The 144179-nt window shown below is 42.4% G+C and overlaps 1 pseudogene across 1 annotated transcript; it reads left to right on the top strand.

Moving 5' to 3' along the window:
* Nucleotides 1-46719: 46719 nt before the first annotated feature.
* On the top strand, nt 46720-122137 carry LOC309972002 (large ribosomal subunit protein eL6-like; annotated as a pseudogene). The gene is made up of 2 exons: nt 46720-47430; nt 121697-122137. The product of its transcript is annotated as a large ribosomal subunit protein eL6-like (transcript).
* Nucleotides 122138-144179: the final 22042 nt, after the last annotated feature.

The raw sequence follows: 144179 nt of genomic DNA, 5'->3' as shown, positions 1-144179 counted from the left end.
TCCTGCGACACAAAGTCAAACAACAGCAGCTGCAGCCTGGAACGGGTAGTGAGGAGCCATACCCAGAAATCAGAAACAGCTTTTGTGCTGAATCAAGGCCTGAGAAACCCCCTTCGGTCTCCGTGACTTGGCCAGCAGGAGGTCTGCCCCTCTGAATAACAACAAACACAAACCCAAAGAGGGATGGTGGTACGAAGCATGTTTTGATCCATTTTCCTTTCCAGCCTGGCCAGCTGCACTGGGTGACATCCTCGCAGGACCAGCTTCTCAGCAGGTTCTGTCACCATCAGTGACTCTGGCCACCGCCTCAGAGCACACACTCCTGCGCATGGGCAGGTCCTTAGCCGAGATATTTCCAAAGACCTGGCTTGGCCTGATCTTTCCAGGCCAAGCTCTGGTGTCCATGTACCAAGGCCAGCAGGACAGGGTGGGAAGTCTGCAGGGTGATGTCCCTGGGAGAGGGGCATCCAAAGTTACAGGGACCAGGAGGTCATAGCAATGGGCTTAAGATAACAATAATGTTAAGCTTCTCTTCTGACAGTTATGTTGTTGGGGGAGGGTGGTAGGAGCTTCTTTGGGTCAAACGAAGCAGATAAGATCAATTTAGCCTGGCAAAGGTTGGAGAAGAGAAGAAAGATACTCCCCCCCAACAGAGCTTATGCTATGGCCAATACAATGCAATTGCAAAGGGTATTACTTGTTTTCATTTGACTTATTTTTTAAAATCTTTAAAGGCAATTATAAAAACAGATTGATTACAGATGAATTCAGTGTCATCAGTTTTAGCCAAAAAACAAACAAAAAAATCTGATCATGTAACAGCAGCAAATAATAACTATGCCTAGACCCTTTGATAACATCACATTTCAAAGCCATTTATCTTGCCCTTGTTGAACTACTGAATTAGCAGATCCTTCCTAATCAACTCTTTTAGTAACATTTTTAAAAGATTGGGTTAATGTGCTCACAGGCAAGAAACTGACATGCTTCACGGGCAAGTCTCAAAATCCAGCTGGCCTGCACAGTAACAACTGCAAGAGTGACAAGAGCAACAACTTAGGCTGCCTTCTCAGGGAAAAGATGCGACGCAGACTGCCCTGGATGACACAGATGCACGTGTACCTGGGGCGGGGTGTAAGGACAGATGAGGAATTACAGACCCAGACCCAAAAAAGAAAAGGCAAGAAATGTTCACATCAATAGTAGAACTGAGAGTTCTGACACAGCAAGTTTCCTTCCTCTTTCACCCAAGGGCTCCCTTGGTCATTGGAACCGTGTGGACAATACATTGGTCTTTGGGCCTCTGAGTGATTCTCTTCCTCTCAAAGAAAATTGAGCTTATAATCTAACGGTAATAACTGTTAGCAGTACTTACTGAAATAAGTAAATATGCACTAGTTGGGCCTGTCCCCTTCTGCTGACAAAGGTCAGGATGTATTGATAATTGGAAGAGGAAAAGCAAGAGAAGGGAAAGGAAGCAGGGTGGCAAGGATAGGCTGTTCCAAATCAGTTGGGCCACAGCCAATTCTTAGCCAAAAACCAGAAAATCCTCCTTAAAGATTAAATCGTCGCATAAACTCTATTTCTCCAGCTCTATTCCTTTCCTCTCCCCTCTCTTCCTTTTTTCCTCACTGCATTTCCTCTTCCCTCTCTTTCCTTATTTTTTTTTTTTTTTTTTTTTTTTTGCGGTACGCAGGCTTCTCACTGTTGTGGCCTCTCCCGTTGCGGAGCACAGGCTCCAGACGCACAGGCTCAGTGGCCATGGCTCACGGGCCCAGCCGCTCCGCGGTATGTGGGATCTTCCCGGACCAGGGCACGAACCCGTGTCCCCTGCATCAGCAGGCAGACTCTCAACCACTGCGCCACCAGGGATGCCCCCTCTCTTTCCTTTGAAATCACCCAGCAGACTAGATATGGCTTAAAAGCAATCCAAAAACTAAAATTTTTAAATATAAATTATGTTAGAAATTCAGAGGCAAGGATAATATATATTAGAATAGAAAATTGAGCCAAAGGGAATTGAGAAAACATAAGCGTGGGCTGAGGATCTCACAGTTATGCAAATCAAGTTCCAGATAAACAAACAAATGAAAACTGACCCCAGAAGAAACAGAGATATTTCAAAGAACTGAAGAGAACCTTTTGAAACAGCGATTGGCAGTCTCAGAGACATTTAATGTGAGGTCCACTTTTTTAAAAAGCCTAATATGAAAAGGAACAGTTAGAAAGCATGATAGACTTCACAAAAACAACAAATGTGATTGTCAAAATAAAATATGAAGGGACCAAAGAGTAAATTAAGTGGAGCAAAGACCAAGTGGGGGATCTAGATAGTCAAGTGCAGATACTATCCCAACACACAGAGCAAAAATTAAAAGAGAAAGACATGAGAGAAAAGATCACGAGTGGGAGGATACATCCAAGGAGTCCCTTTTCCATTTAAGGGAAAGACTATATAAGTAATAAATAATCAAAAGAAAAGATACAATAAATGTCACCAAGCTGGGCAAAATCACAAGTCTTAAGAATGGAAGGGGGCTTCCCTGGTGGCGCAGTGGTTGAGAGTCCGCCTGCCGATGCAGGGGACACGGGTTTGTGCCCCGGTCCGGGAGGATCCCACATGCCGCGGAGCGGCTGGGCCCGTGAGCCATGGCCGCTGAGCCTGCGCGGCCGGAGCCTGTGCTCCGCAACAGGAGAGGCCACAACAGTGAGAGGCCCGCGTACTGCAAAAAATAAATAAATAAATAAAAGAATGGAAGGGCCCTACAAATGAGAGACAAGATAAAATTTTTAAAAGATCCACACCTAGATAAACATTGTAAAGTTTCAAAATTCTTTAGATAAAGAGAAAATTCTGGTGGGTTCCAAAGAAAATAAATGAGAATCAGACTGACTTCAGACTTCTCATCACCACATTAAATGCTAGACAGAAGCAATGCCTTCCATTTCCTAAGGGAATTTTATTTGACTCTAAAATGTCTGTGCCCTACCAAATTACCAATTAAGGGTCAATAAAGGTATTTTTAAACATGCGAGAACTAAGAAATCTTACTATCCAAGATCCAGTAGGAATACATTATCTAAAACAATATAACAGCAACACCAAAAAATGATTTTAAAAGAAAGAAAATGACAAGAGAATTAAAAAACCGTATCATCTTAATATGACCCAGGAAGAGTAAAAGAAGCTGAAAATAATTAAAGGAGGATCCACTGGACCTTGACACTTAAGACCGTCTGTTCTGAGCCACAAGATTTTCAGTGACACAGGATTACCTTTCCTTCAAAATGGGGTGAATCACACGGCTTAGTTTTTGCTGTTTGGCGGGGCGGGGGGTGGGGGGGCGCTCAAATTTTTAGAAGTCTTTAGAAGCAGTAACAGAAGAGCTTAATTTTATTAAAGGAAAAAATGTAAATGACATAAACCTTGACAATTTAAAAATGATAAAAATCAAAAGTTGAAGCAGGAAAGGGAAGTGAGAGGTAGTAAAATGCTCTTGATTCCTCATGGGGGATGTAACATGCATTAGCAAATGATAAAGCAGGAAAGAACGTTCAAGTGTGACTATGTTAGGTAATGAAATAGTGAGTTTTCTTTATCAAAATGGCCAAATGAGGACATGCATCTCTTCCCTCCCAAATGCAAGAAAACATAAAGGAAACTGAAAAGGTATAAGCCCGTAATATCAAAGAGAACTAACTGGAGAAGAACCATCAGAACATGAGTTTCTGAAAAAATGGATGAAGTATTGATAAATTAAAATAGGATGAAAGGAGCCTCAGTCAATTATTCCTGGGGAGGAAGTTGCCATAGAGGAAGGAGCAGGGCATCACAGGTATGAACAGGTGGAACAGAGGGCAGGGGTGAGGAAAATGGTGAAAACGTGAAGACTAAATGAAGGTCTTAATCTGAGAGAGTTACCCGCCCCGCCCCATTCCAGTCCCTACTCCTGTATCCAGACTGACAGACAGCTAGCTACTCATTATCTCTAGGCCTTCCCCCACCCCAAAATTGTAGGGATCTTTGTTAAAGAAATTAAATGAACTCTCAGAGGAGAACTAGGGAAGCTAACACGAAGTCCCCCTCATTCTGATATTTAAGGGACATGTAGGGTAAAAGGCAGCTCCCCACCCTTTCTATCTAAAGCAGACAAGCACTTCAATCCACAGAACTACCAAACGGCCTCCCCACACAGCCCCCTCTAGCTTCCAACTTAAATTTGAATGGATAGAATAGATGTGCAGTTGAAGTACAAAATACATTCAGAAAAATAAACAGATCATTAGTGTACAGCTCAGTGTAATATCACAAAGGGAATACACCCATTAACTACCATCAAAACCACCTAGATTTTTTAAAAAATATATATTACCCGAACCTCAGAAGCCCCCTTCATGCCCCCTTCTAGTCACAACTCCCTCTTCTCCACAGAGGAATCTGACTCCCAGATTTGTTTTGTCTAAGTTTGAATTCTACATCAATGGAAGCATGTGTTTCTGTGTTTCTGGCTTCTTTCACCCCACATTGTGTTCATGAGATTCATTCATGAGTCTATGAATAAGATGCACATGGTCCTGCCCTCATGGAGCTCACACTTAAGTGTGTGGAAACACTCAACAAGCAAATAAGAAAAACAACAACAAAACTATCAGATACACAATAGAGAGTTTTTACTGGAGAGGGACTAGTTAGTTCCTTTAGACTGAATGAGCGGAAAAGTCCCTCCGAGATAGTAACGTTTAAGCTGAGACAAGAAAGCACCAATCATGATAAGGATAGATCCATAGATAAGGCGTAGAATATACAAAAAGCTCCCCTCCCCACTCCGTAAGAAAAAGGCAGTCAAAACAATAAAAATTGGGCAAGAGAATGGAATAGTCATTGCACAAAAGAACATATCCGATAAATATATCTAATATCTAAAGAGTCAGTAAATATACAAAATGTGCCCAACTTCATTAGTAGTCAGTAAAGTTAGCAATGTTAGCCACCAGAAAGACTGAAAAACCCCACACACAACTGATCTTACCAAGAGTTAGGAAAGATGTGAGAACAACTAGAACTCTCCTGTGTTGATGCAGGAGTGTCAGTTGGTACAACTGATACCAACCAGGATTCCTGGTCTTCCCCAGTCAATAGAAATCGACTAGGGGCCAGACAAGAAATTCAGGCAAAGCTTTATTGGGGCCCCTGCTGCAGCAGGGGGGAATGAGAACAGGTAACAGGTTCCCTTGCTCGCTCCCTGAGGGTGGGTTCGGGGGGGCAGTCGAGCTGGTTCCCTCTATGGGGTGAGGGTAGGGTTTGTCCAGAGGTGGGCCGGAGGGGCGGCTTAGGTGTTTTGCCCCCCCTTTAGGTGATGTTGAGTGCAGGGACCATGCGCAGTACCCTGCTTTTTCTCTCAAAACCCTGTTTTTGCTCTGGGCTCTTCAGAAGTGGCAGTTGGGTTTTTTTTGGTCTTTTTGTATCTTTTGTCCATAATTTGCCCCAACTGTTCAGGCACACAGTCGTTTTTAGTCCCTTAGAGTTTCTTTGTAATTTGTAGCTTGAGGAGACATTTGTCCAGGTGCCAGCACTGCAGGAAAGGATCCCAGGTCCCAGCCTATCTCACAACCATTTAGAAGACTGTCTGCCATTATCTTCTCAAGTTGAGTTTAAGCTACTCTCTGACCAGAAATCTCATTTCTATTTACGTCCAAAAGAAATTTGTCATATGTGCACATATGACATTAAAAGAAAAAAACTCATTTTTTCTTTTTAATGTTTATCGTAGTTGTGTTTGTAAAAGACAAAAACTGGAAACAACCAGATGGCCAGAAACAACATTAATAAACTGTGGCATATTCACACAATGGCACACTGGACTACGGTAAGAATGAATGAACTACTGCTACACAAAACCTGAGGAAAAAGCCTGCCTCCAAAATCCCCTTTTTCTTCTCCCTGAATCTGGGCATTCAACCTCCTGTCCTTAACTGAACTGGGAGCCTCTGCCTCCTGCTCTGTGCTTCCTGGCTCTGGGTCAAGGGGAAGCCACACAGACATCCCTTTCTTCCCTCGCATGCTCGCTGGCAGCTGGTAAGGTCTTCCTACTCTGATTCCTCAGTTTTCTGGTGACACTGACCTGAAGTAGTTGGCGGGACAATCCATGCCAGGACAGCCTGTGTTCTTCACCGTTGTGTGCCCAGCTACTAACAATGCCTGACACAGAGAAGGGGCTCAATAAATAGCTGTTGAACAAAAGGATGAATGTTCAATCATTGATGTCCCTGTGACATCCCATTTGGGATCTACTGAGATCTAACTGCTTGAAGTAGCGCACTGTCTGTGTAAGGGGTTGAATTCAGTGGTCATTCGGGTAGTCTTAGTTGGCATGTGCCTTGTTGCCTTGCTGATTTTGCACGCACACACACGCACACACACGCAGACACACACACACACACACCATCAAAATTTGTGTTTTCCTCTCACTGTCTTTTCAAATGTAGATATAGGATGGGCAGCTTGCTGTTCCCAGGCAAAGATGAATTAAATTTGCTTTCACTTTGTTTGCCATTACAGATGGAAACTTCCGCAACTCTGTTTAGGAAGGCGCTCTCAGACCCTGAAACTCAGAAAGTTTAACCAAGGATTGGAAGAAATCTTTACTCCCACAGGACTTTCTTATATCCTAAATGTTATCCTTTCCTTTTTGTGTAAGGCAGCCTGAGAGTTGTACCGAGAATCAAAATAAGTTCAAAGAAAGAAATGGAACAGGAAATCCAATTATAAAGTAAATTTAAATGAAGGTGAGTTAATTAGTAAATAAATGGTATGGCTTGCTGACCCTTTGGTTAGATGGTAATTTGCCCATAGATAGAGTTCTAACAATAATATCTAGCGGCTAGTGTATACTAAAAATGTATTATGTGCCAGTCGGTGGGTTCACGCTTACCTAGATAAAGGCAGGATTGATTTTATCAGGGTGCCAGATCAAGCCGGGAAGAATGCAGTTCTTACGTGTAATAGATAGTTCGATAGTCGGTGCTCTGGTGTGAACTAAAGTCAGAATGACGGGTTTCCCCTTGTCCTTGCTAAAATTACTTTGCCATAAAATTGGCTGTTGGAAAGTCCTGAAATCCTGAGAAATCACAGGAGATGCAAAGATGAATGTTAGAGTCAATGCCTGCCTTCGAATTGCAAGCCATCTTGAGTGAGAAGGACAAATAGATAAATTCAATCCAGAATGCTAAGGACTATGAAAGGCATGAGTGCAAAGGTATTGTGGGAGCCTGGACTTTACCAAGGAAGTGATGTCTAAACCGAGTTCCTGAAAGAGGAATAGGAATCTGGAAGGAAGACTCCTCCCAGGCAGAGGGGCCAGCAGCACATGCCAAGGACTAGCTGTGGGAAAGGGCATCCTGCATGAAGGGAACTGAAAGCAATTCAATATTGGCTAGAGCACCGAGCGTGTGCGGGCACAGCAAGACTTGCTACTGAGAATTAAACAGAGTCCAGACTGTGAAAACTTTGTAAGCCAAGCTGAGCAGTTTGGAATTCATCCTGTGGACCATGGGGAGTCACTGAAGAATTTAAAGTCAGGGAGTGATTGATCAGATCTGTGTTTAGAACAATCACTTTCTAGGGGTGAGACTGGGTGTAGGGTTGGGTAGTGATTTCAAGGAGACCGTGGTGATGACATCATAAGCCAAAGTAGAAGCAACAGGAATGAAGAAAATAAAAAGAAGAAAGTCAAGAGGAGAGGGAAATAAGAAATTAAAGATGACTCCCAGGTTTCCAGATGACTGTTCCAGAAGAGAATATTACACTTTGCAATATACGATCAAGGATGCTTCCAAGTCAGGAAAGACACATTCATTTGTTTTTCAAAACTTCAAATTCATTAATTACAATTATAGTGCTGCTAATACCATCAGGGGGCTTGACCATAGCTAAGAGGAAGCTCAACGCTATGGTTTCTTGTAGTGGGGGAATTTACAGTTTTCCTAGTTCATTTCATCTAAAGAGAAAGAGGACTTGAAAGACAGTTAACCAGAGGCACCAACTGATTACAGTCTAGGGAGAGACCAGTTAGATGTTGGTCAATCTGCAGAACAGACTCTCCTGGCAAGAAGGCAAAGGGAGAATTGAAGAGAACGATTAGTGTTAATGGGATGTCACCAAGTGGGCACTACAGGTGGGAGTGAGTTCAGGGTAGAAGCCGAGAGTCAGATTTGATAGGACGGATTGATTTGCTGAGAAGTGATTGGCCAGAGGTGAGACAACGACCCTGTACTTTAGTAAATTGGTTCAGAAATATCTCTGTGTAACCCAAACTGTTTCCTGTTTGCTGTTAGCAAATTGAGCAAAAACACTTGGAGATGCTCTCAAGCAGCTGGCATGGCAGACTCCCTGAGTTCTACAGAAGGCAACAGCTCTTGCACTAAGTGGCTGTTTTGCAGACTGAGCTATGACTAGGACTAGAAATCCTCAACTAATCCCGAACCAGCAACCACTGCAATAGGCTCATAAAGGAGGTGTACCAAGGACAAGCACCAACAAACAAACACCATTGTTCATAAGCCTTCTGCCTTGACACCTACGGTTTTCTTCTGGTAAAGTGGGCCGGACCAAGTGAAGCCAGAAACCTCCTTTTGCCTAGAAGCGGTGCCCTGAGGTCTGGACAAGTTCTCCAGTTTGGGCTTTAAAAATCCCCACAAGTCTGAAGAAGCATTCTTAGAGGTCTTCAAGTTCTCAACAAGAAGTGTTTGATTTTGAGTTTCCAGTTCAACAATGATTATAAAAATTAATATAAACATATTTGGGATTAACTTCGTGACCTCCTTAAAATCCAGTACTGCCCAGTAGTGCCAGTGTTGTCTTTGTTTCCAGTGTCCAGTCACATTGGTAGCAAGTAGTACTTTGTTGTCATGAGCTAATGAGAGGGGGGAAGAAACAGAAAACACATGCAGTAGAAGTGATTCTCCAGGTGGAGCACTCCTAAGCACTGCAGTAATGCTGGAGTACTTAGGTAATACAGTACAGTACGTCGCTAGGTAGATAATATTTCAAACACTAAGGTAATACGAATAACCATCAGGAAGAAAGAGCTGCATCCTGCTTTCGCAAATGACAAGACAAATCTATCTCGGTCAGAAATGCCCCAGGGGAGAACTCAGAAGACACAGGCAAGGCAAGAAGGAGAAAATGTGAAGACCACAGGGGTGGCTGATGGGCCCTGGCTAACAGCATCAGAAGCTAAAGTACACAGGGGGAGAGGAAGCCAGAGTTCTGGATGGTACAGAGGATGAGAAAAGAAGGTGCTTGGGAGGCCTTAATACAGAGCAAGAACTCTGTCCTAAAGAAAGTCCTTCGGGAAGGTAGGATTGAACTTGATTTTTTTTTTCCTCTGAGCTTCTGCATTCTTAGGGGTTCTGTTGCTTGCAATCCATAATACCTAGATTTGAGTTGTTTCTCTTACGATACATTTGTAAGGCTGAGGTAACCTTTATTATTAGGCTAGAAGACTTTGGGAATTTGTCAGGTTCTGCTTGTGTAACGAGGAAAAGCATCCACCTTAACGGCATCCCCAGGCCAACAGTAAATTTGTTCACTTACTCACCATATGTTTACCGGCCATCTATTCCATGCTAGCCACTAGGATATAGTCGAGAACAAAACTGGCTCAGTCCCTGCCCCCACGCGGCTCTCTGCAGTCTAGTACTCCAAGGATCAACCCCACTGGACCACACGCTTAAAGGTGCAAAATCTCCTCCCCATCCTGACACCGCATGTATGTTTTAAGTAAAATAATTAAATAGATGCCAATGTACTGGCAAGGTCTGCTCTCTGGCAGGTCCCTCCGCATTCATCCGGCTCCTGTTCCAGCAGCAGCAGCACCTGGGAGCTTTTAAAAAGGCAGAATCCAGGTCCCATCTCAGACCCTCCCCATCCGAACCTGCATTCTGATTCCCAGGTGATCCATGTTGACATCAACATTTGAGAAGCACGGTTCTCTAAGACAGTTCTAAGAGAAACGGCTGCCTTTTATCCATGAAGATAAATCTGCAAATATTTTATATGTATTTTTTCAAAAACAAATAATTTAGATTTGATCATAGTTTCTCTGGATGAGCCCTATTTCAATGGGTCTCCGGCTGGCCAAAAAAAGCGTGTCTGGTAATAATCTAAAAATAAATTCCCAAGTTCCCTTTAGAACTTCTGCATTTCTCATACTTGCTTTTTTACTTTTACTTCCAAACAGCCTATTGAAGGGAAAAAAGTTTCGATTGCTGTGACTTTTCTTGAAAACTTTATGAAACCTTTAACCTTGGAATTCCCGTATTTATAATATTTATTAAGATTGTCTAAAATAATAATCATAAATCTGATTTACCAATAAAATCTCACATTTGAATCCTTAAAAATTAAGAATGTAACTATCACAAAAGTCTTCTACCAATTATATTAAAGGTATATATCCCTTTGTATCAACTGTAAAGATAATCAAGGGAATTCATCAGAACTTTATATAGATATATTTTTAGATATATATTTTTGTTGGGGGGATTGGGTGATAAAGAGAGAAACTTTGTTCACCAAATAATGTTAAATAAAACTAGTTTACGACTCTCCCTGCACAATCAAACAGCAAGGAAAGTAAGAATTGTTTGGAAAACACCTTATCGGTTCTATGCCCTTCACTACCTTAATATCCCACTCTTCTGCCTCAGGGCTTTCCCCCTACTTGTCCAATCACCTAAAAGCCTTTCCCTTCTCACTCACTGGTTGTCTGAATCTCTGATTCCCCAAGGTGTTCTTTACTTCTTTCTTTTCTCTCTTTCCTGGACTTCTACCACTAGCGCTCTTATACAGCCAGCATCACACTTTAATACATTCAACCTTGTCAGTTTTGCTGCTAAAATGTTAGGCTCTTAAAGACATTAAATTAAATTTTATATATATTTTTTATATTTATAAATTAAATAGATTAGATTATAGATACAAGAAAATTCTGGGCACATAATAGATGCCCAATAAAAATCCATTTGTTGATTGGTCAACTAGGTAAAAACTCCACTTGCACTGAATGAACAAGGATATGAAAAAGTCTTCACGTCACTTAATTTAAATGAAGCTGAAAATTATTAGAGTTAATAAGATTCACAATGAACACCTGGCCTAAGGTTAAGAAATTTAGGGGTTTCACAGTATTTGGTTAACTCTTTTTTTGTTCAGTTTCCCCTTCAAATTAGCTAAAGAACTAAAACAATTCAGGAAAGCTTGTTTTCAAAGTGTTTCTGTGCCCGCAAATCTTATCAGTATTAGTAACAACCTTATGAGCACGATCAAATGGGAGCTATAAATAAAAGGAACACAGTCTATTAAGAATTCACAGGCACATGTTGACCTCTAAGAAGATACAGCACAACTTGAAACTTTGTCTACACATGACTCCATAGTTGACCCCCAAAAGCCCAAAATTAATTTTAAAGTTTCCCATCCTCTGTTGTCTTTTTGATAGGTTATACACCTTATGCTAAATCTTCAAAGTCCATTAAAAGTCCCATCTCTTCCAGCAAGCTCTCTTCTGCTCCTAAAGATAAAAACCACCCCTCTCTTCTACAAACCACAATTAAATTAAGATTTAAACTTACGTTCTTTACGTACGAACTTTGTTCTCATAAATGCTCTGTGTTTAGGTCTTACATTTTTAAAACTTTGATATATCTATACAGAGCTAGGCACATAGGCACACAGGAAAAATCTGCTAATCCAATAGAATAATTCTAGATACAGTGACTAAAGAAAAGTGATTATTTGCTCATACGTAGTAGGATAGTAAGTTTTGGAAGTGAATTAAAGTCCTGAACAATAAAGGTGAAGATTGGGGAATGCTGGATAAAAATGACAAGTGACTTTGTATCTCACAAACGTTTGGGGCCATACGTTTTTCTGAAAGTAGTTGGGCATGAATTGAAGATGCATATATGAACACCCCGTCTTCTATGTTGAAGCATCGGCTCTAAGGAGAAGGCAAATGATCTCTCCTTGCAGAACAGATTGAGAGAGTCTAATAAGTTCAGCTCAGAGTTACACCTCTTCTAAATCAGATGCCAAATCCTTTCACATCAGCCAGTCCTCATAAGCCATAAAACAGCCATCAGTCTATCAAACATGATGGAAGAATTTGTAAAGTTCCTGGAATAACTGTCATTCTGGGTATATTTTTTTTCTTGTCCTAGGGGAAAACAACACAGGAACCAATTCTATTCGAAAAGCATCACATTCCAAATTTCATCACAGTCAACTCATTCTTAGCACACAGACATGTCCCATATACCTCACCCCACCTCCACTCCCCAGTTCCCAGTGATAAAAAAAAAAAGAACTTCACCCAAGTCCTGCTGACGTCGATGGTGTGCTTGCGTGCAAAGTCAGTCTTGTGGATGGATTGAAGACAGTGGTGTTGTAACTTTTCTTAAGGCCTCAGTTATTCAAAGAAACCTCACTTCTAAGGGGAAGTGTCAGAAAGCCCAGAACTCTATTTCAAGGAAAAGGCAGCAAGTAAATCTTAAAATAACTGAACGTGTTTCAAAGCATGTTCTTAAACTGAAAGTTGACGTTCATGTCTTGGCAATGTCCTAAACCTCATGGTAATAAAAAATGGTAATCATACCTCCTTAGGAGGGAAATAAAAGGTAAAGAAAAAAAAAAGCATGAATAGAATCACAAGGATCCACAATTTTTTGTATTGGGGATTTTTTTCCTTTGTTTCTTCACCATTTTACTTATGCAAAATACCATCTATGAATCTAGGTTCTCACAGAGTTTTCTGAATAATCAGAAAATTAGTGCTGGACATTCAGATACCTACAAAGAGCCACTTGCTCAAAATAATAAATTAGTATTTATTAAGAAATAAAAATGTCACGTTGGACTTTGTGCTACATGATGGGGGATGGTGAGTATCTAAAAAAACTAAACTAAAGAGAGATATTCTTGCTCTCAAACATTCACAATCTACTAAAAGAACAGGTATATATATATATATATTTTTTAACATCTTTATTGGAGTATAATTGCTTTACAATGGTGTGTTAGTTTCTGCTGTATCACAAAGTGAATCAGCTATACATATACATATACCCCCATAACTCCTCCCTCTTGCATCTCCCTCCCTCCCACCCTCCCTATCCCACCCCTCTAGGTGGTCACAAAGCATGGAGCTGATCTCCCTGTGCTATGCGGCTGCTTCCCACTAGCTATCAATTTTACATTGGGTAGTGTATATATGTCCATGCCACTCTCTCACTTCGTCCCAGCTTACCCTTCCCCCTCCCCGTGTCCTCAAGTCCATTCTCTACATCTGTGTCTTTATTCCTGTCCTGCCCCTAGGTTCATGAGAACTTTTTTTTTTTTTTTAGATTCCATATGTATGTGTTAACATACGGCATTTGTTTTTCTCTTTCTGACTTACTTCGCTCTGAATGACAGACTCTAGGTCCATCCACCTCACTACAAATAACTCAATTTCATTTCGTTTTATGGCTGAGTAATATCCCATTGTATATCTGTGCCACATCTTCTTTATCCATTCATCTATCCTAAGTGTCAATGGACACTTAGGTTGCTTCCATGTCCTGGCTATTGTAAATAGAGCTGCAATGAATATTGTGGTACATGACTCTTTTTGAATTATGGTTTTCTCAGGGTATATGCCCAGTAGTGGGATTGCTGGGTAGTATGGTAGTTCTATTGGTAGTTTTTTAAGGAACCTCCATACTGTTCTCCATAGTGGCTGTATCAATTTACATTCCCACCAACAGTGCAAGAGGGTTCCCTTTCCTCCACACCCTCTCCAGCATTTATTGTTTCTAGATTTTTTGATGATGGCCATTCTGACTGGTGTGAGGTGATACCTCGTTGTAGTTTTGATTTGCATTTCTCTGATGATTAGTGATGTTGAGCATCCTTTCATGTGTTTGTTGGCAGTCTGTATATCTTCTTTGGAGAAATGTCTATTTAGTTCTTCTGCCCATTTTTGGATTGGGTTGTTTGTTTTTTCGATATTGAGCTGCATGAGCTGCTTGTAAACTTTGGACATTAGTCCTTTGTCAGTTGCTTCATTTGCAAATATTTTCTCCCATTCTGAGGGCTGTCTTTTGGTCTTGTTTATGGTTTCCTTTGCTGTGCAAAAGCTTTGAAGTCTCATTAGGTCCCATTTGTTTATTTTTGTTTTTATTTCCATTTCTCTAGGAGGTGGGTCAAAAAGGATCTTGCTGTGATTTATGTCATAGAGCGTTCTGCCTATGTTTTCCTCTAAGAGTTTGATAGCGTCTGGCCTTACATTTAGGTCTTTAATCCATTTTGAGCTTATTTTTGTGTATGGTGTTAGGGAGTGTTCTAATTTCATTCTTTTACATGTAGCTGTCCAGTTTTCCCACTTATTGAAGAGGCTATCTTTTCTCCAATGTATATTCTTGCCTCCTTTGTCAAAGATAAGGTGACCATATGTGCGTGGGTTTATCTCTGGGCTTTCTCTCCTAGGAACAGGTATATATTTGCTTTCTTGTTAATTCAAAAAACATTTGCTACGAACCAGATGCGTAGTATGAAATATTTGAATAAAGCTTTAAACATCAGTTGGCCAATAAAAAGTAATGAAAGTTACAGCCAATCCCAAGTGCATTCTAAGAAACGTGAGCAGAGGTTGGTGGGTATCTGGGATCAGGAGTGGGTTCCTCAGGAAAACGGTTTATTTGGCCCACCCTTAAGACTATTTGTTCCTTGCGCTCTACCCCATTTGTAGACAACAGGCTGGGAAAACATCTCTGTGACTTGCAACTGTTTTCATTTACAAAACTCTGTCAACCAGAAGTTCAAAATAAGAGTGGACTTCTTTTCCAATTTCTACGTGAAAAAGGAATCCTTTCATTCCAGGAAAGACAGTATTACCCAAGTGAATCACAAAATTGTTGCTTTGACACACTTCCAGATTTGTGGTTGTTAAAAGCAACTTTCGAGTAGAAGATGCGTCTAATTGTCAAGTAGCCTGCTCCTCGGAGTCTTCTCTGAAGTGTAGGGTACAGATCAGCTGACCAGTTTATTTCAGTTCATCTCAATTCCATAAACCACGTATAAAGATCTGTTCTCAGGGCTGACGTGCCACGTGAACAATGAAGACAGAGCCTCCGCCCCCGTCTCCCCAGTGGACTCACTTCTACATAGAACCTCGTTAGCGCCCTCGCGCAGCAGGGACACACCAGCCAATCTGGTTATCTTAGCTTCTCTAGCTTGCTTTCTTCATGCATAAAAAACACCATTATTAGAGGGGGATATTGATAATGGGGGAGGCTATGCACGTGTGGGGACTTATGGGAAATCTCTACCTTCAGCTAATTTTGCTCTGAACCTAAAACTGCTCTACAAAATAAAATCTGTTTTTAAAAGGCCATTAGATGAGCTAAGTGGTTTTATTCATCATTTGAATTTTACTGCTTTGGTCTTAAAGGATTAACCCACCTACATAGGTGTTATCTTTTCTCTGAATGCTCAGAGGGTTTATCTAGAACTTTCACCAGCCTTTGGCCTTCTCTACCCTTCCTGCTCACTGTTTTCAGGCAGGTGCTGTATTTGTGTGTTCACTCTCCAACTCCTCCATTAGAACGTAAGCTGCAAGAAGTCAGGGCCTCTGTTTTCTTCACCATGATAGCCCCAAGAGCTCGGCACGGTGCCTGGTACCGAGTAAGGACTCAATAGAGTTAAGGCAGCAAAGTGAATGAATAAATTGTTGGAGAATGAACCACAGAGCCACCCTTCTAGACTCTGCTCTCCGGGGGCAGGGTGCCTATCAAATGATTCTCTAAAACCTGCAAAATACACGCTAGGGATTCAGTAATTGTGTGAATCGAATCACAGCATCTTGCGTCGGTCTAACCGTACACAGACGTCCTACTGCAGCATCCCAACTGGACAGTCATTCAGCCTCTCCTGGATGCTGCCAGTGAGGGAGGCTCAGTACTTCCACCACAATTTCTACCTTTATGTTAACATGACAAATGAAAAAGAATTAATTATATCTTTATCCAAATATGGTGCTGTTCAGCTACATTAAAAGACATGATCCTTGCCTCCCTAAAGGTGCCCTTTTCTAGCAGAGTATCATCACTGAGCCCAAGCTGATGACTCCTCTGCGTGTCCCTTGTATGAGTGGATAACCTAAGGCAGCGTCCTTCACAATGTGTACCTCTGAATCCTCTCTGAGCCTCAGAAAAACACAAATACCAAGACTCCCCTTCTGACCCCCCAAAATCAGAGTATCTGGGGGAGGGCTCTGGGTAGACATATTTAGCTAACTAACCAGGACTGAAAAAACACTAAGATAAGGACATTTTTAGTTTCAGGTTCAAGAAAGAAAGACGTTTGTGGCAGAGGTCCTTAAATCTTGAGTAGGAGAGAAAAGGTTTGAAGACATTTCTCTGCCCTTCTCCCGAGATGGTCTGGGCTCCCATGAGGACAGCAGAGGCAGAGGTGGGAAAGTTGAGAGATCGGGGACTGGGGACATTGTGACAGACGGAGGGAAGCCAGCATGCTGATGCAGTGCAGACGTTTGGGGGGAGGTCAGCAGCAGCTGCAGTCACCAGGGAGACAGGCAGGGGACTCAGAACAGCCAGAGGCCACAAGGGGACTGTGGTTGACAGATGGACTTGAACACATGGCAGACACCCTGCTGGGGACTTCCAGACTGGTTTGGGGAGGAGAACTCTGCAGGGAGAGTCATTCTTTCATCTTAAACATATTTGCTGAGCACCTACTATTTCCCAGGCACTGTTGGAGGGTCTCGGGTTGCAGGAGAGAGGGGGAATAAATGTAGAATCGAGTGCAGGAAATGTGAGTTCTTAAGGCTCATGGGACTGCCAGGGGCTCTGCCTAGTAAAGTCCTGAGGCATTAGGAATGCAATTTAAATAGCTAATGTCAAATCAGATACACACAGATCCCCAAAAAAGTTACTCTTAGTGAAATAAGTCAGACAGAGAAAGACAACTACTCTATGTTATCACGTATATGTGAAATCTAAAAAATAAAACAAAGGAATATAGATAACAAAACAGAAACAGATTCACAGATACAGAGAACAAACTAGAGGTTACCCGTGGGGAGAGGGAAGGGGGCGGGGGCAAGATAGGGGTATGGGATTAAGAGATACAAACTACTATGTATAAAATAGATAAGCAACAAAGATATATTATACAGCACAGGGAAATTTGGCCTTGTTTTGTAATAACTTAAAATGGAATACAACCTATAAAAATAGTGAATCTCTGTGTTGTACACCCGAAACTAACCTAATATTGTAAATCAACTACACTTCAGTTTTTAAAAAGTGGATACACATAAAGAGATCAAGAGGTTATTTGTCTTCCTAGCCTCTTACTTGAAGAAAAGGGAAATCACTTCTTGGCCTGCCTATATTTTTGAGAACGGTACACATGCACAGCAAACCCCGGCACCTTCTCTGGGACACCAGGTATCACTTCTACACGGAGCCGTCCTCTGTTCGTTTCCCGCTCTGCCCCACAGCGCTCAGGAGAATGTCAAGTGGGGTGCGGCCTCCCCTTTGTTCTGGCCACAGCTGTCTCGGCGGGGATGAGCCTCTAACAGCCCAGGGTAACGGTCTTGCCCGTAACTGCTCACGAAAAGCTATGAAAGGTGAAACAGGCTGCCACATGAACACGATGCTCTTTAATTACAAGGTCACCCCCCCACCCGCCACCCCGTGGAAGGAAGGCCAGCAGACAGGCCAACACATTCCAATTATGCTAATACACCTGGTAAACATCAATTTTTTTTATTCTGAGATTAAAGAGAGCCTGTATCCTCACAGCACTCCTGAGACGACCGTGCATCTCAGGGCCGTTGCCAGTACTACTGGGGAAACAGGATTTCCTTTGGTTAAAATAGACTTTCACAAAAACAACAGCCTCGAGGTGGTCAAATGTGACTTCCACTGCAGGCTGTCCAAAATTTCAGTCATAGCTCTCAAAAAGCTTTCAAGAAGGACCGAGTTCATATTCTCAGAGGAAACTGATGAGCCTCCCCTGTTTTCTTCCAGCCTTTTCCCCAACCACACAGAGCCTGTGGTCGGTTCCCTTGGTTAAGCCTGGAAGTGGTGGGCCTTGAGGCTGAAGTCGGGTTGCCGTGTGGGTCACCCGCCTTCACTCAGTGTCAGCTCCTACTGGGCCACACACACGCGGATGGAACTAACTCAGCCACATGCTCGGGTCCAGGTCCGCCAGGGACCAGTGGCCTGAAGGTGCCAGGTGAATCGTCTGGGTCCCCAGCCACTGGTTCCAAGCTAATCTGAGGAGAGGTGGTAACGAGATTGAAGAAACCCATGCATGTGCCTTTCTGAGAGCAGGCTTTCTAGTGGGTCACCATCATACGAAAAAAATATGTCCTTGAAATTCCTGATTCTCTATTACAAATAAATGTTGGAACAAACAAACTCCCAAAGGAATGGTTTTTCCATTTGAACCAGTAAAACTCAACTCCTATAAGATGAAAAATCCTACTTAGTGCAAACAACTCCACGTTACAGCAGGAGCTGTCTGGGGTCTGCTGAACGGTTGCAGGCAAATCAGTCTTTATAAGGGCATCACAGTTTCAACACCTAGGAGAGCTCAACACACAGAGAAGACAGGCAGCGAATCCTTGAAAACTCTCCTCTGGTGGCATGAACGTTCACTTCTCATTTCTCCATCACGTTCATTTGAATTTTTGCATATCAGTCCCTCAAAGAGAGTGTTCATGCTACGTACTGGGGGAAATTATGCCTTATGAATCCCTCTACAAAACACAGTCTCTCTGAGATCGTGGAAGGAGGTGATGAGAACAAGTGACTCTTCCACTTTAGGGGCTCTTACAGCAAAACTCCAAGATACTTGGGGGCTACTTGAGCGCTCAAAAGGCAGGAAGTGGGCAAGGTGGGCCTGAGAAGAGACAAACCTGTCTACGCCCTCCCCCTCCAACCCACCTTGGGCTTTATACAGATTCAAGTGAATATCACGGGAAGCACTGAAGGGCAGGTCAGTCACAAGGGCACTGCACGGGGAGAGTAAGAAACGAAAGGCAGGGTCCGTTCCCCACACGTCCCAGGTTTGGGTGAGGGAGAGCACGACGGTGCGGGGTGATCTAGGCCCATTGTTGGTACCCGGGAAGCCAGAGCGTTCATTGCTTTAGGCACTCAGTAAACACCCTGCCTACCTAGCTATGACGGGACAGGCACTGGGGTGAGTGCTGGGGTTGGAAATGTGAGTTGGACAAAGCCCTCAGCCTCAAGCTGCTGAGAGTCTGGTACAACAAGTACACAAGGAAACACATTCAAAAATAAACAATATAAAAGTTCATCATACATGATGTGAAGAGAATACAGAGACGGAATAAAGGAGCAAATGATTACCCTGACCTGGGTGGGAGCAGAGTGGTCAGGGGAGGGGGGTTGTCTAGGCTTTGGTGACACGAGCCAGACCTTAAAAAATAAAAAAGAAACCCATCAAGGAAAAATGAGAAAATAAAATTCTAAGCAGAGGGAACGATCCATGGAGAGGCACAGGTGTGTACAGTAGTACGGCGCGCTCGGGCAACACCGGGGCCTTCAGGATGGCTAACACTGCTGAGGGTAGAGGCAGGAAGCCAGGCCGTGGGGACCCTTGAACCCCAGGCGAAAGGATCTCAACTCCATCCTGTACTCTTGGGGAGCCACGGAAAGCGGGGGGGGGGGGTGGGCAACAGAGTCACTTAATCTGCAATGTGTTTTCCAAAGATCACTCTGGCTGAAGAGGGGAGCACAGATCAGAGGAAAGCCGGACTGAAATGAAATGGAAAGTTACGGCTCAGGTTCAGAGGAAAGCCAGGGGAGCTTGCACTCGGGCAGTGGCCATGGAAATGGAGAAAACAAGAGGGGTGGGAGCCAAGTTTAGGAATCAAGTTTATGAGGTTGAATCATGACAGGATTTAAGGAATGAGGAGGAGGAACTACATCTAGAATGCTTTTTTTTTTTTTTTTCGGTACGCGGGCCTCTCACAGTTGTGGCCTCTCCCGTTGCGGAGCACAGGCTCCGGACGTGAAGGCTCAGCGGCCATAGCTCACGGGCCCAGCCGCTCCGCGGCATGTGGGATCTTCCCGGACCAGGGCACGAACCCACGTCCCCTGCATCGGCAGGCAGACTCTCAACCACTGCTCCACCAGGGAAACCCAAGATATATTTTTTAATTAGAGAAGAGTGTAGTGGAAAAGTGTAATAGGAATGAGAATGCCAAAGGAATACTAAAGATGAAGAGACTGTCACTCATGAACATGGTAAATTTCAAATTTACTGTATTTGAGTATAAGTACCAAATTCTCATTGTCTAGTAAACTTGGTGAACCTCTTCTAGGTAAAAAATATATATATATTTTTTTCCTTTTCCTTAAACTTTATGTGGAAATCACTGCATTAAGAGTGGCAAGTGACCTCATTTCCAATTCCAAAGTTGTTTTTACTTTTCCTAAAAACTGAAAGTGATGCTTCCGAGCAGACATGGATAAGCATTTTAAGGACTGCCTTCTTCTATGAAATCCAGCCCCTATCACACTTTTTTGTTTTTACTAGAAATTTCTAATACATTACGAAGGCTCCTATTTCTTTAAATAGAAAATAAAAGTCCACTTTCCCATCACTTAGATCAGAAAGACTGCTTCTTGTTTGCTGGGGGGTTTTTACAGTTGCAGCTTAAATTCAGGATGATTTTTACGAGGCAGGGAAGACGTAGATCCCTCTGCAAAAAGAGGAACTTGCACAATTAGTGAAAACCAAGAGTGCTGATACAAGGGGCTGGGGGAAAATGATGTGACCACAGCAGCGCAGTGAAGGGAAGCGTAGCCCCAGCCGCCTTGCCTTTCCCAGCCCGCATGCTGGTCCCACACACGCCCCCATGCTACGGATGCTCCTCCATGGGCTCTGATCCCCGAAGCAGGTACCACAATAAAGAGTCAAATGCCTATCTTTGCTTCTAATACTGAAACCAGCTGTGTTTTTCCCTCCCTGACTCCCTCACCTTCTGACTGCCCTCATAGCCTGCACAGAAAAAATGTCTTCGGGCCAGACAGGCAACCTTTCAGCTTCACGGAGCACGTAATTTCTTAGTAGCGAACGCCTTCTGTAGGCTTGTTTTCAAAAACTGCAAGTACCCAGTAGAAGCCACGGTGATATATAAAAGGATGTTCTCCTCTTAGAAGGAGAAACTTCAAAGCCATCCCTGACATGCCAGAATTCACTGCTGTTCCAGTAAATATTATCTATTGTGGCCAGAGAATTCTAGGTTTGGGGATAAATTGGAAGATGAAGAGCCTGTGTTTGGTGTAGCCTTTCTATTTATATTCTAAGCTGGAAACGTCATCCACTGGGTATGTATAACCTCACAAGGCGGCCGCTCAGAGGGAGTGGAGCAAAAGCTCACTTTGACTTCGCTGACCCCGTCCTTGAAAAGCCATGAGCAACCACGCAGGCAGGCCCAGCGCAGGTGCTGTAGTGATGGACGCAAGAAGCGGGGCTGGAGGGACGTCTGTGCTCCAAGGAGTGTTCACCTCACAGGAGAAGGGCAGGCACCCTTGTAGAAAGCAAGGTTAAGGGATTTGATGCATAATTTTTAAGAGGTAAAAACACTGTAAAATAATCGCTATACTAATTATGAGTATTTTATATGTAGTCGTTATAGAATTTACTTAAGGAATTACACGGGTTTTTGGCTTGCGTGTGTTTTGTGCGTGTGTTTGCTTAATTTGTGTCCTCACTTTTCATTCATAAGATGCCCTTTCTGTCCCCAGCCTGGGCTCCGATTTCACCATCTTTCACATGCTCACCACAATCCTCCCCATAAGCTTCACCAACAGCTCAGTTGGACCACTGCTCCTGACACGAAGTACCTTTCATTCTGTAGAGAACCAACCTCAGCAAAGCCATGAACATCTTTTTTGGTTTTTTTGATGAGAGGAGGGGGATAAAACTGTTCACTCTGTGACTTAGAGATCTCACCTGGGGCAGCTCTAACTCTTTACCTCTTCATGATCATAACAAGCATGTCACGCAAACTCTTCTCTACCACATGCAAAATAAAATCTCAAGATCTCCGACACAAAGGAATTCATGAGCCAACCAGATCCAAGGCAGTAAAGAGGCAGTGTCTAGAGAAACCAAATGTAGACAGAGCCATGACACTGATTGGAATACCTGAGATTTCACTGGGCTGAACACAGGATGAGAAGTTAGAGACACGGGTATTTGAATCCTACTTTGCCATTGACTCACACGGCAGCTGCTCATGTCCCCTTTGCCTCAATCCCTCCACGGTGTCATTTAAATCACCTACCTATCTAGGACACACAAAGTTAGCCCCTTTTCTTGGACCAAGTTTCCTATGTGGCTGGTGTGAAAAGCAGCATTCTTGGGAACATCTACTTCTCAGGAGAAAACTTAAGTCTCCAGTCCTCTTAGTGTCCAAAGACTAGAGTCATCTGTCAACAGATGCCCAGAGGCCCCTTGCCCATCCCTGAGCCCCCTAAGCCTAGACAAATAATTTTTTTTTTTCAGCTAAGAGAGTCTGGCTGGGGGTTCCAGATTGAATCTCACAGGTATCGGTCCTTGACAGAGCCACTGCGGGTTCAGAGCTTAGTCTTCAGAAACTAAGCTTCAATCAGCTGAGCCAGTGGGAGCCCTTCTGGAGGCAATGAGCTCATGCTACCCAAACCCACACAAGGGCAACTGTTCCAGCAGCACACAAATGAACCGATGAGCTGGGAGGCCTGAGTCCACGCATCTGTGGAGGTTGCCCTTTCCTGGTTGGGTTAGTCATCCAGTAGGTCCATGAGGGAACTCCTGCTTAGTGAGCTCCACCTTCCATCAGGAGCAGCTGGTCTTTGTCAAGGACTATAGCTCCTGCTGGAAACACTCTTAGAGACTGCTCCTCTCTTCCCAGGAAGCTTTCTATACCAGGAACTGAGGCTGGCTGCCCCGAAATCGAACACATTCTTATCCAAATACAGCTGGATGGACTTCTTCCTTGGCTTGCTTTTTCCTGGCCCTTGTACCTAGCACACCCGTCTATTGAAGGCTAACAGTTAGTCAAATTGAAATGCAGCTGAGTCGTGCACACTTTCTTAACATGCTACATTTCTGGCTTTTGCTGATAACATCCTAGGATCAGTGGCAGCATTTTACCAAACCATCTCTTAAGGCAATCTCCTTCACTTTCTGTTGACCCTTTCCAGCTTTTGTTTCACGGGACAGGTTTTCTCACCAGGGCCCCAAATTTTGAGAGTCTGCCTTCACAGCCTGCTACTTCCCAAGAGATTGTCTGTGCAGACATGCCCCTTGGGTGTCTCTGAAACAGAATCAAAACAGGTCTGACATGTGTCACACACAACTAGGCATCCTTAAATGAGCTACACTGCGTAACAAGAGAAATCAGACCCACCAAGGCTATAGTTAGCTTTTTCTCAGTAAAGAATGCTACACTGCAGTATGCCAACAGTGTACTCTCCTTGGGAACGGTAAAGAATGTTCCCAAAGGGCAGTCTTTGGACCAATTGATTCGACTGATTAAAAAACTATGCAACTGTTAAAAAGATATATTCCCTGGTCCCCATACCAAACCTACAAATATTAGAATCTCTTTGGTAAGATCCAAGAATCTGTATTTTTTTTTTTTAACTTTCCTAGGCATTTCTTTTTTTCTTTTTTTTTAGCTAGAATCTCAGTTCTGCTATTACTTAGGGACATACACTGGGGAAGTTACTAAATCTCTCTGAGCCTTAGTTTCCTTCTCTCTAAAATGTTTATAATACCCACACCTTAGGGTTTTTGTGAAGAATAAATGAGATGGTATGAGGGAACTACCAGACACAAAGTAGGCACCTTAGACTTGGTAGCTATCAACAACAATAATAAAAGAGCAATGCAAATGAGAATGGCCTTGCATCTGGAGCAGGAAGGAAACCAGGAGGGACTGAGCACAGCACTGGGTCACACACTGAGGGGCAGATGCCCCTGAAGGTGCTCGGACACCATGCATCCCAACAGGCAGACACGGCATCAAGTGCAGGCCCAGCTGTCAGCACGAGAAGCACAACAGGAAAGAGCAGGGATGTCTTGGGACATCCTAGGGAGAAGCTCTTGGGACTAGAAGGAGGAGCCTAGAAGCAAGGGATCCAAAAGCCTCAGAAATCCAGTCCAACCATGCAGCCTCAAAGAAGCAGGCAGCCACGTAATCTGGCAATCCCACTTCTGGGTTTATATCCAAAGGAAATAAAATCACTGTCTCAAAGAGGTATCTGCTCTTCCATGTACACTGCAGCATTATTCACAATAGCCAAGATATGAAACAACCTAAATATCTGTCAGATGAATGGGTAAAGAATATATGATGATATATACGCACACATATTACACATGTATACATATTTAGCCATCAAAAAGGAGATCCTGCCATTTGTGACAACATGGATGAACCTGAAGGACATTATGCTAAGTGAAATAAGCCAGACACACAAAGACAAATATCACATGACCTCACTTATATCTGGAACCTAAAAAAAAAACAGGTTGAACTCATAGTTACAGAGAGTAGAAGTGCAAGAGACTGGGGGATGGAAGGAAAAGGGAGATATTGATCAATATTGATCAAAAGACACCAACGTTCAAATATACAGAAGTTGACTGATTAATGTTAAGGATCAAAGCGTAGGGACTTCTCTGGGGTTCCAGTGGTTAAGAATCCGCCTTCCAATGCAGGGAAACGTGGGTTTGATCCCTGGTCGGGGAAATAAGATCCCACATGCTGCAGGGCAACTAAGCCTGCATGTTCTGGAGCCTGAGCCACAACTAGAGAGAAGCCCGCGTGCCGCAACGAAGATCCCACGTGCCGCAACTAAGATCCCACGTGCCGCAACTAAGACCCGGTGCATCCAACTAAATAAATAAATTTCTTTTTTTTTTTAATGAAGAAGAATCAAAGTGTAGAATAAAGGCAATACCTGGGAGGCAGGGGGTGGGGGGAGGAAAGAAATGGGTGAGGGAGAGTAAGAGGTACAAACTTCCAGCTGAAAAATAAACGAGTCACAGTTATGAAATGTACTGCGTGGGGAATACAGTCAATATCAAAGTAATATCTTTGTGATGACATGTCGTAACTAGACGTGTGATGATCATTTTCAAATGTATAGGAAAAAAATCACTATGCTGTGTAACGGGAGCTAACATTGTGTTGTAAGTCAATTATACTTCAAAAACAAACAAATATACAAACAAACTTGTAGAAAAAGAGATCATATTTGTGGTTCCCAGAGGTGGGAGTGGGAGGAAGGGGAACTGAATGAAGGCGGTCAAGAAAGGTACAAACCACCAGCTATAAGATAAATAAGTACTAAAGATGTCATGTACAACATGACTAATACAGGTAACACTGCTGTATGTTATATATGAAAGTTAAGAGAGGAAATCTTAAGAGTCCTCAGCACAAAATCTATTTCTTTATTTACTTATTTTTGGCTGTGTTGGGTCTTCGTTGCTGTGTGCGGGCCTTCTCTAGTTGCAGCGAGCAGGGGCTACTCTTCGTTGCAGCACGTGGGCTTCTCATTACGGTGGCTTCTCTTGCTGCGGAGCACGGGCTCTAGGCGCCCGGGCCTCGGTAGTTGCAGCAGGGGGGCTCAGTAGTTGTGCCGCACGGGCTTAGCTGCTCCACAGCATGTGGGATCTTCCCAGACCAGGGCTCAAACCCACGTCCCCTGCATTGGCAGGTGGATTCTTAACCACTGCACCACCCGGGAAGCCCTCTATTTCTTTAATTTTGTATCTATATGAGATGATGAATGGCCACTAAACTTACTGTGATGGGAATTCCCTGGCAGTCTAGTGGTTGGGACTCCTCGTTCTCACTGCCGAGGGCCCCGGGTTCAATCCCCGGTCGGGGAACTAAGATCCCACAAGCTGCGTGGTATAGCCGAATACATAAATAAGCAAACTTATTGTGCTAATCATTTCTTGATGTATGTAAGTCAAATCGTTATGCTGTACACCTAAATTTATACAGTGCTGTATGTCAACTATATCTCAATAAAACTGGGAGGAAGTAAATACATAAATCCAATACCCATACTCACCATTGTACGTAATTTGCTTTTAGTTACAAAATTTTTAGAATTTCTTTCCCTAAAACATTCACAGCAGAGGTATTCATTTCACTTGCCTATTTCACCTCTAAATACCACCACAGTTACTGGGATTACATGAGGTAAAGGAATAAACCCAATGGCTATTAACCCAACATGGCTATCTGGAAATCTGATAGGAAAGTTACCTACAGCCATGTCTTACAAAGTGCTTAAAAGCTCAACCTGAGACCTTAAATACATAAATTTTAAAGACCTAATGTACAGCATGGTTACTATAGTTAATAATGTATCACACGGTGGAAATCTGCTACGAGGCCAGATCTCAAGTAGTCTCACTACACCAAAAAAAAAAAAAAAAAAAAAAAAGAACTATGGGAGGTGATGGATATGTTAATTAATCTGATTGTGGAAATCATTTTACAGCGTTACATATATCACATCATCACGTTGTATACCTTAAATATATACAATTTTTATTTTTCAAAAACACATAAATAAAAATCAAAACAAAACCAAAAAAAAAAAAAAAAAAAAAAAAGCAGGCATTCAAGCCTGGGTGACCCTACTAGGATTCCATAGCAGGATTCCAGTCCCTTAAGACAGAACAGAGGACTGCGGAGTAGGCTTTTTACAAAGAATAGGGCAGAAGCCCAGATATCAAAACTCAAGATAAGTGACCCCCAGAGGACAAGGCCTAGAGCCCGATCAACTTCTTCAGAAAGTGTGGGCGTAAGTCTTTGTCATAAGTTGGTCTGACTCAGGCGAAAGCCACAGTATGACTACAGCAGCTGAAACAGTGGGGCTGGATGGACCCAGGTGGCGAGACACTGGGGGTGTCACCCTGCAGGGGCAGCTGGCAGAGCAAAGGTTCTCATCCCGACAGGTGCAGCAGGGTGGGGGGCTGCGGGGGGGCCAGAGGGCAGGTGAGAGTCATGTGATGGGAGAAAATAAAGGACTTTTCTCTCCTGGGATATCAGAGCCTTAAAGCGTTAATTCATCTGGGGAGGGAAAGACAAAAAGGCACACCAATATGTTCTCTAGGGAAAAACAGAGGAACTAAACTGTCAGGAGGGTGGGCAGCGTGACAAACCGGGCGGCACATGCTGGAAGGTATGAGGCAGACACGAGAGGGGATCACAGAACAAGACAGCAGGTACTAAGTGAAAGTGATCAGGAGCTGGGGGTGGACGGGACAGGAGAGTGAGGGGCCTCCGAGCCCCTGGGAGGCCCAGAGAAGAGGGCAGAGAATATAAAAAAAGAATTGTGAGCTATGTTCTGGAACACTCTCAAATGTCAGCAAGAGGGTTAGAAAAGGATGAGAATTCCTATCTGTGCTTCTTGTAACACAGCACTTTGAGAGTGAACCACGTGGGTCCCGGCTGTCCGATGGCTGAGGTTTGCGGGAAGGGCAGTGCTGAAGAAACAGCGTGGCCCGGCAAGACCTCTCCCATGATCACATCTAGAGAGTGAGAAACGGATTTGTGGGGAAAAAAGAGCCAGGCGCCCCTGCCAAAGCCTCCTGGGCTGGCAAGTCCCAACCTGCCCAATCTCAGCTCGCCCCAAAGTGCCGGCCACACCACAGGCCCGGCCATGTTCAGTCCTGTTGCACAACCCCTTCCGCTTCCCCCATACTAGGTGTCCTCATGCCTGAGGGCCAGCTAAGCGCCCGTCCTCCCCAGAAGGGAAGGCTGAGCGCTGCTAACCTGAACCTGAACGTGAACCTGCCCCAGCCTTTGTCCACTTCCCCCCACCAGCAGCTTCCAGCCTTGGCTTCACTCACCATTTTACTCATGCCCTCATTCCAGCAACCCCTGGAGACTCCAGGAGGTGCCCCCCCCCCTCACCCAAGAGCACATGCCCCAGTAAGGTGATTCTGCCTCAGTCAAACAACTAATCAACCAGGAAACCCAACTCCAGACCCAATGGAGAAAACAAAGGAAAAGGAGATAAACTATTCCAGAGGGCAGATTAGTTCAATGTGGTAAAGGAAGGCGGAGGATGTAGGCTACACCAGAATCCCGGGTTCTCAACTGGACCACACACACCAGATTCGAGGCAAGAAGAGTAATTCTAGGTCTCACTCACGGAGTGGCAGAGGTGCTGTTAACTTCCTGCGTTGTTCAAGAAGAGAGCAGCTTAAATCCTCAGCGGCAGCGGCAGTTGGCGACAGGGATCCTGCTGTGAGGGATAAAGACAGCAAGGTCTGAGCTCCAGCGACTGGGATGGGCAGAGGTCAAGGAGGTCAGTCCCAGGGAGAAGATACAGGAGTGGGCGGGGGGATGTTGGACGGAACGGGAGAGATGTGATATTTGTCAAGTACCTACCAACTGAAGGGCACTGGGAGATGCTTTACATGTCATCCACGTTCATTCCTACAGTAACTCTGGGAAGCATCTCCGTGTCACAGCGGAGGCGCTTAAGCCTCAGTTTCTCCTAAGTTGAAGCTAAGGAGCGATGGGGCTTAGATCTGAACACCTGTGTGTCTCATTCTACATCCTGGGCGTGTTCCTACAGCACCAGTGAGCGTGAACCAGACGCCACAGAGCAACACAGGATCTGGCCCCAAAGTGTGCCTCGGGTGAAAGCAAATGACATCTGAGATCTATGTCAAAAATCACCTGGCGGGTGGTGGGTGGTGAGTGGGAGGAGAGCAGAAACAAGGCTGGCCACGTGTTCATAACGGTTGAGGCCAGAGGATGGCTGAGCCCGAGGTTCAGGGTACTATCCTATTTTTGTACATGTGTGAAATTTTCCATAACACAAAACAAACTCTCTGCCGTATGAACAGTCAAGTTAACACACCATTTCCTCTGGCTTTACCCATCACTAGACGCTTGCTCTTCGGTCTGGGGCTTCCTTTTGGTTATAAAACTGAATATTCGCTTTACCGAAGAATTCTCACACTTCCCTAGGCATTTGCTTCTGTGTTGGGTAAGCGCACACAGTAGGCATAGTTCCACGGAAGAGGACACTTTCAGGAATTTGTTGTTCCATGAAAATAAGAAACTTAAGAGCTTTTTCTCATTATAATATTAAGGGGGAAAAAATGATACAAAACCACATCTGAATCATAAAATGGATTGGATATAAATACATATACAGAAAAAGGAAATGCACTAACATGAAAACCGTGGAGTTAACTTTCTGAATTTTACAAACTTGACAATCAACAGGCGTTCGTCTTTGGAAAATATTTTAAAGAAAGTTGGTTTTTTGTTTGTTTTTTTTTTTGGTACGCGGGCCTCTCTCTGCCGTGGCCTCTCCCGCTGCGGAGCACAGGCTCCAGATGCGCAGACCCAGTGGCCATGGCTCACGGGCCCAGCCGCTCCGCGGCACGTGGGATCCTCCCGGACCGGGGCACGAACCCGTGTCCCCTGCATCGGCAGGCGGACTCTCAACCACTGCGCCACCAGGGAAGCCCCAGAAAGTTGGTTTTTTTAATGGGCTTTAGGGAAACAGAACTGGACTAACTAAACGCTTTGGTCTACAACACTGTGTTGTCATTGGTCTAGCAGTACTTTTCCAATAATTAGTATCGAGAGGCTACTATTAACAGCTATCGTGTGCCAGGCAATGCATAGGTTATTTCTAATCTTTACAACAATCCTGCAAATTGGAAGATTTTGCACTGATTTTGAACTCAGACCTGCTGGTTCTGAAGCCTGTCTTGCTCCATCACACCTGACCTCCTGCTTCTTCAGCTCTTACATTCTCGAGTGCAGAAGCACCCCCAGCAGATCCCTGGAACAGTCGGGACTAAAGGTTTACACCTCCAGCTGTGGCTTGGGTCCTCCTATGCTGTCATGACCCATATTGCCCAGTAGTCTGGGTCTGGCCAGGATGCAGCTGGTTAATCACCATCTGGCCAACAAGACAGACTAGACTCGCCTGTTCTTCCTTCCTCTGAGCTGACAGACTGGAATCCCAGCACCCTACTCTACGAATAGATGACTTCTGATTTATACTGGAATATGACCATTCTCTCCAAATAATACTCATATAACATTTAGTTTAGGGCCTTGGAAGGGAGAACACTATTTCATTAAGGGGGAAATGGGCCAAGATTACCTCTCGTTCCCCATGACAGCAGAAGCCACTACCTGGTAACCATGGCGAAGTACAGAAAGGGGAAAAGGTGCCTCTAAGGAGGCTGAGGGCAGACACTGAAGCCAGGGGAAAGTCGGGAATCTGAGGCAGACGCTAAAAGAGGTTTCAGACAACCGGCTGGATGGGCTACCGGTGCTGGCAGCCTCTTGAGGTGACAGGGCAGGTTGGCCTGTTTGTAACCGGCCATCGGGGAAATGATGCAGTCAGCAAGCCGGGTCTGGGAGTTCACAGTCTGGGAGCTGTTGTGAGAGCCACTTTCTTCTAGTTCTCCCACCCTCCATCTGAGCAAACCCAATTCATTTTCCTGTCGGTGAAACGTGGACACACCTGCTCCTTGACAGGAAGGTGTCTTGTTCTATGAAGTGTGTTGAGCAACTCAATAAAAAGTATTAGATACACAGTTCTATTTTATAGCAAATTCCCCTAGAAATGGCCAAATCATTTCCCCTGGTAACTAACGCTGTCCACCGCACACCAATTCCCCGGTGGTAGGTTAACCGCCGTGGCAGCACAGCTGTGCACAAGCCGTGCGGCCTCTCACACCTAACTGGTTCCCAGCGGGCGCTCGGCCAGATCTGTTTCCCAGGCCGTCCGAGGCTTGGGTGTTGCGTGCTGCCGGTTCTTGGTCTTGGCTTGTTCTACTCAAATTAAAACAACCACAAGTCATACATCCACCCTTCACAGCCTCCTCAATTATAAGAATAGGTAGGGATCCGATGTGGGAGGAAAACAAAAGCCCAGGAAAGTATTCAGAACCACTTTCTTCTGGAAAAGAAATGGAGATCTAAGGAGGTGGTGTATCTTATAGAAAAAAATCATCCACCTTTGCAAAACAAGAGTAAACCAGGCCTGAGTGGGATAGAAATTACTTCCTAAAAAACAGTTCTTGCCGAAGACACTGACGCCTGAGTCTCTGAGAGTGGGCAAGGAGGGGGACTTCAGCAAAGGGATTAAAGTAACTCACTGGTCACTGAGAATGATAGGGTCACTTCACAGCCACTGTGGCCCCAATCGTCGGGCTATTTGGCGGACCTAGTCTTAGCAGCTGTCTGCCCTTTGAAGGCTTCCCAGGTAGGTGAATGACTTCCATTCACTTTGGGCTACCTGGATTTGATCATCTCACCTTGGATTTGGCTGTGATCCCGAACACTAATCCTGAAATCTACAGTGCCTTAAGATAATCAAAATAAAGAAAAAGAAGACACCGGAGGCTTAGGAATTCCTGCTTTCCGTTATTTTTGCCAAAGAAAGTGTTGCTTGCTCTATGTTTAAGGGGCAGGGCATTTTCTAAAACATCTGAGGTGACTTAAAGGACTAGGCATCAGTTTTGGTTTGATTTTGTATTTTAATGATTCAAAAATTACTAGTCATGAAAAAAACTAGTAGCCCCGTATGAAGTGATTTTTACCTTCAAAAGCACCTTTGTGTACAGTGGTTTTGGTTTATGTGGGTCTTCTGTTTTTGTTTTGGGGTTTTTTTTTTTTTTAGTATAAAGGGAAAATGGTGGGGAAAATACATATTGTATTTTATCAAACCCCAAATGTGAAAAATAGTTTAAAAGACTGCTGACGCAATTGCAGCTGGGCTCATTGAAGCCTAATTAAAATGCCGGTAACACATGATCCTGCCCAGAAGTGCTGACTACCGCTAGGCAGAAACCAGGGCCATTCAGCTGAACAATATTAATAACAACAGCAGCCGGAACATTGTCATAAACGTTTTGAGTGAAGCCCCCAACCTCTATTTCAAGGTTTACAAAAATCTATGATTTTCCAGGCAGTGGTAACCACAGAGAAACCAGACTTAATTACAGAATAAGAAACCAGCAACTGAACATACGGCTTAGACAAAGGGACTGCTCAATCACTAGGATCCGATCCTTCATTCGTTGTTCTGGCAATGCATTAGAAGCCGGGGATACAAAATTAGAAGAAGGTTATGATCCATGATCTCAAGAAGGTCCAAGTCAGAGGGCTAAAACTCTTGGACTTCAATCTTACGTTTTCTGAGTGACAAAAAAACCTGGTAGAGAAGTGAATGACAAATTAACTCCAGACAGAAAGACAACATGAATGGCTGAATAGAAGATATAGGAAGGATTTCTATATAAATCCCTCTGCTGAACACTATGAGAAGATAGTTGAGTAAATAGAGATGATGCCATCATTCAAATGTATATAGAGCCCCCACATACCTGGCATTATACTGGTAGCAGTTAAAACAAATTTTATCTCAGCCCTAACAATAATAGAGCACTGAAATAGTGTCTACTCCATGCCACACAATATCCTAAGTACTTTGCATACATTAACTCATTTAATCCTCAAAACAACCCCATGAAGTAAATACCGTTATCATCCCCATTTTACAGATGAGGAAACTGAGAGGATAGTAACACATCCAAGCTTATTCAGCTAATAAGTGACGGAGCCAGGATTTGAACCAAGTCAATCTGGCTTTATAGACTGTATTCTCAACTACTTTGTTATACCTCTTCTCTATAAAAATGGTTATGTTAAAAACAAAGGAACCGTACATAAACACTGTACCGTAGTTGCTAAATTTGTTTCTCATGGGGATACAGGTTAACAATTCTGAAACTGCTTCACAGTTATGCTGTGGTTGAACAAATATTAAACGGACAGTGGACAGTGGGAGCCAGGTTTCCTGCTATTGGAGAAGGGGTTACAGATAAGCAAGAATGACTAGAATGAACCCTACAGTGCTGTATTATAGTCAGAGACACCAGTATAAACTCACGTTTAGCTTAATGTATATATACAGATGTTTAGATACAGAAATAATTATAGATATGTGTTTACACAACTAATACACACACATTATTCCCAGCTCTGTTTGCTGACAGAGCCCAGAAGCAATGGGGCCCAAGAAGAAATGAGCACACCCAGCACCAAGATCTTGGTTTCTAAATACCATTTTCCAATTAGAGGAACCAGGGCTCTTCAAAGAAATGGCTATTTCTGGGAGTGGGGCAGGGCAAACACAAGATATACCTGCAGGTTCTTGTGGTATCAGAAAAGAGAGATGTGTTCAAAAAAATAAAAGGATGGAGGCATATCAAAGGGACACAGGAACCAACCTGAAAGAGCTCCCATGGCCAAAGGTGGAATAATTTAAGCAACAAAATAAATAGCATCCTATAGAATTATAACCCAAAGTAGAAAATAAATACACGAGTCCACACTGATATAAACAAATGATTAAATAAGTAGATGGGTGAAAAGAGACAAATCTTCCTTAAAGAAGAATTCTAAATAATGTATGCAGATACTCTTCATTCCAGGAGGTACAGCTTATCCCCTCCCTGTTTGGGGATGGACTAACCTTAGTGACTCACTTCCAAAGAATACAGTGGAGAAGTGGAAAAATAATACCTTTACAGTGGAGAGATCTGCCCGCAAATGCTACCTTAACCAAGTGATGAAGGTTAAGCTCCTCTGTGATATTATGTGGGTATCATGTACCCTGTCATATGATGTGACAAGAAGGACACTCCACTTCTGTGGTATTCTTTCTAAAAAACCATAACACTCGTTTTTAATCATGAGAAAAGATCAAACAAACCCAGACTGGGGGACACTATAGGGTGTCTAGCCAGTGCTCCTCAATACAGTAAGACTGTCAAAGTCCTGAAAAACAAGGAAAGACTGAGAAATTGTCACAGACCAGAGGAGACCAGGGAGACATGTCTAAATGCCATGTGGTTCCCTGGATTGAATTCTGGAACAGAAAGAGGGCATTCATGGAAAAAAACTGGTGAAAGGCAAATAAAGTCTAGAGTTAGGTTTCTTCATTTTGACGAATATACCATGGTAATGTAAGATACTAACATTAGGAGAACTGGTGATGGGCATACAGGAACTCTCTGTGCTATCTCTACAACTTCTCTGTAAACATAAAATTTTTCCAAAATAAAGAGTTTAAGAAATTATTTTATTCGAAAATAGGCAATCTATGCAAAATAAATAAAAGAGCAATCATGTATCATGCCAGTGAAAGGAAGCTAGAAATAAGAGCATAACAATTTTCACGTTAATGTTAGCTTTCTGCTACCTAGCACTACTGATAGGACTGTTATTCCTTAATTCTTCACAAGGTATTGTATTCTGGGGGGAACCCTAAACCCATCCAAGCTCATTCCATTCACAAACGCTTACTGGGTACATAAGCGCCAGGCACTGTCCTAGGCACTAGAGATGCACTGGTGGACAAGACATGCTTCCTTTGTCCAAAGAACATCTAGCTTCGTTGAAGAGAGAGATATAAGTCAACACAAAATAAAACACAGCATGTTAAGTCCTGACTAAGAAGAGGTAATTTTAAGATGGTAGGGGCACACCCAGGAGGAGCATCTGACCCTTTCAGTGTCAAGGCACCATGGAGGACAGAGACGGTCTCCTGGAAGAGTCCATGAATAATCTAAGTGTCTTATGACCATCACAAGGATCCCTGGTGATGGTGATATATGCCAACCTCCTGTCAGCATAAAGTGCATTTGGGAAATACAAATTTAATTATGCCACCTCTTCCTAAAACCCTTCAAAGGCTTTCCATTACTCCAAGTTCCTCACTGTGTGGGATGGGTAATTTGATATGCTAACTTGGCTAGGTTATAATACCCAGTAATTACCCACTAGGTGAGGTGGGTTTTTTAATATTTTAAAATTTCTTTTTAATTTTTAGTTTTTGGCCATGCTGTGTGGCATGTGGGATCTTAGCTCCCTGACCAGGGATCGGAGGGTCTTAACCACTGGACCACCAGGGAAGTCCTAATTGAGGTGTTTTTGTGAAGACATTTTTAGATGTGCTTAATGTCCACAGTCAAATTTTTAGATGTGCTTAACGTCCACAGTCAAATTTAAGTAAAGGAAATTCCTTGATAAAGTAGTGGGCCTCATCCATTCAGTCGAAGGCCTTAAGAGAAAAAAACCAGTTTCTCAGAAAAGAAGAAACTCTTGGGACTTCCCTGGCGATCCAGTAGTTAAGATGCCACACTTCCACTGCAGGGGGCGCAGGTTCAACCCCCGGTCAGGGAACTAAGATCCCGCATGCATGCCACCGTGAGGCGGGCACGGCCATAAAAAAGAAGAAGAAGAAATGCTGCCTCAAGATTGCAGCATCATCTCCTGCCTGAGTTGGTAGCCACCTGCCTGCCTGACCTACAGACTTCAGACTTGCCAGCTCTCTTTATGTAAATATATTTCATATATGGGGTTATATTATACATAGGATATTATATAGAGAATTATATATATGTAGGATATATATTATATATAAAATAGGATATGCATTATACATCTCTTATTCTGTATTTTATATATATATATATGTTGAAGACATATATATCTTCTCTTGGTTCTGTTTCTCTGGAGAACCCTAACTGACACACCATGGTCATGGTCTCCGGGCTTCATGTAGTCTGGCTCTTACTCTCATCAGCCATGCCTTCCCCCCCACGCCTTCCCCCCCACGCCTTCCCCCCCACCCCTTTCACACTGTCTCTTCTACTCACACTGGCCTTTTCTCATCCTGAGTCCTTTCAACTCTTCCTGTCCCCTCCTTCCACAGGCTGCTCTCTCTGTCTGGGTCACTCTCCCTTCTTTTCCTGATTGACACCTACTCAAGCCTCAGACCTCAGCTCAACTGCTGCTTCCTCAGGGAAGCTTCCCATCATCAGACCCACTTAGTAAGCCTTCAGAGCACCTCACAGCTCTCCTGAGTAGCTGGACAAATCGTCACTTCAGGCCTCCTTACACGTAAGCTCCACGAAAGCAGGAATGATGTCTGGTTTTGCTCTTTTTTTGTAATTATATTCCCTAGTACAGTGCTTGGGGCATGAAAGGTTCTCAATGAGCATTTGTTTAACGAATGTCAACACAGGTGTTAGAAGAGCAGAAAACTGCCCCTCTCCATAGCCACAGCCTCTGAAGTTCTCACAGGTAGAATCCAGTGACACAGTCCTCTTGACAACGCATCAAGCTGAAACTCAAGGTCAAAAAAAAAAAAAAAGAGGAACTTGGAAAGGCAGTCAAAGCAGGCAGAAGGAGGGGGCTTTACTTATTGGAGACAGAAATGTCTCTGCAGATGGGCTGGAGGTAGTCAGTGCGGCTGCAGCCTCAAGTTGACACTGATTTCTCCAAAAATGCCACCTGCCTCTTCACCCAAACTGGGCTTTATACAATCACATTTCCCACTTATTACCGACTGCCAAATGTCGAAACTCTCAGAAGCACCTTTTTTAAGTCTTAAAAGAAATAAACTCTAGCCTATTAAAGAAGAAGAAAAGAAAATGAAGATATGTTCTTACCAGACTTCTTTTAATAAAAAAGGTTCAAACCTAAGAAAAAAATTTTCCCCAAGTTTAAGTGCTAAGATTTTATTAGGAGGTACATTCCGAAGGCAGCAAGGGTGAGGGGAAAGGCAAAGGAAAGCAAATGATATGCGCAAGTGATCATTACATTTCTCCTTTAGGTTATTTTTACCCTGAGTTACCTGTACTGGACAAGCTGGCAAATTTCCCAAAACATCAGGCCACTGGGTCACGTTTCTAAAGGCAGTAACTACAGCTGATGCCTCAACTCATATACGTGACAATTTTAAAGCATATCTTCAAATTTATTGACATTTTTCCTAGTGACACATGGGGTCTATATCCCCTGCTTTTTTTTTTTTTTTTTTTTTTTTTTTGTGGTACGTGGGCCTCTCACGTTGTGGAGCACAGGCTCCGGACGCGCAGGCTCAGCGGCCATGGCTCACGGGCCCAGCCGCTCCGCGGCATGTGGGATCCTCCCGGACCGGGGCAGGAACCCGAGTCCCCTGCATCGGCAGGCGGACTCTCAACCACTGTGCCACCAGGAAAGCCCCACCCCCTGCTTTTGAATCTGGGAAGTTTGTGATACACTTGTATCCAGTAATACGTGTCGAAGTGCTGCCGAGTGACTCCAGGGCTTGCTTATGGATAACAATACAGTTCTCCCTTATTCACAGGGACAGTCATCGGTGGAGCCCTGAGCCCACAGGTAAGAAGTGTGACTTTCCTAAGGCTGCCATGCTACGAGGAAGTCAAGCCACAGAGGGAGGATGCGTGAAGGTGCTCCAGTTGGCAGTAATGGTCTTCAAGTCCTCCTCTCCCAGGTGCCAAATATGTGAGTGAGCATGTTCTCAGATGACTCTAGTCCCCAGCTGTTGAGTCAACCCCAGACTTTGAATCTTCTCAGCTGAGACCTCAGACATGGGGGAGGGGAGGGCACAAACAAGTCATCCCCACTGTTCCCTTTCTGGATTCCTGCCCCCAAAGCATACAAACACTGGTATTGCATTACGGTACTGTGGTTGAAGGGGTGTTTGTTATGTAGCAACGGTAACCCGAACAATATAGAAAAATGGGAGTTATTTCTTAGATGTCAAAACAGGTGTCTAACTTTCCTCCACAGGAGTCAAAACCCATCAACAGCTTTTACCCCTGACAAATCTCTGAAATGTAAACAAGCCAAACAAACAAATAAACAAATAAAAGCTGGTTTCGGCCTTTCATGAAAGGAGTAGATTTCAAACAGAGAGATACTTACTCAGAGAGAGAAAAGAATTGTCTTTGAGAAGGGAAGTGCTCGATGTTTGATGAATGAAGGAAGGAATGGCTCAAAGAACCATGAAATGTTTAGGTGAGGATATCGCAGAGGGCAAAGGATCATTTTCCAAGATCAATGGCAATCTTAGTCCCCAGTTCAAAACATTCGGTCCTCCAGAAATTTCTAGGGCTTATCCTTGTGCCCTCTTCCTGTAATATTTAATGGCATTTATCAACAAGCAAATCACATGCTGAGGATGTATACTTGTATATGACACACTTTCTGAGGCAAAACTGAGCTGGATAACAAACACCTTGAATGACAGAAAGAATCAAAATTATTTTGACAAGCTGGAGTAATGAAGCAAGATAAATGTAAGTGGCTGAAGTAACCTTATCCTAGAGGGCGGCTGAAGAGACTGTGCAAGGACTCCAGAGTCTTTGGGGGAAGTGTTGGACTCACCCTGAAGATGCCAGGAAGCTATGGAATACTTCAGAATAGGGAAGCACTGTACTAAAACACAGTGCTTTAGAGGATGAATTCAACATCTCTTTAGGTGATGAAGTAAAAGGAGAACAAATAGAAGGAAGAAAGGCCACTTAGCACTTAGGAGACATCTGCAGTCCCACAACAATAAAAATATATAGGTCTGAGCTAGCATGACCATGGCATGAGGAAAAGAGGGGCAGCGGTGATTCAGTGGCACCACCAGGAAGACCTGGGCAGCCGATGGGGTATCAAGAGTACAGGTGAAGGAAGAGTCAAAGAAGATTCAGAGGCCTAGAGTGGGAGGTCAGTAGAGCTGATGGAAACGGAAAAAATGGAGGAGAAAGTATGCTTTGAGAAGAGAAAAAAGAGCTCAGTAGGAACCCATGGCCTTTGAGATGGTGCTAGCAAGACATTTAGGTAAAAAGAGCCAATGGATAATAGGAGACCTTGGGTTAAGGTTTAGGGAAAGAGACAGGCCTAGAGAAGTGGAGCTGGGACTCATCAGTCTACAGGTCATCCCTAAAGCCATGAATGAATTCCCATAATGCACCATGTTAGACTCTTAAATCTTTGGTCTTTATGGCATATTATAGCTCAGAATGCAATATTTTGAAAATATACTGCATCTTTGTCATGTAGTGAGTGGGCTGCATAATTAGGTCAACCACAGCACAGCCATTATATTGACCTTTTAATAAGTAAGAAACAAAGATATAAATTGCCAAGAGCACCAAAATACAAATTTGTTTGGCTCCCAATATATTGGGTTGGCCAAAAAGTCCGTTCGGGTTTTCCCCTACAGTGTTATGGAAAAACCCAAATGAACCTTTTGGCCCACCCAATATTTTGAACTGTTCCTCCTACTCACTTCAACTGACAGGATTGGCCTCAGAAATTAAGAACCATTTTTAATGCCTTTAAAGAATATCTGGGTGGGCTACTATCCCTTCGGCTCTCCACTTGAGTAAACTGTTAAGAACACCAAGAGCTTGTGTAGAGCCAAAAAGGACCAAAGAATGTGCAGCTGGAGGTGTCAGCTGTGCATGTCGAGTTCTAGCCAAAATAACTCCCCAGGGTGTCCAGCTGTAGAGAGAGAAAGAAAAAGAGAAGAAAGACAGTAACTCAGTCGGGGAAGCTAACAGTGGCTGAAGATTCGAGTTGGCCACAGAACTCTCTTAACAGTTGGGTACCAGAAGACACGCTGCTGCCACATTTGGGTAACTTACAATTACAGAGTGAACATCTGTCTGTGACCATCTGTCTGCAAGCATGCTGGGGGTCAGAGGCACAGTGAAATATAGACCTGAAAGTGGAGTGAGATAAGATAAGGAGAGGAAACTATGTAAGGCATCTAACTGATTTCACCTAGAGAAGGACAGCCAGTTGAAAGCAAGTGTGGACGGGGTCTTCTTAAATAAATTATGACTCAGCAAGTGCCATTTTATCTGTCTAAGAAAATAATTACAGGAAAGCAATGTTTCCTGAAAAGTGTCTCTTCCGGAAAAAGCCCATTTGGAATAGCGGCAGAGGTTTCTGGCAGATGGAGGGTAGCACTGCATGACTTCTGCAGATGACCTGGGCTGAGCTCAGTCAGGTACAGAACTGAGACATTACAAGCAAGCCCTTCTAGAGAGCACTGAAACCTGCTTTCCTCGGCCTCCGTGACATCTACCATATTTCATGTGTGGACGGTCCTCTGACCACTCACTTTTACAGGTTTTTCTTCCTCTGTTGTTTCTTAACCCCAGAGCTCCTCTGGGCTCTAAGCCCTCCTCTCTCCCCACTCAAACACTCCCCTTAGGGCGTCACATCTGCTCTGTTGGCCTTAGAGCCATTCATGTATTGATGACTGTCAAATATTTACTCTCACCCACACCTTTTGTCTGAGCTCAGACCTGGACAGCAACTGCATACTGCATAATTCCTCTTGGGTATTTTACAAACTCAACTTGTCTAAAATTGAACCCATGACTCCTGGAGACTTGTGCCTTCTCTACTGCTTTCTATCGGTAAATAGCCCCTCCACTGTCAGGTTACCCAAGTTGGCCACCTGGGAATCCTTATTTGAATGTTCTTTCCCTTGGCCCACGCTTCACCCACACACCAGTGGCCCACATTGACCCACCACTCTCCAACCCCCTTTCCCTTAGCCTAGACTCAGGAACCACTATCTTCCATTTCATTATCACAACAGCCTTCTGAGTTGTCTTACTGTCTGTGATCTTGACTCTGCCCTATTTCATCTCCATTCCATTCTCAAGCACTCACTCTGAAACAAATCCCAGCACCTCACTTCTTCAGCCTGCAACTCTTCAGTGTTTTTAGGATAAGGTCCAAAGCTGTTAATATGATCTGCATAATTTGGCCCATCCCATCTTCTTACCCCTCATCACTGCCTCCAAGTCCAGCCATGCTGAGTTTTTTCTAGTTCCTTGAACCCACCAAGTTCTCCTTCAACTACAGACTTTTGTATATGGTACCTGGCATCCTCTTCTCCCTTTCTTTGCCAAACAATGACTATTCCTCCTTCAGGTCCCAGTTTAGACAAAACTTCCCCTGACAAGCCTTCCCTGTCCAGTCCAGTCTGTGTTAGGTGGCCCGCAGTGAACTCCCAAACACTACTTTTCCCCAACAAATCACACTCTACTGTTAATGCCCACTTATATGCCTTTATCTTCCACTAGACCTTGAGCTCAATGAGGGCAGGTAGCATGTCTGTTTTGTGAGCAACTGTATGTCCAGCACCCAGCCCAGCATTGTTATATATTGAATATGTAAATGATTCCATGAAATATGGGATCTGTAGGCCCTCTGACCAGCCATGAAACACTTCTAGGTCTATGTCAAACAACGTCCCCTCAGAGAATTAGAAAGATTTTCAAAGTTCCTTTGTCTAAGATGAGCCTAGCAGCTGGAACATTCATCCAGGAACACTCATTCCCTGATGTGTGGCCAACAGAAGTCTACTGAAGGATTCTCAGCTGCAGCTCACTGCAAATCTCCTACTCCTAGCACAGAATAGTCTCTTCAATTCCAACAAGGGACATCAAGAAAAAAAAGAATCTTTCCTTTGGTGTCAGGAGACTGGGAAGGCAGAACATAAGGCAGAAAATTCTAGATGGACTCAGAGTCTTCCTAGAGAAGATTGTATTGGACTGTCCCCTAAATCAGTGGTTTCAAAACTTGAATCATAATCACCTGGACAGCTTGTCAAACCACAGACGTCTGAGCCTGACCCCCAGAGTTTCTGATTCAGTAGGTCTGGGATCGGACCAGAGAATTTGCATTTCTAACAAGTTTCCAGGTGATACTGATGCTGCTGGTCTGGGGACCACAACCTTGAGAACCGCTGCACTAAACATTTGAGTCACCTCTTAATCACACAAACATAAGAGAAGTAGCCTCCCCCTGGGCTGGGGGAGGAGAGGCACTCTTCCTAAACCCCTACAGAGCAAGAGCTCACTGCTGGGAAGGGAGTGGGGAAACTTGCCTGAGGGTTCAAGAGCCTGTGGGAAACAAGAAATCAGAAAAATGAAAATTCCAATCCCTTCTGCATTGAGGTTGAAGGCTACTAGAGCCACTCTGATAACTTAAGACAGTTCAAATTATAATAATTGTTCAAGAAAAGGACATCAAGGGGCCTTGTGGTGGGAGTGCTACCCAGCAGTCATTCACTGGGCACAGGGAAGAGCTCCAAACATAGGTCTGTCCAGTTAGTGTGCACACACACCCAACCCACAAAGATTGGCTCAGAGCTGCCTAATGAGAGTCAGCACCAAACAACTGTTGAAACTGTTGGATCAGAGACCCTCTTTTTTTCCTCTGGGGTTGCCAAACTGATAGGCAATAAGTCTGGGGCTTCTGGTGGCCATTGCCCCAGAGGGAAGAGTGTGGCAGAGAATGACACCAACACTGAAGAAAACTCAGGCAAGAAAGGACAGGGACAGACTCCTGATAACATTGTCTGAATCTAGCAGGGCCTGAAGTTCAATATTCTTGAACTTGAGCTGAATTTCTGTCACTTGCAACTGAAAGACTCTTGACCGATGGAATTCTACTAGCAAATCAACACGTTGCTCTGGTCTAGGATGTTTAAGTAACCATCTGTTCTAGCAGTTTCTCTGGAGATAGACAGAACTTCCAGGCCTACAGCTTTCCCAGCCCCTCTGGGATTCTACTGATAAAATTTTTCCTAACAAATCACTGCGTTAGCATAGCACTTAGCCTCATCACTGCTTACTTGCCTTCATTCTCTCCTCTGTGAGCTCCCTGAATATATACTCTTTATAACAGTTTTCTTGATTCCCAGGCAAAGCAGCTGGCTTACAGGTACTCAATCTGCAAACAGCATTTAAATGAAAAAATAACAAATTTGGGTCAGATTCGTTTGATGAATGAAAGAAAAAAAGGAGAGGAGGACAAAGCATGCTGGAAGAAATACTAAACTAAAACCGGTAATAACTCACAAAGGTGAGCTCCTAAAGTCAGGTAAACCTTCACTCGACTCCAGAATATTTCTAACTGAATCCCAACTCCCACTAACAGCTTCAGCATTTTTCTTTTCTTTGAAAAAACTATTATGGAGGAGGGGGTGCCAGGGAATGACAATTGAGACGGTGACTCCCACACAAGTCAAGTCAGCTTCCTCTTCCCCAAATCAGTTTCCAGAAACTCTACCACATCATTCACCGAGAACCCCCCCCCCCCCCCCCCCCGGCTTCCAACTCAAAGGAAAGTCTCAGACGTCTCGGGCACAGACAACAGCAGCCCTCCTTCGGTGGCTTTCAACGATAAACAGTTTCCTGCCAGCGCTCGCCAACCCTGAACTCCGTGGAAAAGAATTACTACAGAACCCAGGAAAGAGTTGGAAGCGTACCCGGCACAGGGTTTGTCACTCGCATCTCATATGAAATGTGCCTTTTGCCTCCTAAGGGAGTCTATCGGAATCCCTGGGCACAGCTGTGGTCACGGACGCTCCATCCAACAACTGGACCCGAGAAGTGACCCATCTTTCTGACATCGAGAGACCTGCCGTGGAAGAAAAACAGAAACGGCACAGATGGAGCTGCCTTTTCAAATCCTTGTGAATGTCATGAGATTAGCAGCTTTCCTCTGAGTCGGCCTCAAAGACTTCCTTTACAATTGTTCATAAGCTAGCTCAGGGATAGGCAGTGAAATTCACTCAAATAAAAACATAACCTCAAACATCCAAAACAGCTGGTGGAAATTGTGACTGTGTTAGAGGAGCAGACTTATCTAGCTGAGTCAAAACAAGTGTGAGTGCTTCAAACAGGCAGGAGATCAGAAACAAAATTAGGTGTTTATTGAGTGCTGTCCTCGATTTTGTTTCCTCCCTTGCCAGACATGAGTCTCCACTTTAGCTTCATCCTGACAAGGAATAAAATCCTTTATGATATCAGAATTGACATTTTTGGAAATTTATTTTAAAGTAACTTTTTTCTAATTATAAAAGTAGTACATGTTCTTCGGAGAACATTTAGGAAACACAGAAAAACCACGAATCAGAAAATAAAAATCACCTGTAATCACATTGCTACTCTCCGTTTCGTTCTTTTTTGACTTTGGTTTTTCATACACGTGCATACACCACGTAATTTTAAATATATATTTAAATATATATAATCATTATTAAAATGACTCCTTTTGATCCTGATTTTTCATCTAGTCCATTATGACCATTTCCCCAAGTCACTGATACATTCTTTCACACATATTTATGCCTGCGTATGAACACCGTAAATTACTGAGCTAATGCCAACTGTAGACATTTAGGGTACTTCTAATTCCACGCTATTGTAAACAGTGCTGTGGAGAATATCTTTGTTGATAAATCTTTGCACACATTCATACTTAGAAAACTTACTTTCTCTTTCAGGGCACTGCAATTCAGGATGTAAAAGGGATGGTAATTGGCATTGAAGGAGTGTAGCCCCTTCCTCCCTGTGAGTTTCTGCCGATTGTTTCTTTTGCATATTTTCAGACAAGTTAGCTACTTTTAGAACCTGTAGGCCTTCTTGGTCTCATAGAAGCCTTGTTTTCAGTCAGGTTAATGGTCTTTCCAGTTTGCAGTGCAGAAACACCGAAATAACTGTTTCTTAAACGTATGGCAAGAAATGAAGGCAAATAAACATTAGAAAAGATTATTAGGAAAAAGAAAATAGAGAAAAGTAATTCCATCAAAAGAGGTTATCAGACTGATTAGACTGGGCTACTCAAAACTTTGTCTTCCAGAAAACTCTCAAATGTAGATGATTTGTAGCAGGTTTTACAACAGAAGAGAACTAGCTAAAATTTTCCACTTTCTTATTTTTCCTATTTTCTAATCACAAGAGTGAAATGAAACATTCCTAAGGAGAAGACTCTTAGCTGGCATTATTACCTCTCATTTGAGATTTACTGCCAACATCGAACAACAATTGCTTCTGTATTGGCACAAGCCATTCAGTCACTCACCATTGGGGGATGAATCACTCCCCGTGAAAAATCATTCCAGAATTTGGATAACAGAGAAGTTTGCCTCCAGCCAAAAGCTCAACAAATGCAGGCAAAATTTAGGAAAATCATTATCATGAAAGGCTGCCATGGTTTCAAAGAGCATCTCTTAGTATTTACTGCACTCTATGACCTCTAAAAAAAAGCGCAAGCAACTTCATGCACACACACACACAGCCCCTGCCAGTTTCACTTAAAAGTCTCATTCTCTTCATCGCCACTGAGTGGAATTAAAAACAGTTGGTCAAGCTCCACTAATCGACAGCTGCTTGCAATTAGATGAAGCATTTAGAGCCATTCTCTTAACTACCTTCCCCACTGCCTAAGCATTCAGCATGAGCAATACACCGTGATAATTTGCCAGAATGTTTAACTTATCTCCATCTCTAGTGGTTTCTATACCTTCCTTATTTTCTCCAGTCTTCCCACACACTGTCTGACTCTTCCAGTTCCTCTTGTTAAATTAGGGGTATACAGAGAAGAGATTATACAAAACCAGGTCGAGCTGCTTTGTGCTAAGATGGAAAATTCTACCCAGGCAACTATTAGAGGGCAGAGTAAGTCTTGATGTTTCTCAAAGAGAAGAGAAAAGACGCCCTTTTTCCTCTTTTTTTTTTTTAAAACAATGAACCGGAAAGTTCACTGTAATTTTTCTCATCAAGGATGCTGATGAAAAATAACAGTGCCTGGGCTTTTGTAAGCTCTTCCCAATTCTCCATTAATTCTGGAGTAGGGAGAAGATGCACAGATCACTTTATTCCATTTTTTCCTTTACAAACTGGGCATTAAGAGTCGAGATGCTTTCCCCAAGATCCCAGAAAAAAGTGGCAGAGCATGGCCCGAATCCAACTCCCTGACTCTCAGTCAGTCCAGATGGCTTTCTGCTACTTCAGCTCCCTTCGCTAAAGAGAAAGTCTTCCAACTCTTCTAGGAGGCAGGGGTCAGCACGGCTACACCACTTGCCCAGTCCAAGGGGTAGAGCAGCTGTCCTCCCAAACCTCTCCAGCCAGGAACCCACTCTGGGGCTTAAAGTAGAAAAAAAAAACAAACAACAACAGAGATGATATGGCTTCACCTGTGCAATCACCCCTCTCACTCCCCCACCTAAATAAGAACCTCACAAACTCAACCACATTCAGGGTCACATAACCATGTGTTTTCTCTGTCTCACGCTCCCTGATGCTGATCACCATCCCATACTCACCTGACCTGTTGTGTGGTAAAGGGGGCAGGAGGGGAATGCAGGGGATATTGGAGGAAGGGAGGGGAGAAGAAGCGAGAGAGACGTAGGGCAATCAGCAGAAGGGAGCAGTTACCCACCCAAAATTCAAGAAGCGGAGCGAGAGTCGAGACCAGAATGGGAGCTCTCATGCCCCAGACTGCAGGCCCACAGCCCTGGCTTTTCCCAGCTTTGCCCCTCTAGAGGCTAATCCCCTTTCTTCCAGAAACCTCCTCCCCACATGCCCAGACAGTCATGGAATCTTCCTTCTGTATCTGAGGCCAATTCACTCCTATTTAACTCATTAAATATGAGTTAATATTTAATTAATTCATATTAAACTCATTAATTCATTCATATTAAACTCATGTTTCCATTATACTTACAGCGGAGTTATCCTTATATTTTTTCTGCTTCAAAGTCTTTCTGTTGATCCTTTTATGTTCTGTTTTATATAGATAGATAGATAGATTCCTATTACATATAGAAAGTTAGATAAAGATATATAAATAGAGATATAAAGAGAGATTGAGATAAATTTTTTAAAGTTTTTCGGTGGCCATAAATGTTCTAAGTGTCAAAACATACTATTCTGGCTCTTTCCCATCTTGCAAGATGGTGGATGAAAAAACAGAGAAGCTGGATATAAGGAGAAGAAACCTAAAGCCAAGAAGGCTGATGCCAGGGCAAGGTTAAGAAGCGTAACCTCAAGGCCAAGAAAAACACCTCAGAAGGGGAAACCCCACCACAACCAAAACCCCATCCTAGTCAACGGAATTGGAAGCTTTTCCCCATCTGCTATGTGTTCCAGCAAGGCCATGGCGAAGAGGAAGTCACCGGCAGCTACATTTAAGGTTGAAAAGAAAGAGACATTTCTTGCTTGGGGGTGACAGAAATGGTGGGACCTGAGTGGATAAGCGTCACAGAATGCCTGGATACTGTTCTACTGAAGATGTGCCTTGAAAGCTCTCGAGCCACCAAAGAAAACCTTTCCGTCAGATGTAAGGAAGCTGCGAGCTAGCATCACTCCCAGCACCGTTGTGAGCAACCTCACTGGGTGCCACAGAGGCATGGCGGTGGTTTTCCTGAAGCAGCTGAGCGGTAGCATGCTGCTTGTGACTGGACCTCTCATCCTCAATCGAGTTCCTCTGCTAGAACACACCAGAAATTTGTCATCTCCACCAAAACTGGTAAGTGGTGTGGAAATCCCAAAACATCTCCCTGAGGCTTATTTCAGGAAGAAGAAGCTTCGTAAAGCCCAGACACCAGGAAGGTAAGACCTTCGATGCAGAGAAAGGGAAATCCAAGCTTACAGAGCAGAGCAAGGTTGACCTGAGAACCCTGGACTCAAAAACTCTGCGAAGAAATCAAAGTTGTTCCTCAGCTCTAGGGCTACCTCTATTCTGTTTTCTCTCACAAATTGGTGTTCTAAATTTCTTACAAAGAACCTAATTAAATAACTGATACATTTCCCCAAAAAATATAATTCTGGTTAGTGTAGGTATTACGTTTATCACAAGTATAAAGCTAGTCAACATAATTATAAATTGTGTAGATAATTATTAAATATATACAATGTATCAGAAATGAATCTCTTAATGAATTCAATGACCCTGTTTTGTATCCCAATTAATTCATGTATCTGTGATTTGATAGTACTTAATGCTAAATTATGACAGTTTTCAGAGTCGATTCTTTTTCTAATTTTTCATTTTTAGAGAGGTAAGAGAAAGTGCTTGTTTTATCCACCTAAATAAATAGAGGAAAGGAAAGTTTTGTTATAGCAATGACACTAAATGCTAGTCTCCTTTCCAGTTATACGTCAAAATAACAAAGTGATCCATCATCAAAAATAATTTTTAATGCCCTGCCGCTGACAGCTTACTTAGGGCCTCCTTCAATTTTGCTGAAAGCCGAGAACCAGAGACCCATTGCCTCGAGAACAGATTTTGTTTTTATTCCACATAAGAGTCTTTTACTTTTTCAACACCAAGGTTTTTTGAGGTCTTTTATTTTTTTGAGTTATTTTATCTTTTTCAGTTATATTTTGAGTTATTCCTTGTTTTATCCCCCAAGTGATTTTTACACCCTAGGACAAGGTACCCTAGCAAGATTCACTAGGAGATAAGTTTGCCTTTATTCATAAAGAGGTAGAAAAGGTAAATAAGTACTACCAAAATACTGGCCATTGGGTTGATCCATTTTAGGAGAGCACAAAGGAAGATGATTCTCTTAACAGTACATGTGCCCGCATACCCCTTAGAAAGTCTTGATGCTATCCAGGAATGTGCGCATCCCAATTTGAATGTCACTCGACTAAAGACCCCACATGATCTAGTCCCTACCTACTTTCCAGTCTCTATTCAAATCCTTCTCTTGCTCATGTTTTTAGTTCCTCTGGTTTATTGATGTGATATTCCTGCTGCCTGAAAGCTATTTTCTCAGACATCATCTCTGACTATCCAATATATAATAGGTTTCCCAGTTTCTCTCTCTCTCATAGTTCTCTTTCCTAACATTTAATCACAAACTGCCGTCAGATATTTATTTGTAGTTATTTAAGTAGCCCGCTAGACCAGTGCCTAATGTGGTCCCCTACCAGAACCTTTAGCATTAATTGAGAACTGGATAGAAATGCAAATTCCCAGGCCCCACCCCAGACGCAATGAATGAGAAACTCTGAAGCAATCTGTATTTTATTAAGTCTTCCAGGTATTTCTGATGCTGCTAAAGTTTGAGAACCACTGTACTGGGTCATAATCCCCATGAAGAAAGAGCCTATGACAGTTTTCTTTTTTTTTTGTTTTTGCGGTACGCGGGCCTCTCACTGCTGTGGCCTCTTCCCGTTGCGGAGCACAGGCTCCGGACGCGCAGGCTCAGAGGCCATGGCTCACGGGCCCAGCCGCTCCGCGGCATGTGGGATCCTCCCAGACCGGGGAACGAACCCGTGTCCCCTGCATCGGCAGGCGGACTCTCAACCACTGCGCCACCAGGGAAGCCCCCTATGACAGTTTTCTTCATCACTATATACCCAGGCCTTTGCCCAGTGGCTGGAACATAAGAGATGCTCCATAAATATATACTGTTGAATAAACTCAAATAAGACAAAAGCTTGCCCACAATAAGAAATACATTTATTAAATATATGGAAATAGGGACTTCCCTGGTGGCACAGTAGTTAAGAATCTGCCTGCCAGGGCTTCCCTGGTGGCACAGTGGTTGAGAGTCCGCCTGCCAATGCAGGGGACATGGGTTTGTGCCCCGGTCCGGGAGGATCCCACATGCCGCAGAGCGGCTGGGTCCGTGAGCCATGGCTGCTGGGCCTGCGTGTCCGGAGCCTGTGCTCTGCAACAGGAGAGGCCACGACAGTGAGAGGCCCGCGTAACGCAAAAAAAAAAAAAAAAAAAAAAAAAGAATCTGCCTGCCAATGCAGGGGACACGGGTTCGAGCCCTGGTCCGGGTAGATCCCGCATGCCACGGAGCAACTAAGCCCGTGAGCAACAACTACTGAGCCTGCGCTCTAGAGCCTGCAAGCCACAACTGCTGAGCCCACGTGCCACAACTACTGAAGCCCGCATGCCTAGAGCCCGTGCTCCACAACAAGAGAAGCCACTGCAATGAGAACCCTGCACACCACAACGAAGAGTAGCTCCCGCTCGTTGCAGCTAGAGAAAGCCTGTGTGCAGCAACGAAGACCCAACACAGCCCAAAATAAATAAATAAATATTTTAACATATATATATATATATGGAAATATATACACACACATATATATGTGTATATGTGTGTGTGTGTGTGTGTGTATATATATATATATATATATATATATATATACACATTTCACAAAGTAATACCTTTACTACATGCCATGGACTCCAAACATTCTCTATCCTATTTGTTTTATTCATTTTCCTCCTTTTTTTCTGGTAAGAGGACCCCCAAATTTATTTCATCCTCTGCTAATGGGTCTTATGTGCAGTTTGAAAACCCTAGTCACTAAGGCTGTTCTAAAGAAACCCACACTTACGGCCTCGTTCCTCTTTTAATCTGGAATTCCCTTCCCTCCCATCTCCTCACACCCCAGTCGCACTGATTCTTCAAGGCCCACCTGTCAGAGTGGATTTCTCTGTTGTGAAGGTAATCTTTCCCTCTTTTAAATTCCCCCCATATTTTCTCTGCACTCAGCTTATGTCTTTTCTTACTTGTTTCTTTTAATATGCTGTTTATGGAGTATCACTTTTCCTATTAAAGTTCATCCTTCAGCGCAGAATCCATATCTGATTCATCTTTGGACTCTTCACAGCATTTAGCATATAAATTCAAATGTTTCCTAAGTAAACTAGACCTTCAAGGTGCCAGGGCAAAATATTTCTAAAAGAAGTAGGATTTCAATGGGTGGCTGAGAGAGGGAGGGCAGGTGAGAAAAAAGGAAGCATATGGGCAAAGTGCCCGTGACAGAAAAGGAAGGCACACGCAGGGTGTGTTATGTGTGTCGTGGAGCAAAGGCGGGAAAGGCGGGTGTGGCCAGACGGCAGAGCAGACTTTTCTGCAAGGAAAGGAGAACCATCACAGGTCTATGGCTGTTTTCTGTTTTTCTGCTTTTAAATGACTATTTTGGTGGCAAGATGTAAGCGATATAAGGGTGCAGAGGCTATGAACATGTGCCTCTCGGACCTCCTGCATATTCCAGCACATTCAGCGGCCCCCAGCTGCTGCCCCTGTGGACCCACCACTGTGTTCATGCTGAGGACACTATTTCCCGGCTGCCCCCAGCCAATCACTGGAGGAAGTAGCACTGACCCTTTCCTGTGAGACACGGGACTCCTTCGACTTTGGCTCAAGGACTCCCACTACTTGGGCGCAATTCTTTGAAAACAACTCACTGCAGTGTGAGCCTTCCCATTGCCGTCTCCTCCTTTCTTCCAGCCAGATCTGCACTGCAGGGTGACATTCTCCCCACCATCCCTGCCTCCTCACGTTAATCCTTCCCAAGCATTTCCCCTAAAATATCTCCTACACTGCTGATCCTGTCTTGGCCACTTCTCTGGGGATATGAACCAACTGCAGAGGAGGAGATAAGATCAGAAAGGAGGTAAGAGGCAAAGAGGTAAGATGGACATCCTGGGCATTAAAATACACATATGCCTGAAAATATACCCACGTGTTCATTAATGTATACATACAGATACTGAACTACAATAGACACTCAAACTTACTGAAATTACCAAAACTGAAGGAAGGAAGAGTTCACCTAGGAAGCCACTGTTAGGAAAAAAAGGCAGATCTTTCATCAAACCGCATTTCTGAGTAGGCATAAATCTATCCAAGGTCAGATAACACGAGACAATCTTTCACAAAATGTGAGATGCCCTGCTGACCAGAACTCTCTCGCCCTATCACATGCTGCCAGAGAAGATTGGACCACAAAATACAAGCAGATGTCAACACTTTCACCTTCCACCTTCTAAATATCGCTGATTGGGCCAAGTTTCATTTCACTTATTGGGCCACTTTCCATGTTAGGGGAGAAGGGTTGAGAAAGGGCGGAAGAAAGCATTAGGATTCAAGTTTCATATCTGCTAAAGTAAACTGATGTTGCTTACTGCTGGGTTTCAAGAGAAAAGCTTCCCTAAATGAGGCAACAGTTGTTCAGAGGAACACATAGACTTGAGGTAGGCAAATGTTTTCTGTAAAGGGCCAGATAGTAAATATTTTTGCTTCTATGGGTCATGAGGTCTCTGCTGCACCTACTACTCTGCTGTTACAGCCCAAAAGCAGCCATTGACAATACAGAAATCACCGTGTGGCTGCATTCCAATAAAACTTTATTTACAAAAACAGACAGTGGGCCAGATTTGGCCCATGGACCATCATTTGCCAACCCCTGATACAGAGCACTAGGACTGTTTCCCCAAAATACCCTCTTCTGGTTTGGATGTGGATACTCCACCTGCTTTCTAATCTTTTATCTACTTACTACAAAAGGCACACAATTAAAATCTAGTTGAAAATGATCAGCTATATTAAACACCAATGCTAATAAGGGAAATGACTATGAAACAAGCTATGGCCTGGAGGAAAGGAGGCAAAATCGTCATCAGACTTCATCCTGAAGTTACTTTTATCTACCGGACCATTGGTTCTCAAAGTGTGTTCCTTTTTTTTTTGTTTTGTTTTGTTTTTTTGTTTGTTTGGTTTTGCGGTACGCGGGCCTCTCACTGTTGCGGCCTCTCCCGTTGCGGAGCACGGGCTCCGGATGCGCAGGCTCAGCGGCCATGGCTCACGGGCCCAGCCGCTTCGTGGCATGTGGGATCTTCCCGGACCGGGGCACGAACCCGTGTCCCCTGCATCGGCAGGCGGACTCTCAACCACTGCGCCACCAGGGAAGCCCCAAAGTGTGGTCCTTGTACCAACAGTACCAGCTGTGCCAGGGAGACTGTTACAAGTAAAAAATTCCTGAGCCCTGTCCCAGACCTACTGAATCAGAATATATGAGTGGGACCCAATGTTTTAACAAGCCCTCCAAGTTATTCCGATGCAAGGTCAAGCTTGAGAAGCATGGAGCTATGTCTGAAGCTGCCTGTGCCTCAAATTCTCCAGCAGCAAAGTAAGGATGTTGAAATCTTGTTATTTTCCCCTATCGCTAAGGTCACAGAGATTGCCAGGACCTGGCTGAACACACTTAAAGTGGTTCACTGAAGCCTATTAGTGTTTAAGTCAAAATACATGTTCTTTTCTTCTTCTTTGAATTTGGATCATCTGCCATTTAGAAGAAAAGATGATTCAGTTCTAAATCAAGTATATATTCGTAAAGATTTTCTTCAGCTTGATTTGTATATTGATCAATAGAGTCCCTAGAATTGTAGAGATAAGATATATAACTTGTAATGGGGATCAGAACCCATTGGCCGAAGCCAAGATTTGTGTACCACAGGTGTGTGGAATTAGGTAATACCCAAACCCTTCCTAAGTACCTCTTTGCAGCCCTAACTTATGTGGGGACCAAGGAGAATCCTGGGGGAAATCTCAAGCCTATCTATGACTGGGCATCGGATATTCAGAGACCTATCTGGGAGGCCTGGTGGGGTACACGGGGAATGGAAATGAAGAATGAGAAGGGAACAGAAGCCAGATTTCAAGTCTCCCCCTTCCCCACTTGCACACACACACCAAAGTAAAATTGACCATTACTAATGGAAAGTCATCTGACCAACTGGATATGGCCCTTTAGAATGCCCTTTGGAGCCTAAACAGCTGAGCAGAGTCAGGTTCTGGGTGCGGCATGGCATATGAGCGATCTCCCCGCAGCTCTCCTAGAGGCACACGTGCACTCAGGGATACACAGTGCCTGGGTTCACTAGGCTTGTGCATGGAAAAGGCAGGCTCACTAGGGGACTTCCCTGGCGGTCCAGTGGTTAAGACTCTGTGCTTCCACTGCAGGGGGCACAGCTTCTATCCACACACGCCATGCAGCCAATAATAATAACTAAAATTAAAAACTTTATAAAAGCTCAGTAAGTTCTATAATGTTCCAAGTTCTATAATGTTCCATGGGTCCGAGAGATTCGATCCTTGGTCGGGGAACTAAGATCTGGGCAGCCAAAAAAATAAGTAAAAAGTTTTAAAAAGCAGGCTCACTGGGCTTCCCTGGTGGCGCAGTGGTTGAGAATCCGCCTGCCGATGCAGGGGACACGGGTTCGAGCCCTGGTCTGGGAAGATCCCACATGCCGCGGAGCAACTGGGCCCGTAAGCCACAACTACTGAGCCTGCGCGTCTGGAGCCTGTGCTCCACAACGGGAGAGCCCATGATAGTGAGAAGCCCGCACACCGCGATGAAGAGTGGCCCCCGCTTGCCACACTAGAGAAAGCCCTCGCACAGAAACGAAGACCCAACACAGCAAAAATAAATAAATAAATAAATTTAAAAAAAAAAAAAAAAGCAGGCTCACTAAGTTCTATGATGTTCCAAGTTCCATAATGAGGCACTGGCAGCACAGCAGAGGCCAGGAGTTTTGCGGTCAGGAGCACCACAAGAGCTTTTATTAGGCACCTTTTGGGGACTTCCTCAACACCTGTAGAAGTCTATGCGAGGTCCTGGAGTTCCCAAGTGAGCCCGCTGGAGCCTGGATGCAGCAAGATTCTGGTAACCATGTTAATGTAGTTTCATGGTACCCATAAGATGGTGAGGCTGGGGGATGTCTGACACCCTTTGGGTCCTGTATCAGATACGCTCTGCCTCACCTTTCATTTATTCCAACAGTCACTACAGTGACTGGTTTTGCGCAGACTCCAACAAGCCTCACCCAGGTGTAACCCAAAGGGCCTCTACTCAAGCAAGCCTCTTGCCTCCCACCCCGGGGCTTCTCTGTTGAGACTGGGGAGAGGGGCAATTAATATGCACGTGGTGAAGCTTTGACCAGTGGGGATAGGAACTGATCAGTGAATATTTCCATCCGCTTCCCACCACCACCACCAAATGGAAGGCTCTGAAACCCATTTCATTCAGCTCATCAGGAAGACCTGGGGGATCAAGTAACCAGTCGCCCACAGTTGTGGTTGACTCTGTACAGCAGGCTTGTTTCGGGTCTCCCACTTTCTTTGCTTTGCAACCCTGTCCATTCCTGGTGATTCCTGGATCACACTCACCACATGAATATTCGCACTTGAACCTATGGTTCAGCCTCTCCTTTCTGAGGAGTCCAGGCTAAGACAGGAATGTTTCATTTTCACGTGACTTAGAAGTAATAATACATTTGTGGTCAATATAGGGCTTGTTGATCTTTCAAGACAAACAAATGGTACTATTTTCTATGATTTACAATAGTGTAATAATTTCATTACATTCCTCTAGCAAATATATATTGAATAATCCTCATCTATTTCCTTAGATTCCTAATCTTGCATTTCCAACGTACAACGTACAGTGAGCCTTCCCATGCCGTCTCCTCCTTTCTTCCAGCCAGATCTGCACTGCAGGGTGATGTTCTCCCCACCACCCCTGCCTCCTTTTTTTTAAAAAAGCTAAATATAACCACAGGCCAGAACTCTAAGAATTCATTAAACAATACTCCAGTGACCTGAAACAGCAGTATCAAACAAGTTGTGAAACAGACTCAAGATAGATGATGAGAAGAAATATAAGCAGAAAGAAGACACAAAAACGACAGTCTTAGTTTCAGCAAAGAGAATGAGCAACTGAAGACTCCCCTTCTGCAGCTACAATGCTAAATCATCATTTTCTGAAAACCAAGGGTAAAAATGTCTTCACTCATATTTAATTTCCTAGCCTAGCCTGCCCCTCCCTCACACCACCCCCATCCTCCCACTAAGGGACTTTTGCTTCTCTGAACTGGTGGTTGCCGCTTTATTCTGTTTTCTGTTTGAGGATTTAAAACTCTCAAAGATCATTTAGATTGCAGGCAAAATTCAAGGAGAATACTTTTATTAAGGGACAGAAAATAAAGCAAATGCAGCTAAGATTTTCAAAATAATCCGTAGGTTAAAACACTTCAATACTTATTTAAAAAACAAATTCTTGGAACACGAAGGTTGAGGATAGGGAGAAATTCCCATTTTAGATACTCTTTAATCCAAAATGGAAAAGGATGCAGGTGTGGATTGATTTTTCCACCTGTGGTATCAATTTTAATGTCTTGGACATCAGTGGAAAAATAACCTTCCTTCTTTGTCATAGCTGGCACATGGAGCACCTCACAGATCTCCTCAAAGACCCCTAATGCTGCTGGGCACCCCATACCATCAACCTTCAATCCTCTGCTGCCTCTGCCCAAGACCTCACCAGGTGCGAATCAGTTTTAATTCCAGAAAATATTCTTCTGGAATAATTCTTCTTCAAAGAGAAAACTTTAAGTACTATTAAACATACCCCTCGGGACTTTTGTCATCATTAGGACAAATTCTCAACCCTTGAAGCTCTCAGGGATTGCATCCCTAAGGATAGCGTAGGCTGGCCATCTGGTCCTTTGGCCTTGAACAACCTTGTTTTGATGACATCGCATTTTGATCACAGTGATGCAATCACCCTATAAAAAAGTACCACTTTGATATTATTTCAATAAAAGGATCAGATAATTTACTGAATAAATGATTTTGTTGAACTCAAGTTACATGAACACTTCTTTCAAACTCACCTTCTCTGCCCTCACAAATGTCTCTAGTAGTAACCCAGGACCCACACAGATGTGCTAGGGAAGGAAACCTCAGCTCATTGGATTTTTCCCAGCAAAATGAAATGGCCAAAATAAATAAACCACCTACATAATCAAAAGAACACATAATACTATATTTCTCAGCTCTCAAACGTGGCTATGTTCTGGCTAACAAAATAGAAACATTATAAATGTTTCCATTTTTTCCTAAGTTTATCTATAAATACAATATGATCCCCATAAAATTCCTTCATTTTTTTTCCCCTAGAGCTAGACAAATTGATTATCAAATTATTGGTTCTTCTGGGACAGGTCATTAAAAGAAGCTTTTATCCCTTTCCTCCTTCCTACTGTTAAAAGTGAGACGGCTGAAGCTGCAGCAGCATCTCAGGCCATGAGAGGTCTTGCAGATGAATGCCACATGCTTGGATGGTGGACCAGAAAGACAGAAAGAGCTTAAGCAACTGATGGTATTAGAACCACCATACCAACAGTGAACTCCTACATTCAACCTTCTTTTACCAGAGAAAACAAATTCTTTTCAAACACATTAAGCCACTCGGCTGGGTTTTTATTAACTTTAGCTAAACCTAGTTCTACCCGATACAATATACCATTGGCCAAGCAGCCAGCTGGTAGCACACATGATTCAAAATAAGTTCATCGTTTCTGATGTCCCCCACAAAATAATAAGATGTAATGATAAATGGATAGAGGAATGGAGAGAGGTAGATAGATACACGATACAGTAAATGTGGCAAAATACTAATGTGGAATATAGATGGTGGGTATATGCGCGTTCACTATATAATTCCTTCAACAATTCATAATAAAATGCTGAAAATCCTACTGACAAGCCATCAGTACCATTTATTATGCTTTTAAAAGATATCCCTCGTAAGGAGGAGTTTTGTAGCTTCTTTTCTCTCACGAACAAGGCCCCTTCTCTTCCTGTTCTATAAACACTATTGTGGCCTTAAAGTCTTAAAAAATAGAACTGGAAGTACTGCCAATGGGACAAACTGGGTGCAAGTAAAAATTTTAAAGGCTGTATAAACAGAAATCCATCTGGAAACATGTTTTCTCCATCAGCACAGTAAAAGCTAGAACAGAATTTCCTGATATAGATGTACTGTTTGACTCTCTGCAGATCCCACTGGGTACAAGAGAGAGGCCTCTTGCTCTTTAATTTAAAAGTAACTTTCACTCATAAAACGAGGCTAAGAATGTTAGAATTTCAACTCAGCTGAGCTCAGCACTGGGCAACATCCTTTTCTTCCCCTGTTAACTGTCCCTTCTCTTTCCCCATCATCACAGGGACATGACTAAGGAGATAGAATTTCAGCTTGGTCTTCCGATCAACTTGAAGCATTTCTGTTGAGAGAGTAACAACTGTGGTGTTGGATATTTTCCCATTGGTCTGTATTCTAAGCAAAGCAAGATTGGAAATGACTGCTGAACAATTCCTGGCAAGAATTCTAAAGTTTGCAGAAGCATTGCCTGCAAACTGTCAATATAGAAGAAAAAGTCTTTTCCTATTCTCCAAGATGCAGTAAAAATAGTAAGAATGTGAATCGGGGTTGCTGAAAACAATGCCAAAACACTGATTTGGACTATCATGTCTACTAAAAGAATCTATTCATTGGGACTAAAATGCCTTCAGAAAACGGTACAAATTTAATTCCAGAGAATTTAGCTCAGAACTCATCCAACGGTATTCATTTATTATATTTATTGAGAGATATGAGAGTAGACACTGAGCAAACTGAAGAACATAGATTCACATTGTAATCCCATAGAGTCACTTGTTTATGACTTACTGAAAATTTCTGCTTTCAAATCAACATTTTCCAAATTTGATCTCATCTCAGAAAGAATGCTCTTACAAAGCCTGGAGAAAACATCCTCAGCTGTGTTTAAATTATTCAGGGATGAAAAAGAATACAATTTACAGATACACTTAATTTTGGTAGAAAATCACCCACACTCCATGGCGTTTTATAGCATGGTCTTCTGGGAGAGAAACAAAGGCTGGAGAAGTTAAGACATTATAGACATTGTCAACATAAGGCAGAATATTAAGCACTTTACATGGCTTATCACCCCTGATCCTCACAAAATCTTGTAAGACAGGGATGGTTATTCTTCCCATTTTATAGATGAAGAAACAGAGGCTTAGAAATGTTTACCCAAGGTCACCTGTCAGTAAGTGGTGGAGCCAACAATGGGACCCAAGTCTGTCTGACGCCAGAGTCTGGTTTCTTAACCGTCATCTGGTATTGCTGTGACCCTTGAAAGTCAAGTGTCCCACAGAACACTCAGTGAGAGAGGGAGGGAGGAGGAGGGAAAAAGGAAGGAGGGACGAAGGGAGGGAGGAAGAGAAAAATCTGCCTAACATATAGGTTGGGAATATTGTAAAAGAAGCATTTAGAGGTTACAGATACGAAGTACTTCACATCAAATCTGGATGATTTCTTTGCTTCTTGCTTACTTTTTCATTCTTCATTTCCTCCTTGTTTCATTTCTTCTGGTAAAATTTTTTTAAAAAGAGGAGCAAGTACTTGTATCTTAATCAATTGTGAAATTGATTCATTGTAAACTACCTCTTCCTCCCTTCCATTTTGTCCAAATATTTATTAAACACCACTGTGTGCCAGACCCTGGCATTTCTATTCTACCTTCACTATAAAATAAATCCAATTTAATTTGCTTTTATTAATTAAGAGGAAAAAATATTTTAATTCTTGACACAGACTAAGACCATGAGGCACTAAACCAAAAGGCAACAAACGAACCGTCAGAATATTAAAAGTGTTGACATGAAAGAATTGGATGAAGCCTCATGTTCATGAACCAGACCAGATGTCCAGCCTGAGTGACTACTTTCCATGACCTTCACCATGAAAGACATGCAACCACTACTGATATTAAGGCCACTTGAGAAGGGCATTTTGTGGGAAGGAAAACAGATAAAGAGAGTGGATAGGAACCAGAGAACCAATGACCGTAGACGAGAAGAATTGAGAATACCTCATTTTCACTTTGTTTATGGCCTGGTGGCTCTGTGAGTTATGAGAAAATAGTCAAAACCTTGTCTATCTTGTTCACCATTGTAGACACAGCACTTGGCACTCTACGAGGAATACAGTAGGCACTCAATTTTAAAAATTGGTTAAATAGACAATTAGTTTATGAATAAGCCAGAAAATGACAAAGAAGCAGCGACTCTGATAAACAACAAGGTCCTACTGTATAGCCCAGGGAACTATATTCAATATTCTATATCCAAGTTCCATAATGGAAAAAAATATAAAAAAGAATGTGTATATATATATATATATATATATGTATAACTGAATCACTGTGCTGTACAGCAGAAATTAACACAACATTGTAAATCAACTATACTTCAATTAAATAAATAAATAAAAGAAGCAGTAACTTTATTGTCTCTGTTATTTGACACAAAAGGGAGAGCCATTCATCAAGAAAATGTTGACGTCTCTATATCCAATTTATGTACATCCAGAAATCTCTGACAGCCTAGAAAATCTATCATGAATCCGTATCTCACAGTAACCACACCACAGTAATCTATAACTCTAATATAAGATACAGTCATAGATAAGAGATATAGAAAGGCAGCACATGGAGGGAATGACTCACTTCCTTACTTCTAAACCTGTTTGGTTTCATAAAGAGATTTAGTAATCCTCAAGATATGTCATACCCCTGAGGGAACCTTCCTCTTGGAAAGATCACCTTGTTGGTTTCTGTTAAATGACCCCATCGACCACTGCCTTCCAAGCACCCTGAATCAAGAAATGATTGTGAAATGTGGGGAAATCTCATTTAGCTCAAATCATAAGGCCCTAAAGCCCTCACCAATAGTCACGATATTTAGTATGATCAAGTGTAATAGGGAAAGCAAATATTCTGCTCAGTTTTCCTCACTGATGTCACCTGTTTCTCTTCCTACCTCAACCTAAGGGGGTCTTATTTAATAGAGTCGTAATAGTTCAGTGTAAAAAAGAATTAGAACACGTCAAAATGACAATGTATTTCAGTAGTCATTTTTATTCAAGCCTTTTGAGTCCCTCAGCACACATTTGTTCCCTGTCTTAACATCAATCCTCAGTAGCCATTGAGAGTAATCGCCCTGGAACCACTCTGTCACAACTAGAGAAAAGTCAAGATATGACCCAAAGGAGCAAAAGAAGAGCAAGGCTCAGTGGAAGTGAGAAAGCACATCTGAAAGGGACACAGAGTAGAGGAAGCTGGCATGGAACCCAGGGTCCCTGAGAAAAACAAATGGACTAGCAGAGCTAAAATGGGTTATAAAGAATTTGAGTCTTGATGTGGTGATAACAGAGAATACTACTACCCAGAAAAAACATGAAGAAAGCGGTATATAGATGCATAAGAGAAAAAAAGGAAGCAAAGAGACAAATTAAATACAGTGTCAGAGTAATCCAAACTTAGGTGATGGAGACCTTGGCTAGAGCTGTGGTCATAGAAAAGTCAAGAAGGGACCAGATTAAAGGCTCACCAGACTGTGTGTCCTTGTTGCTGCATGTTTCTGGCACCACCATGCACAACACATTTATGGTGAATGAGTGGAATGAAGAATGAGAAGAAGAAGAAAAGTGACAGGCTCAGTAGCTATAGGATGGCTCTAAGTATTTGCTTCAAAGGAGAAGAAGTACCTGTGACAAGTTAGAGAAGCACAGCACTTGGCCATGGGATTGGTGTTAACAGTGGGAGCTCCAAGCGGAGCTGCCCAACACGCAGTCAGCAATATGGAAACTCAGGCCATGACAGAATCAGGACTGGAGATGGAAGTTTAGAGGTGCGATCTAATGGCTGGCAAGTAAGCGAGATCATAAGAGAGAAGCCGAGGAAAAGGAGCAGAGCTTCAGGTACATTCGGAAAGGGAACTAACAAAGGGGACTGAGAAGAAAAAGCCAGAAAAAAAAAAAAGAAGAACTAAGAAGAAGTCATTTCACGATTTTGGTGGAGAAAGTTTCAAGCAATGGTTTGTGGCGTAATGAGGACTCAGACCTGAGGGTGTGGGACGCTGAACCCGAGCCCTGGCTCTGCCAGAAGCCTACTTTGTGACCTGGGGCAAATGTCCAAACCTGCGCGGCCTCCGTGTCATAATCTGCAAGTGGTCTCTGGGGGTTATGCCAGTTCTCAGGTTCCCTGGAATTGTGAGGACTAAAGGTGTCAGAGATCAGGATGGATGAAATGAGGAAAAGAGAGTGGTAATCAATCTCAAAGCAAAAGTGTCTCTATTAAGGGCAGAAACCAACAGGCAAGGACTGAGAAGAAAAGAACAGATAGGACTTCAAGACTCTGCAAACAAATACACATGCCCAAAAAAGCAACGAGGTTGGGCTTCCCTGGTGGCGCAGTGGTTGAGAGTCCGCCTGGCGATGCAGGGGACAAGGGTTCGTGCCCCGGTCCGGGAAGATCTCACATGCCGCGGAGCGGCTGGGCCCGTGAGCCGTGGCCGCTGAGCCTGCGCGTCCGGAGTCTGTGCTCCGCAACGGGAGAGGCCACAACAGTGAAAGGCCCGCGTACCGCTAAAAAAAGCAGCAAGGTCAAAGGGAGATTTGTTTTGATGATAGAAGAGACTACAGTTTGTTGAAGCCAAGGAGAAGAGAGACTAAAGGCGAAAATTTGAGACAAGGTCATGGAAAAGATGAGGAAGAATGGGATCCAAAGTATAAATAGATAAAAATGAAAGAACGTTTTTGTTCCTGGGGTGCTAAGGAGAATGGTGCCACATAAGTACTATGAGGGCAAAATTTTTGGAATAGAGACTATTTATACCTAGAGCTGAGTCTCCTTACAACATACTCGAAAAAGGAGGCAAATCTTTGTACTAGTTATCTTTTGCAGTATTACAAATTAGCCCAAAACCTGTGGTTTAAAACAACAAAAATTATAGTTGATAAGAGGCAGGAATCCAGAAACATCTCGGCTTGGTTGTTATGGCTCAGGCTCTCTCATGAGACATGTAGTCGTGATGTTTGCCTGGGCTGCAATCATCTGAAGATTTGACTGGGCTGGAAAATCCACTTCTGAGATGGCTAACTCACATGGTTGTTGGCTGGAGGCCTCAGTTCCTTGTCACGTGTACTTTTCTCATGCCATGTCACCTGACTTCCCCCCAGAGCACGTGATACAAGGGAGTAACCAACATGGATGTTGCAATGTCTTTTATGACATTGTCTCCGAAGTGACACAGTCACTTCTAACATATTCTATTCATTAGAAAAGAGTTACTGGGACTTCTCTGGTGGTCCAGTGGTTAAGAATCCACCTTGTAATGCAGGGGACACGGGTTTGATCCCTGGTCGGGGAACTAGGATCCCATATGCCGCAGGGCAACTAAGCCCGCACGCCACAACGAGAGAGCCTGTGTGCTGCAACTACAGAGCCCATGGGCTCTGGAGCCCATGCGCCACAGCTACGGAAGCCCACATGCTCTGGAGCCTGTGCACCATAACTACTGAGCCCGCAAGCCACAACTAGAGAGAAGCCCACACACCACAACTAGAGAGAAGCCCACTCACCACAATGAAAGATCCTGTGTGCAACAGCTAAGACCCAATGCAGCCAAAAAACAAATAAATAAATAATTTTTTTTAAAAAAAAGAAAAGAGTTACTAAGTCCAGCTCACTCTCAAGGGAAGGGGAATTAGGCTCCACCTCTTGAAGGGAGGAGTATAAATCACTTGTGGACAAGTTTTAAAGCCACCACAGTCTTCCAAGTCCATGTGGATTAGGAGGAGGATTGGCAATTTAGAAAACAGTAGCTGTGAAATATCCGTGGACGGGGTATTCTAGGGGTCATTTAGTGTATATTAAAAGGTTCCCAAGAAGGTTACACTAACGCTACAACAACAACAAAATGGCCTTTTACAAAGAGTAAAAATAATGACACGACTTTATACCAGGAAGAGCGCTATTGTTATCAGGCAGAGTAAAAGCCCAAAAGGAACCCATTAAAGGTCATCAAGGGTAAGAAACTAAAACCACACCAGATACACCGACACACGTGTCCTCTCTAGAGTTAGGGAGGAAACACTGATGCATGCACAAGATCTGGCCATGGCTATGCTCACTGCAGTGGTCAACAAACTCCAATTTGGGCCCTTACCCAATTGGGTAGGAAAGTTCCTGGGCTGTTTGTCTCAGTGCTCTCAGTTCCACTGAATTAATTATCCCCTGAAAGCAATTTAGAGCAAGAATCATGTTGTTACTATTATTGTTGTTGTTTATTTTAGTATCCCCAATGTTAATGTAACATCTGGAGGAAGAAAAGCATAGAGAACACATAAATATCTATTTGATGAAAAGACGTCTGGATGGATGGATAGATGGATGGATGAAACTAGTTCAAATAGAGAAGCCAGTGTATGTTATTTCCCTTTATGCACTTCGAATGCTTAGATTTTAATGGGACAAGAAGGTATTGAACTCATTTCTTCTTAAACTTGGAAATACTGGTAGTTTACAAAGGATCATATAGCACACCACGTGGTAGGCAAATATGCATTCTAATATAGGAAACAATTAGCAAATGTATTAAGGGTGATATTATGTTGAATAATTAACAAAGTTATTTGTTAAGATTTTAGTTTTTTTCTTGTTTTTTTGTTTTGTTTTGTTTTTGTCTTTTGGCTGCATTGGGTCTTCGTTACTGCATGCAGGCTTTCTCCAGTTGTGGCGAGCAGGGACTACTCTTCGTTGCGGTGCGCAGGCTTCTCATTGCAGTGGCTTCTCTTGTTGCGGAGCACGGGCTCTAGGCGCACAGGCTTCAGTAGTTGTGGCTCATGGGCTCTGAGCGCAGGCTCAGTAGTTGTGGTGCACGGGCTTAGTTGCTCCACAGCCTGTGGGATCTTCCAAGACCGGGGCTCGGACCTGTGTTCCCTGCATTGACAGGCGGATTCTTAACCACTGCACCACCAGGGAAGCCCCTTCGTGTATTTTTTAATTGAATGATTTATTTATCTTTAATTTTCTTCTGCCTGTCACTACTATTTAATGATAAATGTGTACAATAGATATGCTTGAACTTAACATATTTTCAAAAAGAAGGAATACAGACTCAATTAAAACTTCCTTAATCTAATTATTTTTAAGGTTATCTATCTTACTTTAATTAAAACCTGATTTAAAACACGTGTTCATCAAAAATAAATACATAAACAAGAAAACCAGTTAGAATACTAGCTAAATTCTTCCCAATTACAGATAGCTCAGGTGTGTATTTTGACACATAAGAAATATTATTTCTCCCTTTTCATAAAAATATAATAAACTTATATCATCATAAGTGTATATTTAATTTTGTTGAGGATCTGTTGTAAATAAATTGGATATTGTACTGGAAATAAAGAGCATATGAATGTCTTCATCTGGGTAAAAAACATAGAAATAACTGTTTGGTGGATAGCTAAAAGAGTTGTTCAGATACATTTTTAACATGGCTATAACTTTTCTGCACATTTTAGTGTATAATGTAGAACAACATTAAGTTAAATAAGATTAAAAGCAAGTGGGATGTTTGTTGCTTGTTTTAGTATTAACTTTATTGTACCCTTATTCTAACTTAATATTATACTCGTGTTTGAAACTTATTATACACATGGAAATGTATAATGTATCACATAATGAAATATGAAATGTATATAAATGGGAATTATGTAGGGTGGTGTAAATATCAACATGTCAAATGGTCTTAAGAAAGAAATGCATGTTCTGCTCTGAACTTTTATAGAAAACGATTTAATTTTCTACTTGTATACAAATCAACTTCAATCATTTCTAAACACTAGGAAATGAAATGTTGTATTCTTTATAATAGAAGGGGGAACGAGTTAAAGCTTGAAGAAATTTGAATAAAAATTCATCTCCTAGACGCTTCTAAGTAATTCCTCAAAGTGGCAAACGGTGAAATAGAAGGAAAGAATACTACCTGCTCACTATGAGCAAGAATGGGCTGACAGGGCTTCCCTGGTGGCGCAGTGGTTGAGAGTCCGCCTGCCGATGTAGGGGACACGGGTTCGTGCCCCGGTCCGGGAAGATCCCACGTGCCGCGGAGCGGCTGGGCCCGTGAGCCACGGCCGCTGAGCCCGCGCGTCCGGAGCCTGTGCTCCTCAGCGGGAGAGGCCACAACAGTGAGAGGCCCACGTACCGCAAAAAAAAAAAAAAATAGAATGGGCTGACAACTGTGACTGTTTCCATAAGTGGGCACTGATTTCATTGGATTTCTCTAGTAAATATCAGACATCCTAACAAAACACCAGGGTGTAATAAGCAACTCTAAATCCATTCCCAAGGCCTCCAACATGAGCAAGGATCCGGAGACTTCAGGTCCTGCCCTACTTCGAGGCAGCCAGGGAGAAATTCCCCACGCCCGCGGTGTTAGCGTCTGGGTATGTGATGGCGGAAGTGGGGATTACATTCAGTGGTGTGCTGGAGTCAGATCTACATTCTCTCAAGAGCCAACCGTGTGTGTGTACCTCTTCCCAACTCCACATTCAGGGATGCTGTACTGGTGGCTTGACACAGGCCACGTGGGAACATTTATACCACAAAAGTTGGTAAACCCTACAAATCAGGGCTTTTTATCCAGAGAGCCAGCTGTTGAACATTTATAGGCATTCCACTGATGGATCACAAGTCAATACGTCCCTACAGAAAAGCCAGTGAGCAGTGCTTGTGCCACAGCTCCCCAGTGCAGTGATCCTGGGAAGATTACCTTCTTCAATTCCCAAGTTTCCAGTAGGTATCAACTCCCTTGTGGAAACACATTAGGCTATAATGAATTACTTAATCTAAATGTCTGAGTTATTGACTGTGCTGATCCCATTGTCAAAGTCAATAAAATGTCACTGGATTCAAATTTTCAGTCCTTAGCAGCAGAGACAGAAAAGTATAAGATGTGACTGTCCCACGCAGTACCTAGAATTACTTTACTTTCCATCAATGTTTATTGAAATGAATTGCCCAGACAATAGCAGTTATATATGAAAGAGAAGTAAGTAGCATGGGATGAAAATAGAGGAAGAGATGACAACTAACAACCCAGGGGCACCGGTTGCATCCGCTGGGATGTACATTCCTAAAGACCCCATTCCAGACTATAGTTTGAAACAGATGGCCTGACTCCTTTCCATTCCGTTTCTCTAAGCTGGCACTAACAGTAAAGATGACTGTACTTGGTAAATTCATTTCCGCTCCCGATCTGCTCTCCACCTCTCTTCACCCTGCTCTGTGCCCCAGGAATTGACCGTAGACTGCATCAGTTAAGGCTCCCTTGTCATCTGGCTCCAGGAAAGGCAAGTGGGGAGGAGAGGGAGATCAGAGCCTTTCGCCCCAGTTCTTTTCCTCCACCAAAAGGTGGCTGCATCCCTCCACCAAGGATCACAGCTCTTGTCGGGCAGCCCCTCCTTGAAGGTCCCTCATTCCAGTTCCAAAACCCCATCCTTCCATTGCCCCTTTAAGCCATGGGTGAAAGCAATGCCCAGCCGAGACAGTTCCAGCATACTGCACCATCGCTTGTGGGCTGCCTGACACCCCGCCAAGAGCTTCTAGTTGTCCATTTATTACGTTCTCTTCCTATTACTCAATTTGAGCAAACCGTCTATTTCCTGCTGGGACCCTGACTGATACAACAGTGTTGGAAAATCTAGAAAAACCACTAAACATCACCAGATTATCGCCTTCCCTAATGCCTCTGATGCCCTCCACATGACTCTGTGCTGCACAAAACTCTCGTGCTTTCAGACTCATCTAAAATATCATGGAAACAATTCACAAGAGCTCAGGGAGCCCCTGTCCCACACCCAGCACCATCCCGGACACTGTGTCCCAGGTTACCTACAAGGGGATCAAAGTGGTCAACTTTTTTCCCAAGGGGGATGAGGTGTAGGGGAGGGATGGATTGGGAGTTTGGGATTAACAGATGCAAACTATTTTATATAGACTGGATAAACAACAAGTTCCTACTGTATAGCACAGGGAACTATATTCCATACCCCATGATACACCATAATGGAAAAGAATATGAAAAATAATGTACATATATGTATAACTGAATCACCTGGCTGTACAGCAGAAATTAACACGTTGTAATCAACTATACTTCAATAAAATAATTTTTTTTAAAAAGTGGTCAACTTTTCACTCTTCCAAGTTGAACTTGGAAGGCTGATCTAATCTGGGGCCTGATCTAATTTCTCCCATAGAGCTGTACAGGTGTACATGACTACATTAACTTTGATATTATTTTATTCCCCATATCAAAGTCCTATGTTTAGGTATGGGATAGTTACCAAAAAGAAAATACACAAAGCTCCGCCTCCTTTATAGCATCAGCATAAGGCCAGAACAGGACTGGTAGCAGAGAGCACACTGACCTCCAAAATGTCAAACACTTAAGTCTAAACTGTACCCACCTCAGTATTCTCACACAGAACCATCCTTGAAGCCTGAATGATAAGAGCTAACATTTTTTTTATTACTTCCTATAGGACAGACCTTGTGCTGAGCGCTCTACCTGGACTGTCTCATTCCACACTCTAAATAGCTCTTCGAAACAAGCGCACGGCATTAGTACTCCCATTTTATAGATGATGAAACTGAAGCTTACAGGTTACGGTCCTGGTCCAGGCTCACACAGCTGGTAACGAGATGCGATTTGAAGGCAGGCAGCCTGCTTCTAGAATCCAGGCTCCTACCCACTCACTGCACCAGAATTCAGGCTGGGGCCAAGAAACTGCTGGTGATTGGAAAATCTTATGTTTGAGGGGACAGTTTTAAAGAAGACGGAAAAACCTTTAATTTTCCTGCAAAATATTCTCTTTTTTTGCCTTTGAAATCTTCAAGGTTACCCACTCAGATCTGGGAGTTGGGGCGGGGATGGGGGTAAGAGGAGTGTTCTATATATTATTTTTGTGCTCTGGACAGAATGCCTTCTTGGCTTCAAGCTCTGCTCTCCCCACACCCTGCAGGGTTCTCAAAGTTCACACACTTCCAGAAGCCCCTATTGTCCAGGCTCCTTAAAGGCTCTGTAGTGCCCAAGGCCATCAAGCATTTATTCCTGTAGTTCCTTCTAATTGACAAAGGCAAAAACAATGATTTCGATGAATGTTTTACCTACACTCTCTTTTGTGATATTCCAGGTATGCAATAATTGATAGAAGGAGTTCCCCAGGGTGTTCTAACTATAAACTTCTTCCCACGGATGTGGAAGGAAACCGTCTATTTCACAGAAGAGTATTTTGTAAAACTCAAATGTCAAATTGAGCTGAAAATGAGTTCAATTATTTCACCTAGTCCTTTTCTTGTCCTTGGAACACCAGCATATCAAACTAGAACTTCAGACAATGCCCATCAGCCACTTCCTCTGGTGGCCAGTTTGGGTTTAAGATTAGAAATTCACTGGAACTAGCAACCGGCCTTTTGGGTTTCTAGGAACGTTGCCACATCGATTGTCATCTGCTCCTTTGTAACTCTCCAAAAAGCTGAATGTCCTGCTTCGTTTTCTCCCCGACTCTAAGGATTGGGGTATTATCAGTGTATTTGTTTGCTAGGGCTGTCACAGACTGGGTGGCTTAAACAACAGAAAATTTATTTTCTCACAGTTCTGGATACTAAAATTCCAAGATCAAGGTGTTGCAGGGTTGGTTCCTCTTGAGGCCTTGAGGTGAGAGAAGGACCAGTTCCAGGCCTGTCTCTTCGGCGTATGGATGGCTGCCTTTCTCCCTGTATCTTCAAACTGTTTTCCCTCTGGACATGTCTGTCTCAAAATTTCCTTTTCTTATAAGAACACTAGTTGTATTGGTTACAGTCTACTCTAATGACTTCATTTTAACTGAATGACCTCTGTAAAGACCCTGTCTCCAATTACAATGATATTCTGTACTAATTGGTGTTCGGACTTCAACATATTTTTGAATTTTGGGGGAGACATAATTCAGCCTATAACAATCAGTATACTGTCAATGTACTGTCCTTTTCATATCAACCTACTGGTACTTAACGTAAAAAAAAAAAATCCTAATAACACATCTGTTTTTGACAAATAAAACCCCTTACATTTCAAAAGCAGCAGCTACCCCACCCCACCCTGACTGAAGACTTTTAAAACTTGTTTTGTTTTCAAAAAGAAAAGAAGAAAGGGGGGTGAAGACAGCTTATTGAGAAAGCTTAGATTTTAAAACAAGTCCACCTAACAGAGCCTCAGGTCCTAATCCTTAGAAATTCCCACCTGAATACCCTCATTCTATCACTTATGATTCTGGGTGCTGGCCTGCCAGTCTGCCTCTGCTTTTTTTTTTTAATTACTGTTTTTCACTCTTTAGAACATTCATTGTTGTGGTTTTCTTTTTATGTATTCTCCAGGGAGAATTTTCCCAATTGGGTTTTTCTTCCTATATTTATCTTTCCCATGGCTTTGGATGATGTCGATGTGGGCAGGTTTAGTTGGAGAGAACAAGATAAGGGCAGTACAATCACCACACTCCATCAATAGCAAATGAGCTTCCTTTCATAACATTTTTCCTTGAGTACCATTTCTTACTTTAAAAGAGAAAGAACGTTCCTGTTAATGCAAGAAACATTTCTTACTGGCCTATCCACTTTGTCATCCCCTCCAATTCCAACCACTACAAAATACACATTCAAAAAGGTGGCCAGGGCTTCCCTGGTGGCGCAGTGGTTGAGAGTCCGCCTGCCGATGCACGGGACACGGGTTCGTGCCCCGGTCCGGGAAGATCCCATATGCCGCGGAGCGGCTGGGCCCGTGAGCCATGGCCGCTGAGGCTGCGCGTCCGGAGCCTGTGCTCTGCAACGGGAGAGGCCACAACAGTGAGAGGCCCGCGTACCGCAAAAAAAATAAAATAAAATAAAAATAAATAAATTTTTAAAAAGGGTGGCCAAGTGGGAGCTCAATATATGTGCATGAGCTGAATGAGTGTCTTTATCTATGTATTTTATTTTACAGAACTGGTTGGCTAATGATTCAATAGCAGAACGTAGTGATTCAAACACTAAGTAGTTTATATAACCCTCAAGAAGTCATTCCGTATCTACACCTCATATTTCTTATCAATAAAATTTGAGTTATATCACCCAAGATACTTATTTTATAGATTTCAGGTGAAGAAAGAAAGATAATATATGTTTTAGAAAAAGAAATGTCCACTGACAGAGGAATGGATAAAGAAGATGTGGTACATATATACAATGGAGTGTTACTCAGCCATAAAAAAAGAACAAAATAATGCCATTTGTGCCAACATGGATGGGCCTGGAGATTATCGTACTAAGTGAAGTAAGTCAGACAGAGAAAGACAAATATCATATGAGATCACTCAAACATGGAATCTAATTTTTAAAAGATGATACAAATGAACTTATTTACAAAACAGAAACAGACTCACAGATATCGAAACCAAACTTATGGTTACCAAAGGGGAAACGCTGTGACAGGGGTTGGGGGTTAAGTCAGGAGCTTAGGATTAACATTCACATGCTACTATATATAAGCCAGATAACTAACAAGGACCTACTGTACAGCACAGGGAACTCTACTCAATATTCTGTGATAATCTATATGAGAAAAGAATCTGAAAAAGAATGAATATATGTCTATGTATAACTGAATCACTTTTCTGTACACCTGAAACTAACACAACATGGTAGATCAACTATACTCCAATAAAATTTTTTTTAAGAGAATAAGCTATTTTCAGCTTACAGATGGGCTCTATTCCAAAATAGACATTGACAACTAAATTACTGGGAACTTGGAACACATTTTCCCAGGAAAAACAATATGACAAAGGGGGTTGGGTTTGCAGGCACCCCCAAGGGAGCTGAGCATCCCATAAGCAGGTGAAGTGCAGAGCTAATGTCGTCCTAGAATACAATCGGTGCACTTTTGATAATCATGGGGAAGTAAACCCATGTTCTGGCGAGGAGTTATCAGGAGTTCCTCTGTGTCACTGGGACAAAGGGCACCTCTGGGGTATACGTTATCTGTAGTTGAATTACCTCTGCACCTCCTACACATTCAACTCAATAAGAAACTCTAAGAAGGGCAGAAGAAGGGGGTCTCTAGGCCTACAGGAAGGGGCGTCTTCGAAGTAGAAGAGAATAGGGACTTGGCAGCCTCAAGGGGATAAAAAGGAGAAAACTGCAATAAAGGAATCAGGAGGGAGGGGCTGTGGGGAAGAGGTCTTAGAACCACTTGTCCAGAGGAGCTGATGAAGACTGGGGGCAGTAGGTGCTGATATATGGAGCTGCCAGTGTATGTAGTATTCGAAATCAGGCTCACAGCCAAGTTTGTAAACTAGTAAGCCAGTCATATATATATATATGCATATATGTGTGTATATACATTTTTTTTCCCTAATTTAACAGAACACTTGTACACTTAGAGTATTTGAAAACTGACACGAAGGCAATGGTGAAATGTAGTCCTCAAGATGAATGATACCTTTTTACGGCACTGGAGGACAAGTATCTGCTTAGCATTGCCCAGGGTGTAACAGAAGCCACACTGGAACCTCATTAAATCGTTTCAGAATGAATGAATAAATATAAGAAACAAGAGCTGGATAATGAAGCCAGAGGTCAGAAAAAGCCATGGATATCCACTTTAACTGAAATACAGTTGTTACATTGTAAATACAGTTAAATGTCCATCAGTAGGAGAAACACCATGCAGCTTTTTTAAAAATAAAGAGACTCTGTAAGTGCTGATCTGAAATATATATGTGTGTATACACACATATATATACAGATTTAAGGTATATTGTTAAGGGATAAAGGCAAGGGGCCAAACAGTATACGTTTTAAAGAACAGTGACATAGGCCTATATAAATATATATATACTTGTATATAACAAGATTTCTAAAAAGATATCAGCTGTGGCTGCCTCAGAGGAGGGATGAATTGATGGTAAAAGGCTGAAAGACAAACCTTACTGTTTTATCCTTCTATGCTGTTTAATTTTTTATCACAATAAGAATGACTTTTTTCATTTTTTATTGCGGTAACGTATACGTAAAACATAGAATTTACCATTTTAAACATTTTTAAGTGTGCAGTTCAGTGACAGGAAGTACACTCACTCTGTTGTACAATCATCGCCACCATCCATCTCCAGGTGAATAGAGAAAAGCTGAAACTCTACCCATTAAACAATAACACCCCACTCCCCCTTCCCCCAGATTGACTTATAACTTAAGAGACTAACATAGGGAAACTCTTTCCACACAAAACAACCATGCTAAATTCGCTGCTAACAGTGCTACCTTTAGAAGTGATAAACATACTTAATCATTTATGATAGATATAACTTGATAATAAATCCATGCTGTGAAATCAGACTAACAAGCAGGTTTTGTAGGTTCTGTTGAAATAATAATCAGACTCTTTCTGAAACAGGAAATTCCGTAACACAATACCAGACTGAGTATTCATCTGTATACAATTAATGTATGCAATTTATTAATCATCCCTGATGGGGTTTTTTTCCCACCTCCTAACTGTTCTGACTCCTGATCATTGCCACATCCAAGCATTTGGGACTTTGACAACACCACAAAACCGAAGTATCGGTATGCTAATACGTGCTCAGTGCTCCACTCACCCTTCCCAGACTCTTTTCCCCTACCCTTTTCCCAGTTACAGGCCAACCATGAGTCCATCCAGAGGGGAAAGATATTCTATTTACACAAATGTGTGTCCATTTGCTCTGAAAGGGGGGGACACTATACAACACATGCAATGCGTGTTCAGGTGCCACTTGAGAGGGAAAGGCTAGCCGGAGGCAGGAGCAGGCAGGCTGGGTGGGTGTACCAAGGGTAGGAGGCATGACAAGGGAAGGGACTGTGGAGGTCCAGATGGCAGGAGCACAGCCAGGGGCATCTGGCACACAGATCTGGGGGGATACAAGGAGCCAAGATGTGGCTGAGGGTCAAGAGAACGGATAGAAAGCTTAGCATCCAGACATCTGAACTGTGGAGCCGCCTTTGGACAGTGAGTTGTTTGGTTCATTCTGATCTACAACACATTACTCAACCAGCCTCACTACTAAGGCAAGAATATGATGTAACTTTTCTCAGGATATTTTGTTCTTGCTGTGTCTGCCAGATATGGAGCTAAAGGAAATCAGACTTAGGACTTCCCAGTTTATAAAGACAAAACCACGTACCTGAGAATTTTCACCTATCTAGTTACTCCCCAAGAGAGCAACTAAGAAAAATGAATGTGAAACCAATGATATTAGCCACGCATAGAAGTGGGTAGTGAGCAGGAAATGTGAGACTGAGGAATTGTGAGGCGTCCAAAAGCAAGATGGTTAGGTTGTGTGACATCAGGGAAGCATGTCCAGGATGAGATTACGGTTAAGAAAGTTGAAAACGAAATACTTGCATTGAGGAAGTGTCCAGAAAGATTATTACAGCTGGAGGAAAATTATCTGCAAAGAGTCTGCAAAAGTAATGACAATAAGAAGAACAAGAGGTAACCATTTCCTGAGTGTAGTACTCAGGCATCATTCTAAGTGTTCAGCATATGTTAACTCACTAATCCTTACAGTACCCTAAGAGGTCAGGACTGTGAGTATTCTTCCCATTTACAGATGAGGAAGATGAGGCATACATCAGGAGAAGTGAGGAGATCTTCTTATATTCCAGCACTGTACAGGGGACAAAAACACTGGATGATTGAACACACATTTTCTGCTCATTCAAGAGGTACAATCTGCTGTTGGCTAGGAATAGTCCATGGGATTCGTCACAGCCAACATGACATGTCCAGGAGGCCATCCACCTTCCTTTGCTTTGATGCCATTCTTTCCTGGAAATTATCTGAATGGAAATTCTGCCTCCCTGGGACCCTGATTAGTGAGCAGAGTACCCTTGGCACCAGAAAGGAATATCCACCAACAGAAATTAGTAAGTTAACATTCAAGCTTATACATCAGTCTCTTGCACGTTTCATTAACCTAAGTTGGCCCCAGAACACCTCCAGAAACGAAACAATTTCTCAACTTCCAAGCTGAGAAACTGGGCCAAGATGGCCTCATCTCAGAAGGCCTTGTCTAGGATGTCATTATTTCTGGTCCATCTAAAATAGTGAAAATTAAGATTAATTTGCCAAATTTAGTATTGGGTCAGCTCTATTCTTTCTTTGCACACAGTTGTGGTCCACCCTAAACCTGCCCTTTCTCTAATATCTATAGTAACAAGTCTGTTTCTTCACAGATGCCTGCCTATTCACTATCAATGATGAAAGAAACCCCTGGCTCCAGGATAAGAGAAAAATCACAAACGGCTGGGTTCAAGACTTAGATGAACAAGCACATAGAAGGGAGATGATGGTAATTTAAGGAGCAATAAATGGAGAGGAGTATCCTACAAATTTTTGCCTAGGACTTAGATTCATTACCAGGTTTCAAGAGCTTATTTTAATTGAAAATAGATTCAACAAATATGCATAGAGCATACCTCCACGTCCCAAGCCACATGCTGGGATCTGTGGACATATAGGCAAACTAGACCTTAAAAATCTCACTTTCCCCAGACCTCAAGAAGTTCACATTCTACATTTGTTTCTGTTTCCTTCTCCTCTCAAGACCAGGAGATAATAGTATACGATACATAAATTCTTCCTGAATTGACTTAAATTTTGGTAATTTCAGGTCAGTGAGATAACCAAAGAGTTTGCAGATGTACTCAACCACCTGATTCTCTGACGCATTATTTCTATGCCTGTTTCCACCAAGTTCTAAGAGAAAAAGGTTTAGTAAGGGAATAAAGGTCCAGGAAGGGAAAAATATTGAGTTTAATCTTAAGGATTTACAAATATCCCAGAGACCTGTCTTCCACATAAATTTCCCCTGACCTAGTCTTTTACATATGAAAACTAGACAGATGCAGCTGCCCAATACAGAAAGTCTAAGGCAGGTCGGGTAAGTGTTTTAGTGAATGCTTTTCCTCTCACTACTACTAAAGGTACTACCTTTAGATCCATTAATAATAATAATTCCTAACCCCCCTACACTGTTGGTGGGAATGAAATTGGTGAAGCCACTATGGAAAATAGTATGAAGGTTTCTTAAAATACTACAAATAGAGTTACCAAATGACCCAGCAATCCCACTCCTGGGTATATATCTGGAAAAGATGAAAACCCTAATTCAAAATGATACAGGCACCACAATGTTCATAGCAGCAATATTTACAATAGCCAAGACATGGAAGCCACCCGAATGTCCATCAACAGATGAATGGATAAAGAAGATGCTGTACATATATACAATGGAGTATTACTCAGCCATAAAAAAGAATGAAATATTGCCATTTGCAGCAGCATGGATGGACCTAGAGAATATCACACTAAGTGAAGTAAGTCAAACAGAGAACGATAAATATTATATGATATCATGTATATGTAGAATCTAAAAAATAATACAAGTGAATTTATTTACAAGACAGAAACAGACTCACAGATATAGAAAATAAACTTATGGTTACCAAACGGGAAAGGGAGTGGGAGACAGATAAATTAGGAGTATGGGATCAAAATATACACACTACTATATATAAAATAGAAAAACAACAAGGATTTACTGTGTAGCACAGGGAACTATATTCGTTATCTTATAATAACCTATAATGGAAAATAATGTTTAAAACTATATATGTGGGCTTCCCTGGTGGCGCAGTGGTTGAGAGTCCGCCTGCTGATGCAGGGGACACGGGGTCGTGCCCCGGTCTGGGAGGATCCCACATGCTGCGGAGCGGCTGGGCCCGTGAGCCATGGCTGCTGAGCCTGCCCGTCTGGAGCCTGTGCTCCTCAATGGGAGAGGCCACAACAGTGAGAGGTCCGCGTACCGCAAAAAAAAATAAATAAAATTAAAAAAAATATATATATATATGTATATGTACATATACATATATATAGAACTAAACCACTTTGCTGTACACCTGAAACTAACACAATATTGTAAATCAACTACACTTCAATTAAAAAATTAAAAATAATAATAGTAATAATTCCTATAATGTTAAGGGAATGTATTTTGGAGTCAGGAGGTCTCAACAGGAGTCCCAGTCCAACCAACGAGTAGTTCTGTGAATTTCTCACTTCAATTTCCTCATTTGTAAAATGCATATGATCATAATAATACCAACACTGACTACCCTCACAAGAGTACCGTAAGAATTGTTTTCTATATAGAGTAACTATTTGTATTTGAAGATAACAATACTAACAACATTTTTTTTAAAAAAAAAAAGGCAGGTAAAATCCCAGGCAGCGTTCCACTTTCCTTTTCATGCAGAAGCAAGTAAACAGTGTTCTCTGGCTTATCAGGAGCAGAAGCTTATAGAACTTGTTGGCTTCCTGCTGCCCCACTTCTTTGCACTGTCTTGGTCCTTGAAAAGTCTTTGTTAGAAGCATAGATGCTGTTACGGCTACTGGGGTTGTATTATCAGAAAATGTCCTTCAAGGTAGCCAACTGCTGAGGAAACTTACGAAGAATCAGCACCTGAAAATCTTAGAGCACTCTACACTTGGATGAAAACGCTCATGGTTCAGACTGGACTTGGTTGTGTTAGGAAGCACTTCCTCACCACTAGAGCCACACTGTGACTTTGTGGGCCCCTTCCTCCATAAAACAAACAAAAAAAGCCAACATTAAAATCACATTTTGGGAATTCCCTGGTGCTCCAGTGGTTAGGACTTGGTATTTTCACTGCCATGGGCCTGGGTTCAATCCCTGGTCAGGGAACTAAGATCCCACAAGCCGTGTGGCATGGCCAAAATAAATAAATAAAATCACATTTTATGACTACATTGGTAGAAAGACAGATATAATCTGGGCAGTATTATTATATATTCATCATTATTATAGCATTTGTTTCTTTTAAAAGAAATTAAAATCCTAAAAGTATTGTGGGCTCTAGACACCGGCCTGCTGTGTCGAATGGACAAGTTGGTCCTGCTCACTGATGCAGGTGTCCACCATTGGGCCCCGGTCACCTCTCCAGTGATCTCTGCACACACACACCCCTATCCTGCTCTGCTCTCATTCACTCATTCACTCTATTCCAGCCCACCTGGCTCTCCTTCTAGTCCTCCAACACTCTCAGCATATTCCCATGCCAGTGCCTGAGCCCTCAGGGGTCCCTTGGCCTGGAATCCCCTACCCCAGATCTTCACATGTCACTCAGGCCTCAGCACAAATGTATCCACCTCTGAGAGGCCTTTTCTGATCACCCAGCCGCTCCCCATCCCATTACCCTGTTGTAGTTTCTTTTTGGTGCTTAAAACAGTCTGAAAAGTCTCATTTCTTTATCAATTGTTGGCCTCTCATGCCAGCAAGATATAAAGGATATGAGTTATATGAGGGCAGGGACTTGAACTGCCTTATTCATCCTCATATCCCCCCAGTGCCTGGTCTACGGTGAGCCCTCAGTAAACATTTAAGGAATAAGTGAGTGAGTGGAGAGGCTGCAGAGATTTCTCGGCTCACTCAGCAAAAGTGGGAACAAAACAGAGTGTGAAAAAAAAAAAAAAAAACCAAAGTGTGTCTGCCCCTTTGTTCTTTTGTCTTTATAAATAAGAAGCCTCCAGCAGACTAGGACAGGCACTTTGAGGAGTTAGTGTCCAGCACTGCAGGGAGAGGAGGCAGGAGGCACGCACTCCTTCACTTACCACCAGACAAGACTCACAGGAGAGCGCAGGACATCCCCACAGCTGCATTCTCAGGTTCCTTTAAGAAAATCCATTCAACAAATATCTGTTGAATGCCTGCAGTGGGTCAGCCACCATCAAGGAAGAACTGGATTTGTTTCTACCCTTAAAGGATGTAATAAAAAGGCAACCAAACAGAACGCTGAAGACCAGAAAGCACCTTCAAAGGACATATACACGGATTCCACTCCCTCCCTTCAGGCAGGACCCTGGACATTGTTAAGGACTCAGAGAAGAGTGGTTTTAGGGACATGGGATCTTTTGTTCGTTGGCCAGCTGCTTCTTTTTGTAATAGTACATCTATTATTTTTGAGGGGATTCTCTCTCCCCCATTATATGTAAATTTGGTGGCAATCTCATTCAAAGTCCCCTTCTGTCCTCTTCTCTAAGGAATGGTCATGTGACCCAAACAGAGCCAATCAGACTTTCTCCAGAGGCTTGAATCTTACCAAAGTGACTCAAAGAGTTGGGGGGTGGCGGGGGGGCAGTGGCAGGGAATTGAAACGTTCATTTATTCCAGTAGTGACACCTTCAAAAACCCATGGGTTAATTCCTACTTCCAAGAACCCCAGGAATATCCTAGTGTCCTTCTTTTCCAAGCCCTGTTCGCCAATGTTCCTTGATTTTGTGAACTGCCTATTAAATACTTTTCTGTTTAAGGAAGTCAGAGTCATTCCTGGGAAGCCCCCTGACTAACGTAGTGGGAAAGATGTGGACTGGAGTCATTAGACTGGGAATCCAAATGACCCCTCCTTTGTACTTCGGCTTCCTGAGACCTACTCGATAAGCATCCCAACGTTACCAGGAGGTTAAAATGAACTAGTAAGTTAACCGGTCCATGTGGCAAGTAGGTCTCCCTTAAGCAGATGCTGAGAGAGGAGAGCAAGTGGTTTATTTGAGGGTAACACCTCTGCAAGATAAAAGGGGGAAGAAGCAGAGCCAGGCAGGGCGTCTTCAGCCCACCATGTGTAATCTTGTTGTAACTTGATGATGATGGGAACCTACACATTCATAAAAAGCAAGGAATCTCTTGGCAGGTTGGGGGCGGTGGTGGGGATCCAGACCCCAGTCTTTTCTCTTTCAAGATTCAAAGTTATTAGTACTTCTTGAATGAGCTGTCAGAGTCTCAACTGGATGCCATAGGGGAACTCACCCTGAGAGGGGGTGTCTAGACCAGGGCCTCAGGCTCACTACTAGGTCTGTGGGTGTCGGAGGAGAGGGTGGTTCTAGCACTGCTCGTGGAAGCCCGTCCTGAGCCACCCTTGTTCAGAATCTCAGTTTCCAAGGCCCTGATTCAATAAACAGTCTAGACACCAAATAACTAAGTATTAACTGTTAAAAAGAATTTTTTAGGTCTTTCCAGCACTACCCTCCACTATGCCTAGAAAACTGTTGAAGTTAAAGGATGACAAAATAAACAAATGAGATTAAAAAAAAATTAAGCATTTTAACTTAAGTGAAAAAATAGAGTTCGAAAGATTTAAACGAGTTTAAACCAGATTAAGCTCGATTTGCTTATGTGCTGGCGATAAAAGTATTACATTTGTCTCCAAAAGAAGGAACAATCCTGGTCAGAAAGAGGGAGCATGAAGGATTTCTCCTGGCCCATCTGAACCAGGCGTTAAGAAGGAAACCACTGGCTGAAAAGTGACAGGCTTCTTTTTCAAGTACGATTTGTAGAGTAACAAAATCAGGGGTTGGGCGTCAGGAAGAGAGGAATTCTTTTTCTCTCCCAAATGGCCCTCGCGTTGCCAGTAGGAAGACAAACGCTTAATTCTAAGCGACCTTAGGATCCACTTATTTGTCATCTAGGAAACAATAAGGTAACAGTTGTCAAAATACCTGAACAATATAAACAAACAGCTGCTTTGACTAATCTGGGAGCTGCTGCTTCCATGAAGTCACTTCTGGGACATTTTCAGAAAGATCTTTTTTATTAATCTCCCGACAGCAAGAAAGACCTTGTCTGAAAACTGGTGCGTAAAAGGAAGCCATCATTCACACTAATGGCGCTTTCAGCTTGCTGCCCTGCGCCCTGAGCTGTCCTAGAGCTTGAATGTGAGGCTGCTTAACTGCAGGGATGGGCAAGAGAACGTCACCACCCTTCCTAGGCACTCCAAGTAGGCTTCTTCCTAGCAGATTTTCTTCACGTTTTCATCCCAAACTGCTCTAATCACTAAAGTAAAGCACTCGATTTCTTCGCACCTGAATAGTGCTGACATATATGGCCTCAGATGAGTAGGGTGTTTAAATCCCTTCTCCACCTCCCACCCCAGCAATAGCCATGTGTAGTGTATGGACCCAGTCCATCTTTTATTCCAAGTGCTCTTCTCAGTCTGTTTTTTCTTCTCCCTGCCTCCCCACTCAGGCATACGTACAAAATTTGAATCACATTCAAAAGCTGAACCAATTGTTCTTCTCGGGAATAATTCCTTTTGCTTTCTGAAATTTGAGGTGAGAAATTTCATTTGTTTTACACCAAACCACAAAAATGGCTGATGTCATCTTTATACCACAGGAACTTGTGCTATAAGCTCGACTAAGAGAGGTATGTTCTCATTTCCAACACAAATGATCAAATTACGCACAGTCTTAGTGAGGAACAAGAGAGCAAGGATGAAAGCCACATTATAATCACTGATTATGCACAACCCTCTCGCGGGATCTGCCGGGGCTTGGTTCCAGGACAACCACAGATACCAAAATCCGCGATGCTCAAGCCCCTTGTATAAAGTGGTGTACAGTACAGTGGGCCCTCAATACTGAAGGTCCCACATCTGCCGAAATCAACACAGGATTCCATCCATGGCTGGCTGAATCCGCGGATGTGGAACCTGCAGATACCAAGCACTGACTGTATTCTTATATTTCTCCCTCCCTTTATTTACTTCCGAAAAGTGTTAACGGAATATTTGGGGCTTATTCCTTTATATCATTTCCCCTCAGCTGGGAGCTGCTGGCTAGTTATCCAGATTGGTACCAAACAAGAGCAATGTGCCTAATGAGAATAAAGTTTCCACCCCTTCAACTGTTTTTGTAACAGGGTTTAGGTACACAGAGATATCACTGAAAATTGTATCAATCGTGTGGTAAAAGGCCTGCTTTATAGGTCCTTTGAGTATTTTTTTAATCAGATGAGCCTTTTTCAAACTTAGAGACATTATAGTCCAGCTAGACTGTCCTCTCTCTATGAGGACCAAACAATGGAGGGGATTTTTCTCAATATTGCACACCTAATTAGAGGCAAATTGAAACTAGAACCTAGATCTTCCACATCTGTCTTTATTGTATGATTATAAGGGTGGTCAAGAAATTTATATTTATAAAGTGGAATTTAAGCTAGATTTTTCTATTGAAAGAAATGCTCAACACTATTTTCCACATTTTTAAATCTTACTATGTCTTCAACACTATCACTTCTGCATAGCTATCCAGATCTGTCTTCAGCTTTGTCACAGAGCAAATAAATATGGAGAAATAAATTTAGCTGCAGTATGCTGAAGTGGCTTTAGACTCAAGGAAGAATCTGAAAGGAAGGGTTACTGAGCACTGGATTAACCAGGCAGGCAGTAAAACACTAAAAATTACAGAGCCCCTGAGGGCATGCAGCTTAACTCTCCACCATTTGAGTGTGGGTTGGGCCTATAGACTTGCTTCCAAAGAGTAGAGGGGGAAGCAATTTTATAGTGGTGAAAACTGGAAAACACCACCTCAGCCCTGTTATCAAGGTTAACATCATGGTGATAGCATGTACCTTTTTTTTTTTTTAACATCTTTATTGGAGTATAATTGCCTTACAATGGTGTGTTAGTTTCTGCTTTATAACAAAGTGAACCAGTTATACATATACATATATCCCCTTATCTCTTCCCTCTTGCGTCTCCCTCCCACCCTCCCTATCCCACCCCTCTAGGTGGTCACAAAGCACCAAGCTGATCTCCCTGTGCTATGCGGCTGCTTCCCACCAGCTATTTTACATTTCGTAGTGTATATGTGTCCATGCCACTCTCTCACTTTGTCACAGCTTACCCTTCCCCCTCCCCATATCCTCAAGTCCATGCCCTAGTAGGTCTGTGTCTTTATTCCTGTCTTGCCCCTAGGTTCTTCATGACCATTTTTTTCCTTAGATTCCATATATATGTGTTAGCATATGGTATTTGTCTTTCTCTTTCTGACTTACTTCACTCCGTATGACAGACTCTAGGTCCATCCACCTCACTACAAATAACTCAATTTCATTTCTTTTTATGGCTGAGTAATATTCCATTGTATATATGTGCCACATCTTGTTTATCCATTCATCTGTTGATGGACACTTAGGTTGCTTCCATGTCCTGGCTATTGTAAATAGAGCTGCAATGAACATTTCGGTACATGACTCTTTCTGAATTATGGTTTTCTCAGGGTATATGCCCAGTAGCGGGATTGCTGGGTCGTATGGTAGTTCTATTTGTAGTTTTGTGGTATTTTTGCAGTACGCAGGCCTCTCACTGTTGTGGCCTCTCCCGTTGCAGAGCACAGGCTCCGGGCGCGCAGGCTCAGCGGCCATGGCTCATGGACCCAGTTGCTCTGCGGCAATGTGGGATCCTCCTGAACCGGGGCACGAACCCGCGTCCCCTGCATCAGCAGGCGGACTCTCAACCACTGTGCCACCAGGGAAGCCCCCTATTTGTAGTTTTTTAAGGAACCTCCATACTGTTCTCCATAGTGGCTGTATCAATTTACATTCCCACCAACAGTGCAAGAGGGCTCCCTTTGCTCCACACCCTCTCCAGCATTTATTGTTTCTAGATTTTTTGATGATGGCCATTCTGACTGGTGTGAGATGATATCTCATTGTAGTTTTCATTTGCATTTCTCTAATGATTAATGATGTTGAGCATTCTTTCATGTGTCTGTTGGCAATCTGTATATCTTCTTTGGAGAAATGTCTATTTAGGTCTTCTGCCCAGTTATGGATTGGGTTGTTGGTTTTCTTGATACTGAGCTGCATGAGCTGCTTGTAAATTTTGGAGATTAATCCTTTGTCACTTGTTTCATTTGCAAATATTTTCTCCCATTCTGAGGGTTGTCTTTGTCTTGTTTATGGTTTCCTTTGCTGTGCAAAAGCTTTGAAGTTTCATTAGGTCCCATTTGTTTATTTTTGTTTTTATTTCCATTTCTCTAGGAGGTGGGTCAAAAAGGATCTTGCTGTGATGTATGTCATAGAGTGTTCTGCCTATGTTTTCCTCTAAGAGTTTGATGGTGTCTGGCCTTACATTTAGGTCTTTAATCCATTTTGAGTTTATCTTTGTGTATGGTGTTAGGGAGTGTTCTAATTTCATACTTTTACATGTACCTGTCCAGTTTTCCCAGCACCACTTATTGGAGAGGCTGTCTTTTCTCCACTGTATATTCTTGCCTCCTTTATCAAAGATAAGGTGACCATATGTGTATGGGTTTATCTCTGGGCTTTCTATCCTGTTCCATTGATCTATATTTCTGTTTTTGTGCCAGTACCATACTGTCTTGATTACTGTAGCTTTGTAGTAGAGTCTGAACTCAGAGAGCCTGCTTCCTCCAGTTCCGTTTGTCTTTCTCAAGATTGCTTTGGCTATTCGGGGTCTTTTGTGTTTCCATACAAATTGTGAAATTTTTTGTTCTAGTTCTGTGAAAAATGCTAGTAGTAGTTTGATAGGGATCTGATAGCATGTACTCTTGATAAGATGTAATGAGAATGGCCCTTCATCTCTGTGGTCTTCCTCCCAAAACCCATAACCCCTGTCTAACCATGAGAAAAACACAAGATAAACCCAAACTGAGGGATATTCTACAAAATACAAAAACAATACTCTTCAAAACTGTCAAAGAACAAGAAATATTTGAGAAACGGTCACAGACCAGAGGAGGCTAAGGAGACATGACAATTAAATGTAATGTGGTATAGATGAGATCCTGGGACAGAAAAAAAAAAAGACATTAGGAAAAAACTAGTAAAATCTGAATAATTTCATGTGTAATTTAGTTAGTAATCTACCAATGTTTATTTCTTAATTGTGACAAACATACCACACTAATATGGAATATAACAACATGGAAAAACTGTGTTTAGGGTATATGGTAACTCTGTACTATCTTTGTAACTTGTCTAGAAATCTAAAACTATTCTAAACTTAAAAGCTTACTTAAATTAAAAAAAAAAGTATACAGCAATCTTACGCCTTAGATACAGTTCTGTATAACACATAAATGAGACCCTAGAGTTTTCTTCATCTCGGTAGTGTATTTTGTTTCATTCAGAATGAGATATAATGGAAAAATTCACATACTTCTATCTTCTGTGAGTTGTAAGAACCATTAGATCACCTCATGTTTCACTTGTGGAAACATCATCTTCAAAAGTGGTAGAAAGAACTTCTGCTACTAAATATGTTGAATTAGGTTGTATCAGACCATCCATCCTGATGTTCTCAACAATCGATCATGGATATAATATTTTTAAAATATGTTTGAAGTAAACAGAAAGCATCTAAGACAACCAGAACTTGAGAAGGCAGGATACTGGAGAGAAGAGATGTATAAAGAAGTGGGTCTGACATTAAGAGCAGCTTTTCTCCTCAAGCCATTTGCCAAGTTATAAGCAGCAGCTGTGAAGTAGAAAAGCTTAGCAGAGCATACTTCAGCCTCATGGACATAGGGACAAAAAAATTGGAAATTAGGGTGCTCCAAAGAAGAGTCCTCATAAATATCCCATGCTTTCAGTTAAAATTCCTGAAGGATTTCACTGTGAAATAAGGGCTAACCAGAAATAGGCCAGCTCTCATAAATATTGAAACCCAGCCTTGAATCCCTGATTAGATTAAGCTAACTAGCTTAACTACCTGCCAGAGGTAAAAATATATCCTCTCTGGAAGAGGACAACATTATCCAGAGCCTTAAATTAGCACCAGTTTTTCACACACTCTGAACAGCATTCAAGAAAGATTATCAGAACATCCAGGAGATAAAATTTAAATGAGCCCAAATCAAAAGGAAGAAAACACACAATAGAATCAGAGCCACAGGAGATCCATGTACTTTAACATAAATGTAGTATTCAAGAAAATAAGTGGCAAAATGGATACTTCCAGAAGAAAACAAAATCCATAAGAAAATATTAAACTGAAATTCTTGAACTAAAATAATAAAATAACTCAAAATGGGAAGTCAATAGATAGGTTTAAGAGAGAAAAAAGGATGGAAAATACAGGAAGGAGTGTGAAAGTTATATGAGACATGGATAAAAGATCTAACATGTATGTAAATGGATTCCCAGAAGGTAAAGAAAGAGAGAGTGGGGGAGAAGTAAAATTCAAAAATAGTATAGCCAAGAATGATCCAACTGATAAAAACATATTAACCTATAGTTTCAAGGAGCCCCAAGCAGAATAAATATAAAGAAAACCACACCTAGGTACATCATAGTAAAATACCTGAAAACCACAAAAGCAGGCAGCTGGGACTTCCCTGGTGGTCCAGTGGCTAAGACTCCACGCTCCCAAAGCATGGGACGTGGGTTCAATCCCTGGTCAGGGAATAAAACCCACATGTCACAACTAAGAGTTTGCATGCCACAACTGAAAATCCTGCACGTGGCAATGAAGATCCCTAGTGCCGCAACTAAGACCTGGCACAGCCAAATAAATAAATATTTGTAAAAATAAAGACAAATGAAAGCAGGCAGCCAATAAGACACAATATCTTCAAAGGAACAGTCATGAGGCTGATGACTGACTTCTCAACAGAAATGATGAAATTCCAAAGACAATGATGCATTGGTACAGTCAAAAAACAAACATAGAGGGCTTCCCTGGTGGCGCAGTGGTTGAGAGTCTGCCTGCTGATTCAGGGGACACGGGTTCGTGCCCCGGTCCGGGAGGATCCCACATGCCATGGAGCAGCTGGGCCTGTGAGCCATGGCCGCTGAGCCTGCACGTAGGGAGGCTGTGCTCCGCAACGGGAGAGGCCACAACAGTGAGAGGCCCGAGTAACACACACACACACACACACAAAACAAAACATAGAGAGAGGATACTACAAAGACTTATATGTCAATTAATGTGAAATTTTTAAGGAAATAATTTTCCAGAAAGAATGGATTTATTAAACTAAATAAAGAAGAAAGAGAAAACCAAATAGTCCTTCTGCATTAAACAAATTGAAACTGTAATTTAAAAGCTTGTGCTCTCATATATTCTTCCAAGCATCTTTTTCATAAGATCTTCCAGGGAATAGAAAGGGAGGGAACATTTCCTTACCAGTTGTATAAGGCTAGCATAATCTTAATATAAAAATGGGATAAGGGAATTCCCTGGTCGTCAGTGGTTAGGACTCAGTGCTTTCACTGCCATGGCCCGGGTTCAATCCCTGGTTGGGGAACTAAGATCCCGCAAGCTGTGCAGTGTGGCCAAAAAAAAAAAAAAAAAAAAAAAAAAAAAAAATAGGGACGATAACATTTCAAGAAAAGCAAATCACAGTAAAATCTCTCATAAACATAAAAGCAAGACATCTTAAACAAAATATTACCAAATTGAATCCAGCAATGTAAAAAGCAACAGTGAAATGGAATTTAAACAGATGGAGAAGAGGCATTTCAAAAAATTAAACACCTACTCAATATTTTAAGATAAATATAAACGAAGCACATTAGGAATAAAGGAGAATGTCCTTTATCTGAAAAAAGTTATCTACAAAAAATTTATAGCAAACATAATACTTAATTGTGAAATTTGTTGAAAGCTTTCCCCTGAGACTATAATAAAACAAGGTAATGAATAAAGGACGCCAACTATCACCACTTTTATTTAACATTTGTATTTGCGGTCCTAAATGGCTCAGTAAGGAAGGAAAACAAAATGAAATAAAAGACATAAGGATTGATGTACTCATGTAGAAAAGCCCAAAAGAATCAACAGATAAACTATTAGAGTTAGGAAATTAATTTTGCAAAGTCATTGGATAAAATATGAACAAAATTAACTATATTTCTTTTTTTTTTTTTTTTTTTGCGGTACGTGAGCCTCTTACTGTTGTGGCCTCTCCCGTTGCGGAGCACAGGCTCCAGACGCGCAGGCGCAGCAGCCATGGCTCACGGGCCCAGCCGCTCCGTGGCATGTGGGATCCTCCCGGACCAGGGCACGAACCCGTGTCCCCTGCATCGGCAGGCGGACTCTCAACCACTGCGCCACCAGGGAAGCCCTAACTATATTTCTAAATAAGCAGTAAGCAATTGTAATAGCAACCCAAGAAATAAAGTACTAGAAATATATCTATCAAAATACATGTAAGACCTCTAGGTCAAAGACCACAAATTACTGAGAGGAGTTCTAAAAGGTCTAAGTGAATAAAGCGACATACGATGTTAGTATGTTGGAAGACAGTATTGTAAAGATGTTAATTCCACCTAAATAGATCTGAAGAGTCGCAGTTCTAATCAAACTCCAGCAGGGGTTTTTTGTTTGTTTTTCTCCCAATGGAAATTATTTCTACACATTTCCTTATATAGAAATGTAAAGGATCAGGAATAGCCAAGACAATCTTGAAGAAGAATAAAGTGGGAGAACTTACTCTATCAGATATCAAGACAATATAAAGCTGTTATAACTGCAAAAATTGGACAACAAGCTGACGATAGAAACAGGGTAGGTAGTTTTGAAGGTCTAGGTGAGGATAGTGACCATGAATTCTTTGTAGCTTCTGTTGGTGGTGGGAAACCTGATTTTCCCTTGATAGATGTTTCCATATGAAGGAGCTAACATTCCTGGCTTCTTTCCATCCCCTCAACTAACTCCTTTCCAAGGAGGAGGAGTGCCTTACTTGATCAGCGAGTTTGAGAGAAGTTGCTGAGCCTGCAGTGAGCAGACTGTTCTCTCCTTGGGTGCTACCCAGCCCATAGAAACACAGCTTGACAAGGCCAGGTTCCCTTAGCAAGCAGTCTCAGCTGAGGCTGTAGGTAGGGACCCAATACTACAAAGGCAATGGTGACCTATGAGTGTATGATGTGCTGGTAATGAGGTTTGCCCAGGAAATTAAGAAAGAACTGGTGTGATTCAAAACAATGCTTCACTCCCAGGAGATTAAAGGCTTGAATGACATTCCTTCCTTGGAAATTCTGAAGAATTTATAGGTTTGATGGATTTTTTAAAAATTCATGTCCCATAACGCCTCAACTGGTTTGTGAGCATCAGGGATCATACCTTTCCCTCTTCGTTACCCCAGTGCCCGGCAATAATAAATAATACCTGGTAATGAGGGAGGTGAGAAAATGGCTAATCTGATCACTTATGGAAATTTCTGTTGAAGACACTAATGTTAAATCTAGTTTCTAAAGTCTGCACACAATGAAGAAAGAGGATCAGCATTTCCAATATCACAAAACAAAGAGACACGTACCCATCCCTCTTCCAGAACCCTTGAAGCCAGATTGTTTTGGAATTTAGAATTTTTCCTCTTCACTGAGGTAGCACTTCCCATAAATATTTCACAATAAGTGGGTAAATAAAAATAGCAAAGACTGTACATACCCTCATGTTAGTTCAGATCAGGTGTGAGTTAATAAAATGAACCTTGATAATCTGAAAAATAAAACTATGCTTCAGTTTTATTCAGAATGGAAACAGTGGATGAATGAAAAGGATTAAAGGAGGACTGGCTAAAATACCTGGAAGAAGAAAAAAATTATTTCAGGGAAAGACTGAAGTCTTAGAAGGCCAGCTGCGTAGAATGGACATATAGAAAAGAAAAAAGAAGATGCACTCGGTTCTAATGGTTCTTTGAAAGGAAATTCAAAACAAGATGAGATCTGAAAGACTACCAGGGCCCAATAATCTAACAGGGGAAGGAAGGCATGATTTTGGAGGACAGACTAGAAAACTGCCTTCACAGGAAACTACTGGGAAATATTCTCATAAAACCTCAGATACAGAGTCCATTATAAGAACACATGAATGATGACCTTTTAAATATTATGACATCTGTTCCAAGTGACTGGGTACAGACTGGGCATACCTGAGAGGAAAAGTTCAGAAATATCAGAATACTCAAAAAAATTATTGAGCTAACTTTCAGGGTAATACAACTATTATACATGAGTACATAGGTCTTGTCTGCACCCTAGGAAAAGGTGCTGAAGAAAATTGTGGAATTAGGACCGTAAGGGCAGCCATAGCACGGACAAAATATATTAATGGAACCCAAGAAGAACATATTGTGTCCAGACCTGGATAAAGATATTGGTCTGGTGGGTGGGATCAGCTAATCCAGGTAGACAAACTGTGTTTGAACAAGAATGCTTTTGACAAACCCCAAATTCACTGATTTTGTATCTCTTGTTATGATACCACAAGACATAATCTAGATGGTAAAGGAATGTGTAAGAAAAACAATGATCTGATCCATAAAGTACTGAAAAAGTATTACAGCATACAGAGCTAGCCCCACCTGTGTTCGATAAGGAGCGGGACCAAATTTAAAAGCAGATTGGAGAGATGGTAGTGAAAATGATGGACTAAGGACTTCCAGAATTTCTGTGCTCCACAAAAGCCATGAGAATTGTCCGAATCACTTCGTTAATTTATTACGAAGTTATACATCACTTGGTTAATTTATTCCTGTGAATTTTATTCTTCTTGATGTTATTGTAAATGGAATTAGTTTCTTAATTTCGTTTTCCGATTGTTCGTTGCTAGGGTATGGAAATACAATTGATTTTTGTATGTTGAGCTTGTATCCTGAAACTTTACTGAACTAACTTATTAGTTCCAATATGTAATAGGTTTTATGTAGATTTCTTTGGGTATTTAGGATAATATCATCTGCACATAGAGGTAGATTTATTCCTTCCTTTCAAATCTGGATTCCTTTTGTTTCTTTTCTTGCCAAATGGCCCTGGCTAAAACCTCCAGTACAATGTGGAATAGCACCGGCAAAGCAGATTTCTTTTTCTTGTTTCTGATCTCAGGAGGAAAGCTTTCAGTCTTTCATCATTATGCATGATGTTGGCTGTGGGTTTTTGAAGGTCGAGGAAGTCCCCTTCTAGTCCTAATTTGTTGAGTATTTTTATTATGAAAGGGTATTGCGTGTTGTCAAACACTTTTTCTGTATCTGTTGAGATGATCATGTGGTTTTTGTCTTTTTCTCTGTTAATATGGTGTATTACATTGCTTGAACTGGTAATCAAAAAACTTTCCACAAATAAAAGCCCAGCACCAGATGGCTTCAATAGTGAATTCTTCTCAATGTTTAAAAAAGAATTATCATCATTTTGTCACAAATTCTTCCCAAAAACAGAAAAGGAACACTTCACAAATCATTCCATAAGGCTACTATTACCTGATATCAAAACTAGCAAAGATAATCAAAAAAACTACAGACTAAACTCCTTAGGAATATAGATGCAAAAAAACTCAACAAAATACTAGCAACTGAGTCCAGCAACATATAAAAATGATTAGGCACCATGAGCAAATGGGATTTATCCAAGGAATGTGAAGCTAGTTTGGTGAACATATGAAAATCAATCAGTATACCTCTTAACAGAAGATCTCCCTCAATCAAGTTTATTTTATGGGTCATGAAATAACGGCTGGCATCAAAGGACAAGGATCACGGCAAGAATGAAAACTAGAATTTTTTCCACTGAGTATCTGCCATGGCCTTTGGCAAACCTTAGTCCTGGGTTCTGGGAACATCATTTTGTTTGAAATAATTGTCCTAGGGCTGAAGATTTGCTTATTTTCTAAATTTCATGGGTGTTGGCTATTGCTGTGACAATCTTGTATATCCTATTTAATTCTTTAGACTCTTAAAAAAGCGCAGGCACATGAGAGCCTTTGTGGTGAATTAACATAACCTCTGAGGCTGTGAAGACTTTGGCTCCTGAAAAAGAGAGACCCTTGAGTTAAAACTAAGCAGAGGGCTTCCCTGGTGGTACAGTGGTTGAGAATCTGCCTGCCAATGAAGGGGACACGGGTTTGAGACCTGGTCTGGGAAGATCCCACATGCACGAGCCACAACTACTGAGCCTGCGCGTCTGGAGCCTGTGCTCCACAACAAGAGAGGCTGCAAGAGTGAGAGGCCCACACACCACGATGAAGAGTGGCCCCTGCTTGCTGCAACTAGAGAAAGCCCACGCATAGAAACGAAGACCCAACACAGCCAAAATTAAATAAATAAATATAAATAAATTTATTTAAAAAAACAAAAACTAAGCAGAATAAGAAATTGGAGAGGATGGATTTGGGATTCAATTTCTTTATACTTTAACCCCTTTGAACTTAACTTTTTGGGGAATTTCATCTTGGGACTTGAATTTCTTCCTACAAAGACTGATAATGGAGGGAATTTTTATTCACATTTGAGGCACCTCTATGTTGGGGGCACTTTATTATTGAAGCATCCTTCTGTGGGTGTTTAATCTTATTGTAGAACATCTCTATTGGATAGATGTGAAATAGAATAAGGAGTAAGATTTCTACCTTAGGTTACTTTAATAATTGTCCATTACAGGTACATGTAAAAGTACGAAATTAGAGCACTCCCTAACACCATACACAAAAATAAGCTCAAAATGGATTAAAGACCTAAATGTAAGGCCAGACACCATCAAACTCTTAGAGGAAAACATAGGCAGAACACTCTATGACATACATCACAGCAAGATCCTTTTTGACCCACCTCCTAGAGAAATGGAAATAAAAACAAAAATAAACAAATGGGACCTAATGAAACTTCAAAGCTTTTGCACAGCAAAGGAAACCATAAACAAGATGAAAAGACAACCCTCAGAATGGGAGAAAATATTTGCAAATGAAGCAACTCACAAAGGATTAATCTCCAAAATTTACAAGCAGCTCATGCAGCTCAATAACAAAAAAACCAACAATCCAATCCAAAAATGGGCAGAAGACCTAAACAGACATTTCTCCAAAGAAGATATACAGACTGCCAACAAACACATGAAAGAATGCTCAACATCATTAATCATTAGAGAAATGCAAATGAAAACTACAATGAGGTATCACCTCACACCAGTCAGAATGGCCATCATCAAAAAATCTAGAAACAATAAATGCTGGAGAGGGTGTGGAGCAAAGGGAACACTCTTGCACTGTTGGTGGGAATGTGAATTGGTTCAGCCACTATGGAGAACAGTATGGAGGTTCCTTAAAAAACTACAAATAGAACTACCATATGACCCAGCAATCCCACTACTGGGCATATACCCTGAGAAAACCAAAATTCAAAAAGAGTCATGTACCAAAATGTTCACTGCAGCTCTATTTACAATAGCCCGGAGATGGAAACAACCTAAGTGTCCATCATCAGATGAATGGATAAAGAAGATGTGGCACATATATACAATGGAATATTACTCAGCCATATAAAGAAACGAAACTGAGCTATTTGCAATGAGGTGGATAGGCCTAGAGTCTGTCATACAGAGCGAAGTAAGTCAGAAAGAGAAAGACAAATACCATATGCTAACACATATATATGGAATTTAAGGGAAAAAAATGTCATGAAGAACCTAGGGGTAAGACAGGAATAAAGACACAGACCTACTGGAGAACGGACTTGAGGATATGGGGAGGGGGACGGGTGAGCTGTGACAGGGCGAGAGAGAGGCATGGACATATATACACTAACAAACGTAAAACAGATAGCTAGTGGGAAGCAGCCGCATGGCACAGGGATATCGCTTGGTGCTGTGTGACCGCCTGGAGGGGTGGGATAGGGAGGGTGGGAGGGAGGGAGACGCAAGAGGGAAGAGATATGGGAACATATGTATATGTATAACTGATTCACTTTGTTATAAAGCAGAAACTAACACACAATTGTAAAGCAATTATACCCCAATAAAGATGTTAAAAAATGATAACTACATTCAATATATAATGTAAAATTTAAAACAAAAAATAATAATAATTGTCCATTGTAACCCATTTAAGAGATTTCTGGGGGGAAATTTACACCATTTATCAGCAGTCCCCAGTAGGTTTGGGGAGCTGCTTTGTGGAGGTGGGAGAAGGAATGCCTTGGGGGACTGTCAATGCCCTCTTCCTGGGGGCCAGCCCCTGAATGATCAAAGCCTTCATGGTAAAGCCCAAATGCTTAAACCAGGATATTGGGCAGAGGAGTAAGTGTGCCAATATTTTCATAGACTCTCTAGAGAGTGACACACCTGGGTTTTGTCCTTGGGATTGGAGAGATTGAGGGAAGGAGATAAGCCAGCCTATAGGAAGCACACATTCTCTGTTCCTTCATGCCTTGAGTTTTATGGCAGTGGAAGTAGTTTCGTAAGCAAGCTGGAAAGATAGGAGCTGTGATCGGAGAGTGAGAATTCTGAATTAGTAACTTTGGAGCAAGGGCAGTATTTAGTGAAGACAGGATCCAGGGTGTGTGGCAAAGGGTCACTGACATGGGAGAAGAAAAGGACCATTGGAGGTTGAGGAGGACACAGTCCAAACCAGAGTACGGAATGCACCATCCACAAGCACTCCAGAGCCTGCCAGCAGAAGGTGGGTGCTAGGAAAGACCAGGAGCCTGCTAAGCCACATCTTTGATGAAGAAGGCACACCTGGGAGGAGACAGACGACAGTGGAGGAGCAGTGACGCGTGCGGCTGAACACCAGGAGCCTCAGTGGAGCAAAGAGCTCTAGGTGATGGTGGCGCAGGGTGACCTGGAAGCAGCAATGGACAAGGACAATCCCCGACCCTACCTCCAGACTTGGAGGTCTAGGCATGTGAGAGAAAGAAAGCGTCCAGGTGACAGACTACGGGGGAAGGGTGGAAACTTTCAGATGAGACTGCACACATGGAGTGGGTTTTGCAGCAAGAATGACGGTGGGGGCTGGATCGTGTTTGAGGAATTAGAGAGAGTAAAGTATGCCAGGGTAGCAGATGAGGATTCGGACCAACAGGGCTGGGAGCTAGGGAGGCTTGTTCTTTGGACAGAGAAAAGTTTTGGTACCTCCCTGGTAGAAAGGTAACTACCCAGAGTCATCATTCTAAAAGACAAGCCAGATAAAGAACAAGGACCTGGGCTTCCCTGGTGGCGCAGTGGTTGAGAGTCCGCCTGCCAATGCCGAGGACATGGGTTCGTGTCCCGGTCTGGGAAGATCACACATGCCGCGGAGCGGCTGGCCCCGTGAGCCATGGCCGCTGAGCCTGCGCGTCCGGAACCTGCGCTCCACAACGGGAGAGGCCACAACAGCGAGAGGCCCGCGTACCACAAAAAAAAAAAAAAAAAAGCTTCCTTGCTGTTCCTGAAAGAGCCCAGTGTGCATCCTCCTCAGAACCTTTGCAACTTCCCTTAGCTTTCCTTCTCTGAAAGCAGAGTCTGAGACGAGGCCAGCCTGGAGTAGTTTATATGGGAAAAAACAAAGGGACAGAAAACAAGATGAACAGGAGTGTCACAGAGAAGGCAGGCAGGCAGATATACAGATGCATGATTCATTTGATCACCTCTGTAGGAGACAGGTACTCAATCCCACGTTACCATTCTCAGGAAATTCATCTCAACTGTCTGCCACAGAAACAGAAGAGATTAGAACTTACCTATTAGAACTTCCTATTAGTCAGAACCCCATGCCGCAGCATCAGAGAGGTCCCAAGTCAGAAGTCAAAAGTGTGTCAATACATGTGGTGCAGGTCCCAATGGAGGAGCCATCAGAGCACACCTCCATGCAGCTGGCTGAACACTGGGGGACTGGATGTTGCAGAAATGGCTGGCGAAAGTGGCAGGAAGACAGGATTTGTAGTGGCACACAGGTGTGCAAAGCAAACTTGCTCCTTCCTCTGCCTAGAACACTTCCATAGATGTCTACATGGCACTCTCTCTCATGGCTCAAATGTCATCTTCTTAGAGAGGTCTTCCCCAAGCATCCAATTTAAGACCATAACCACTGCACACACACGCGGATCCTCCATACTTAAAATTATGACTCCTATATGATTTAACTGATATTCTAATTAGAGGGAAACGGACAAAAACATTGCTACATAGAGCCTAGAAGATTGTGAGCCATTTTGAAGTTTACTTAAAAAAAAAATGGGCAGGGGCTTCCATTGTGGCACAGTGGTTAAGAATCCACCTGCCAATGCAGGGGACACGGGTTCAAGCCCTTCCGGGAAGATCCCACATGCCCCGGAGCAACTAAGTCTGTGCTCCACAACTACTGAACCTGTGCTCTAGAGCCTGCAAGTCACAACTACTGAGCCCGCACGCTACAACTACTGAAACCCACGCGCCTAGAGCCCATGCTCCGTGACAAGAGCCGTGACAAGAGAAGCCACCGCAATGAGAAGCCCACGCACCGCAACAAAGAGTAGCTCCTGCTCGCCGCAACTAGAGAAAGCCCGCGTGCAGCAACAAAGACCCAACGCAGCCAAAAATAAATAAATAAATTTATTTTTAAAAAAATAAATGGGCAGGGCTTCCCTGGTGGCGCAGTGGTTGAAAGTCCGCCTGCCGATGCAGGGGACACGGGTTCGTGCCACGGAGCAGCGGGGCCCGTGAGCCATGGCCGCTGAGCCTGCGCGTCCGGAGCCTGTGCTCCGCAACGGGAGAGGCCACAACAGTGAGAGGCCCGCGTACCGTAAAATAAATAAATAAATGGGCATATGGTTGGCTGATGATACTTTGCTGAATCCTATTTAATATCAGCTTTAACTCTGTAAATATGGAATGCTAATCAAACAGCAGGAAAATGAAGCTTTCGTTATACATGATTTCCTCATCTGAGTGAAGGATTTTTTCTTTTTTCTTTTTTTTTTTTTTTTTTGCGGTACGCGGGCCTCTACTGTTGTGGCCTCTCCCGTTGTGGAGCACAGGCTCCAGACGCGCAGGCTCAGCGGCCATGGCTCACGGGCCCAGCCGCTCCACGGCATGTGGGATCTTCCCGGACCGGGGCACGAACCCGTGTCCCCTGCATCGGCAGGCAGACTCTCAACCGCTGCACCACCAGGGAAGCCCCTGAGTGAAGGATTTTATCACTAGGACAAATAGGAGAAAAGGGGGGAAAAAATCTCTTTCCCTGAACCACCTAGGTCCTGTGTAGTTACAGATCTGCCTATCTGAAACCACTGGAACATTGTATTAAAGAGACATGAAAATCATTTCTCTTCAAAAAAAAAAAAGCATCTGTATAACTAATGGTCTGCAGACAGGTAGGATATAATGGATTCCGGAGTAAGAGAAACAGCATGATTATTTAGTTTATTGATTCATGGTGAACACAATCTGTGTAGTTATGCGTACTGTGCTTCCGCTGTGAACAGCTGCTCCTCAGAAACCATGAGTGGGAACCAGGTTCAATGCCACTTTTAGAGCCTTAGAAGGAATGCTGAGAATATCTCTCAACATTTAGAGAAGGTCTTATTTAAGACAAACCCAGTGGGTGACCACCGTATTTTAAAGTCTTCTGGAGAAAAAAGGGACATTCAAATGCCCCATTTCGAAGCCTGTCTCCTTTTTTTTTTTTTTTAATTTGTATTTATTTATTTTTGGCTGTGTTGGGTCTTAGTTTCTGTGCGAGGGCTTTCTCTAGTTGCGGTGAGCGGGAGCCACTCTTCATCTTGGTGCGCGGACCTCTCACTGTCACGGCCTCTCTTGTTGTGGAGCACGGGCTCTAGAGCTCAGGCTCAGTAGTTGTGGCCCACGGGCTTAGCTGCCCCGCAGCATGTGGGGTCTTCCCAGAGCAGGGCTCGAACCCGAGTCCCCTGCATTGGCAGGCAGATTCTCAACCACTGCGCCACCAGGGAAGCCCGCCTGTCTCCTTTTTGAGCAATGATTCTATTCTGTATCTAACTCAATCCTGCCAAAATGTATGTCCATTATGTGCAGACTTAATAAAGCTATCAAACTCTCTAACAGTCTATATATCTGGTATGCATTTTTACATTGCCCTGCAGCTTCCATCTTTGTGATACTGAGGATAATTTCTTTCATACTTTCTTGCAAGTTTAGTTTCTTCTCACTGTGTCTCTGGCTCAGTTTCCTACTTCCTTTGACCTGAGGATTCAACAGGCTAACCCAGCATGGGCTTCTATAACAGGATTGATGATTTGTACGTTTGGTGTTTCCAAATTCAGTATGGTCTAGCCCCTTGGAAGCTTGTTAGAAATGCAGATTCTTTGGCCCCACCTCAACCACTCGATCAGAATTTGCCTTTTAACAAGATCCCAGGTAATTCATTGCACTTAAAGTCTGAGAAGCATTGTTCTAGAGAAGTAGAAAATGAGAGTAACACCATCATCCCCAGTACCCTCAAAGGGCCTGGTGTTTTGATCTCTTCTGCTACTGATTTTTTCTCATAACTATGCTTCTAGCGTAAATTAGTAATTTATCTGTAAAAAATCAGTAAAACTACAACATCATTTTAGAGCCATCCAGAGATGATGGTCTTTATTGTAATCTTTGAAGAAAAGTTATTTCTTCAAGATGCCATCTACTATTTATCATACAAATGACGTTCAATATATGCTACCTTGCATTGTGACTTGCTAAGGTTGATCCCTCACCCCCCAGATTATAAACCCCCTGAAGGGCAGGGACTGGGTTTTATCTCTCTTTGCAGCTTGAAAGTGGGCATATATTCAGATTTTTGTAAGCAGCTGTTGATGACTATAAAAAGAAGGCATTTCCTTGCATCTTTTGTCCTAAACAATTAGCCCATGGATATGCAAAAAGTTGGAGAGTCAATTACACTTGTCAATTTCATTGTGAAAAAACAAAACCAAAATTCTTGTTAAAATCAATATAGATAAAAATCTGCCATTTCCTTTTGCCCTACCAATCCCATTATCCTGCCACAGTAAGAGATAAGATAGTCTGATCACATCTAACACCAGGCTGTCACTACCTAGGGCTTCTTCAAATTGCCAGCAGATTAAATTCATGATGACTCTTTTCCCTAATAGCACACTTTTAAGGGTCATACTTTTTCTAAATTTTAGATCTATTTTCTATCATACACAATTTCCTAAAGATAATTAGCCGCACTGCAATCTTAATCAGTGCACTACGAAACGTTACTCTTTCTACAGCCCTGAAATATGAATAATCAAGGTCGACTTGTTTAATTTTTCATAAGGCAAGTTCCCTTCTTCATTTTGGTTCCTCTTCCTACTGAACTGCCTTTTCAGAGCAAAAGAGATCACTTTTCCTAAGGAATGTATCCACATGCTATGATATTGCCTTTTTCGAGTCATATCTTAGCAACTTTCCATCTTAAAAAAGGGCATCAACATTTTCTTTTACTTTCCCTCTGTTGCTCTGTATTGTGGGTACAATAGGGGGATTTTTTTAAAGTCTTCCTTCTGCCTGAAACCCTATGTTGCAGAGCGTTCCCTGTGAAAGGCTGAGTACAAAATGGCTTTTTCAAGGTGCTTTTCTGAACACTCCTACAAGCCTTCAAAGCTTATTTGTATTTGTTGATAATCTGCCCAACTATCCCACTTTCTCCCCTTACACAACTCTGCGCGCCTCATACAGCATCTTAAACACTTCTTCACTGATTGATCCACTGATTGGCTTTTATTCTTTCACAGTAGATAAAGTCTGTATCCATACAGGTAATGTAAAATTGAGAGTTCAGGCAATCACCTAGCTAATTAAAGCAAAAGCCAATCATTCTCTCCAGCCTCCGTTTTCCTCCCACAATAAAACTTGCAAACTCAGCAGACTGCATGCTTCTAACACGAATCCACACATAGTCACTAGAGTTACTCAGCCCTCCACCAAAGTATTTTGTTTAAAAGTAGCCAAGATAGGGACTTCCCTGGTGGCACAGTGGATAAGAATCCCCCACCAATGCAGGGGACACGGGTTCGAGCCCCTGTCCGGGAAGATCTCACATGCCATGGAGCAACTAAGCTCGTGTGTCACAACTACTGAGCCTGTGCTCTAGAGCCTGCAAGCCACAACTAGAGCCCACGTGCCACAACTACTGAAGCCTGCGTGCCTAGAGCCTGTGTTCCACAACAAGAGAAGCCACCGCAAGGAGAAGACTGCACAGGCAATGAAGAGTAGCCCCCGCTCTTCACAACTAGAGAAAGCCTGTGCACAGCAACGAAGACCCAACGCAGCCAAAAATAAATTTAAAAATCGAATCTTAAAAAAAAAAAAAATAGTAGCCGAGATAGCACAGAGCTTTGTAAAACATAAAGCCAGGATGGACATACATACACTACCAAAGGTAAAACTGATAGCTAGTGGGAAGCAGCCGCATAGCACAGGGAGATCAGCTCGGTGCTTTGTGACCACCTAGAGGGGTGGGATAGGGAGGGTGGGAGGGAGGGAGACGCAAGAGGGAAGAGATATGGGGATATATGTATATGTATAGCTGATTCACTTTGTTATACAGCAGAAACTAACACACCATTGTAAAGCAGTTATACTCCAACAAAGATGTTTAAAAGAAAAAAAAATACAGCCAGGGTAACCAATTTCTCCATATCAGCACAGGGTTTCCACTTATTGTATGTATTATATCATCCCAAAACATAATAAATCATGCTGCAGGTTATTTATTCATTTTCTTTTAAAAGCTGACCTCTTCCTTTTTTGCAGGATACAAAGTGAAGAAGAGGCATCTTAATCTGTATATATTGGAGACAAAGCAACAGGCTTTCTAATAAACATTAGAAACATTAGCTTTGTTTTAAATTAAAATTCTCTCCACTGTGTACGTAGATTCTGTAACTGCATGAGATTTTACAAAAATTTTTTCAGTCTTTGGACGTGTATGCAAATGGATTTGGAAATAGCGCAGTGTATATATATATATATTTATATTTATATTTATTATAATCACCTCATTCCAAAAAAGTATTTAATACAGAAATGCAAAACTCACATCCACATACTTATAAGCACTTACACACACATATACACTGACACGTACTATGAGACAGCCTAGGCGCTATTGAGAATCAATTTTACAGCAAAGTTCAAGCTTTAGTTCCTATGTGATAATGTGTCATTTAATTACAGAAGACAGCATATATAAATGTTTAAGTTATAAGTTAAATTGTATTAAGCTCCTTTGCTGGTTAGACTTGAGTGAACATGACGGCATACTCTGATTTCAGGACTATAAGTAACAATATACTACATCATTAGTCATCTTCAAAGACTAGGAGGTCTTCACACCTTTCTCTCAATTTCCCCTTGCCAGAACCAAAAAAAGGATACTATAAATGTCATGTTGTAAACAATAAATCCCATTTTTATGGACTTAGAAGTTAATTTTGCTTAGAAGCATTTTTATGGACTTTGGAAGCTAAAGAATAAAAGCAACTCAGTTTGTAAGATCAAAAACGTTCCTTCCACGGAGAAGCATTTGTTCTTTGTTCCTGGACATTCACCATTGGCTTCAGTTTCCTCTTGGTATTTTTTCACTGCTAAGAGGTATAAACTGAAAATGACATATATGTAATGAAGGCAACTTTTTACCCAGTCTCTCAATGCACAGAGAATTTTTTTTTTGTTATGTATGGGAAACAATAAAACAATATTGGAAAGACCTCCCTTTCCTCCTTGCTGATGAGACGGTGATTTTGCTCAGCTGTCCACACTCCTAAGGACATGAGAAAGAGTGGTCCAGGTCCATGGGGTGAGCTATGGTTAGTCTATGGCCTTCATAGTAATGAATGATGAGATTAGGAAGGGGCATGTGACCTAGGTCTGCTCAATAAGATCCCATTTCTGCCTCTACTTCTTGTCCCTCAAAGGGACTGTGGGTGGGAGGGAGGGAGACTCAAGAGGGAAGAGGTATGGGAACATATGTATATGTACAACTGATTCACTTCGTTATAAAGCAGAAACTAACACACCATTGTAAAGCAATTGTACCCCAATAAAGTTGTTAAAAAAAAAAAGGGACTGTGAAACTACAGTGGCCGTCTTGCTACTGCAAGAGAAGCTGTGCTACCTTGATGAAAATGGCGGAACAGAAACATGGCACCTGGATCTCTGGTGCCCCTGTCGTGCCACTGGATTAACCAACTCTGAAACTGCGCTACTTCTGAAGTTTTTCTGTCACCTAATAGTAAATTACTAATCTTTTAAATTACTAAATTTGAATTAGGAGTTTTAGTTATTTGCACCTGAAAACTAATACATCCCCTTTTATCTCATGCTGAGATGGAGGAAGGGGAAATTCAAAGTGAAGAGAGACTCGCTTGATATTTCACTATATACGTAGGAGAAAGGGAGAAAAGTGAATACGACCTGGGCATGAGTACTCCAGTCATGTATTAACTGTCTCTTCAACCTCAGTGCTCACTCACTCATTCCATCTTCTTTTGTAGAACATTAAATTCCCTAGCATTTTGCTGGGTACTAGGATACAAATATTAAGATACTACAAACCTCACTGTCATAGGCCGATGAACGAGACAGATGTGAAACTTGAGGGGCACCTAATTTAACCTGGGAGTGAGGGGCCAGCCGTCTCATTTGGCTGTGTTAAAGGAAACAGACTATTCAGCGAGGGCTCCAGAAGGATTTTTTCCCCAAGTTCTAAGATATTTTCCTTTAATTTATCCAAACATTTCATTCATGAAGTCATTCATTTCAGAGCAAATCTAAGTGACCTTTAGAGTTACTCTTAAAGAATCAGGCTTAGCCAGACACAGGCAATAAGAGAAGGGACCGTCCAAGAAGGAACCACAAATGTGCACAAGGGCACAGACGTACGAGAGAACACAGCTGGGAACTAAAAGTCACCTAGTACGGCTGGCCCTGGAGAAACAGACGTGAACCAGACGATACAGGTCTTTATCCTGGTGAGAATCAAGAGCTATCAGAGGACTGCAAGTGACTGAGAGACATTACTATATATATATATATATATTTTTTTTTTTTTTTTTAAGCAAACCACTCCGGCATTAGAAAAGGATGATAAATGCGGAAAGGGAAAATTGAAGAGAGAGAGGGACAACACTCTGAAGCTATTGCAGAAGTCCACCCAAAAATGGTTAGGATCCAAACAAAGGCTGTGGCAATAGGGACAGAAAGAAAAAGAGGGAAGATAACAATGATTAAAAGAAATTGATCCGAAACAGAAACAGACTCACAGACATGGGGAACAGACTTGTGGTTGACAAGGGGGCCGGGGTCGGGGGGTAGGGGGGAGGTGTTGTTGGTGAGGGAAGGATGGATTGGGAGTTTGGGATTAGCAGATGCAAACTATTATATATAGAATGGATAAACAACAAGGCCCTACTGTCTAGCACAGGGAACAATATACAATATCCTGTGATAAACCATAATGGAAAAGAATATGAAAAAGAATGTATATATATGTAAAACTGAATCACTTTACTGTACAGCAGAAATTAACACAACATTGTAAATCAATTGTACTTAAAAAATAATAATTTTTAAAAAACCTGATTGCTGGCAGAGTAAATGGAGGGACAGGAAAGGTAACCTAAGCTGACTCCAGGGGGAGATGACCCAGCCAAGAACAGAGCCAAGAAATCCATGGAGAGGAGAAGTATAGCACAGCATAAGCAAGAGACACTGCCCTGGCCAGGAGCCATGAGGAGAGTGCCATGTGTCCTGACGGCAAATAGTCCGTCCCAGTGTCACCGCTGCAATCTGAACCCACCTGAACTGAGTTCATCTCGGAAAATATGTCACTCATCAACTGTGAATAAACGATCATCTCCTCTTCCTAACCCCTTTCAATCCTCAAGTAACAGAAAACCTCAGATGTAGATATAAATACAGTGACTTATTTTAGGACAGGTGGATAAAACACAATGTAATACAAGGGAAATGGAAGAGTAAGTTGAATATCTTTGTTTACCTAGGAGCATAAATAAGCTCAAAATTAAAGAGAAATCATTGAAAGTGATTTTCCCGTTTTAGTTTGGCTAGTTGGTCTGTATCACACTGTGTAAATGCAACAGTTAACTTCTATTAATATTTACATTTGCTTATTCATGTATGTTGTATAGGAAATAGGAGATATATAAATACATAGATATTTTTAAGTTACCTTCTGATGGTATCCTTAAAGACACAGATGTTGGGCTTCCCTGGTGGCAGTGGTTGAGAGTCCGCCTGCCGATGCAGGGGACACGGGTTTGTGCCCCGGTCCGGGAAGATCCCACATGCCGCGGAGCGGCTGGGCCCGTGAACCATGGCCGCTGAGCCTGCGCGTCCGGAGCCTGTGCTCCGCAACGGGAGAGGCCACAGCAGTGAGAGGCCCGCGTACCGCAAAAAAAATAAAAAATAAAAGACACAGATGTTGCCTATGAATAAATTTACTTGCAGCCTTCAATGACATTCTATATGAAAGGGAAATGGCCTTCAACAAATGGAAGGACAACTGGAACCCCCAGAGGCAGCTCTTTTTGGCCTGAGGCAGGTACCTGGGAGAGCAGAGTCCTGTTTCCTCACGACCCCCTTCGCCCTGGCTGAGTCAGCAAAGGCTACACCAATCTCTCTCTCCAGCATATCTGGTATCTAACAATAACTGAGGTTGACTTTTCCCTCACTGCCTACCTCAGAAAAATGGTATTAGATATGGAGGAGGTAGGCAGTAAGGAATGCCTACTACTCATTCAGAAAAAAAAAAATTCGTGGAGGAACTATTGTGAGTAAAGTGCCTACAAAGACGTAGCTCCTGCCTTCAAGGCGTTTATGACCGTATTAGTCCTGTACCGGTGGTGAAAAGAGTGAACTACAGCAGCGCCTTGAGCTGCGGGGCTTGACTCACAGCAGCATGAGGAGCTGAGCTAGCTCTTAAAACTGAGTGAGCTTTCTTTAAGGGGCAGGAAGAGGAAAGACTATTCGAAGTTAAAGGAACAGCGTGAGCAAAGAAATGAAGGCCAGAAAGAACGCGGTGAACGCAGGGCATAACTCACACGTCTGCTCTTCGGTGACTCCCCTCGGGCCTCTGACGCCACTCCGGTGCCGCCATAGCATCTCCTACGGCTCAGAGTTACCTCCTTACTGATGTCTCTCCCCAGCGAGAATGCTAACTACTAGAGCCTGGGACATGCTTTTTCACCTTTGCATTCCCAGCACGTGCTGCCACACCTGTGCATCATTGGTATTCACACCAGCTTGTTGAAGGAACATGACTGCCTGTGTGCTTCAGTGAAGGCAATTCCGGGCAGCTGGAACCAGGGGGGGTTGGGGAGATGAGATGGGAGATGAAATAAGAAATGGAGCTGGAGCCAGACCACGAAAAACTCAAACCCCATTATTAAAGACTTTAGACTTTATAGAGCACGTGGACTGTTTTCACCCTGAGGCACTGGCGGTGGACGACCAGATAAGAACCTATTATGATGAACAGAGGCCTTGAAGATTGGGAATATGAGAGACAGCGTGAGGGACAGAGGACTTGGAAGCAATTTAGAGTCAGTACTTACCAGGTGCTAGTCATTGTGCTAAGCACTCTGTCGAAGTCTGCCTTTTCACTAAATCTTCACGGTGCTCAAGCAGGTGCTATTGATATTATCCCCAATCTGGAGATAACGAATCCCAGTCCAGTCTTCACTCTTCTCAGCCACATCTGACTCTGAGAACAAAGCAGTATTTTGAGCAAGCAAGTATGAGGAACCCAGAGGGGAAAAAATAAAAATTCCAGCACTGATCAAGAAGAAGCACAGTCTTCCAACAGGACTGGGGCAGTCAGTCCCCTCAAGGAAAACTGAAGCCCGCAGCCATGGACACAAACATAAAACTCCATCTTTGCAATGATTTAACCTCATGATGAAAAGTTTTAACACCGACTTTAAAATGTGCAGAGTTGCATCGTTTTTTATTTTGTTTTATTCTTTTCAGATGGTACAAGAGCAGAGAGATTTGAAGACCCTTGCCCCGGAATAGATTTCTCCATAAAATTTTCCATGCAGCGCTTCCCTGGCTGGCGCAGTGGTTGAGAGTCCGCCTGCCGATGCAGGGGACACGGGTTCGTGCCCTGGTCCGGGAAGATCCCACATGCCGCGGAGTGGCTGGGCCAGTGAACCATGGCCGCTGAGCCTGCGCGTCCGGAGCCTGTGCTCCGCAACGGGAGAGGCCACAGCAGTGAGAGGCCCGCTTACCGCCAAAAAAAAAAAATTTCCATGCAAGGAATATTTACAGGGATAACTATTTTCTCCTTGTAGACATGAATTTGCTCTTATTCATTTTTGTACTTGACCTAACACAACCCTTCACACATAGTTGAAGCCCTATAATATATCTTAAACCAACTGGAACCTAATCAGTTTGGGAATGATAGAAGGCGAGGCGGAAAGGTGACGGACATTGAGTGAGAGGCTCAGAATCCTAAGTGTTGTCTCGGGGGTGGGGAGGAGTAGAAGAGAGAAAGAAAGAAAGAGACCACAGACTTCCCTCTGCAGGATATAGTGATATTTTCCCAGAAGCAGCCTCTTAATGCCTGTTGCTATCAGGAGGAGAAATCATAACTGATCACAAGTTAACATTTACTGCCTTTGTCAAAAAAAAACCCCACAAAGTAAGCATGGGGGGGGGGGAAGTGAAGATCCTTATTGCCTGGAACGCATCAGTGACGTGCAGAACAGACAAGGGATGCCTACATCCTTTTTGAAAGAAAACAAACCCCCAGGTGATTTTTTTTTTTAAACGGCTACTAGATTATAACAGTCTAGAGAGTGAGGAAATAAGGATTGAATTAGAAGAAACACTGATATAAGGAGATCATGATGCAGTTATACAGAGCAGTATTAATATTGTAAAGAAGATAATTGGAAAATAACTTCACCTCTAAAAATGTATGAATTTACTTAGTTTCCGTATTAATGAACTTACTGGTGACATGAAATAACATCTTAATGAATCCGTGCCGCTAGAACACACTCGCACCAAGTGTTCATCATTCCAAATCTGTTGCCTTTTAGTTGTTTTCTTCATTTGCCTAAGTAGCCAGCAAAGCCTCTGAAAACATTCTTTTTAAAGAACCAAAAATCAATGTCTTGATTCTTTCATTCTTTGTACAAGTATTTTTCCTAACCATTTATTAAACAGAAGCACTCGATACTCCTGTGCCCTGGGGGATGTGATGATAAATGGCAAATTGCAGAGGTAGGGAGTTCTAATCCTGTAGCAGAGCTGACAGCTCCACAAAGAACTACAATTCAAGTAGTCAGTGCCACAGGAGAGATATTAACGTGCCCCTAGGAGTTCAAAAAACGGAGAAAACACTTCTGGCCGAGGCGATCAGGGGAAGCTCCATACAGGAGGAAATGAGTAGGTTCCTAACCTAGAAACGCCCCCTCCTTTGGCTTTCAGAAAGAGATGTCACCTAATGCCAAATGCTTTGCTTTCCCCTCCGTGTGCTCGCTGGTTGACTGAGAGAAGAAATCCTGACCTGTCTCCTTCAGGATCCAGGTGCTTCTTGAATAAATACAACAACACAAAAAAAATAACCACCAACAGAATTCCTAGACGTGTCTTCAAATTAGTGACAATAGTTTTAGCAAAGTGGGTGGTAAATTCAGCGGCATGTTGTGAGACGATTTACCTTTTCCTTCTCTGTGCTTTTCACTCATTCATACAAGGGAAGCGTTTTCAGCAACACATCTGAAACAAACAAATGACCTAACACGCAAACAAACAACCCAAGACTATTGGCTATAATGATTTAATCCTTGAATATTAGTGAGGACGATGCAATATTTGGCTTTAACCCCTGGCTCCCCTGTGTTCGCTAGAAGCCCTCCTGGCAAGGGGAGATGGAGGGAAAGGACATATTCCATCCCTGCCCCCACCTCCAGATGTGAGCCTGCCTCTGTCCCCTTGTATTCGTCACCTTTCTTCACCTGTCAGCAAAGAGGAGGATATAACTGTGTTCTCATAATGAGTGTTAGACACATAGGAATCATCTAGAGGGCTTTTCAATTATAAACATAATGTAACTAAATTTTGAAAATCTATATTTCAGTACATTGAAAAAATAATGTATCTATATGGTCTTCCTTTTGGAAAGAAGGAAAAAAGAGAATGTTAAAAATATTTCTAAATCTCGCACTGTTTCTAAACCCACTCACTTCCCCAGACACAGATGTTCCTTTGAGTTTGGGATGTATGCAGCCTTTCTTCTATTTTTTTCAATAAACAATATATGGTGTTTTCTCTGCTTTTTGAATTTATACAAATGGTATCACATTATCCACGTCATTCTGCAACTTGCTATTTTTCTTCTTAATGTTGTGTTTCTAAGATCTGTCCACGTTTGTTTTGCATATGAGATCTGGTTCATTACCAGATCTCATATGCAAAGATAATTATAATTATGGTCTGCTTCATGGGCCCATTTCCCACTGATGGGCAGTGAGGATGTTCCCTATTGTTCACTATTAACGATGCTGCAAAGGTTTTCCTCCTCTGTCTGTCTGTGCAGCTGTGCAATAGTGTGGGGCATTTGCACCATTTAAAACTTAGCTACGATGGAAGTACATTTCCCAGAATTCCCTCCCTGTATATTTCCCGGGTAGCTGGAGCCATGAGAGTTATTTTGCCCAAGGTTTGGGATGCAGATGTGAACAGCAGCCAGTCCTGCAGCTCCTCCAGCAGGTCTCCTCCTTCAGCCCCTTTCCTCCCAGGCCAGGTGCATGTTGAGCTCTGAGACAAAGGGCAGCAGCTTCTCCTGCGGGTTTCCCCCATCGTCAAAGCTGAAAGGTTGGAGGTGGTAAGAAACCTACAGTCTCCAGGCCATCTTTGTTGGTTCCAACTTGTCCTTGCTTCAGATCCATCATTCCTTTTCAACTGCCCGGGCTGCTGACTTCAGGCTCCAGTACCAGACACAGAGGCAACAACCTCACGTAGACAAAGTCAATTCCCTATAATAAAGCCATTATTCTACATCAGACCCAGTGGATGAGCTTCTCTGGATCCAACCCTGCCTGGTACGCTGAGGGGATGACTTCAGAGTCAGAGAAACCCAAAGCCGCCATCTCCTCCAAACACCTCACTCCCTCCTGCTTCTCTTGGAGGTGTGGATGGACAGTAGCTGCCTTATGCCTAGGGAAGAAAAGTTGTTCATATCAGAAGAAGATTCCCTCCCACCTCCTTTGTTAACCTTCTTTTCATCCTTTTGAGGGCAATGCCTACTCCTTGCTTAGAAATTAACTGATCAGTGGAACATAAAATTCCTTCTTGCTTTCTTACAAAAACTAAACATACTCTTACCATACAACCTAGCACTCATGCTCCTTGGTATTTACTTCTGTCCATGAAAACCTACACATAGATGTTTATAGCAGCTTTATTAATTTATTGATTCATAATTGCCAAAATTTGGAAGGAGCCAAGATATCCTTCAATAGGTGAATGGATAAACTGGGGTGCATCCAGACAATGGAATATCATTAACCACTAAAAAGAAATGAGCTATTCAGACACAGAAAACAAACCTACGATTACCAAAGGGGAAGGGAGAAAGGGATAAATTAGGAGTTTGGGATAAACAGATACAAACTACTATATATATAAAATAAACAACGAGGACCTACTCTACAGCACAGGGAGCTATGTTCAATATCTTATAATAAACTATAATGGAGGAACTTCCCTGGCAGCCCAGTGGTTAAGGCTGCATGCTTCCACTGCAGGGGGCACAGGCTCGATCCCTGGTCGGGGAGCGAAGACCCTACATGCCACGCAGCGCAGTCAAAAATATTTTTTGTAATAAAATAGAATAAAATATTTTTAAAAAATACAAACAAAAATAGAATAAAAAATAACCTAAAATGGAAAACAATCTGAAAATGTGTATATATGTGTGTGTGTGTGTGTGTGTGTGTATGAATCACTGTGCTGTACACCTGAAACTAACACAACATGGTAAATCAACTATACTTCAATTTTTAAAAAAAGAGAGAGATCAGCTATCAAGCCTGGAAAAGACATGGAGGAACCTTAAATTCATATCACTAAGTGAAAGAAGCCAATCTGAAAAGGCTACCTACTATATGATTCCATCTATGTGACATTCTGAAAAAAGCAAAACTATGGAGACAGTAAAAAGACCAGTGGTTGCCAGGGGTTGGGGTGGGGGAGGGATGGAAGTCAAGAGGATTTTTAGGGCAGTGAAACTACTCTGTATGATATTATAATTATGAACACATATCATACATTTGTTCAAACCCACAGAATGTACAACACCAAGAATGAACCCTAATGTACACTATGGATTTGGGATAATAAGGATGTGTGTATGCAGCTTCATCAATTGTAACAAGTGCACCACTCTGGTGGGCGATTTTGATAACGGGAGGGGTTATGCATATTTGGGGGGGAGTATATGGGAAATCTCTGTATCTGCCCCTCAATTTTGCCGTGTACCTAAAACTGCTCTAAAAATTGTCTTAATAAAAAAAATGTTTTTAATTCTTTATTGCCAAAGGCATACAAAGAAGGTAACTGCCTTATTTTTGAGTTAAAGGAAATTCACTTTCTTGATTTTAAATACAAACCATGTGTCCTTTGAAAACAACGAGTAAGTCAACACAGCACTTCACCAGGCTCCCTCTTTATTGGGTTTTCATCAATATTGAAACAGATGAGGAGAAGAAGAAAAAAATTTTTAATTAGTTTTTAAAGCCGAAAGGTGTAGCTGAGACAAGTAATAAGGCAAGACTAAAAATCCAACAGCTTTGCTTATCCCAGGGAGAAATGCGACAGAGCCAACCCTGTGACATTCTAAGAGGGGTCGTAGGGCAGGGCTAAGCTGAACGTCCCTCTCGAGAGGATGCCAGCAGCCAGGGCCCATTAACAGCAGCGCAGACAGCAGGAAAGGGAGAATGTGATTCTGGAAGCTCAGTCTCCTGAAAGAATTTCCTGCCTCGTCAAGAGGCCAAGGAGCTGAAAGCTGGGTCCTCGAAGAGAACTAAAGCACCACAGTAAAAAAGACTGAAATCCACTGACCCTCTCACTTTTTTGAGTTAGATTACTTCATCCTACCAGCACTAACCCTTTCCTCCCTCAACTTTAGATTGATGAGGGATGGGGGAGGAAGGGGGGAACAATTCCTCCTTCAGTGCTTTTTCTCTTAGGAGAGAGAGAGAAAAAAAGAGAGAGAGCCTCTGAATAAGTTAAATATTTTCCCCTCATGTAACTGTGCTCAAATTAGGGTTATAAAACAGACATGTGAAATCATAAAAAAAAAAAGAGAGAGCAAAAGGTAGGACAAGATAGTTTTGGCAAAATAAGTAGTAGAACAAATAAGTAGTCAGAATTATTATTGTACCTAAGACTCCTATGTTACACGCATTCTTAACATAGCTCTACACCTGTCGTGGTAAAAGGAATGTAGCTTTATATGAGTCTACTTTAGAGTGAAGGGTGAGTGCAAGTTTGGTAGTATCTGAGTTCATCTCCTGTTAAATATTCAAATCCAAGTGAGAAAGAGCCTCCAGATAAAATAAGTAACTCTTTGCTTCCATTGGATGCCTTTATCTGTGAGTCATCAAACACCCAAACAGAGATGCCCTAAACTCTCAGGGCACTTATTTTCTTACATAACCAAAGTCCAGAGGGAGACCAGTTCCAGAGCTTATTAATTCAGTGGTTTAGCAGCAAGGTCCTGCACCCAGGGTCTTTCCATCCTCCCACCTCATCTTCAGGGTGCCAGCTACGTCTTCTCATAATCACAAGACAGTTACAGCATCACATCCTCAGACACCAATGTCCAGAGGTTTGTGACTCTTTTTAAGAGCTAAGATACCTCTTTCAGAAACTCCTTCCCATCTCCTTGTGGAGAACTCGCTCATGGGCCCATCCCGAAGCCATTCACAAGTAAGAAAAATGAAACCTCCGTGATCCGCTAAGGCCAGTTGGGGTTGAGCCAACTCCTACGGGTGGACACAGGAGCCAAGGCAAGGCTCTGGGTGAGCCACTGAGAGCATGTGTTCGTGCTGAAAGCCAATGTCTGGTCGACATCTACACAGGAAGGCAATATTTGCTATCAGGTTCAAAATGGGCAGTTTCCATAATTTTTTCTAGCTTAATATTTTGCCTATTGAGAAGTCTAATGAATAAAATGTTAGTAGGAACTAAGCCCATCTGAAACATCTTTATGCCAGTAGTCAGAGCTTATTCTAAATGAGCGATGTGAAACCTTTTTCCAGGTAACATTCCCCCCAAACATCAACGAAACAGCCAAAGACCACCTAACTTCCTTGTTGAGAAAAACACTCGATGTTACATGAACAAGTTCCAAAATCCTGGGTGTTTATCAGACAGCCACCTTTTTTTGTCTACCCAGTAGTCTTCTTTCTGTTGAAAAACATAATCCCCTGCCACCCAGTATTCCTATAGGGTTTTGGTACAACTGCCAACTACAGCGCCCACTGCAGAGGTGACACGAGGTCCAGGCCTTGGCAATCAGGGCATTCCAGTCCCTTGACTACAATATTAGACTATCAACCAGACATTTAACCCTAACCCAGGCAAGGACCCAAAAAAATAAGTCCTTCTTTGAGATTTCTGAGATGAAAAAAACAAAAGAACAAGTGTCACCTTTCTTTTATTGGATCCTGCCATGTTTGGATCCTGGGGACCACGGGAGAAAATGTGGCCAAGAACACACAAAAAGCAGCAGAGACTAGTGGCTGTGAGAGGGAGAGACAGAGAAAGACAAGGAAATAAAGAGGTGACTCCAGCTGGCCTGACCCTGTGAACTTCCCAGCGTGACAGATTGCATAATTGGCCCCAATTTTCACCCCTCCCTGTATCCACCACTTTGGCTCTGAGACTCTGCAGTTTCCCTCACTTCCATGGGGAGAGCGTATTTTCCCACTCCCTGACTTTGATCTTGGTCAGGGGACTGACTTTGGCCAACGGCACTGGAGTACACATGACCCACAAGGGCTCTCATTGCCCTTGCCATCACCAGGAGAACCTGCCTCAGCTCACCTGTCAGAGAAGCAGGCGTGGATCCGGCTCTGCACTGCAGCCTCCCTCGGCCAGTCTGCTGATGCCTGAGCATGCTCAGCTGAGATCAGCAGAGCTGGTCCAGCCACCCAGAGTGTGAGCTAAATCAGTGCCTGCCTTCACATGTCACTGAGATCTGTGCGGTGGCTTATTACACAGAAATGGCTGTATGAGCCCAGAGATCACTCCCTGCTTTCCTTCACCTAATGTCTGTTAGTTTGTTTTCGATCACCAAAATGCAGGATTCAGAAAGGCAGGGCTTTTAGCCTGTTTTCTGTTACATCTCTAATACCAATAAAAAAAGACTGGGACATTGTGGGCACTCAATAAATTTCTGATGAATAAAGCAAGTTTGAGCTGCGTTGCTGTCACTTCAAGCCCAAGCTCTGACTAATACAAGCCACAGAGCTGATGGGGGTTTTTGTTTGGGGGATTTTTTTTTTTCTATTTTTAAATGTATTTATTTATTTATTTTTGGCTGTGTTGGGTCTTGTTGCTGCACGCGGGCTTTCTCTAGTTGCGGCGAGCGGGGTCTACTCTTCGTTGAGGTGCGTGGGCTTCTCACTGCGGTGGCTTCTCTTGTTGTGGAGCACCGGCTCTAGGTGTGCAGGCTTCAGTAGTTGTGGTTCGCAGGCTCTAGATTTCAGGCTTAATTGTGGCACACGGGCTTAGCTGCTCCGCGGCATATCTCCCCAGACTAGGGATCGAACCCGTGTCCCCTGCATTGGCAGGCAGATTCTTAACCACTGCGCCACCAGGGAAGTCCCCAGATGGATTTTTTTCTCCTTTGATTTTATGGCATATGTTTACGTCACAAAAGTCACATCAATAGAATTTAGTCTAGTGGTTTTCTCCCATATCGGAGGATTTTCTGGATCAATAAATCATTCATATATCAAGGGATGGCACAAAAGTACAGATTTAGTACTTAAGTCAATCCTCAATTACTTCTTGATAGAGAAAATGCAAGTTATAAAGCCCTAAGCTCACCCAGCCAAGGCCACACTACGGCACTGTATAGCAATGCTATTCCTTTCTTACCTACACCTCTGCTGATTATTGAGACCAGAGACGACCATTTGATTTTTGTTTCTTATTTTTTATTTCACACAGAAAAGTTTCACGAATGGTACAAAGAACTGCTGTAGGTCTTTTATCCAGATTCATCCATTGTTAGCATTTTGCTCCATTTGCTTTATCATCTGCTCACTCTATTTTTCCCCTGAATCATTTCAGAGTAATTGCAGACATAATTCCCCTTGATTTATAAATACCTCAGTGTATATTTCCCAGGAATAAGGGCTTTCTCTAACATAACATAACCACAGCACATTTACCAAAATCAACAAATGTAACATTTAATACTGATATCCAACCCACCACTCATGTTGTTTCCAATGGTTCCAATTATGTCATTTATAGCTTTTCTTTTCTTTTTTTTTTTTTCCTGTTCTGAGATCCAATCCAGGATCACACAACTCCAATTAATTGTCATGCATTTTTAGTCTCCTCTAATTGGGAACATTTCCTCAGCCCTTCATTATTTTCATGAGTTCAACATTTTAAAAAATTTGTAATTGAAAGTAAACGTATTTAATAGGATTGATTCTTTGTTGAGCATTGCACTGAATTGTATATTTAAGTTCTCTTAATCTCTCTCCTATTATTTAGTATATAGTAGCAAGGAATTTTATTTATCCTCATTTTTTAAATTGTAGTAAAACACATGCAAAATTTATCATCTTAACCATTTTAAAGTACATAGTCAGCAGCGTTAAATATATTCACACTGTTGTAAAACCATCATCACCATCCATCTCCAGGACTCTTCTCATCTTAAAAACTGAAGCTCTACACCTGTTAAACAACAACTCCCCATTCCTCCCTCTCTCCAGCCCCTGGCAACAACCGTTCTATTTCCATCTTTATGAATTTGACTCTTCTAGGTACCTCATATAAGTAGAATCAAATGGACTCATTCCGGGTATTTTGAGGGGAGGGGGGGTTTCGACTGGCTTATTTCACTTAACACATTGTCTTCAAGGTTTAACCATGCTGTAGCTTGTGTCAGAATCTCCTTCCTTTTCAAGGCTGAACAATATCCCATTGTATGTATATACTACCTTTTGTTTATTCATTCAGCTTTCCACGGACACTTGGGTTGCTTTCACCTTTTGGCTATTGTGATTAATCCTGTTAATGAAACTGGATGTACCCGGTTTTCAATGTTGGGGGGTACATACCCACCAGCAGAATTGCTGGATCATGTAGTAATTCTATTTTTAGTTTTCTGAGGAAATGCCATACTGTTTTCCATAGAGGCTGCACCATTTTACATTCCCATCAACAGTGCACAAGGATTCCAATTTCTGTATATCCTCACCAATACTTGTTCTTTTCTTTTCTCTTCCTTTTCCTTTTTTCTCCCCTAGTAGTAGTCATTCAGATAGATGTGAAATGGTATCTCACTGTGGTTTTGATTTGCATTTCCCTAATGATTAGTGATGTCGAGCATCTTTTCACGTGTTTGTGAGCCATTTGTATATCTTCTCTGGAGAAATGTTTGTTCAAGTCTTCTGCCCCATTTTTGAATTGGTTCATTTCTTTTGTTGTTGTTAAGTTGTAGGAGTTCTTTATATATTCTGGATATCAGCTTGTTATCAGATATATAATTTACAAATATTTTCTCCCATTCCGTGTTTTGCCTTTTCACTCTGTTGATGGTTATCATTTTATGCACAGAAGTTTTAAATTTTGATGTAGTCAAATTTATCTATTTTTTTCTATTGTTGCCTGGGATTTTAGTGTTACATCCAAGAAATCATTGCTAAATCCAATGTCATGAAGCTTTTCCCTCATGTTTTCTTCTAAGAGTTTTATGGTTTTAGCGCTTACATTTAGGTCTTTGATCTATTTTGAGTTAAATTTTGTGTACAGTTTTGGTGTCAAGGCCCAACTTCATTCTTTTGCATGTGGATATCCAGTTTCCCCAGCATCATTTGTTGCAAAGCCTGTCCTTTCCCCATTGAATGGCCTTGGCACCCTTGCCAAAAATCATCTGACCATATATGTGAGGTTTTATTACTGGGTTCTCTATTGTATTCCGCTGGTCAATGTCTCTTTATGCCAGTACCACAGTGTTTTGATTACTGTAGCTTTATAAGTTTTGAAATCAGGAAGTTTTGAGACATTCACCTTTATTCCTCTTTTTCATATTCAGGGCCCCTCAAAAATACATACTTATTTTAGGTATGCAAAAAAACACCATTGCGATTTTGACAGAGTGCATTGATCTATAGATTGCTTTAGGTAGTGTTGACACCTTTACAACAGTAAGCCTTCCAATCCATAAATACAGCATGTCTTTTCACTTATTTGTGTCTTCTTTAATTTCTTCCAGCCACGTCATGTACTTTTCAGTACACAAATCTTTCACCCTCTTGCTTATGTTTATTCCTAGGTATTTTATTCTTTTTTATGCTATTGTAAATGGGGTTCTTTTCTTAATTTCCTTTTCAGATTGTTCATTGTTAGTGTAGAGAAATGCAACTGAATTTTTTTTTTCTTTTGGCTGCATTGGGTCTTTGTCGTTTGCACGTGGGCTTTCTCTAGTTGTGGCGAGCGGGGGCTACTCCTCATGGTGGTGCACGGGCTTCTCATTGCAGTGGCTTCTCTTGTTGCGGAACATGGGCTCTAGGCATGTGGGCTTCAGTAGTTGTGGCACACGGGCTTAGTTGCTCCACGGCATGTAGGATCTTCCCAGACCAGGGCTTGAACCTGTGTCCCCTGCATTGGCAGGTGGATTCTTAACCACTGCACCACTAGGGAAGTCCCTGCAACTGATTTTGTCTGGTGATTTTGTATCCTACAACTTTGCTGAATTTGTTTATTAGTTCTAATGCTTTTTTGTGGAATCTCTAGAGTTTTCTACATTTAAGATTATGTAGTCTGCAAACAGAGATAATTTCAATTCTTCCTTTCCAATCTGAATGCTTCTTTACTTCTTTTTATTTTCTAATTGCTCTGACTGGGACTTCCAGTACTGTTTTGAATAAAAGTGGCAAGAGTGGGCTGCCTTGTCTTGTTCCAGATTTTAGAGGAAAAGTTTTCAGTCTTTCTCCATTGAGTATGTTAGCTGTGGGCTTTTCATACATGACATTTAGTAAGCTGAGGTAGTTTCCTTCTATTTCTAGTTTATTGAGTATTTTATCATGAAAGGTGTTGGACTTTGTCAAATGCTTTTTCTGCATCAATTGAGATGATCATATGCTTTTCTTTCTTCATTTTGTTAAAATTAAATGATAAGTAGTCTGTTCTCTTGCTCTTTGATTAAGGTAAAACAAGCTACTATAACAGCAAAAAATATAACCGACCCTCAAAGAAAGTTCAAGTTAATTCATTCATTTAGTCAAATATTTATTGAGAAAATGTTCAGTTTGTGGCAAGCACCTTTCTTATCACTAGAGTTCAAAGATGAAGGCCTAGATCCTTTCCTTCAAGAGTGTCACAATCTACTGAGGGAGACAGGCCCTTCCCCAATCAGCCCATGATCTCTATGCTCTAATCACAACAGTGTATCAACCACATCCCCCGTTTGATCACAGAGTTCCCTGAGACCATGGAGCTCTGACTCTCCTCCCTTCTTTGCCTGTCAAAATCATAGATATTTTTCCAGTCCTAGCTCAAATTCTACTTCTGAGAAATACTCTCTGATCACCTTGTCCAGAATTAATTACTCCACCTCTGTAATCTCTATTATACCCCACTCACTACTCTGAAAATTAAAAAGAGAAAGCATGAAGCATTTATCCTGCCTTTTCCTACACCATAGTGCTGCAAAAGAGCAGATGGGAGAACGTTTTTAAAGAAATATTCCAGTTAATAAATGCAGAGGAATGACAGAGAAAATCACCATTTATAAAACTCCAGTGAAATGATGGATCTTCTAGGCAACAGTCATCAGTGGATCCCAAAACCATTAGGTGAAAGGCTGTTGGGGAGATTAAGCTGACACCCCCTGAACCCACTGATCACTGAAATCAGGATAACCAGACATTATCTGCTTCAAGAAATGATGCCAGAGCAAGTGTACTATAAAGTATTCCTGCTGAAGTACACTGAACCTGCTGCAATACACCGAACCTATATCTAATCAAGCTTCTAGATCTAATCACCAATCCACAGGAAATACAGGTGGAGGAACAAGATAAACAACACCACAAAGGAAGCAATCTGCCAAATCCACAGACGGTGCCACATTCTACCAGGATAAATGTGTTGGTTTCACTAAAAAACCATTAAACAAAAAGGAGGAGGAACGGTTATAGAATAAAAGAGGCTTATGAACCATAACAACAATTTACAATGTGTGGACCTTATTTAGAGGTCAATTCAAACTAACCAACTGTAAAAAAGATACCGCTGATACTGTTAGAGAAATGTGAATAAGGAGTAGGTATTAGATGATATTAAGGTTTATTGTTCATTTTGTTTGGTATGCTAATAGCATGGTTATGTGTTTTAAAAGTCTTTATCACTTAGAGTTGCATACCAAAGTACTACTGGTGAAACAATATGGATCCTGGGATTTGCTTTAAAATACTTCAAAAATAAATAAATACATACAAACAAGGGAATAGATGAAATAAGAATGGTATAAACGTAGGCTATATATATATATATATATAGAGAGAGAGAGAGAGAGAGAGACGTAGAGAGAGGTTCATTATACTATTTGCTCTTTTTTCATACATATTTGAAATTTTCCAAAATAAAAAGTAAAACAAATCTTAATAAAACAAACAGTAGCAAGAAAAACCCTTTGACGTGGAAGAACATTGGAGGATCAGAGGGTGGGCATCTGTGTCAGAGTCCAGATCTGCTACTAACTAGCCACTCTAGGGCTCTGGGCCTCAGCTTTTTTGTTCATAAAGTAAAGAGTTGGATTTGGACTTCTAAAGTCTCTTTCAATTCTAACATATTATGACTCTGTTACTCTGAAATCCCCATCTCTGGTTCCTTCTCAAGAATCCTTTCCCAACTAAGTAACTGTAAGCAAGATAGGAGTTTCCTCTAATTCTCCCAAGACTACTCTCTGAATATATGACTTGCCTATCTCACTTTCTTTTCTCTCATTCAGAGAAAGCACCACAACTAATTCCTCTTTATCTAAGTCATTCAGCACTTGCTGCAGTCCATATACACATCTGCTTCTGTTATATGTGTATATGTGTCAGTGTTGTAAGTCGGAGACTGTAAACTAGGACACTGTCAACCCAGCATATGGGTGTTTGCTTTAATCACGCTGATGACTTAGCACCTTGTCAGCATGCAGCAAATGTGTAGGATTATAATACCACGGTGTAAATAGTGAACTTTCTAAGCAATCTGTTGCAGCTGGCCTAACTGGCCACAGAGAGAATACAAAAACCTGTATATCCTGTCTTAATTTGCTTCTTTTCCTCCTGTCCCACATTATGAGATGTCATTTGGTGGACCATATTTCCAGGGATGAGAAATGTGAATAAGGAGCAGGGAGAATAGGCCATGCAAAATTGGCTTAATCCACAATATGTCTCTTTTCCCTCACTAAATCAGGGTGTATGACCCCTTTCCCGTGTGAGGAATGCAAACTCCTCCAATTTTATCTTTTAGATAACTTCTCAAAACCAGGTAGTGACCACATGAGAACTTAAGAAGATGTCTTTTCTTTTCTCTTTCTTTTTTTTGTTGGCGGGGAGGCGGTGTTGAGGAAAGGGATGAAACAGACGGCTGTGCTTTTGAATGTTTAGCCAATTCCAACTGGGTCATCATATTTTGCCTATATGTAAAACTGCTTTAGGTAAATTTTCTCTAATCCATCCTCTCAACTGTAGGATGACCTGGTTTAAGGTTGTTAAACACTATACATAGATGAATTTCATACCTGCTGAAGCAGTGTTTCAAAACCTTTTCTTCATAAAAAAATGTGGCCATAAATTTCCATCAGAGGTTGCAAAAGGGTAGCCCTTTACTGTTGCAAGTGGCCTCACAAGACTATGCTGATGGGGTAGTACCTTGCATACTGAATTACAAACAAACTCCTCAGCTTGCATTCTATACACAGGGTAATGATAGTTCCTATGTTTCAAGGATCTATTACGAGGATCCAGTGAAACAATACACATAAAATGTTTAACACCAAAATGTTCATTGCAGCTTTATTTACAATAGCCCGGAGATGGAAACAACCTAAGTGCCCATCAACGGATGAATGGATAAAGAAGATGTGGCACATATATGCAATGGAATATTACTCAGCCATAAAAAGAAACGAAATTGAGCTATTTGTAGTGAGGTGGATAGACCTAGAGTCTGTCATACAGAGTGAAGTAAGTCAGAAAGAGAAAGACAAATACCGTATGCTAACACATATATATGGAATTTAAGAAAAAAAAAATGTCATGAAGAACCTAGGGGTAAGACAGGAATGAAGACACAGACCTACTGGAGAACGGACTTGAGGATATGGGGAGGGGGAAGGGTGAGCTGTGACAGGGCGAGAGAGAGGCATGGACATATATACACTAACAAACGTAAGGTAGACAGCTAGTGGGAAGCAGCCGCATGGCACAGGGATATCGGCTCGGTGCTTTGTGACCGCCTGGAGGGGTGGGATAGGGAGGGTGGGAGGGAGGGAGACGCAAGAGAGAAGAGATATGGGAACATATGTGTATGTATAACTGATTCACTTTGTTATAAAGCAGAAACTGGCACATCATTGTGGAGCAATTATACCCCAGTAAAGTTGTTAAAAAAAAAAAAATGCCCATCATATAGGGTGATTCTGAAGATGAATAGTAACGTTTACCATTTATTAGGGGACTTACTATAAGCTAATCAATTATATATATATATATATATATATATATATATATATATATATATATATATATAATTGCATTAATCTTACAGAAATTCCACAAAGTAGAAATTATTATTCCATTGAGAAAAAAGGCTCATAGACGTTAAGTTACATGACAAAGGCCTAATACCTGATAAGCAGCGGAAGTGGGATTCAAACTCAGGTCTGAACTGGCTTCACATCAAGAGACACTACACTTTCTTCTAGAAGTAATTGAGATAATATCTTTAAAATGAACAAGAACTGTACCTGACATAAAGTGGACAATAAATGGCAATTACTGTTATCATTATGATAACCTCCTCCTTCACGTCCAAAACACACACACACACACACACGTGCACACGTGTATGAAATAAAAAAGAATCTGTATCCTAAAAAAAAAAAAGTGTTTAACACAGTGTCTGGGAGCAGTAGTCAAACAAGATAGTCCTTTGTAAGCACTCCCTTGCGGTCCCTAGAAAGAGGACATTTTCAATAAACATTTGTTGAATTAATACATTGAATGACGTAATTGGAAAGATAAGTGGTTCGATATCCATGAACAAATAGACGTTCTCCCTTAACAGCGTCATATAACTTCTCAAGGCTTTTTACAAAGAGTGTTTTAAGCTACAGAATGCCCCAACACAGAGCTTTAAAATCAAATAACTCAATATTGAAATTTTAACAGGGAGAGTTAATAAAGGGAAGGCCCATTTATTCAGATGAATCAAAGATGAATCTGAGATATAATCATATTTTATGTGTACAGGTCATTCACCCTAGAATCAAAGCACTCACCACATATTTCACTAACCCTTGTAACACCCACAGGTAGATGTTGGAGATGATCCCCTTGTTACTGATGGAGAGAGAGCCTGAGGCCCAGGACAGTGAAGGGACTTGTCAGAGGCCACATCAAGTGAGTAATGGAGCAAGAATCGGAACTAAATTCTAGTCTTCATCCCTGGTGCACTTTAGGTTTTACCACAAAGTTGCCTAACATCTCAGTTACTTTTTAACTCTAAAATCCATTTTGAAATAAACCCTCCCCTTAAAAAAAAAGAAATTAGCCAAGAGTACAAGATTCAATAACTAAAATAGAAAAAACATAAATCAGCTGGGTTTTTTGTTTGTTTTGTTTTAATGGTTCCACATCAGTTAGCAGCGTCTAGGGAAGAAAATGGAAACAAACATTGGTTCAAAAACAAAATTCTGCATAAGGCAGATCGCTGCCTTTTAGGGCAATTAATGCGAACGCTAATTTGCAACTGAAAACAACGAGGATTTGGTTTTGAGTTTCCAAACAGAACTATAGAGGTTGAGCAGATTCCTTCATTGATTTCCCTATGATTCTACCTGGGGGTGGTGGGTAAAGAAACTCTTTTTAATTGACTCATTAGAACAGGGGTTACCAGAATTTTCTGGTATTTTAATCTCCACCTTCTCCCAGAAGCCCGCAGGATGAGTAGTTATGGTTTTAGTATCCCTTGACTTAAGATAAAATAAATAAAGACAAAATGACCAAAAGCTCCTATGAATTCGGTGACATTCTCAGTGAACTTGTGTTTACTACTCCCCATATCTCCGTACCAAAAAACAACCATCGCGCTGCGAAGGCGTGCTGGGTAGACGGGTTCCCGGACGCCCGCGAGGAGCGCCCAGGCAAGGACCCCGGATTCGGGGGCGCAGGGCCGGGAGGGTGAAGTTTACGTTCACTCCATCGCTGCAGTAATGGAGAAAAACGGACTCACAGAGTAAACCACTCCACTCCCAAGCGGTTTTTCTGATTTTTATTTTTTAAGCATAAAGACGATGTGAACGAGGAACTCGCTGGCAGCGCCTTGCCCGGCCGCGCGCCCGCTCCAGCCGCGCGCGCCCACGCCCACGCCGCGCCCGTGTCCGCGCGTCCCCGCCGAGGCTCGGCGCACAGCCCGCCCAGCGGAAACCCGCGCTCGAGCTCGCCCCGCACGCCAGCTGCCCGTAGCAGGCGGGCTCTCGGTTCCCAGAGCAGTAGTTCCCAGTTTCTAGTTTCCTTATCGACACGATTTCTCCCTTGGGTCTTCCGCGGGGATCAGACGGTGGCCGCGGCCGCGGGTGGGGAAACCCGCGCCTGCGCCGGGCTCGGTCTATCCGGCCTCGTGTGGCTGGCTTATTCCTACCCGGAAACTTCGAGCTGTGTGGGCCCCGGCAGGGACTTGGGAGGGAGGGAGTTTGAGAAGAGGCTTCACTTTTTAATCTCCTAGGCAGTTTGATGGGCGCATGCCAGGCCCGCGCTGGCTTCGGGGCAGCTCGGCCAGGCCCCGGGACACACCCGGCGGCCGCGGAAGCGCTGAGGGGATGTTTGGATGGCCGGAACCTCTGGCTTCCTTTCAACCTTCTGACCTTTCAGAGTCCAGGCCTGTTGTGCCTGCGGCTCGCGATCGGCCCTCTTTGCCATCTTCCCACGAGAAGTTTGGGCCTCCGAGCCTAGACCCAGATTGCGAGGATTCTGGCCTTGGCTTCACCGTCTATCAACTGCTTACTGCCCCTGACCAAGTTACTGACCCTCACTGGTCCTCAGCTTCTCTGCGAGTTGGGAAGTGTAAGAACACCAACTTCAGAGGGCTGTCGAGAAAAGGCATTTAAACAGTTGGGGCACAAAGATTGTTCAGTTCGTGTCAGGGGCTGCTTGGCAGAATTCAACAAGCTCGGTATAAGGACTCATCCGACAACAGGTATTTCTTGACCCTGCGTGCCAGGCCGTGCCCTGGGAGCTAAAAAGAAAGCAGCGAAGGTAGCAGACAAAATTGCTGTCCCCTTGGAGCTTGCATGGCTGACGTGGAGGGGGCCGGGGAGGGGTTACCCAGCAAACGTATAGTGTAGCCCATAGTGAGAGCAGGCACCGGGGCACAGACGCAACTCTAAACAGGGTGGAAAGTCGAGTCAAGTGAGGGTAGGAGGGGGAGCCATGGGAGAAGCTGGTCCAGCTAGAGGGAAGGTCACTAAGGATCTGCTGTCCAATCTGCTTCTAAATCCTGTCACTCCCTGGACCCCTCCCACCTCAGGCGAGCACATCACCGGGAGAGCCCGCCCTAGGGAGCTCTGCCTAAGGAAACAGGCCGGGTAGCTGAAGGGAAGCCCAAAGGGAGTCCCAGTCCCAGCCCTCACGTTTAAATGAAGTTCTCCTCCCTCCATCCCACCCCACACTCTGCAGCCCATCCCGGTACATCTTCAAAAGAATTTCCCTGACAGAATTATAAAGGGGGTAAACTCACATTCTCGAAAGGAATCCAACTTCCCCTTCCCCCTTTCCGTGGAAGATGATGAGGCTGGCGGGTGATGGTGCTAGCATAAACCAAGCAAAAATGGCTTCGCCCCGTCCCACCCGCAGAGCTCCCAGCAGGAATAGTAACCGCACACCTCCAAGACGCTGTACACAGAAACGTCAACAGAGGAACAATTTCAGCTGATGCTACTACATTCTTCTTTACCCTGCACCACTACAAACAGAGACATGGCTTCTAAAAGCTAGGTAAGGTACAAGGCATATGTGCACACTTACCAGTCTGGCCTGAATACACACTATCAATCTTATATATCAGTAAAAATCACTACCACTTACTGTGCTCTTCTCATGTGCTTAGTGTTTTCTGTGGATTTACTTATTTAATATCACTGATAACCCTATGAGGTAGTATCTACCATCATTTTACAGGTGAGAAAACAGTTTTCGAGCAGTTAAATAACTTGCCCAAGGTCACAGAGCTAGGATTTTGTGGAGTACTCCCTTTCTCCCATTTTTTTGTGGGTTCATTCATAATAAAATAAATATTTATTGAGTGCCTTCCACGTGACAGACACTGTTCTAGGCACTGGAGATGCAGCAATTTTAAAAAAAAATCCCTGCCCCCGTGTATATGACTGACATTCTTGTGGAGGGACAGAAGCAATAAGAGGGGGGAAAGGGACTTCCCTTGTGGCACAGTGGTTAAGGGTCCGTGTTCCCAATGCAGGGGGCCCAGGTTCTATCCCTGGCCAGGGAACTAGATCCCCTATGCAGGCCGCAACTAAGAGTTAGCATGCCGCAACAAAGGCGCCCACAAGCTGCAACTAAAGGAGCCTGCCTGCTGCAACTAAGACCCGGCCCAACCTAATAAATACATAAATAAAATTTTTAAAAAATAGAATAAAGATAAAAGAAGAGGGGGGAAAGTAAATACAGTATATGAGAAGTTAAATACTGAGCAGAAAAATAAAGCAGGGAAAGAGGAAAAGGAAGGGATGAAGTCGCAATGTTAAACAGGTGGTCAGGGAGCACTTCACCCAGGAGGTGACATTTGAGCACAAAGCAGAAGCAAACTATGCCTTTGTGAGGAAAAGCACCCCCCCCACCCCCCCACCCCGCAGAGGGCACAGCAAGTGCAAAGACCCTGAGGCATGACTAACAGGAAGGGCAGGGTGGCTGGGGAGAGTGAGCTTGGGCCAGGAAAGAGAGGTAGAAGTGGTCAAGGAGGGGTGGTCACTCAGGGGTGTAGACTGAAGGACATAGGCTGTGACCCTGAGTGAGGTGAGGAGTCACTGGGGGCTGCTGAACTCCCTCGTAGAACTGGATCACTCTGACTGCAAGGGGGGACAAGGTAGAAACATGAAGAGCAGTTGAGAGGCTGTCATAACAACGTAGGTGCGAGAGGATGAGGGTGTGGGCCCAAGTAGCAGTCGCAGTGGTTAGATTCTGAGGATCCACAGTAGATAGAAGCTCAGTGTTTTCCAGTAGGCTCCATCCTGAGTGTGAAGGGAACAGGAGTTAAAGATGATGCCAAAGTTTTGGCCTGAGCACCTCGTGGGAAAAAAAGAAAAAAAAAATGACTTGTTCTTAAGGACGGAGCAGGTTTGGGGGCAAAGCTTCAAACAAGTTACATTTGAGCATCTTGTAGACATCTGGGTGGAGATGCATATCCGGCAGGCAGTTGAATAAACAAAACTGGAGGCTGGACCTTAGGGAAGAAGTTCAGGCTGGAAATATGTATATTTTTAATGGGGGGTTGTCAGGCTCTAGGTGCTGGTAACTGCAAGAGATCACTTAAGGGGTGAAGGCAGTTGGGGAGAAGAGGGCGGGAAGCCGGCCCAGGTGTGCCCCTACTTTCTCTACTTCATTACGACCAAAGAGAGAGGGAGACGAGCACTCGGCGTACTAGGTGCTTCCACGCTGAAGCTCTGCCCACTCTCCTGGGCAGAGTTAATCCCTCTCAGCGAGGCAGCTGGAAGGAAGCAAGAGTTTGGCGTGCTCCGCTGGGCATTAAACAGCCCGAAGCTCCGCTGTCATGATCCCAGGCAAGCCGCTAAATCTCTCTGGTGTCAGTATTCCCCTCTGTAAAATGGGGATACTAACACCCGTTTACTTAGTAGTAATCTGGATTCAGTGAATGGAGCCCAGCAAACCAGCCCTTGTGCTCCTTCCTGTTACTCAGGGCTCTCCCCAGCATTTCACGTCCTGTCCCCTCCACGCATTGTCCTATCTTCGTACACTCTCCCCCAGTGCCACGCTGGTACGAAACGGGTGTTCCGGGAAAGCATGAACGAAGCCTGAGATGGAGAGCGGACTCCGGAGCGGACGCCCGGTACCGGAGCGAGCCCGCAGCTCATCCCGCCTTAAAGGGTAGGGATCCCGAGCATCAGACCTGGTGCGGAGCCGCGATGGCGTGCCTCTGCCTCGAGCCTGGAAAGGGGGCGCGGTCCCCGACGCCCCCTCCCCCGAACCCACAGCCGTACGCGAGCGCCTTCTTCTCCCCGCAGACGCGGCGGGAGGGGCCCCGGCGCTTCCGCCAAGAGGCGAGCAGAGCAGAGCCGGCTGCGGTTCTCCTGGACCAGCTCTGAGAGGCTGGCAGCCGTCGCGCTGTGGCTGTGCCGCCGCCTGGACGCGGAGGGCCGGGGCGAGGACTGGGCGGCCTGCGCGCTGGGAGCTTGCGGGACTGCGCCCACCCCGCCCGCCTGGATGCACCGGGAAAGGCGCCCTGTCTGCGGTTATATTTTTTAAAAACAGGGACTCCTCTCTCCCCACTGACTGCCGTCCCTCTGATTTCTGAAGGAAAGGGGAACACAAGTTTCCTGTAGACAGGTCATCCGAGGAATATCGTGTTAGGATCCTCTCCGATCTGCAGACCAGACGGTTGTTCTGGCAGAAGCAGCCCTGGCGCCCGCGACGCGGAGGCGAGGGGTCTGCCCGGGACGAGAACGCGCGGAGAAGAATCCAAGCCTTCGGACCGTTTCCCATGCCCGCGGGTGAAACCCTCAGGCTGGTGTTGAGGATCTCACGCGTTAGAGTAGAAATTCATTAAACCGAATTTACCTTCCAGCAAACCGGGCCAAGATCCCAGTCTGGCAACAGTGGAGGAATTAATCTGGATGTTACACGCGGTGCTACTTCAACTTTGGGAGGGAGGGGCGGGTGTCACCGATCTCTTCAAAATCGGACGCAAGCTATGGACCTTAGCTCAAAAACACACACCAGTTTGGGATGCATGTTTGACGTTTCAGGAACACACACACAGACACACACACACGCACACACCCCTCTCCTCTATCACACCTGGAGCCTTAGAAAAAACCCGGTGCCTGACAGAAAGAGTATGCACAGGCTTTGTGATCTCTGTAGAGGAAAAACAACAAAAACAAAGCATCCACAGGGCTTGTTTGGGTGGTTGGTTTTTTTCTCAGTAACAAGTGGACAACAGCTAATCAAGCGATCAAGTGAGTTTGGTGGATATGAAAGGACACAGACCTCCTGGGAAAGGAAAGATGCAATTAAAATAGAATCATTCCCTTGGGTTGTCCTGCCCTCTCCAAACCACCAGCAAAAATGTAATTAGGACAAAAATGTTTTGGAAGGAAGTTAGCAAACAGGGAAGGTTAAACGTAATGATGACAGTTCTGTAATTTTGTTGTCCTGTTAACCAAGAAATTTCTATGTTGTAAGTCAAGAACGTTTGATGGCCTCAGAGAAGCAGTACATGTGCTGTTTTTTGGGGGGGATGAGGTGGTCAGGAATGCCTTACATACTGCTCCAAGGATAGCAGCTCTCCACCATCTAACCGGCCTGCTGGTGCTGTTTTTGTGTAACCGTGGAGGATAACATATCTGTCTTATTTTATTTCACCAGATGGAGAAAATGGAACAATATTTGAAAAAAAAAAAAAAAACCCTACATTTCCTGTCTTTTTGTTCTTAACATAAAAAGTACTTTATGGCTATTTTTTTCAGCATATTTTCTCCTCCTCTGGGGTGCTTTTTAAAGCCTCAAAGCATATATTTGCCAGGAGTCTTTGGGTTTTCACAATATTCCTAACTTTTTCTATAACCGAGACTTGCTGGACCTGCTCCATTAGGGAAACTTGTGTTTTACAAGCTGTAGACAATAACTGCAATAGCTAAGCTCTTTTTTTTTTTTTTTGAGGGGAAATTTTAAACTTAAAACACTTAGTATTTATGGGCCATTGCTTTTTCTTTTATTACCCATTTAACCATGTCTTTTCTTTGACGCTCATCCAGAGAGACTCTCATCACCCATGGCTAGATCAGAGAAGCCAAAAGGAAAGGTCTTCATCATCTCTAATCTCCATCTCTCACCTCCCTCCAAAGCAGTTTACAATAAAGAGAACTCACTCCCACATCCTGAACCCTGCGCTTCTTTGATCTTCCCCATCATTTTCTTATTAAAAACAACTGCCCTGTTGCCACCACCACCACTTTCAGGTTGTCTGAGTAACTATTTTCATCCTTAAATTTTTAATTTTGAAAACCAAGTCACATATTAGAGTTATTACGGCAAATACAATACCCCTACTTGAAAAACGGGAAATCTGTAGAGCACAACCTATTAATTTTCCACCAGTTAGAAAGCACTAAAATACTACTTTCTGAATATGGGTCTCTGGTTTTCCAGCCTGGCTTCTTCCTGTCTCAGTCACACCACCTTTCATGGTTTCCTGGATTATTTCTTCCACTGAACAGTAATTAAAAATGAGTGAATATTCCATTTCATACCCACCAACATCCCCATTTTAAAATCTGCATTCTGTAACAAGTTACCAAACTCCAGCCAATGATGCAATATACCACCAAATTCCAGTAGAACAAAATAATTTGAGAAAGACTTCAGATTTCACAGTCTTGGAATTTAGTAACTACTAAAACGCACGTTTCCTCTTTACTAATGAACGGGGTCAAATAATTAATTTAGCAAATAAGAAAATGTAAAACAAAGGTTAAAAAGCTTATGCTTTAGATTTTATACATAAAGATTGTAATCAAATTTGGGGAAGGGGCATTAACATTAGCCAAAGTTGAAAAACATGAATGAAGCAAGGTTCTTTAGATTTTTATATAATGCCTAGACTTGTATAATACCTTATACAAGTCTCTAGGGGATTCTTACATTCACAGTTAGACATATACCTCCAGTTTCTGAGTTTCAGTGTCCCTAAGGTCAAGGGTACATTCCACTTGGAATTATCTTCCTCCAGGAAATATGTTCTCATCATACAGCTTTCACCAGGTTGGGTGGCTGGGTCGGGAGCTGCTGCTACAGTTCCCTCAGCGGCATTTTCTCCTTCCAGCAGGGCACTGGCTGAACATTACTGCCCTTGCTCAGACAATTGTGAGTCTTCCCTGCTGTAGTGTAAACTGTACCAGGGAAGGGATTACACCTATTTTGTTCAGTATTGCGTTCCAATACTTATTATTTAATGAATTAATAGAGAGTTGAATTGATGTCTTTTTTTAAGCCTAGGGAAGTCAAGTGCAAGAAACAAAACCAAAGTCTCTGCATCTCCTTCATTCAATCTAGTGAGGAAGCCTCATGAGTAAAACAAGGGCTGCGCAGCAACTGACCAGCAGCTGAGTTTAAAACCCACCTCAGATACGTACCAGTTGTGTGACTTTGGAGAAGTTACCTAGCCTCTCTGAATCTCATCTCCTCTTCTGTAGAAGAGGTATAATAAAGCCCACCTTGTAGGGTTGTTTCAAGAACTTATAAACATAGAAAACACCTGACATATGTAGGCAATCTATAACCAAACAGTTCCCTTTTCTATACAGTAGGTCCTTATTGTTTCTATAACAATAGAAGCAATAAGGACCTACTGTATAGAACAGGGAACTGTATTCAATATCTTGTAATAACCTATAATGGGAAAGAATCTGAAAAAGAATATATATATGTATAACTGAATCACTTTACACTTGAAACTAACACAACACTGTAAATTAACTATACTTCAATAAAAAAGGTTTAATTTAAAAAAAAATCATCATTCATTCATTGAATGTATGTCTGCTATGAGCGCCGGGGATACAAAGATGAATAAACCAAAACCCTTCCTCAAGACATCAATCTCGTAAGTAATATGGCAAATGCGGTACCAGAGACAATCAAAAGGAATTATGGGAGCAACTCAGCTGGAGAGAGGGGTACAATCCAAACAGAAGGGAGCATATGATTAGAGACACGAGGTCTAAACACTATGGCTTGTGTAGGTGACCACGTGAGGCTGGCTTCCCATTTAATGCAAAGCGACCCCCCGACTTATTACAATGGCTGATGAAAACCCATCCAAAAATCACACTCACACATGCTGTCATCTCTCTGACCTCATCTCATACTACTCCCTCTGCTCTCTCCTATCCTGGATGTGCTAAGCACACTCCACCTTAGGGCTCTGCGCTGGCTGTTCCTTCTGCCTAGATGTTCTTCCTGTTTATCCATGCCTCACCTCCTTTCGCATCTTTGCTCTAATGTCATCTTTTCAATAAAGCCAAACTTGATCAGCCTATCTAAAATCACACTCCCCCCAGATCCTATAAAATGTGCTTGCTTATTAAGTCTATTTTTTACTGTTACCACCCACCCCCTTCCATAAAAACACCATGAAGGCAAAGATCTTAGTTTTTTTCCCCAAGGTATGCCAAGTGCCTAGGACAGTGGCTGGCACACAGTAGTGTCAAATGAATGAATCAAGTGTGGCTGGAATGTGAAGTCAGGGCAGGAAGGAGAGAGAGGTGAAGCTGGAGAGATGTACAGAGGCTTTGAATGCTTGTGGCTAAGAGCTGAGATTTTTATCTGGTAAGTAAGGGGAAGCCATTAAAGGTGAGTGGCATGTTCAGATCTGCTTTTTAGATAAGTCACTCAGGGAAAGGATTTGAAGGGAATGATAATGGCAGAGCCTTAGAGTTAAGAGGCTGCAGCAGCAAGTGAGCTAGAGAGTAAAATAGGAAAGCCCTACATAAGAGCAGTAGAAATAAGAAAAGAAGGGAGGGGACATATCTGAGACATAATTAGGAGGTTAAATCAGGACTTGATAACTGACTTAAAGCAGAGGGAGAGAAAGGAGACTCAAAAATGACTCTTTGGTGCGTAGTATAGGTGACTGGGAGGTTGAATTCAGTGAGGTCTAGAATATGGAGAGGGAGGGGGTGGGTGATGAGTTCATTCCATGTATATCCATAGTGGTCCCAGTGTCACTTGTGGAAGAGGAAATTTGAGCTCAGGAGAGAGGTTTAGATCAGAGATATTCTTTCTACCTAGTGAAAATTACACTAATTTTAAAAGGAGAACAACTTTCATTTCAAACATCCAAAATCACAAAAACAGTAGGAATTAAAACACAGCTATGTTTCTTAAGATCTTATATGTCTACGTAAATATCTATGATTTTTTCCCCCCGATAGCAAAGAAAATGTGATTTGTTGTTGTTATTTAATTGACTCTTGCTCCAGACTTCACTATTGTTAGGAGATTTTCAGCTAACTGCCCAGAGAAAATAATAATCTCTTCCCCTCCAAAAGTTACCATGTTTGGTTGTGAAATAACTAGTGGTATAATACAGAGAACATACCCTTTCATTTTGTAAAAGTGTTAGGGGGAAGTTAAAGAAATTCAAAGGTGATATTATATATTCAAAACAAATTTGAGGAAATACGTTCAAAATGACATGTAATTAGTGGAAGTTACTATCACAACATATGATTGAAACAAATTGCCTTATGAGCTTTCTCTTCTCCATCAAACCTCTATATAAATATAAAGCATGGAAGAAGGGACAACACTATACTGTCCCTTAAAATTACAATTAGGAGGAAGTGTAAATTGTTTTACTTCACTAACGATAATAATAATAATTTATTGAGTATTTACTTTGTGCCAGTGCACTGTGCTAGGCAATTGTCCAAGTTTTCCCTGATTTCTTCTTGCCCTTTGAAGGGAACAGATGATAAAACAACAAAACAGGACTTAGTTGAGCAACTTGCTAAAGGTCACTTTGCTGTCAAGTAGTGAAGTCATCTTTTAGGAGAGGGGAAACAAAATTTTTTTCTTTCCAAGATCCAATTATTAGTTGCAACTTGCCTTGACCTGTTACGGATGGGCGCTGTGAAAGCACTGCAACGTGAGGCAGTCTGACTGGTTCACAGTTGCTGCTATCCCCAGAACCTAGCAGGTCAGGCACTTAAAAATATGTACTATGTGTAATAACTTTGTTATATAAACAAGTGACCAGATAAGCCCATGTTAGTTGATCTGAGAACTCTCTCCACAGTGCTCATAATAATATAACTGTTTTCAATATTGTGAAATATTTTCTTTCTAAAGGTGAACTTATTATTTAGGACTCTGGAGAGAATGTTTTAAACTCAATAGTAACTAGCCGCGATCATAGAAAACAAGTGATAATAGCAAGTAAGTGCCCAAGCACACACACTGGATTGCGAACTGGGCCCTGGGTTATACAGACTCACAAGCTCATCCGGGAGCCAGCGCAGAGCCCTCGCCCTACACTTTTGCTAAACTGATTCCAGCCAGGTCACCACCCATGGATTACAAGTGACATGGAAGCCATCGTCAGTTTTTTAAACCAGCGCTGTTTCCTAGGCTGCATAACAGGCTAGCATCTGCGGTCCTTTACTTTAACCAAATAAACTGCGTGAAGGAACTCCCTCTTCAAAGCCAAATTACCAAATCAGCGCTCAAAAGGTGAAGCTCCGACTGCTTTCTACTTTTGACTGCGATCCCCACCGCCCCTGTAATTTGCAGACCGTTTCGTAGACCCTTGGAAGGCGGGAAACACCGGCTTCCCAGCCCCTCTCCTTCCCGGAGCGTGGACCCGGGGTCAGCCCCCCACCACAAGCACATGCAACCCTTATTTCTCTAGAATGCCTCCTTTTTGTACCGGTGACCTAAAAATCCTCTTTAACCGCCCCCTTCACTCCATCGCTCGGCTGTGAACCCCAGTGCAGAAAGTGAAAGTGGGCGCAGGGCCCTGCCACTGCCTCGGAGCGCGCGCGCCGGGGGTGGGGGCGGGGCGCGAGGACATCCTCCCGTCACGTGACGCGCGGCGCCCCAATCCCATACCCGCCGCGCCGCGTGCGCCGACTGGGCCTGGGAAGCTCATCTCTGTGAATGAAAGTTGTCATTTGGGCTGTTACCTCCTAAACACAGTGTAAAGAGGGCTTTACACCTTCCGCTTCAGACCACCCCCCCCCCCGCCACTACCTGTAGACGTGGAGAGTCAGACGTCCCGAACTCGGGGCTCCTGGACACTGTGCACAATCACTTTCACCAACCGCTACCTGCTTCGTGTGGGAAAGAGCAGTTCCTTTTAGGTGTGTCTTCAGGTGGGCCCAGGAAGGACTGTGGCCTCAGTTCTCTCTGGTTTGTTTGCTGGGAAGGGAGCTAGGACTGTACGGCTCCTTCCTCCAAAGCAGAAGAGCAAAGAGATGGTTAGGAGTCCGAAGGCTTTGGGCCCCAACATACGACCCGGAGAGTCTCCCTGTCGCCACCTTTCCTAATTTCAGAGAGGGGACCTGCGAGCCCCTGGAAAAAACGGCAGATAGATGCAGACGTCAGCCCTTCTTTTACAACATTTCAAATAACTCTGAATCTTATTCTCCACTGGAGTCTTCATGCTTAATTCAGTATCTTAAACAATTTAAAAGAGCTGGAGTCCTAATAGATAAAGTTTTGCCCGTTCCAAGACTTCTGGGAGGCTTAACTGTAGCTTCACGGTTTTTACCCCCAATATCCACCACGAAACAAAAGCTAGCTTTCCCGAAGTCAATGACAATAGGAAAACTGGTTTAATCCACCTCTGGGTAGGCAACCCCCAGCCCCCAAGCCCTCCTTCACACTCCAACCTGCCCTGAGGTATGTTTGTGTAATCAGAGACTGATTGTAGCTGCCTCGCCGTTTCTCCCCGGGAAAGCTTAGTTTGAATTCCTTGAAGTTGCTTGTTTTCTAGGTTAATCTAGGCGAGCAGAGAAGATGCCACTCGGAAAACAGCTGGGTTTCCTGCTCGGCATCTTCAGGAGCGGGCTGAGCTGCGCAGGTGTGCGGGTTGTGACTGCGTTGAAGAGGGTGGCGTTAAAAGGTCTTTAAAACGTTACGTTTGAGATTTTAGGAAATATATTTTCCAAGACTACGGTGACTAAAAATATTTGGGCTAAGATTTTAGTGAAGAGAATCACGCCCAGGGTTAGTAAGAAGAACGGTGATTTGGGGCTTTGCTCTTGCTTAATCTGAAACCCTGGCGATGCTGATAGGTATCTCTCCGGCATTTATTATTTGGTATTTTAAAACGGTGTAGAAAGAGGGCCGTTAGGATTGATTATTACGGTTTCTTTGAAGGATAGAATTCCGTGTCACCAACTTGTAAGGGTAAATGAAATGCAGAACCGGGTACACCTTATTTTGGGAGTGTTGAACTTTGCTTTGCGAATTCATGAAATGTGAAGGGGAGCAAGGATGTCTGCGCTGGTTGAACCAGGGCAGGAGCGTTTATTACTCTCCAGTCACGGAAAAGCTGCGCCCAAAGTTTTGCAGAGCTTTGGGACTGTGGCGAGGGGGGCGAGGAGCGGTAGCGGCTCTGGGGACGGGGCTCTCAGCCGGCCTGCGGTGGACGCAGTTGGGAGCTGACCGTTCACCGGAGACGCCGTGGGAGGCCGGGGGGTCGAGGTAAGACACAGCTAAAGGGGGACCCCGCTGGAGACAGGCTTTCCCCCCAGGGTCATTGCTGAACAAACACTTTACACGGTGAATTCTACGGAGCTCAGCGTGTGTGCAACTAGCGGCTCTCGATTGGACTATATTAGCCTAAATTAAGTAATTTAAAAAAAAAATCCGGCAGCAAAGCTTCAGCTCGAAGACAAGCGAGGACCTGTGACCGAGCGGAGATAGCTTCTCAATTACGCACCTCTACTCCGTGCTCGAACTCCTTTCTTTAAAGTCGCTCACCCCTCAAAAAAGGAGGTGGGGGCATGAGAATTACCAAAACGTTGTGTTCCTTTGGACGCGATGAGTAGGAAAGCATTAAGTGTCCTGACATCAGGTCCAGAGGACTCTCGACATAGGTTGAATTCGTCATTTTGTCTCGAGGTTCGCGGGGCTCCAGGACAAGCTTGCAGGACAAGCTTCCAGAGAAATCCTTTCCCGGATGCCCCTGCAGGCACAAGCCTCATCACTTCCTAAGGGTAACTTTCTTGTAGCAGATTTCGCGGCTCGGATGACTGTGTGTAGAAACTGTAAGGTCAGTTTCTGCGCGCGCGTCCGAGAGGCTGAGTGGGGAAGGCGCTCCCGCGATCCGGCCTCTGGTCGCGCCGTTCGCCCCAGTCGGGTGACCGTGGGCAGGTCTCAGGAGCCTCGGCAGACCTCGGAGCATCCCGAAGGCTTGATGATTATTATTTTATTTATTTATTTATTTTTGGCTGGAAGAGAAGAGGGCCCCTTGTCGAGAGGATTAGAGTGCGCATTTTTCTCCCGCCTGGCGCACCGCCTAACTCCTGAGCAGCCGCGCACTTCCCTCTTCTCGGTTTTGAAAGCCGGAGAGATGAGTCAAACTCAGACGCAGAGGAATGACCATCTGAGCTGCTCGCCCAGTCTCTACCAACTTCCCCCACCCCCGCCCCACCTTCCTTTAGGTCCTAGGTTCGAGGCAAGTCTATAGGTTAGGCTTGGGCGGAAGAGGCTCTGGGCAGGTGCCATCTGGGGGCGCCTACCCTGTTTTGTCACATTCTCCTTGGGGGTTAAGGAGCCACTGACTGCGTCTCCCTTTGATAACCAGGCTGGGCACGTGAACTCAGCCGTCTCGGCACTCTGGGGGGCGGACCCTTAGGGTTTTTCTTTTTTCCTTTTTTCAGCGGAGACTTCTAGGGAAAAAATTTTTTTTTAAGTTTTAAATATTTTGATGTATATAGAAACGAAAAATAAAATTTCCAAACGGGAGGCGGGGAACCAAAGGAAAAATCTGATTCGGAGGTGTTTCTGCTCAGCGGTCATTGTCGACGGTACCCCTGTGCAGGACAGAGGAAGAGCGTTTCCGAAGAGAACTGGTTAAGTAGAACCTTTAGCAGTAACGTACCAGGAAAGACACAAGTGGGGAAAATAATAAAATGCACAGTAGATACACGATACAGATGATTTGAGAAGCTCTGCCCCCACTGAAAGCCTTGTTGGACACAAATTATTTGGTTGCTTTCACAGTATTACATCTTTTTTTGAATCAAACTTTTTTTCCATCAGCCAACTAGACTTGGTTCCTTAATTAGAAGGCACAATGAAGTTTCTTACAGATGTAGTCAGCCACAAACTCTGATCCAAAAGAATCAGTATAATTAATTTTAGAGGACATCTTTAGTTTATAAGGCCTGAAATTAAAATATGATGTGTTTTAAACATTGTGGTACAAAACCACAGGGAAACATATTTGTTCCAGAGCCTTGTAGTGACACCATTTCCTTGCTCTGTGTTCAGTGAAAAAGGCTTCAGTAGGATATGGCTACTCTCCTCTCTCATTCCAGTACCTCTTTATTCCAACTTGATTTCTTTCTGATCAAAAAAATCTTAGGAAATCCTACTCTAAAAATATTTCCTGATTTTAAAAAGTCAGCAAGACCAGATGAAATCCTTTACATACCACATGGTCCTGAACAGATCACACAAATATTTTTTCTTATAACCTCAGTGTTATAAAGAATATGCTTGAACAGCAATTCATCTAAATATAGTTTCTAAATATGTATAATTTAATCTGAGTGAATGTTGCCAAACTCCTAGTACACCAAAATATAAGCACAAAGGTCAAATTCTTTATAATAATTGTCACATAAATGTGATAACCACTGGTTCTTCTTGGTGAAGTGAAAGTTAATTGATTGATCATTTCTAAATTGAATATATAACGTCAAGACATTATTAAGTGAGATTTCCAAACATATCCAGTTCTTAATTCTTCTGGTATCCTGCCTTTTAAACTCTCTATGTAGTATGTTAAAGATGTGGCATTGTAAATTGTTTCCTCGGCATTGGAAAGAAGCAGAAAGTGAATATGTTTTCTATAACATTCAATCCTCCCCTGGCAAAAACCCTATGGTTTAGACTGTATTTTAATGTATGCCATATTTTGAAATCAGTTTTTGTTTTTGTTTTATACATTTATTTTATTTATTTATTTTTGGCTGCGTTGGGTCTTCGTTGCTGCATGCGGGCTTTCTCTAGTTGCGGTGAGCGGGGGCTACTCTTTGTTGTGGTGAATGGGCTTCTCATTTCAGTGGCTTCTCTTGTTGTGGAGCATGGGCTGTAGGTGTGCGGGCTTCAGTAGTTGTGGCGTGCGGGCTTCAGTAGTTGTGGCACGCATGCTCAGTAGTTGTGGCTTGAGGGCTGTTGAGCGCAGGCTCAGTAGCTGTGGCACAAGGGCCCAGTTTCTCTGTGACATGTGGGACCTTCCCAGACCAGAGCTCAAACCCGCATCCCCTGCACTGGCAGGCGGATTCTTAACCACTGCACCACCAGGGAAGCCCTGAAATCAGTTTTTAACAAACTTCAGCCTCTGTGCAAGAACAACTTATTATCCTTCAGTAGATCTTTATGGCTACTTTAAATAAAAGTTTTTAAAAAGTAAATACCAAGAGAGAATATTACAAAATAAAGTCTGTATCTTCTTAGAAGTTCATATCCATTTGAGTCTTTGGATTCCTAAGTACATTTCATTTTACAGGGATAAAGTCTTTTAAGGAGACATAGACCTGTATTATCATCTCCCTTTGACAGAGGGGGAGATTGTTCTGACACAAATAAAATGTTTCTGCTAAACAGACTGTCTCCTGGGTTCAAGTCACATCACCAAGATTTTGGTTTGCTATATTTAAGTAAATAAGAAAAAAAAATGTTGGCCTTGCAAACGCTGCTTCTTTTATGACTGTGATCCCTTCACTTACCTGCCCCGTACTGTACACTTACACTACATACTTAAAGGCTGCTGAGGAGTACTGAGCAGTAAAAATCTTCTTGATGGGCAATCTAATTTAAATGACAGCTGTGTATTGGACACATGATATAAGGGGGGAAACGTAAAAAGTAGAAGACACGAAACCCAGAGTTTACAAATAAAAATGCTTCACCAATAAACATAAGGTACTGGGATGGATCATGTTACTTTCCCGGCAAATTCTTTTAATAGCATTATGTTAAGTTTTGCTCTAAGTAACTTCTTGCTGTCTAAATTGTTGGTGAGCTTTGTCTTATGGAGAACCTGAAAGTGTGGGCCAGGAATATAATTTTTTTTAATCATTTCTCTCCGTTTATTTATCTCTTTTTTTAATACTAGGATAATTGCTTAATTGATGGTACAAGTTTAGTCCTTTCTAAACAAAATGACTTATTTGTTCTTTAAAGTTAATGACATTTCTCAGTAGCACTTGATTAAGAGACTCACTGTATTTAGGAAACTGTCCGGTCGTGTCTCCTGAACTGGTTAGTGGTGATCGTGCTGCATTTAGGACTCAAGTTTCCCTAAGTACTGCTATCAATCCACCTACAATTTTTTTTTTTATTAGAAGTAGGTTGGAGAGGTTGTCCTTAGAGAGCTTGTCTTCTCTATACTTGTAAGAGGAATTTTGAAGTATTTCTTTACCTAGTGGACATTTTAAAAATATTTGGAGATATTACAAACTACTGGAAATGACTAGAAACTAGTGACAAGGAGAGATCTCTGGGCTTTATAATAGACATTTGGGGGAGAGCTTCCAGAGAATGTATTTTGAAAAAAGGAACCATACCATCTATTTCAGTAGTAGTTTACTGTTCAGTAGTTAAATATGTTGGTTTCTTGCCCTTCAAAAATGTACCTTAAGTCAAAGATTTTTCTTTCAACGCTTTAGCCACATTTGCTCATAAGTTTTCAATGGTTCTGTAAACAAAGTTGCTTGTGTAAGCAGTGGAAGGCTTTGTACACCAAACGGGATGTCTTTCAACAGTTGCCTGAGTAAAATACGTGTGAGTTTTTCCCTGATGAGATTTCAAATATAGCTCTGAATGCTAATACAACCTGTGGGTAACATATGAAAAAAAGCGTGTGTGTTAAACATTACCATTGCAGAAGAAAAATACTGTGTTTCGTTTGGCTGGAACGTTTTAAACTTTAGTAATGGTGAGGATCATTGCTTTAAAGAAAACATCACCGCATGTAATATTTATTCACGTCTGACAATCGAGAGTCGATGTTTCGTAACTAATTCACTTAGTAAAAGGGTGGTGTATGCTCAAGCAGAATTAAAAAGTCAACTGATTGTTAGATTTTAGAAATATTCTATTAGAAAACTGCATGCTTTGGTCGATTTCTATTTTACATTAATACATGTAATTATAAAGTGCAAGGAGTTTGAATATTTTGAATTTTGAGTATTTTTGTTACAAAATTAATTTGCATCTGGTTGTGGTTTTCTAACTAGTTTGCTATTACAGGTTAACATTGCTGCCTCTCACAATATTTCACACATGAAATATCTGTGAATTGCATTATTTAGTTTGCAGCTAAATATTCACCCTTTTAAATTTTTTTAACTTAAAGGGGTAATTTAAATATAAGAGAAGAGACATACTTGAAAAAAACTTCCTAAAATATTTATATTGAATAATAAATATTTTCTGTCCCCGACATAAATTAATCTGAAAAGTGCAACATTTTGGTTTAAGAGAAGTTTAAACTGTAAATAAACCCATGAGTCAAATGGCCACACTGAGTAGTTTCCTTCTGTACCTTTGACAGTTAATTTTACTTTATTTAGATTTTCACCACTCCCAGCATTGCCATTCTCAATCTATTCATGAGTCAGACACAGGGAAGCCAGTTCACCTAGTTTAAAATAAAATGACATTACTTCCCAGTTTTTCTCAGTACATCATTCCTTCTTCTCGCATTTTTCCTTTGTCAGCCCAAGGACCATTAGCCAACCCACATCAGAAGGAAGCATTTTATCATTTATGGTTCTGTCTCTACTGGGCTAGTCACATTCATCTTCCCTCACGGGGTTATTACAGATCAACCTGGCTGTGGTTTTGCATCAGGATTTTTAAAAAGATAATACTCATGTACTTTTTCATCCACATTTAGAAAACACATTGTGATCCATTAGAATAAAAAAAATGTGTATACAAAAGTGACACATAATGCTTTTGTTTGTATTAATCTAGAGCAAGACACCAGCTACCAGAAAGTTTGTGGCTAGTAATTAGGTGGAGGACTGTGCCTTGGAACCAGAGAGAATTGGTGTGCCAAGTACACAGTAGACCTAATGCCCTTCCAAATAGTTCCCCATTTGGAACCTTTCTCCTGCTGGTTTCTCTCTTCATTTTTGCTCATCGAAACACTGTCAGTTCCTGGTGGTCCAAGTAGACTTGATTCCAAGGGCATCCTTTGTTCAGCCGGTGGCAATCCTGTAGACTTCTGTTGCATTTGTTGCCACTTTTGTGTTACTTGCCTTGTATTCAGTCCTCTTGAACATTAGAGCCATTGTGTGCTGGGCTTAAGTATATCAGTCCTCTGCCCTCAAGTAATGTGGCACTGGCTCGGGGCCTTGGGTGCAGCAGAAGAGATCTGCACCCAGTGTTTACCCGCAAGCTGATGTAACCTTTGGAGTTACCCGCAGTGCTTCAGTTTCCCTATCTGTTCAATACGGGGAGTTGAGATGAAATGGTATTTGAAAAAACATGCAGCCAAATCCAAGAGCTTCAGAGTATTTTCAGAACACTTTGTTTTATATATTTCAACTATATCCAAAAGAATAATATAACCACCACCATCCTCAATGTGCTTATCTCTATGTACCTATCTCCAAGACACATCAAAGCCATCTTTGCTTCAACTTTTAAAAATATACACATTTTTATGTTATATTTTTTTAGGAGGCTTTTTTATGTTAAAGCCTCCTAAATTTACTCTTTTCATCTCTTTTTCCTCTCTCCCTAAGGAAGGTTATTCCCACGCATAGGTTTTAGACTTACTATATTTGTCTCTATTCATAGCATTGTTTTGCTTATTTTAAAAAGTGACATAGGGATTTCCCTGGTGGTCCAGTGGCTAAGACTCCGAGCTGCCAACACAGGGGCCGGGGTTCGATCCCTGGTCAGGGAACTAGATCCCGCATGATGAAACTGAAGATCTCGCATGTCACAACAGAGGTCCTGCATGCAGCAATGAAAATCCCGCTTGCTGCAACTAAGACCCGGTACAGCCAAATAAATAAATACATAAATAAACAAATAAATAAATAAAATATTTTTTAAATAAAATAACAAAATTAAAAAGTGACATAAATAGCACCATACTGTATACATATGTTCTTTTTAACTAAACATTTTTTTTGAGATTTACCCACACTGATATATGCTGCTTTGGTCCATTCCATTATCAATGCTGTAGTATTCCATCGATGAACATACCATCACTTTTTTTGGGTAATTACTAATTTTTTTAAAATTTTATTGAAGTATAGTTGATTTACAATGTTGTGTTAATTTCTGCTGTACAGCGAAGTGATTCAATTATACATATATATTCTTTTTCATATTCTTTTCCATTATGGTTTATTACAGGATATTGAATACAGTTCCCTGTGGTATACAGTAGGAACATACTATCATTGGTTTATCTATTTTGTAATGTTCACTATTTCAAATAAAGCTGCTATGAAATTCTCCTACACATCTCTTTGTGCACAGGTTGTCTCTCTAGAATTTTACACAGAAATGGAATTGTCGGTCACAGGCTTATGCATATTTTCAGCTTTGATAACTGTCACTAAATTGTTTTCCCAAATGTTTGCACCAATTTACACTGCTCCTAGCAGTATGGGAGAGTTTCTGCTGCATTTATATTGTCACCAACACCTGCTAAGATTAGACTCTCAAATATTTTCCCACTTCAGATGGGTATAAAATGGCAACTCATTATTGTTTTAGATTATATTTTCCTAACGGCTAATGAGACTGTACGTTAGACACGTGGCTTTCCTCTGCTCTGAATTGTTTGCTCTTATACTTTGCCTATCCTTTTCACATTTGGGGTGACTTATTTTTCTTACTGATTTATCATTCTTTTTCCATTCTGGATTCTAATTCCTTATTGGTTATGTTTGCCGTAAAAATATTTCCCCGTTCTGTGGCTTAGCCAGGCGTTGTTTATGGTGTCTTTAAAAAGGCATAAGGTTGGGCTTCCCTGGTGGGTCAGTGGTTGAGAGTCCGCCTGCCAATGCAGGGGACACTGGTTCGTGCCCCGGTCCGGGAAGATCCCACATGCTGCGGAGCGGCTGTGCCTGTGAGCCATGGCCGCTGAGCCTGCGCGTCCGGAGCCTGCGCTCCGCAGCGGGAGAGGCCACAACAGTGAGAGGCCCGCGTACCGCAAAAAAAAAATGCTTACGTTTTATTTTTAATGTCATGAAATATATTTCCTCTAGAGTTTGTCCTTTTGTCTCTTGTTTAAGGAAATCTTCCTTAGCCTGAAGTCATAGGTTTATTTACCTGTATTTTCTTGTAAGTTTCATAGAGTTTTGCTTTGTTTTTAAATCTACCTAAAATGTATTTTTGTGTTTGGTATGAGGTAAAAATCTACTTTTCCTCCCAAATAGATATCTAATTGTCCAAGCACCATTTATTAAATAGCCCATCCTTTTCTTATACTTTGAAAATGTCACCTCCATCCTATATCAGATTCATACACACATCTGTGTGTCTCTTTTCTTTTTATCGGTCTAGTTGTCTCTCCTTGTACCACAACAGTGGAGTCAACTGCTTTATGTCTTGGCATCTGGTAAGTTCCCCAACTGTGTTCTTCAAAATAGTCTTAGTTTGTTCTTGGCCTTTCTCTCTTCCATTAGATTTTAGGGTTAATATATATATACTTTTTCAAAGTGGAAAAACAGATTATAATATCTTGGGGGAGATGCTAGTATCTGTAAATAACTTTCTGTGGAATTTCAAGTTGGAAATATTCATTTAATATTTTCTGCCTTTAAATTTTGGATATTCATTGAACTGTGTTATGTAGTTGATACTAAACTACCTTCAAATCTACTGCTGAATTTGGCCGTCCTGCATTTTGGTTCATAAATAGAGTCAGAAAAGTTAATTTAGTTTAAGAAAAAAAAAATCAGACGTTGACTAAGCTGAAAAGTGTTCTGTTGCAAAAAATGAGGGTTTTTGTTTTCTTAAGTAGCATTTGAATTGAGATGTAGAGGTAAGGCCAGGTAATCGCTTTCTTTTCTCCTTTTGTCATTAAGTAGAGATAGAACAATGGGTGTTATTTGAAAGCTGCCCTTCTAACCTTTGCTGCTTTTAACATGCCTTCAGGTCATCACAGGTTTCTTAGTGGTGTTTTAATTTTTTTTAATTTAATGTTTAACTTCAGAAAGAATTGCTTAGAAACACTCAACCTTGTTGAGCTGCAGGAAAATGGTTAGATAATTCTATCTATTGGTGATGATAAGGGATTTCATAACATGTTTATTTGGGGGGCCTGATTAAAAATAAGATTGTCAAAGTTATGTCTAACTGAAAATTTACTTTGAATTCTTTCATCCTTAAAACATCTAATATTGGAAATGAATAGTATTCAAAAGTAGGAAGACTTCTAGGGCTTTGATTTTTTTTTAATGTATTCTGCTATATACAAACTTAGAAAATACTTTGAATTATCCTCATTGACTATGAATCTATATCATAATTGTTTTATAAATATTTGGGGTTTTTTCCTTACTTACCTCGTTGCCTTTATCCACTGGAAGAAGAAATGATGGCAAGGCATTCAATTCATTCCATTCTATAATTTACCATGGATTGGCCCTAGGTGTTGCTGTGTATACCTGTAGAGAGTGCAGTTTCTGGTTCACAGTGTTGATTTTTCTCCATTTCTCATCCACTTTCTGCTTTGAACTTTTTGGCCACGTTCCTCAGCTGTGTGTGTGTGGCCAAGAGAAAAAAAGAAAAGCCAAAAAACCCCACGGAGTTAGCCATTCTCCTTTGGAGCCTTCAGCAGGATTGTGGTGTTTGGGAATTTTTACTTTATTATAATGCAATGGTTTTAGTTTGTGGTTATTTTTTGTTCTTTCATTGGTTTATTCCAACTTAGTAAAGACTAAGACAAGCCTAGTCAGAGAATTCCTTTACAGATACACATAGGAACATATAGTTGGAATTGAAGATAGTTGCTTATTTATTCATTCACTCATCATACATACGTGGACATATTATGACTAGAGTGACCATATAATGTGCTGTCCAAAGCAGGACACTTTTGAGAGTGAAAGGGGGCATTAGGAACAATGAACACAAACCAGGGTCTTCCCTGGCAAGCCATCAGGCTCTGAGCATTGTGTATCATGCTTCCTACAATCAGGAAGTTTTTTGAAAACCTAGTTAACTCTCTCAGAATGGGAAAGGAAGGGAAAGAATTGATTAGAAGGAAGGGGGAGGCTTCTGTATAGGCACTGCCCCTATTAATATAAAACAAGCACCCAGAGACTGCAGGTTTATTGGGTGCTAAGTGTGCCCTGCCTGTAATCTGCTAGTTTCATTGAATTCACACATCCTTGGTCCTGCTTTTCTAGAAATCGTGTCTGTCTCTACCTTGCTTTTTTATTATCCTTAGACATGTTGGAAAACTATATAATTGACATACAACATTGTATTAGCTTTCGGTGTACCTTCGACATTTAAAAGATTTAAATGTCTTCAGCGTCTGCATTTCTTTATTTTGGACTGGTAACATACTTCTGGCCCTAGCCTTTGCTACTAGTCTTCTTATTTTATAGTTAGATTATTAGACTTCCAGGCCATTCTCTAGGCAAAACCAATTGGCTATTTCTTTTGACTACTTGAGGCGCCCCCTGGAAGGACAGGTGCTTTTCATTGCTCTTCAGTCATTCAAGTCACAGGATCTGTAGGTTCTTGTTTTGGATTATAAAGAATCTGAAAGGAGCACAGACGTTCACCTC

Source organism: Leucopleurus acutus, assembly GCF_964270905.1.
Source record: "Leucopleurus acutus genome assembly, chromosome: 15".
In the NCBI taxonomy this organism is placed as follows: domain Eukaryota; kingdom Metazoa; phylum Chordata; class Mammalia; order Artiodactyla; family Delphinidae; genus Leucopleurus; species Leucopleurus acutus.
This window is presented reverse-complemented; position numbering and strand designations above follow the sequence as displayed.